Consider the following 144179-nt stretch of genomic DNA (forward strand, 5'->3'; position numbering starts at 1 on the left):
CAAAATAGGCGAAAGGTCATGCCCCACTTGGATATAAACCCACCAAGCCAGGAACACAAAGGCTATTAAGCTGTGAACATACACTCGTCAAAGACTATAATGGCCTATCTATGATGAAGGCCGAAATACTCACCTAGGACCTAAATAAAACCAATCTAGGTCCCAGCTTGAATACTTTAGGCCACACCACACAAGACAAGTAGGACACCCAATTAACCATAAGAGAGGCAAAGAGTCCAAACTTGCACACTCAAATGATCATACACACCCTAGCATATGAAAGGTTACGCAAGAGCATATTCAGCTGACAATCCAACAAAATCTCCAATATCAATAATAATCCAAATTCCATTAAACTCGTTAATCTCATAATTCATGAGAACAAGCTAAAATGGCAACAAGGCAAGAAGACTCAAGTATAAGGCAACCAATTCATCCAACAACCAACATGTGAAATGATAATCACAAATATTAAGGCATCAACATAAAACATCCAAAAACAACCAATCTCACCTCAAAGACAAACCCTCGACCCGAGTCCCGCGACGGGTCATCGGTCAAATCGAGGCTGACCGGTTTAAACCTAGTTTGACCAAACTCGTTCGGTCAATCTGGCCCAGCTCAGAGTCTTGGCCTACTTTGGCCCAAATCACAAATTTTATCGCAATATTATTCTCATGCTATTTCCAATTTCTATCATGTGAAAAACGAAAGTAACACATTATCAATCACCTAAACACTTATCAAACAACAAACACAACATCAACTACTAATGTGACATTAATTCGTCGAGTAACTCGGAATAGTTACATTACGCTAGAAAAAGGCAAATAACCCTTGAGAAAGCTTCTAAAACCCAAAATTACTCTTCATCTTCAATCACATATGAGTCACCTAAAATAATTTTGTGAAGGGACGATATTAACGAATTATCGTTATATTAAATATGAGGCGGAAATTAATTTAATTATATTTTAAATAAACCAAACTAGCGTCAAAACAAGTTATAGACACGGCCCAAAAGTTATTTTGACAACCTCTACCCACGACTAAAAGGAGTCATTGAACGGTCCTACACCCGTCACCAAGAAATGGAAACGGGTTTAAAACGTTACTCCGCGCATCCCCAAAACAGAGGCCAAACACACACCAAAACAACCAGCTACTACTCCACCTAATGGGCCACCCAACATAAACAAAGGAAAGGAAGAAAGGGGAAAAACAGGGGTATGGGTACCCCGTGTCCAACCCAACACCACCCCGTTCAACTCTCTACTCCATCTCTCTCATTACTCCGTCCTACTCATTACTCCGTCTCATAATATAATACTCCATAGTAACCAGATATCGTATTCTCATCGTCGAACCTAAGCCAAGGACAAGGGGTGAGTGAACTGGCGGGATAAAACCGCGAAACAATATTTCCATCTCAATATCAATATCAATATTGTCAAGGGTTCAAAGAACCGTGCTCTACACTTAGAGTAAAAACTCTAAGCTACTCACCCACGAGTCAAGGGACAAAGGAATGACAACTTAAACACAATACGAAATTAACTAATGTCATCTCTAGAACAATCGATATCTCAACTCAAATGGCCCAAATAATAAGTTTCGGTAACAATTAATTTGATCCATCGTGGTATTCAATACCCACGGCTAAGTATACAATAATATAATGACTTTTGCTTTCCTTTTTATTACCAACAAACCAACCCATCAAACCAATAGATTATATGTGCCAACTCAATATTGCCGATCTAACCCAATAATTTCCAACCTAATTCAATCCATACATGTCAGCATACACCGTCTTAAATATACCACTTACTAGCTAGCATCCCAAATGATCCCTAGAGGTCGATATACCCGTCTCAATTATCTCCACCTATCAGTATACACCGTCTCAACTATACAACTGACTAATTAACATCCATAAGGATCCCTATATATAATTATACACCGTCTCAATTATAAAACAGACTAACCAGCATTCGAAATAAACATATTTTTACAATTAAAATCGAGTAACCTATAATTGTTACCTTTTTCCGATTGAACTAATCATTTATGACTAACAAATCTTATACAAGACCGTCTATCTTAGCATCTACAACCGTCTTATAATAAATAAACATGAAAGTATAAATTGGGTTTGTAAAAATACATGACGAAAATGAATTTTACTTACAACGGATTGACAGGAACGATGGGAGCAGCAATATGGAACGAAAATCATTGATAACGGATGACAAACGGAGTGGCAGGATCAATTTAAAATCTGATAAAATGAAAACAGAACGAAAAGAAGAAAAAGGAAGGGAGAAGAAGAAATGATACGTGAGAAATGAGGGAGCAGCCAGCTAGCTAGCTATTTATTATACGTACGTTTCTTCATCGTTAAGAAATTTCGCTAGTTTTTAAAACCGTCTCGAGTTAATAAAATCGGTTTTAGTAAAAGTTTCATAATAAAAAACGGAATCAATAATAAATAAATTTAATGAGTGAAAATAAAATAAACTCAGCTAGTTAACGTAAATAATATAATATCAGCTTGAATCGGAATTATTAGCGATTTTTACAAAACTAACGGATATTAATAAAAATTGCTAATTTAGTGGAATAAGCTCAAAATAGCTAATTGGACGGTTTTGTTCCCAAAATCCATCTCGGGTTCATTTAAAACAACTTCCATAAGGACTCGTAAAGAAACGGAAATTATTAAATAAATAAACTCGAACTAACTTCAATAAACTCGAACTAACTTTAAATAAACTTATTAATGATTATTAAAATTAACGTATCGAATTATGATGAAATTAATTAATTAGCTAAGCATATATATATAAATCGTTAAATGATGTAATTAAATTCAAAATAGCAATTAAAAGAATTTTATCCAACTTAATAAAATACGGGGTGTTACAATCACCCCATCTTTTAAAAAGTTTCGTCCTCGAAACTTGAAAGTATAAATGAAAGGTTATAAAAATAAAACTAGAATTGGAATCGGTAACCAAAACATTTTAAAGGTTATTTATCGTAAGAATCAAAATTCTTTCAAAAGTTTCAAATAAAATTTTCCGACAGAACCAGATTCTCATCAAGGGAACGAAAGTGTTCTCGTTACGTATTCAAGAACATCACATTCCAAATCAAAGATAAGGTCAAAAGGCAAATCATTTGTATAAATCAAAAATCAAAATTCCTTCAAAAACATTAATGAAGAGTTTTCAAAAATATAAGTCTCATTCATGGAACGGAATTGCCCTTGTCGTGCACACAAGAGCGCTAACTTTCCATGTCAAAGACAGATTTAAAATAAAAATCATTCGCCGATAAGCGCAGGGCAAGTTATTAGACGCCTTTAATAACGAGTCCTAACATCCCATCAACGTTAAAACCAAATGAAAATGGCAATCCATTCAAATTTTTCTTTCGCAAAAGTCAAATGAAAATTAAGGGATTCAGGGTTAAACTCAAAAAGGAGTCAAGTTCGTGAAAATATAACATTAAATTTTGACAAAGAATCATAAACAAATCAAAGTTAATTAGAAATTGAACAAAATTTAAAAGCAACTCGGGTTTAACAATCAAAATTTAGGATAAAGGAGTCGATGCTCAAAGATCAAAATGGGAACTAAATTAAATTTTCATTTTCAAACCTTTAAAATAGATAAAGTTTTGTAGGAGTAACATATTTTTTTAACAACGAATCAAAAATGATAGTTTGAATTGTTTAGAAATTGTACGAAAAGAAAAGTAACTTAGACATCAAAATACAAGGTACGCTAAGAGAGTCCAAACTTAACCAACCAAAAGAGCTATGGTGAACTTTCCTAAGGGTAAGAGTCGAAGTTAGGTCAACAAGGATGTCAAAGGTAGAATTATATAGGTTATCAAAGATCGAATTTAAAGGAGGAGCATGATGAATTGAGGAAGAGAGATATGAACGACCACGCTTATGGTGAAAGAAGAAGGGAAATGAGACAACAAGGAAACGCCAGACACTCATATCCCAAACATAACATCATCCTAAACGGTTCCGAAAACTTCCTAATAAAATAAATCTCAGAACCACATTACTTCCAAGGATTCCTCAAAATAACTTACGCTGCTCTACACCTAATCTATTCCATGAAACAAGGTACTTCATCACACTTGTGATTCAACAATTCCCAATCACTAAACATTCACGACGACTTCCACAAAACAAGATCAAAACTACTAACAAGGCTATACTCATACCCAACAACGTCAAAAGGTAACATCAATTTATGTATGGCTATCAACATCCTAAAGGTATCTCTTTCCAAAATCACATCATAAACCTTACTCCGTGTTTACTCCTAAGGTAACAACGCTCAATCTACTAAGCTTTCAAATCCCAAACATAAACAACAAAGCCAAGTTCTATAACTTTAATCACATAGGCAACTCATTCCTTACACAAAGAATCCACCAATCAATTATACTCACTTTGTCAAGTAACTAGGTATAAGAATCACTAAGTATGTCTCATCACCTTACCTAAGTCTTTCTAACGTCACGACTTCTCAAAGCCAGGGTTAAGGGTCAGACACAAACAATCTCCTCAAAAGTCGAATTTTCCAACCAAGGTCAACATTCCTCACAAGAAAGAGTACTATCAAAAAGGCGTTAAGGAAGGATAAGCAAGGAACAAAAGACAAGTTAGGAGTACAAGCGTAGCTTTTAAAGTAAAACAGAAGGGAGTTTAGAAGGAGGATAAGCACCAAGAGATTAAGAATAAGGCGAGATACAAAAAGAATGAGAAACATCTTCAAGGAAGTAGAAGCATTCTTCAAAGGTTGAACAAATCTTCAATCCTCAGCAATAGGCACTAAATCTTGATCTTCGTAAAATATAAGTGTCCTTTCAATGGAACGGAGATACTCTTGGCGATCACTCAAGAACATCAATATTCCAATTCAAAGACAAAAAAAATACATTTTTACACCAACAAATGATAAAACTAATTATCAGACGTCTCTAATAACAAGCTTTAACACTAATTGACGTTAAAACCAGTGAAAAACATTAAAATATTTTCAAAACCTTTAGTTCAAAATTTTTTTATAATAAGGGTAATAACTCCATTAGCTATAGATAAGCTCACGGTCATTGATCCAAGAACGCAACAATTATTACATGACAATCAACAAACAGGTTAGTACCTAACAAAGAGCAAACACAAAGAGACTACAACATAAGGTCCTAAGTCTACCCATCTTACCCATCTCTCAAGTTTATTATTTCAAGGTCAAGTTATTTATATTGGGGTGCACAAACGTGCGTCGGGAGTAAATATGCTCTGATACCAACTGTGACACCCTCATTTATCGCGGAAAAGTAAACACGTAATTCTAGAATAAAACTGCATGGATATGTTTGTAATAGGTTCATTGGGGTAAAAACCTGTAATTTTTAAAACTTGAACCTGTTATAAAGATATCCAAATTGGAAGGTGTCAAACATACAAGGTCTAACTAGAAGTTTCATAACATAACCATCGCTAAAGTCGCGAATAGCAAATTATACAACCAAATGTAAAGAGGGAGACATATGTCCCTAAAATGTATGTGACATAAAAATATTTAAGGGTCACAATATAATAAAGTCAATCTAGGCCCCAAGGTTACTTTGCTCGCTAGCTCGTCCATGTACCCCATATATGCATCATCTACCTGTCAATCGCATTTTATACAAATACGAATGCCACAGTCAGTGGGGATTAACTCCGAGTTCTCCCAGCCACGAAATGTCATAATTAATATAACATGTAAACATAAGAATATGAATACGAATCACACAATGCCTTAGCATATAGATGCTAGACAGTCGTGCTTATCATGTGAACAACAATATAACAACACATAGTCCTAGCATGTGAATACTAGACCGACTCATACTACACTATCATGTGAATCACATAACATCCAGGAATCCAAACTCTATCAACCATAGCCGGCTTGCATCTCACCTTCTATGATTCATAGAATCATCAAACAAGAAAAGACAATATATCTAGAGACAGGCATAAGTTCCTAGTACAGTCAATAGTCACTTTGTAACTCGAGTCTATACCACGAGGTAGGGAAGCTAGTATTTTGGCTCAGAGGTTAATATGAATAAAACATGGCCAAAACACCTAGTATCTTGGCTCAGAGGTTACATTTAAAACATGGCCAAGATACGACTCAACCCTAATCCTAGACTGCGCAGACCTAGAGAAATGCGGATAAAACCACCGCACCCAAGACTCATGATAAAACCACATGAGTACCCTAAGTAGTCCACCAAAGGGTTGGCTAGTACTTAAGCTGACCATCTCCTCACAAAATAGGCAGAAAGGTCATGCCCCAGCTTGGATATAAACCCACCAAGCCAGGAACACAAAGGCTATTAAGCTGTGAACATACACTCGTCAAAGACTATAATGGCCTATCTATGATGAAGGCCGAAATACTCACCTAGGACCTAAATAAAACCAATCTAGGTCCCAGCTTGAATACTTTAGCCCACACCACACAAGACAAGTAGGACACCCAATTAACCATAAGAGAGGCAAAGAGTCCAAACTTGCACACTCAAATGATCATACACACCCTAACATATGAAAGGTTACGCAAGAGCATATTCAGCTGACAATCCAACAAAATCTCCAATATCAATAATAATCCAAATTCCAGCTAACTGTTAATCTCATAATTCATGAGAACAAGCTAAAATGGCAACAAGGTAAGAAGACTCAAGTATAAGGCAACCAATTCATCCAACAACCAACATGTGAAATGATAATCACAAATATTAAGGCATCAACATAAAACATCCAAAAACAACCAATCTCACCTCAAAGACAAACCCTCGACCCGAGTCCCGCGACGGGTTATCGGTCAAATCGAGGCTGACCGGTTTAAACCTAGTTTGACCAAACTCGTTCGGTCAATCTGGCCCAGCTCAGAGTCTTGGCCTACTTTGGCCCAAATCACAAATTTTATCGCAATATTATTCTCATGCTATTTCCAATTTCTATCATGTGAAAAACGAAAGTAACACATTATCAATCACCTAAACACTTATCAAACAACAAACACAACATCAACTACTAATGTGACATTAATTCGTCGAGTAACTCGGAATAGTTACCTTACGCTAGAAAAAGGCAAATAACCCTTGAGAAAGCTTCTAAAACCCAAAATTACTCTTCATCTTCAACCACATATGAGTCACCTAAAATAATTATGTGAAGGGACGATATTAACGAATTATCGTTATATAAAATATGAGGCGGAAATTAATTTAATTATATTTTAAATAAACCAAACTAGCGTCAAAACAAGTTATAGACACGGCCCAAAAGTTATTTTGACAACCTCTACCCACGACTAAAAGGAGTCATTGAACGGTCCTACACCCGTCACCAAGAAATGGAAACGGGTTTAAAACGTTACTCCGCGCATCCCCAAAACAGAGGCCAAACACACACCAAAACAACCAGCTACTACTCCACTTAATGGGCCACCCAACATAAACAAAGGAAAGGAAGAAAGGGGAAAAACAGGGGTATGGGTACCCCGTGTCCAACCCAACACCACCCCGTTCAACTCTCTACTCCATCTCTCTCATTACTCCGTCCTACTCATTACTCCGTCTCATAATATAATACTCCATAGTAACCAGATATCGTATTCTCATCGTCGAACCTAAGCCAAGGACAAGGGGTGAGTGAACTCAAGGGATAAAACCGCGAAACAATATTTCCATCTCAATATCAATATCGATATTGTCAAGGGTTCAAAGAACCGTGCTCTACACTTAGAGTAAAAACTCTAAGCTACTCACCCACGAGTCAAGGGACAAAGGAATGACAACTTAAACACAATACGAAATTAACTAATGTCATCTCTAGAACAATCGATATCTCAACTCAAATGGCCCAAATAATAAGTTTCGGTAACAATTAATTTGATCCATCGTGGTATTCAATACCCACGGCTAAGTATACAATAATATAATGACTTTTGCTTTCTTTTTTATTACCAACAAACCAACCCATCAAACCAATAGATTATATCTGCCAACTCAATATTGCCGATCTAACCCAATAATTTCCAACCTAATTCAATCCATACATGTCAGCATACACCGTCTTAAATATACCACTTACTAGCTAGCATCCCAAATGATCCCTAGAGGTCAGTATACACCGTCTCAATCATCTCCACCTATCAGTATACACCGTCTCAACTATACAACTGACTAATTAACATCCATAAGGATCCCTATATATAATTATACACCGTCTCAATTATAAAACAGACTAACCAGCATTCGAAATAAACATATTTTTACAAGTAAAATCGAGTAACCTATAATTGTTACCTTTTTCCGATTGAACTAATCATTTATGACTAACAAATCTTATACAAGACCGTCTATCTTAGCATCTACAACCGTCTTATAATAAATAAAGATGAAAGTATAAATTGGGTTTGTAAAAATACATGACGAAAATGAATTTTACTTACAACGGATTGACAGGAACGATGGGAGCAGCAATATGGAACGAAAATCATTGATAACGGATGACAAACGGAGTGGCAGGATCAATTTAAAATCTGATAAAATTAAAACAGAACGAAAAGAAGAAAAAGGAAGGGAGAAGAAGAAATGATACGTGAGAAATGAGGGAGCAGCCAGCTAGCTAGCTATTTATTATACGTACGTTTCTTCATCGTTAAGAAATTTCGCTAGTTTTTAAAACCGTCTCGAGTTAATAAAATCGGTTTTAGTAAAAGTTTCAGTAATAAAACGGAATCAATAATAAATAAATTTAATGAGTGAAAATAAAATAAACTCAGCTAGTTAACGTAAATAATACAATATCAGCTTGAATCGGAATTATTAGCGATTTTTACAAAACTAACGGATATTAATAAAAATTGCTAATTTAGTGGAATAAGCTCAAAATAGCTAATTGGACGGTTTTGTTCCCAAAATCCATCTCGGGTTCATTTAAAACAACTTCCATAAGGACTCGTAAAGAAACGGAAATTATTAAATAAATAAACTCGAACTAACTTCAATAAACTCGAACTAACTTTAAATAAACTTATTAATGATTATTAAAATTAACGTATCGAATTATGATGAAATTAATTAATTAGCTAAGCATATATATATAAATCGTTAAATGATGTAATTAAATTCAAAATAGCAATTAAAAGAATTTTATCCAACTTAATAAAATACGGGGTGTTACAGCTAATGAGTGTGTTGATTACAATTTTAAAGATTCTTATCTTAAATAAGTTCGATCAATGGTCCGGTTCGCAGTCCATTCAGCTTGGTCCAGGACCGGACCGAAGACCAAAGTAGAGTAAATAGGTGGATCGTGGACCGACAAAATAAAATTCGGTCCGGTCTGGTCAATGGCAGACTACTGAGTGATGAACACCCCTAGTGCCTCTTTCACACAATCCATTATCCCTAAATAGTTTGAATAGCTTACCTGAAATTATCTGACCCAACTTGAAATAAAACAGCCTACGGGCCAGGCACGACAAAGCCTGTCGACATGGCATGACCCAAGCCCGGAGGATCAGGCCGTGATGATAGCCCAATTTATCGAGCTAGTATGCAGCCCAGCTCTGCCCATTGCCCAATAGTATGTAAAGATGACACACAATCGTGTTTCATGTAGTTCAAACATACCATTTGACTTTTGTAGACTGTAGAACCGTTTCATACAAGTCTTCCTTTCAATTGTATGTTGGAAATAGGAAAAATAAAAAAATGTTGAGATGAGAAATCCTTGTAGTACTAGACTACTAGTTGTCCACAAGTAGGTCTTGCTTAAGACGGTCTTTAAGCTAAGACCTCTCACAATTCTCTTTTCATTCTAATGATATTAAAATCAATTGTGAATATTTTTTAACTTTAGAACGTCTGAAACTGTTCTTTTGTCCAGCCCAAGTATTTTATAAGTCCACTTTAGAATTGTCTTATGAGAATAAAATGAGGTGTTGTTCTATAGTGGGCTTAGTTCCTCGGTGTATCTAAGAAGCCAAATCTTTGGCTGGTAGCTGATGTATAAAAAGAGCATTCCCTCTTTTTTTTGGCAGAGAGCTACAAGGTGTACACAGCACACAAAAACAAAAAGAAAACTTGCAGGTTTAGTTGAGCGTGCGCTCAATTGGTGCCATATCTTCTAACAAGAAACGGGTCTATTTTTTTTGGTCTTCTCACACACGGTTTGACACAAGACGGTGCTTGTCTTGGGCTAGTGTGTGGTTGGGTGGCAGGAGCAAGGTGATTTTTTGGTCGAGATTCTTATCTCGGGTTCAGTTAATCGAGGTCATTATAGTTCTTTGTATACGGTCTTGTATACGGATTTACACATTATTTAGGTGGTTTAATCTAGACCGTCTTACTAGTCAGTTGGTGGAATTTGTCAATTGTTCTAGGGTTTAGATTGGTATTCCTAACTTGTTGTGGGTTCTGAATTTGTGCGATTCGGAACGACAAATTGTACCGGTACTATTATTATAGTGGATTGTTCGATTGACTGTGGGTTTTACCTCCGGATTTGGAGGGTTTTGCCCTGGGTATTTACCCTATATTCTGTCTCGTTTTATTATTGTTTACGTTTTTCTACTTTTGGTCTTATATTGTCGATTGTGCTTCCGTTGCGTGTGGGTAATTGGTGCTAATTTCCCAACAAGTGGTATCAGAGCCACTTGGGCTCGGTCCAGTTGGCGGTTTAATTGACAATGACGTCAAATATGGGGTTTCAGTTTGGTGTACCAAAGTTTGACGGAAAAAGTAGCTTCACCCTCTGGCAAAGGAGGATGAAATACCTTCTGGTTCATCTTGGCTTGGCTAGAGCCTTGAAGGGGGTCAGTGGTAAATCAGAAAAGATGAGTGATGATGAATGGGAAGAGGTGTGTACTAAGTGTGCTAGTACCACAAGGTTGTGTATTTCAGATTCAGTCATTGTTAGGCCCAAAATCTGGATATGGGCTGACTTGGGACAACAGGCCTGGAAGCATTGCGGGATGCAGGATATCAGGGAGCCAGGGTGACAGCATGGGACATGGGCTTTGATCCGCATAAAGGAAGCATATGGGAGTTCAATCACTTACCATATCCAAGGAAGGAAAGTCCTATTCTGTATCAAATTAGGAATAACTTGAAGGGAAAGCAATAAACCCTAGCTAGCCAAGCTCCCCTATATAAATAACCTCAACGCAGAGGAGAAGGATCATCAGAAAATACGAGATCTACACCCTAACATTCATAAGCAAATGTACGAACTGTATTTCCTCCCGAATTATAGTGAAAATATTGGTGGGATTCCGTCTCCCCCCGCGGTTGTTTCCCACATCGGGTTTTCCGCGTCACCAAAATCGTTTGTGTTCTTTATTTACATTGCACATACAGGTTAACATATAAAAATCGATCAAATCGCAATACAGACCTAACGCTAAGACCACTTTAACCCTAAATTGGTAGAAATTTACCAAAACAGTTTGGCGCCCACCGTGGGGCATAGTGGTCGTCTTCGTTAGCCAGTCTACCCAGCAAGCATAACATGTCCAGACATAAAGAGATCAACTCAGGCAGCACCAGCGGTGCCCCATCAACGCAGGTACCACCCCCCTCTACAGCGACACAGGCACCATCTCCCTCGGCAGCAGCGGCAGTACGTACAACTTCGGTTCAGACCACCATTGCTGCTCAGATACCAGCAGTCAAGCAAAGTCAAAGTTCCCAGGCAGCAGCAAGCCCACCTTCGGGGAGGATCCAGACTAGAGATCCAGGAGTCGTTCAGGTACGGCAGGGAGTCACACAGTCTGAAAGAGGAACACCATCTAGGCAACAGGCTCAGGCCCCTCCGAGTCCCACCAGCATCATGATAAGCGGGTTGGACATATTAGCCAGGACAATCAGGACTATGCAGAGATAAAATAGAAGCATGAGATCCCAGATGGAAGAGGACAACAATCTCCTCCGGGCACAGATAAATGAGTTGAGGAGCCAGGCCGCTAGTTCGGCTCCTTGGATGCAAGAAGACAGATCTGGGAGGCCAGCAGGAGAAACTGGGGATCGAAGGCAGACACGGGTATTACCACGCGAAGTAGCACTCAGGCTGGACATGGACACAACACCACAGCCAAGAGGAGGACTGGTCCCAACAGGACTGGGGGCATTAACACCAGATGAGGAGCCAGCACGTCAAGAGCCTACACCCACATCAGACGCAGGGGGACATCAGAGGAGTAGGGCTGCAGTTGCAATCCCAATGACCAGGACGCCAGCCACGAATCAAGTTGAATATACCTGGGGAGGCACCCCGGCGGCAGCAGCGTCGCAGATACGCCAAACAGCAGTCTTAGAACAGAAAAACTTCGCACGAGGAGCAGAACATCAGTCACAGGAACATCAGCGACCCACCGGAAGAGAGACATACATAGAACAGCAGTACCAGGAACTACGGACCCTCCTTCGGAGGGTCCCAGGAATGCCTCTGCCTATGGAGATGGCTGCATCAGAAAGCTACGCTGACTCACCATTTACTGACGATATAGCCACCGTGTCCTTACCAAAAGGATTTAGCGTCCCAACGATGAATCTCTTCGATGGAACCACAGACCCTTGCGATCACATTAGTCAATTCAAGCAGAAAATGATGGTTACCACCGCCACGGGAACCTCGAAAGAGGCATGTATGTGTAAAGGATTTGGCTCAACCCTAACCGGAGCAGCATTACAGTGGTTCGTCGGCCTGCCTAATAGGACCATATCTTCATTCGCCGATTTGGTCAATGCGTTCAATCAGCAGTTCTCCAGCAGCAGGAGAACACCCAAGCAGCCAAGTGATCTATACAGGATCGTTCAGGAGATAGGTGAATCAATCAAAGATTACGTCACCAGGTTCAATGTAGAAAAAGTCTCCATACGAGGCTACGATATGTCCACTGCCATCAACGCCTTCAGGCAGGGCCTGGATAAGGAATCAAACCTCTACAAAGAATTAACGATGTATCCTTGTGAGAGATTCGAAGAAGTCCAGCAGAGAGCTACAGCAGCATTAAAGTTAGAAGAAGACATACAAGCTCGAAAGGGAGTAACAAACTTCGACAAGCCAAACAGGAAATTCACAACAGAAAAGAAAGACGAACGAGTTAAGCCATACAGCATACCCAATATCAGCAGAATAGCAGAAAAAACTCAGCAAATTGATGACTCTCCGCATCCTCCTAAGCTATTAGAGTACGGATTCAACACGGGAATGGAAGGGTTGCTGAAAGCACTCAAAAGCCTGGGTGATCAGGTGAGGTGGCCAAAGCTGTAGGTTATTATCCGTATAATACCCTTTAATTGTAGGATTATAACGCAAAATTTATATGTAGATTATAGTCATGAAACGAAATAAACAATGAAAACGATAAAAATTATAGAAATAACCTTCGGTCCTAGTGCAATAAGGCAATGAGAGATTAAAGCAAATCTCCTCCTAAACGATGCACCCAAGATGTCCGAGTAATGCCCTTGTGCTAGAGACAATCCCCTAATTTACTTGCAATATCGAGGGGATAGGTTTTGTGAGTTGTGGTGGATGTGAGATCCGGAATTTTGGGAGGCACAATTCCCAAAAACCCTAGAATTTTTACAAGTGAAAGATTAGGTTAGAAGGGAGGAGAAACCCTCCCTTTTGTTCTCTTCACTCGGCAAAACCGAGACCCACCAAGGGAAGTGGGCTTCCACTTCCTCTTGGTTTTAACTCGCGGTCCGGTTCGTTAAATTCTAATTGTATATTACGCGGTCTGATTATAAACAGTTATCGGTTATCGGAAATTAAGGCATCAACTAATAATACGGGTTAGTTGAATTATTAATACATGTCCGACAAAACAGTATTGTATAATTATATTCAATACACATTTAATTAAATATAAAACGTTTATATTTAAATATACGAATTAACTGGTTAATTCGCCTTTAGCCCATGATATTTAATCCGTATTAAATATAAAATCTCAACATCACATTTTGACTAATTTATTAGTCAAATAACTCAGACTAACTGGTTAGTCAAATTTGGCATCTACATGACTGTATTTTCATACCGTCACATCACTCAAGACGTATCCTATAGGTGTGACTTTTAGGGACCAGTTGATCACCGCCATCTGTATGACAATAACGTCAAACTTATCTAGCAAGCCAACCGTTATTGATAAACGTGGATCAACTGATTATGATACAAAGTATACCCTTTGACCCTTTTAGAGGTTTATAAGTCCTTGCACTAACTGTTAAGGACACTAACCCCAACAAAAGCCTCCCACTCAGGATCGACCCAACGACGACAGAGACAGCAGCAAGAGATACGAATGGCATCAGGACATAGGTCACAGGACAGAAGACTGCTACAGGTTGCGAAGGAAAGTAAAATTACAGGTACGCAAGGGAAACTTGGACCACCTGTTATCACGTGGGGGCAAGCAGGACAGGAGGGAAACAGCAAATCAAGTGCTTCCTTCTGCTCCACCCATATGCACGAAAATTATTAACGTGATAACAGGCGGATCCGAGCTATCAGGTTTGACATATTCTGCCGCTAAGAGGAAAGCCACCGGAAGTAAAGGGGATCATCCAGAAACTTCATACAGGGTAAGCCAGAATAATTTGCCTCCGATAACTTTCGACGAGGCTGACATAGAAAGCGGTGCAGAGCAACATGACGATGCCCTAACTATAACGTTATTCATTGGCAATTGCACCGTATGAAAAGCATTAGTGAATACAGGAAGCTCTGTGAATCTCATCATGCTCGAAACCCTCAAAACCATGGGTTTTGATAAAGAGAACCTGATGAAGAAGTCTGTGCCCCTAGTAGGATTCAGTGGTGAAACTGCGCATTCAGTGGGTGAGATAACTATCCCAACATATATTGAAGGAGTTAATAAACTAGTGAGATACCTAGTCATTGAGGGTCCAACCACCTACAACGTGATATTAGGAAGACCATGGCTGCATCAGATGAAGGCAGTGCCCTCAACGTATCACCAATGTCTCAAGTTCCCAACGCCATGGGGTACGGTCACAGTAAAAGGAGATCGAGAGGAATCCAGAAACTGTTATGCCCAAGCCCTCAGGGCTACAACCAAGCTCCCCTCATAGCAATTACAGGACCGGGGCACCTCGACAGGATACAAGGAGCCTCCCTCAGAGGAACTGGACCAGATACAGCTGGACGAGGAGCACCCAAATAGGACAGTGCTGATTGGGGCAACTTGCAGTGAAGAGCTGCGCAGCCGGCTGATTCAATTTCTGAAAACTAACATGGACTGCTTTGCTTGGTCCCACAATGATATGGTAGGTATAGACCCATCCGTTATTTCACATAAGCTAAGCTTGAACCCAAGCTGCACCCCGGTACAGCAGAAGAGGAAAATTTGCGGCTGAACGAAATGAAGTCATTAACAAAGAAGTAGACAGTCTCCTGGCAGCAGATAAAATTAGGGAAGTTAGCTACCCTGAATGGCTTTCTAATGTGGTAGTTGTGCCCAAGAAGAACGGGAAATGGAGGGTGTGCGTGGACTTCACAAATTTAAACAAGGCTTGTCCCAAGGACCCATTTCCACTACCACATATTGATGCAATGGTGGACGCTACTGCGGGACACGATGTACTCACTTTCCTCGATGCCTGGAGCGGTTATAAACAGATCAAGATGCATCCACAAGATCAAGAGAAAACGGCATTCATGTCGGAAAGAGGCATGTATTGTTACAAGGTCATGCCCTTTGGCCTAAAGAACGCAGGGTCCACTAATCAACGGTTGGTAAATAAAATGTTCAAGCAGCAAATAGGAAAGACCATGGAAGTATACATAGACGACATGGTGGTGAAGTCCAAAAAAGCAGAAATGCACATGGAGCACTTGGCAGACACCTTCCACACGTTAAGAGAGTTTAAAATGAAACTCAATCCATCCAAGTGCTCGTTTGGGGTATCTTCAGGAAAATTCTTAGGGTATATGATGACCCAGAGGGGAATTGAAGCAAGCAAAGAACAGATAAGAGCAATACTCCAGCTGGAATCACCCCAGAAGCCAAAGGACATGCAAAGACTGGCAGGGAAGGTGGCGGCCCTAAACAGGTTCATATCAAGAGTCTCGGATAGGTGCAAGCTGTTCTATGATATATTGAGGAAGAGTCAGAAATTCGGATGGACTGAAGGACATGAGAAAGCATTCGCAGAACTCAAAAGCTACCTAAGCACGCCACCACTACTCGCAAAACCAGAGCATGGGGAGCCACTATTCTTGTACCTGTCAGTCACGGAAGCAGCTGTAAGCGCGGTCTTGGTCAAAGAACAGGAAGGAGTGCAGCATCCCGTATATTACATTAGCAAGTCTCTGCTTCCTGCAGAGACCAGGTACACTTCCTTTGAAAAACTAGCATTTGCTTTGGTTACTGCTTCCTATAAACTGCGGCCGTACTTTGAATCTCACACCATCCATGTAATAACCAATTACCCGTTAAAAACTATTATGAAGAAACCAAAACTTTCGTGCAGAATGACTAAATGGTCAGTACATCTTAGTGGTTATGACTTGCAATTCGATCCTAGAACGGCAATAAAATCCCAAGCCCTAGCAGATTTCGTCTCTGACTTCTGCCCTGCCACCCGTGGGGAGGCAGAAGAGGGAATGCTGGCGATAACAGGGAGTTAGGATGGTGAGATATGGACCCTATACATTGATGGAGCCTCAAATGCAAGAGGGGCTGGTGTGGGTTTGGTCCTTCGGTCTCCTAAAGGGGATATGATAGTACAAGCTATTAGGTGTGAGTTCAAGGCAACCGACAACGAAGCCGAGTATGAAGCCCTTATACTTGGGATGCGGATGGCGTCAGGGCTCAAGGTAAGGAACCTGAGGGTATACAGTGACTCCTTACTTGTGGTAAATCATGTAAACAACAAATATGTAGCACGTGATTCAAAGATGATAGCCTACTTGAAGATAGCCACAGAGCAAAAGTCAAAGTTTAGAACATTCAAGATAACTCAGGTGCCGCGGGAGCAGAACATGGAAGCAGACGCCCTGGCCACGTTAGGATCCACCTTCCAGCCCGCAGAACTATCAAACATACCGATTACCCATGTGTTGATCCCAGCCATCCAGAGGGAGCCAGATCAGAATCTGCTGAAAGAGGATGTACACATGCAGTGTGCACAGGGAGCCAGGACGCTGGTTTCCACAGTAGGACAGCAGGATGCAGATTGGAGGGTTCCATACCTAAATTGGTTAAGGGATGGGATACTCCCTGAAGACAGAAAGGAAGCACAGAGTTTCAGAATAAAAGCTTCCAGGTATATCATGATTTATAATATTCTCTTCAAAAAGTCATTGGCAGGACCATGCCTCAGGTGCTTAAGCAAAGAGGAAATAGAAACAATACTGCAAGATGTGCACAGCGGAGAATGCGGGAACCATGCTGGAGGGCGGAGTATGTCAAACAAAATCTTGAGACAGGGGTATTTATGGCCCACCATGCGCGCAGACGCCGTAAATCATGCAAAACGCTGTGAGTCATGTCAAAAGGCGGCTCCAGCAATCCACCAGCCAGCAGAACCAATGCATCCGATTATCTCTCCATGGCCATTCATGATGTGGGGCATGGACATAGTGGGTAAGCTGCCCAGGGCTCCAGGAAACAGAGTATATATGCTAGTTATGACCGACTACTTCTCAAAGTGGATTGAAGCAGAGGCAATGACAGAGGTAAAAGAACAGCATGTGATCTCTTTCATCAAACGCAACATCATAAGCAGATTTGGGATACCATCCGAAATCATATGTGACAATGGGTCCCAGTTCATATCGGATAACACCGAGGGCTTCTGTGCACGGTGGAACATAACGCTAAGGAAATCAACCCCCAGATATCCACAAACCAATGGCCAAGCCGAATCCAGCAACAAGATCATTGTGGAGAACCTTAGGAAACGGCTGGAAGAGCTAGGGGGAAAATGGGCTGATGAACTACCATTGGTACTCTGGTCAGACAGAACAACGCCGAAAATGGCAACAGGCCAAACTCCGTTTAGCCTTGTATACGGAGCAGAGGCAGTAATACCCTCAGAAGTTCTGGTAACCACGCACAGATACGGCTGTCAGACGGCAGAGCAAAACAAGATCGAAATGGCTAGGAGCCTGGATACAGTTGATGAGCTGCGAGAAAGCGCTTACATACGTATGGCATCGTATAAGCAGTCCGTAGCAAGGACATATAACAACAATGTCAAAATCAGGACCCTTGAAGTAGGGGACCTCGTACTCAGAAGGGTATTCGAAAATACCAAGAACCACAAAGCAGGCAAGTTTGCCTACAAATGGGAAGGGCCATATTAGGTCGAAAGCGTTATCAAGAATGGGGCATACATGTTGATGACCATGCACGGTCAAATCCTGGAACATCTGTCACTTGAAACGGTACTTTGTCTGACAAAGTGCCAAAACTTTAGTGTACAAAGGACCTTTCAAAAGTCCGTGAAGCAAAAAAAAAAAGGGTGGGGGTTAGTATATGCTTTAGGTGTCGGTGTGTTTCAAAAAAAATTTTCCTTTTGTCTTCCTTAGTTTTTCTTTAATCAAATAGAGTCGCTTTTAAACCAAGTAGTCCAGGCTGTGGCTTCCTGGATCCAGGTGTTGCCCTGGAACACCATGAGATAGCACCAAGTAATTTGCACTACTTTGGACTTTATAATGCTTCTACGAAGAAAGGCTTTGATACTAATGTTGGTTACTTGTCAGATGAGGAACACTTTAAGGGTCCAGCCCCTGCCATGTGAGGCTACGAAGACGTTTATCTTAAGTCAAGCCACATGGAGAGCATACGCCGAGGTAGCGCGCAGGGTACGGCATACTAAGACAACCCATAGCTTAACGTTAACTCAGTAATCCCATAGCTATGTCGTAGATCAAAGGTGCACGCACGGATTTCAAACGTCTGGAACCACAAGGAACGCAATATTCCTTGTTAGTCATAAACATTCAATGAAGGTACGCTCTAATCAGCTAACCCTAGTGATAAGATATTTTACGTCATGTGTAAAATATGTTATCAAAAGTCTGTCACCAGGAACAAGAGCTGTGCACCTGGAGCCAGGTCAGCGCCCTAGGTATACCTATGTGGAATCAAAACTCCAGAAATCAATGGTAAAAACGCAAGTATAACAAAAGCAGGGCCAAAAACCTAGGCCCAGAACTACTTTAAGTTAAGGCACCTGCTACCCTTAGCAGGCGCCATCAGAAGTTTAAAGCCTGCATACCAGCAGGCACAAAACGAGCCAAAAAAAAAAAGAGTTTTTTACAAACTTCCACCACACAGGGCCAAGTCCCTAGATAATTTGAATTAAAATTTAAGAGAGGTCAATCCTCTTGACAACTGCATCCTGACCATTGCTCTGCTCCCCATGCTCTGTCTGCTTCTCTGATGCAGGTGCCTGAACAGCCTCAGGAGTTGCAGTGGCACCATCACCAGTCTCCCCCGCCAGGATCTCCTCCACAGTCCCAGAGATGGTTCCAGAGATATCCATGGCTGTGACATCAGGCTCTGGGTTAGCAGCTTCAGCTTCAGGAGGAAACAGGGCGCTCAGGTCCATGCCATTGGGAAATGCGCGGGCAAACTCGGCCAGCTCCTCCTCCAGGTTCCAGGATGTGTGCCTCTCCTCAGTATAAGCACGGATGCAGTCAATCCGCCCCTCAAAAGCAGTGTAGGCTCCCACATTCTTGGCTAGCTCAGCCATCTCTTCAGCACGGGCCTCCGCCTTTGTCAGCCCAGAAGTCAGAACGCAGTTAGCTTCCTGCGTCCTCGCCAGCTGGTCTTTAGCAGCCTCCTTCTCTTTTAGAGCCACATGGAGCTGTTCCCTCAGTTTGGCGCAGGTAGCTGTGAGCTCCTTATTCTTCCCCACTGAAGCCAGACACTCAACCTTGGCTCTCTGCAACATCTTGCGAAGATAGAGAGATGATTGAAGAGCCTGCAATAAGAAAACCGAGAGTCAGGAAAGCACAGGGGCAAAGATAGAAAGGAGACAGTGAGAGAAGACTCACAAGGAAGCAGTGTTCAGCAGCCAGGTCAGTCATCTCCTGGGGGGCAATCGAGTCAAATGCCTTAGAGCAAGCCGGAGTCAGGAACCTTTCCAGCGCAGGCCAGTAGTTGGCCTGATCAGCATCCCCAAAGTCAGCAGGAAGGCGCAGCAGCAGCTCGTCAGCATGAACAAGGGACCCAGGCGCACGCGATATTGGGGTCACTTCAATAGGCTCTGGAGCAGGCCTAGAGGAGGATCTCCTTCTTAAGGAGGCAGGGGAGTTAGAGGAATCAGCAGTTCTTTTCCTGGCATGGCGCATCAGGATCTCAGAGGCAGACGGTCTAGCACTTCCTACAGTGGCACAAGAACGCAAGGGATCAGAATAAAGAACCAATGGGTTAGGAGGTTCCTAAAGATTGAAGGGTATTTACCAGAAGACATGGTTTCTTCAGTAGCGGAGTCGGCTAAGCCAGAGAGCAGAAGGGGAAACAGTCTACGGTCTTCAGGGATGGAAAAGAGCTTGGCAACAGAAGTATCCTCGTCCTCGGATTTCTCAGGGTTCTTGAGTTCTGGATCAGATCAAAGAGTAAGAAAAGTAAGTGACAAGAACAATCAAGAATGGACATGCAAAATATACTTACTCTTAGCGAAAATCCAGTGCTCGAACAAGTAATCAGCGTGGATGGGGAGAGAATCAAGCTTGACATAGAAAAAAATCCTCATACCACCCATCGTCCTTCCCTTTAGCAGCCGACTGTAGGAAGTTTTCAGTCTTCTCCACGGCCCTGAAAGTATATTGGCCATGCCCCAATGACCGACACTCAAACCTATGGGCTAGATCTGATAACCCAATTTCAGCGCCCATGTTGTTGTTCAGAGCAACGGTGGACAAGAGGATTCTCCATGCATAAGGGGCAATTTGGGCCATGGGTAGGGAGTTCAGACGGATGAACTCTTGAATCATCAAGGGAAAAGGGAATCTAAGGCCAAGGGCGAAGGGATAAGTGTATAAGCAGATCCACCCCGCACGAAAGGCGTCTGCTTTCTGACCAGGTTTGGGGATGAGGATCACCACATCATCACCCAATCCAAGCAGGGCTTTAATCCTAGGGATATCCTCTTGGGTTAGGTGGGAGTCGCCGGAATGCGGTCTTTTGAGAACTCCCTGTGAAGGGAAGTCATCGTTTTCGAGGTCGATGGTGGTGGAGGAGGATGATGTTAAACGGGTCTTTGCCATGATAAATAAGGAGAGAGAAGCAGAAGTACCTGAGAAGACGGGAGGAGGCGGCGCAGACAGTGAAAGGACGTTGAAAAAGAGGGATTTGGGGAGACGGAAATTTGAAGATTTTGAGAAAAATGAAATGATGATGAAAGAGGAAAAGGCGGACGGGTGAGATTAAATAGGAGAAGGTAGTTGGGGTTTTGAAAAATGTGAATTGAAATGGAGTATGCGAGAAGTCACTCAATGATACACTACAATTTCCCGCTCAAATAATTAGGGTTGCATTTTCGCGGAAAATTGGGGGCAAACTGTTAGGCCCAAAATCTGGATATGGGCTGACTTGGGACAGCAGGCCTGGAAGCATTGCGGGATGCAGGATATCAGGGAGCCAGGGTGACAACATCAGCAGGCAGCGTGGGACATGGACTTTGATCCGCATAAAGGAAGCATATGGGAGTTCAATCACTTACCATATCCAAGGAAGGAAAGTCCTATTCTGTATCAAATTAGGAATAACTTGAAGGGAAAGCAAGAAACCCTAGCTAGCCAAGCTCCCCTATATAAAGAACCTCAACGAAAAGGAGAAGGATCATCGGAAAATACGAGAACTACACCCTAACATTCATAAGAAAACGTATGAACTGTATTTCCTCCCGAATTATAGTGAAAATATTGGTGGGATTCCGTCTCCCCCCGCGGTTGTTTCCCACATCGGGTTTTCCGCGTCACCAAAATCGTTTGTGTTCTTTATTTACATTGCACATACAGGTTAACATACAACAATCGATCAAATCGCAATACAGACCTAACGCTAAGACCACTTTAACCCTAAATTGGTAGAAATTTACCAAAACAGTCATTAATTGCGTTCTTGATGAAGACTCTCCATCGGCGATATGGGAAAAATTGGAAAAGTTGTATATGGCTAAAAGCTTGACCAATAAGTTGCTTTTGAAGCGGCGATTGTATTGGTTGGGGATGGATGAGGATGGAAATCTTATTGGGCATATGAATATGTTTAATGGACTCTTAGATGAGTTGAACAAAATCGAGGTAAAGTTGGAGGAGGGAGACAAAACATTGTTACTCCTTAATTCTCTCCCAGATACATATGAAAATTATGTGGATACAATCTTGTGCGGGAAGGATACCATTACTATGGATCAAGCGCAAGCAGCTCTATTGTCTTTTGATGCGAGGAAGAAGGACAAGGCTGGGGTGCACAGTGGCAGCGGAGATACGGCTGCAGTTGCTCATGGTGGGAGAGGTCGATCATTAAACAGGGAGCAATCCATTACTATGGTTAATTTCTCGGTGTTCTCCCTTTGGCTGGAGGGGAAGATTTGTTGGGTCGTGACCCGATTTCTTTTGTCCAGCCCAAGTATTTTGTAAGTCCACTTTAGAATTGTCTTATGGGAATAAAATTAAGAGGTGTTGTTCTATAGTGAGCTTAGTCTCTCGGTGTATCTAAGAAGCCAAATCTTTGGCTGGTAGCTGATGTATAAAAAGAGCATTCCCTCTTTTTTTGGCAGAGAGCTACAAGGTGTACACAGCACACAAAAACAAAAACAAAACTTGCAGGTTTAATTGAGCGTGCGCTCAATTGGTGCCATATCTTCTAACAAGAAACGAGTCTGTTTTTTTTTGGGTCTTCTATTGTTTACGTTTTTCTACTTTTGGTCTTATATTGTCGATTGTATTTCCGTTGCGTGTGGGTAATTGGTGCTAATTTCCAAATAGAAACAAAGAATTTGTGTTTCACAAATTGAAGATGTTATATTTACAATTTACTTGTACATCATTGATCATTGTCATAATTATTTGTAAACAATGAATGTAAAGAGAGATTTTGTGATCAACTCGACAGCAATCACAAATGGGTGAATCATATATCCAATTAAAGACAATATAGTCTCTGCCCTAATCTTTGGAGCTTGTCGTAACATACTTGCTCCGTCCGTGCCGGTCATTTGCTTAATCTTAATTTCTTCATTTTTTTTATTTAGATTGCTAAAATCCTGTCATGGTTTCTGAATTACATGATTAAACAAGGGTTGTTAACTAATGTCAATGATTAAACAAGGGTTATATTCATTTCCAACAGGCTCAAAGTCCGACTATTTTCAGATCCTGCATGGTGACGTAATAAAAAGAATAATGGTTCTGTAAACATGTTACACTTTTTTCTTTTAAGCTTATTATGAAGTAGAAATCATTAGGAACAGGTAGGCGAACCTGATAGATTACACGAGCGTGTGGCGATTCTTGTTTCGATATTACTAAACAAGTCAAAAAACAGATAATTTTACTAGACACAACAATGAGCACAAAACTTGCAATGTAATGGAATAACGAACTGGACAATTTCTATTAAATCATACCGAAATTCAATAATGTTGAATCAGGTAAGTTACATACTGCAGCAAAATTAAGCCTTAATTACTACCAGTGAAACTCAAATTCACAATACTAATTACACAAATTAAAAGAATTCCCACATAATCAGAACATAGCTAAGTTAAATCAGCCCAAATCTATACAATTGCAGCGATCCATCAAAACCCGAAAAAAGGGCTAATTTATCTATCAAATTATCTTCATTACTTTTCTGCTCTTCTTCCTAAAACTCCACTTCTTCCCGTTTTCAACACCACATGCCACACTAATTCCAACCCCAAGCTTGATTTTCAACTTAAGCGCCTTGTGAGGCTTCTCCAACTCACGTTTCTCAGAAAGACAAATCTCATTCTCCTGCAACATCTGAGAGTGATATGACCCAAAACCCGAGTTGAGTTTACACAGAATAGAACAGAACCGATCGCGTTCAGGCAAGGCAGTTTTCGACAAATCGGCCCCACAAACAGCACAAACCACAGCCTTACTTTTCTTGTCATTCTTCTTCCTAGACTTCGGAAAGTAAACAAAGCCGGTATTCACCTTATAAGGACAAACACCATTAACAACATCCAATAAATCAGGAATCTTTAAAACATCATAAAGATTATAACCATATTCTCTAGAACAAGTCAATGCTTGTAACACATTATGATCTTTATGTTGGGTTTCAAGTTTCAACATCAATCTTTCTCAAGCTTTTCCCACCACAATCTACACAAAAATAACCTCTGTAATTCGGATCTTTACCTTTTCCTGTGACGAATTCCGCAGTGATCATATCGTTCACCCACTGTGGAAAGTTGAGATTTTGAACACTACCCATTGTTTTTCTTGATGATTTCTAAATTGGGTTTTGAAAATTTTCGAAAATTAACGTAAACAAGAAAGTGATTTGAGAGTTGTTGTTGATGAAGTAAGATTAGAACTGTAGAAGAAGACTAGGGTTTGATGTGAATAGTAAATGGGGGTGAAAACAGGAGTGACGGTTATAGTTGTAGGTAAAAAGGGTGAATTTAGGAAAGAAAACTAGCTTGCTGCCCAAGTACTTTTTTTTGAGATTAAACGGGGGTGGGGCTTTTTATTTCATATCAAACTCGGCCAAGTCTAAAATGACTTGTGGAAAAGTATCAGTACATATGAAGTTTTCCCCGACATTTCTACACATTCGAGCGATATAATGGGCAACGGTATTGCCATCCCGCTTAACGTGACAACAACGATTTTCTTTGAATAAAGCAAGGAGCTCACAGACATCCTCCACAACTAAGCTCCAGGGGAAACGTCCTTTCTTCGGATTATTGAGAGCCAAGCACAGCTTAAAAGAATCGGTCTCCAGAATAACCTTCTCGACTCCAACTTGCTTTGCCATTGTAACTCCAAATCTTGCCGCAAGCGCTTCTGCGATATCCGGGGGCCAGCTTGCTTTCATCCGTCGACTAGCAGCCATGATTACTTCCCCATCTCCGTTTTTGCCCACCGCTCCCAATCCGATCTCCCCGCCCTCGAAGACAGCAGCATCCACATTTAATTTAATAAAATCTGAGGTAGGTGGAGACCAAGAAACTTGTAGTCTGTGATGACCAGTTGAGTTAACATTCCAAACTCCATTAGCGTACTTACGATAATCCTCCACTAATCTCAGGAAGCCAATAATAATATGAGAGGGAGAAGGAGGCGGGTTCTCGAAAAGGCGAGTGTTACGAATGGTCCATGCTGCCCAAGCTCGGGTAAGAAAAGAACATTTATTCTCATTATCTAGCTTACTTAAAATCCATACCAACTGATGAGCAAAGCTATCACCTTGGGCATCACGTATTAATTCTTCGTAACCGCTTCCGTTCCAAGCTTCCCAAACCTCCTGACATTCAAAAAGGGCGTGTCGACAGTCCTCTATCTCCGCTCCATATGCTGTACATGTCGCGTCCGTTGTCACGTGACGTCGCACCAAATTACTCTTAACGGCCAGCGCGTCATTTCCTGTCCTCCACGCAAAGTGGGCGAGTTTCGGGGGAATATCAAGGCTCCAAATCCACCTCCATAGATCAGACGACTCGGATTCAGTTATGAGGCGAACACTCCCCTGCATACCCAACCAATACGCTGACTTTACTGTAAAAGTACCATCATTAGTTGGCCACCAATATCGTTCATCGTTTGGTAGTCTTGAACTAATGGGAAGCTTATAAACCCTCGCCATATCATCGCACCCCATAGCACCACAAATAGCGTCATAATCCCAGTCCATTGTATGCGAATTAATGAAGCACATTCTTCTATATTAGCTCTTGCAAACAAGATGCTATCATCGGCAAAAAATAGGTGCGAGATCCTTGGCGCCTCCCTGCACACTTGCAAAGCTGACTTCGTCCCCCACAGTGCACGCTCAATCCAAGCATAGGAAAAGCACATTTTTTTCATTATTGCTTCCAAAAAACACCACTCTACCCGATCGTAAGCTTTGCTCATATCAAGTTTGAGGGCAAAATTACCTGCCCTTCCTTCTCCCCCACGTTTCATGGCATGAAAGACTTCAAAAGCAACTAATGCATTGTCCGTAATAAGACGACCCGGGGTAAAGGCGCTTTGATTCTCAGAAATAATGGCATTGAGAAAACCTTTTGTTAGCGATAATCAAGCCCCATGCCAACGGCTCTTCACCCAGCAAAAGAGGCAACAATCTTCATTGCCTATTATGAGAAAACTAGCTGTTAGAATATAGCTGTTAGGATTTTCCTTCCTTATTTTGCATTATCCTTTGTATAAATAGGTTTACCATATTCACTGTATGATCACAAGTTTTATGTTTATCAATTATATTGAATACATTATTTCCATATCAAATATAATTATCAATTATATCAAACTTAATATGGTATCAGGAAACTAGGTTATTCATTTTCCTACATCCTGTCGCTATCAAACGTTTTCCATCATGACTCAAGACACCATTCTCGATCCCAATGCTACTCCACAAACTCCTCAATTCACTTATGTACAAGTCGAAAATCCGGGTGCTAATATCACTCAAACTATTTTTAATGGTAATAACTATGATGATTGGTCTAGGGCCTTTCATCTTGCGTTAACGGCAAAAGGAAAAGAAGGTTTCATCGATGGCACAATCAAGAAACCGCTTACTGGTAATATCGATTCATGGCGGTCACAAAATGCTCTTGTGACGGCCTGGATCTTTAACTCTATTGATCCGACATTAAGGAAATCTATCTCGCGTCGATCCGAAGCTACCCAGGTATGGAATGACATTCGTTCTCGTTTTTATCAACTTAATGATGCTCGCCTCTATCGTCTTCAAGCCGATCTTATGGCTTGTAAACAAGGTTCTAACGAATCTTTAATGACCTATTATGGTCGCCTTATTAAACTTTGGGATGATTTATTAGATGCGGATCCCTTACCTTCATGCCCATGTAATCCATGTACTTGTACATGGGTTTCAATAATTGATGAACGTAGGGAAAGACAACGGGTACGGGAATTTCTCATGGGTTTAGATGATAAGTATGACAATGCCCGTTCCCAACTTCTTGCCATGTCTCCTTTACCTACTCTTAATGTTATCTATAATCGTCTTTTACAAGAGGAAAACATGAAAGCTTTCACCATCTCCAACGTTACTGTCCCACCAGAATCCATGGCCTATGCGGCTCGGGTTCAGCATAACCAACGAAAACAAGGGGGAGGGAATCAAAACAGGGGCTCGGACTCTAGGGGTTCTAGACAACCTGACCCTTCTGACCCTCGACCTTGGTGCATTGCCTGTCTTCGCCATGGTCACTTTTACAAAAGTTGCTTCCGCTACACTGGTAAATGGCCCGAATACTGGGGTGATAGGCCGAGAGATCGTATTCACATCAATGAAACCGACATGAGTCGCACCGTGATCCCTGACGTTGAGGGACAAGCTCGGTACGAAAAATTGAAGAAAGGAGGTACTGCTTCCTCGTCCAATCAGAATACAGGGGCGCGTGTTAATATGCTTGCAGGTCCTTCTACTACGGCTTGTAATTCTGGGCAACTCGACAAGCTTGATCTCAACAATCTTTCTCCGTCGGCAATCAAAGATATCCAGGACCTGTTGCACTCTCGAAAAGGCGCTGAACCTCCTGAACATTTGAATGGTAATTTTTATTTTGATTTAAATTGGATTATTGATACCAGGGCAACCCATCACATGTCGGGCTATCGAAATGGTTTCATAAATCTACATACTATCCCACCTTTGTCCGTGGGGTTACCCAATGGCGATTTAACGATCGCATCTCACATGGGTGATGTTCCCTTATCTTCTTCCCTTATTTTACGTAATGTATACTATGCGGATAAATTGAATTGTAATCTTATTTCCGTTTCAAAATTATTAGCCGATGAATCCATTATAATTCAATTTTCCCATGATATATGTTTAATACATGACCGTTCCTCGAAGATGACGATTGGAGTTGGTGAGCAAGTGAATGGATTATACTATTTGACGGGTGTCCGGAATGAATCTCTTCGAGTCAATACCATAGGTACACCGCAACCACATGAGATTTGGCATCAGAGGTTGAGGCATCCCTCTTCTTCCGTTTTGAACTTCTTACCTATTTTCAATAATTGTGCTAAAACTGTTTTTTCTAGCACTACGTGTGATATTTGTTTAAAAGCGAAACAAACTCGTTCTACTTTTAATTTAAGTTTGAATAATGCGGACAATATTTTTGATTTAATTCATTGTGACCTATGGGTTCATTATTCTACCAATGCTTCATGTGGCTCCAAATATTTTCTAACTATCGTCGATGATTTTTCTCGATCAACTTGGGTCTTTCTTTTAAAACGGAAAAGTGATACTCAACAAACTCTGTTACATTTCTTTTCCATGGTTGAAAGGCAATTTAACAAGAAAATTAAAGTTTTACGTAGCGACAATGGTACCGAATTTACAAGTTTAGCCCCTTTTTTCTTTGACAACGGCATTCTCTTTCAAACCTCCCAAGTCGATACTCCACAACAAAACGGTCGGGTCGAACGAAAACACCGTCACATTCTTAATGTGGCGCGTGCTCTTTTATTTCAAGCCTCTTTACCTATCTCGTTTTGGGGGGAATGCATTTTAACCGCGGTCTATCTCATTAACCGTACTCCAACCACCAAACACAAAGGAAAATCTCCATACGAAATGTTATATAATAAACCACCACCTATGACCCATCTCCGAGTTTTTGGTTGTCTTTGCTACGCACGAAACATTAATCGATCAAAAGACAAATTTGCTCCACGTAGTACCAAATGCATTTTTGTGGGCTACCCTTTTGGGAAGAAGGGTTGGAGAGTATATGACATTGAAACTAAAACATTCTTTTCATCAAGAGACGTTGTCTTTATGGAACAAGAATTTCCTTTTCAAACCATTCCGAGTTCGAATAATATACCGCCTATTACCAACACCATTGACGCACCTTTTGACTCTCCTCTCATAACCCATTACCCAAGTTCGAATACTATACCCGCCGCATCTACCTCACCACACTCTACACACGAACCCGTAGCAACAACCGAACAAACCGAACCCGCACCAACAACCACACCACCTCCGTCATCCCCTTCACCAGCAACCAAACCCACCACCGAACCTACACCTACTCCTCCTACACCTGAGCCATCCGAGTCTCCTTCGCCTACCGCATTTGTTCCTCACACCGATAACAACACCTCCCCTAGTAATTCACCACCTCCCACTGATTTAGGAAAAGGTCATCGCACCAAATTTCCTAATTCCCGACTCAAGGAATACCATCAGCCACCTCGCCACCCGTCAACTCACATGCTCACGGCTCCATCATCATCTTCCGCGACACAGTATCCTCTTTCTCATTACATTTCTTATGATAAGTTCTCCACTAAACACAAAAGTTTTCTAGCGGCCATGACCAAACACCATGAGCCTAGCAACTTTCGTGACGCTATGCAGGTACCTCAATGGAGAGACGCTATGAAATTAGAAGTAGATGCTCTTGAACGCAATCATACTTGGACTCTCGAAGATCTCCCACCAAACAAGAAAGCTATTGGCTCTAAATGGGTCTATCGTATTAAATACAACGCTGATGGCACCATTGAGCGCTACAAAGCTCGTCTTGTAGTCATGGGTAATCGTCAAGTTGAAGGGGTTGATTTCAATGAAACTTTCGCTCCCACAGCAAAAATGGTTACCGTCCGTACATTATTAGCAATTGCCGCCGCAAAAGGATGGGCTCTCCATCAAATGGACGTCCACAATGCTTTTCTACACGGTGATCTCGATGAAGAAGTTTACATGAAACCCCCTCCCGAGTTTTCCGATGATACAAAGGGCAAAGTATGTCGTCTTCACAAATCCTTATACGGTCTTAAACAAGCACCTCGTTGCTGGTATGCCAAACTCGCTTCCGCTCTCAAAAAGTATGGTTTTACTCAATGTCCATATGATCATTCTCTTTTCTCCATCACTAAAGACAATCATGACCTACATGTGCTCATATACGTTGACGATTTGGTAATATGTGGTAACAACTCTACTACTATCACACAATTCAAGACCTATTTAAGTAAGTGTTTCCACATGAAAGACTTGGGTCCTCTTAAGTATTTTTTGGGTCTAGAAATTTCTCGAAGTAAAGAAGGGATTTTTATATCACAACGGAAATACGTATTGGACATCCTAGACGAAACCGGGCTTCTTGGGTCCAAACCTGCTTTAATCCCAATGGAACCTAATCACCGCCTTAGCCTCTCTACCTCCGAACCTCTCACTGATCAGCAACCCTATCGCCGGTTGGTAGGACGGCTTGTCTACCTTCTTACCACCCGCCCTGAGCTCACATATGCTGTTCATATCTTGGCACAATTTATGCAAAGCCCTCGCCTTGATCATTGGAATGCAGCTCTACAAGTGGTCCGTTATTTGAAAAATAAACCCGGTCAAGGATTGTTATATTCACCCGATAATGTCTTAACTCTCTATGGATATTGTGATGCGGATTATGCAAGTTGTCCCCTTAGTCGACGATCCCTCTCAGCGTATGTTATGTTCCTTGGTAATGCTCTGATCACATGGAAAACTAAGAAGCAAACAACGGTATCAAAATCCTCAGTCGAGTCCGAATATCGAGCTATATCCTACTCGGTTTCCGAACTCAAATGGCTAAAGGGCCTTCTCAATTTTTTGCGCATTCCTCACCATCAACCCATCGATCTCTTATGCGATAACCAATCCGCTCTCTACATTGCTCAAAACCCGGTATTTCATGAACGCACGAAACATATTGAAATTGATTGTCATTTTATTCGGGATGAAATTCTCAACGGCACCATTAAACCAAGCTATGTTCATACCAAGAATCAACTGGCCGATATACTTACTAAGGCGCTTGGTCGTATTCCATTTACCGAGTTACTCTCCAAGTTGGGCGTCTCAAGTCTCCACGCGCCAACTTGAGGGGGGATGTTAGCGATAATCAAGCCCCATGCCAACGGCTCTTCACCCAGCAAAAGAGGCAACAATCTTCATTGCCTATTATGAGAAAACTAGCTGTTAGAATATAGCTGTTAGGATTTTCCTTCCTTATTTTGCATTATCCTTTGTATAAATAGGTTTACCATATTCACTGTATGATCACAAGTTTTATGTTTATCAATTATATTGAATACATTATTTCCATATCAAATATAATTATCAATTATATCAAACTTAATACCTTTCATCCGATTGGCCAGCATTTTCGAAATTAATTTATAAATTACATTGCATAAGCTAATCGGACGAAACTCCGTGATTCGTTTAGGATCGTTGCATTTGGGAATTAGTACCACCGGATTCAAGTTTAGAGAGTCGTAATGGTGTTGATTATTCCACCAATCCCGAACAAAGTTACATAAATCTGTTGGTGTGATGCCAAGTAAAGCCATCAATTTGGTTTTTTGGTTTATACTCTCTCCCACATCGGTGGGGAGATGAGTATTGTTTGTGTTTATATTACTCTTGGTCCAATGGTGGGTAAGTGATTGGACCAAGGAGGCTTTTGTGGTGATTGTTGGGCTTGTGGGTTTGGGTCCAAACACACACACGCGCGCGCGCGCCGGCCCGGCCCGGCTCGAGCTCGGGCTCGGGTTTGGGTTTGGGTTTGGGTTTGGGTACCTGCGGTGCGGGCCAAAGGCCCTCTTTTCTTTTTGGGCCTGGCTTGTGTGTGTTTTGGAGTCCAGTAACGGATCTTAGTCAATAAGATCTCCGTGATTAAGGAGATTTATTCTCCATTAATCCCTTATTGACTGTCATTAAGGAGAATTATTATCTCCTTTATTTCCTCCGTTTGACCCTTCGTTTTTGCCTGTAACAGCTCTATTTTCGACTATAAATAGAGCTGTTCTCTCATCACTTTACACACACAAAATTCACACATCTTCTCTACATCTCTCATATATAATATTCTGCTTCTGAGTTTATTTCTGGGTTCGGTTCTGTTTGTTCCAAGGCTCTCATACACGAGTGGTTGTGTACGGGTGTCGCAGTGTTAACCTTGGGGAACTACCGGCGAGAGACGATTACCACCACGGTCGTGCCGATATAGTTTTCAAGTCAGTGGCCTCCATACCACGGCGCTGCAATTCTGATTCGATAAGTTTTTCCTGTCTCTTGTTTCTGTTAAACCTTCTGTCTGTTTTCATTGTTACGATTTATCTTCCAACAATTTGAAAACTATATTTCTGTCGTAACAATGGCTGCCGTCTCAAACAAAATTCTGTCTGAATTGTCGAAATTAGAACCCTTAGACGGTATGAACTACAAAAGATGGTCACAGAAACTGCTTATGTATTTTGAACAAATAGAAATCGACTATGTTTTATTTTCGCCCACTGCTTCTTATACATTGCTAGTGTAGAAACTACCCCACCTTCGTCTTCTTTGTTAAGTCGAATGAGGAGACTATTAAGAAACATGATAAGGATAACAAAACTGCTAAGTTCCATCTCCTTACTCATATGTCGAATACCCTCTTTGATTTATTTTCGGTCCATAAATCTGCTAAGACTATATGGGAATTGTTAGAGAAAAAATATGGGGCTGACGATGCGGGTAAGAAAAAATATGTTGTCGGGCAGTGGCTTGGGTTTCAAATGGTAGATGACAAACCAATTATGGAGCAAGTTCATGTGTATGAGAACTTGTGTGCCGATGTCACTAATGAGGGAATGAAACTAGATGAAATTTTCTTGGCTAATGTTTTGCTAGAAAAGTTCCCCCCTTCCTGGAATGAGTATAGGAACCATTTGAAACATAAGAAGAAAGATTTGTCCCTTCAAGAACTAGTAGGCCACATGAGGACTGAAGAAGCTAATCGTCGTCCGAAGATAAGTCAGTCCAATTGTCTCTTACTACTGTCAAAGCCAATCTTGTTGAAACTGGTGGGTCTTCAAAAGAAGATAGGTTCAAGGGTAAGGGAAAGGCTAAAGCTGGTCAGGGTCAATCCAAGGGTCAGAATGTCAAGAAAGCTGGTCAAGGGAAATTCACCAAACCTGCCTCAAAGATCCAGAAACCAAATCTGGTTTGCTATGTTTGTGGGAAATCGGGTCACAAAGTTTATCAATGTCCTCAAAAGAAAGTTGCTGCTGAAGCTAATGTTGCTGAAAAGGATGACATTATTGCTGCTGTAGTGGTTGAGGCTAATCTGGTTGCAAATGCTAGTGATTGGATTCTGGATACAGGGGCTTCAAGGCATCTATGTGCTAACAAGGATCTCTTTGCTGAATTTGAAGATGTTGCTGATGGTGAATGTGTCTACATGGGTAACTCTTCTTCTGCTGTTATCACCGGCAAAGGCAAGATCTTTCTCAAACTAACCTCAGGGAAAACTCTTGCTTTAAATAATGTTTTGTATGTTCCTACTTTGCGTCGAAACCTCGTGTCTGGTGCCTTGCTAAACAAAGCTGGAGTGAAACTTGTTTTTGAGGCTGACAAGGTTGTAATGTCGCGCAATGGGGATTTTGTGGGCAAGGGTTATCTATGTGGGGGTTTATTTGTTTTGAATGTTGATTCTTCTATCATTAATAATAATGCTTCTACTTCTGCTTATATTGCTGAGTCTATTGATGTTTGGCATGGTAGATTAGATCATGTGAATGTTGATTCGATTAAAAGGCTCAAATCTATGTCGCTTATTCCTTCGTTATCTTCAGAAACTCATGAGAAGTGTCCTAGTTGTGTCGAGGCCAAATTTGCTAAGAAACCTAGTAGACCTATTACAACTAGACAAACGAGTCTTCTTGAGTTAATTCACACCGACCTAGCTGACTTCAAAAACACCATGAGCAGAGGTGGTAAACATTATTATGTCACTTTTATTGATGATTTTTCTAGATATACCAAAGTATATTTGCTTAGAAATAAAAGTGAAGCTGAGGACATGTTTATAAAGTTTAAAACTGAGGTAGAAAATCAGCTTGATAGGAAGATTAAAAGAGTCAGGTCTGATCGAGGAGGAGAGTATGGCTCTGGTTATTTAGTAGATTTTTGTGAGAAAAATGGTTTAATACATGAAAAGAGCCCACCATACTTACCTCAATCGAATGGAGTAGCTGAACGTAAAAATAGAACTTTGAAAGAAATGATGAATGCTATGCTTTTAAGTTCGCCTTTCGATGATATGTGGGGGAAGCGGTGCTTTCAACTTGTCATATTCTTAACAGGGTACCTCATAAGAAACTAGACAAGACACCCTATGAGATGTGGAAAGGTTATGCTCCTAACTTAAGTTACCTTAAAGTGTGGGGGTGTTTGGCTAAAGTAGGCTTACCTAGCTTTAGGAGGCCAACCATTGGACCAAAGACGTATGACTGCGTTTTCATTGGTTATGCTCAAAACAGTTCTTGCTTATAGGTTCATGTCTTTAAGTGACAGGTCTATATCTGAGGCTAGAGATGCCGAGTTTTTTGAGCAGGTATTTCCTTTGAAGAAGGAAACAGTATCACTACCCGATGCCCCTGTTGTTTCTACTGTGCCTGTTAACCCTACTGACAGTTCTACGCATGCAAGTACTAGTATTTCTGTGGATCATGCAGTTGAACCAAGAAGGAGCAAAAGGCCCAGGGTTGAAAAGAGCTACGGGAGTGATTTCATCAGAACTGATGCTATCAGACTTCACTTATCTGAAAACGCAGGTGATATTTGTGCTTTTGATGAGCTTGTTTCTGCTTTTTTTAATAGAAGATGATCCAAAAACATATGATGAGGCTATGAGATCTATAGATGTTGTTTTTTGGAAAGAAGCTATTAAAAATGAACTAGATTCTATTGTTTCTAATCAGACTTGGGAGTTAACTGATTTGCCTAAAGGTAGTAAACCCATTAGTAGCAAATGGATCTTTAAAAAGAAAATGAGACCTGATGGAACAATAGAAAGGTTCAAGGCCAGACTTGTGGTGAGGGGGTTTACACAAAAGAAAGATATTGACTATTTTGATACTTACTCACCTGTGACTAAAATTTCCACCATTAGAACTCTTGTTGCTTTGGCTGCTATTCATGATCTTGTAGTACATCAAATGGATGTAAAAACTGCTTTTTTGAATGGTGACCTAAATGAAGAGATCTATATGTTGCAACCCGAGGGGTTTGTGGTAAAGGGTCAAGAGAGTAAGGTGTGTAAACTGAGAAAATCACTATATGGTCTGAAACAAGCACCTAAACAGTGGTATGAGAAATTTCATAACACTTTGACTGACGATGGCTATATAACTAACAATTCTGATTCGTGTGTCTATTCTAAAATGTTTGGATCAGATTGTGTGATTATATGCTTATATGTTGATGACATGTTAATTCTTGGTAATAATTTATCTGTTGTAAATAAAACCAAACAATTTTTGTCATCACGGTTTGAGATGAAAGACTTAGGAGAAGCTGATGTTATCCTTGGAGTTAGAGTTGTGAGAACCCCGAGTGGTATATCCCTTAGTCAATCTCATTATGTTGAAAAAGTGTTGAAGAAGTTTAACAGTTTTGATGTTACACCTGCTAGAACTCCTTATGATGCTAGTATATCTTTGTGTAAGAACTTGGGTGACAGTGTCTCACAAGAAGAATATGCTAGAATTATAGGAAGTGTGATGTTCCTCATGAACTCGTACTCGACCGGACATTGCTTATCTTTGTTAGTAGATCGAGTCGATATACACATAACCCCAAAGGCTTGAGCATTGGAATGCACTTCATCGTTTACTTAAATACCTGAAAGGAACAGTTGATATGTGTTTGCATTATGGTAAATTTCCTGCTGTGTTAGAAGGATATTGTGATGCAAATTGGGTTGCAGGTAATGATGAAATTCATTCCACTAGTGGTTATGTGTTCACCTTGGGAGGAGGAGCTATATCGTGGAAGTCTCAAAAAGACTTGTATAGCTAGCTCTACCATGAAATCGAGTTCATTGCTCTTGAGTTGGCGGTCAAGAAGCGATTGGTTGAGGAACTTACTAGCGAGACGTGCCCATGTGGGGGGACAGGTAGCAGCACCGCCTCCCTACTCGTGATAGTAAAGCGACTATCGGTGTTGCTAAGAATAATGTCTATAATGGTAAGAGACGACATATTCGAATCAGGCACGGTGTGGTAAAACAACTTCTGAAAAATGGAGTAATTGCTTTGGACTATGTGAAGTCCGAACGTAATCTTGCCGATCCCTTTACTAAAGGGTTAACAAGGAGAGTAGTCCTTGACATGTCGAGGGGGAATGGGGCTTAAGTCCTTAAATCAAGTTTGAGTGTGATACTTGATGGACTCTATAGCTTATTCCTATGGCATTTGATATCCATAGCCAATTTTGGTGGTGCTTTGAGACGCACTTGATGGATTGTGTTTTTATATAAGGTTGGACTTTGTCCTTAATAGCTCTTATGAGAAGTGCTACTGAGAAGCACTTGAGCTACCTTTGGGGGTGTGATGGTTCAGCCACCATCTATGTAAGAATATAAAAATTCTCACTAGAGCACTCACCTAAACCAGGGTAAACGCAAGGCTTTAAAAGCGTTGCACTTGAAATCGCGGAGCAATACAGACTCTGAAGGTATGATATGTGTTGTGGGGGAATCAATGACCGAAGACCGACAAGGAATTCAAATCGAAAGATATTCTCTTGTCGAAAGTAAGTTGTTGCCTCATTTCACTAATACGTCAATTCAAGTCGAAAGACATTGAACGTTTAAGTATCCAGTCCTTCCTTACCTAGAAATTTCTCTTTAGCTTTTCTTATCATCAGTGGGGGATTGTTGGTGTGATGCCAAGTAAAGCCATCAATTTGGTTTTTTGGTTTATACTCTCTCCCACATCGGTGGGGAGATGAGTATTGTTTGTGTTTATATTACTCTTGGTCCAATGGTGGGTAAGTGATTGGACCAAGGAGGCTTTTGTGGTGATTGTTGGGCTTGTGGGTTTGGGTGCATGTCAAAGAGAGCTCTTTTAATCTCCTCATCAGTTGGTAATTTATCCAACTCTTGATTAATGTCTGTACCAACCACTGACTCAATTGTACCCAAAACTTCTTCAAATCCTCCAGGGGAGGTAGTGCAAAATAAATCACTATAGTAATTTGTAACAATTGTTGAGATATCCTTATCATCTGTGCACCATTCCTCCTGATCATTATAGAGCCCCCTGATGCAATTACGCCTCCGTCGTTGCTTAGCCTTGTGTTGGTAAAATTTGATGAGATGAGCTGTAATTCTGTCGTTTGGCGCGTTTTGTTACCCACACAATGGTAATATTGTCCTAGTTGGACTCGGAGCTATAAAAAATCTAAAATTTCCATGCCGGCGTTTTTTTAGTTAAATTTACACGAAATTTGTGTACAAGGGTACATTAACGTTTATAATTATATTTTTGTTATACTCCCTCCTATCCATGGTTTTTTTCCCCTTTGAAGTGGGCACGGGGATTAAGGGTGGGGAGTATAATATTGATAAATATATGAGTGGGGTTTGGTAATTGGAGAGAGGTATGAATAATTATGATTAAATATTAATAAAGCTGATGGGTGGGGTTTGGTTATTGGAGAGAGGTAGGAATAATTAGAATTAAATATTAATAAAGTATATAGTGGGGTTTGGTGAGTGGAAAGAGGTAAGAGTATAATATTAATAAAAACTTTCTCAAAAAGGAAAGGAGAAGAAAACCTGAATAATTCGTTTTAGGAAATAGGGAAGAAAAGAGTGGATAGGAGGGAGTATTTGATAAGTATTTTATACTTGCATTTTTCTTAAAATATATTTATGTTTTAATATGATTTAAAATTTTAAGAAAGTAATGAAAATAATGATTTGGGTGAGCTTGAGTTGAGCTCGATCCTAATACGAGCTGATTCCGAGCTTTGTTTTATTAAGTCGGAAAATTATAAGCCAATTTCGAGCTTCTTCCCAATCATCACACAAAGTACACCACATAATGAATGGAATCAATTAATTTACGCCCACTTTCTCACCAAAAAAATGTACGTCCACAATCTTAAAAATGGAAAATAAAAGGAAAATACAAAATAAAATAAATGCGTTGACCATTGACCTTCCACCAAATAATCCAGCTTAGAGAAGTACACCCATGGTAACCAAAACAATAGCAACAACACCTCCCATCCGCATACTTGTAACTGTTGGATTATTGTGATTCAAAATATTAGTCAAATGGTTATTTCCTATAATTAAGTTAGTGGTTAAGATGGTTCCTAATAATTAGGGCATTATGTTAGTGTTAGGGACATGTAGTGCACTAGTTTCGTGGGGTTAGTTCATGGTTATCAGTTTGTTTTCTTTGTATTGTATGGCTATTTAAAGGCCATCATTTTAGGTAATTAATTGAGCAAGTTTACAATTAACTTCTCCCTTTTCTCTCTAAATATTATTCCCCTTAGAAATTCTACATGGTATCAGAGCTATCTTGAGTCGAGAAGGTAGACACCATTGTTACCTCCACTTAAGTAGCCAGGTTCGATTCGAAATGGGGCATTACAAAAAAAAAAAAAAAAAAAAAAAAAAAAAAATGGTGAGAAAAGTTTTAATGAGAAATAGAAAATGGTGAAAATTGCACCATTGTGAGATAGAGAGAAGTGCTCTATCGTGTTTGGTAGAGAAAAATGGCTCTACCCTGATTTTGGTGAAGAGAAGTGTTTCACTTGTTAATGGTGAGAAGTGCACCATAAATGAAATGATGGAGAGAAGGGCTCCATCGATAATCGGATGTTGGAGAGAAGTGCTCCAAATGAAAGTTGGTGATGATGTGCACCAACAAGAGGGTGACGAGAAGTGCGTCACAAAGTGAAGACAAGGGCTTCACAAAGTGAGATGGAGAAAATACTCTATCAAATGAAAGTTGGTGACATGGACATCAACACGATTGTGACGAAAAGTACGTCACAAAGTGAAGACAAGGGCTTCACAAAGCGAGATGAAAAAAAAAAAATTGCTCAATTGAGTAATTGACGTTGGTGATAATAGGCATCAACAAGGTCATTGACGAAAAAAAAAAAAAAAAGCGTCACAATGTACGTGAAGATAAAAAAAAAACTAAAGCAAGTTGTAGTGTAGATAGGCAAAGCAGCCTATTGCACTTATTTGGAGATTCAATTGGTGCATTAGCAATGCAGAGGAGCACGACAACATGGAAACATGTTCTATATTTCAAGCATGCAAGTCCAAGAAGGCAAAGTAAGCATTACTGGTCTACTTTCCTAAGAGTAGTATAGGCTGATGAATAGAAGCCAATTTGATGAAGCAAGGCTACCAATTTCATGGAGTCCAAGTAAGGAGACTTTGTGTGAAGTTTGGGTGTGGAGCCCAAACATGTTAGGGTCACAGAACCTATGTGGGTGCGAGAAAGTCGCATACCATGTTAATGAACGTTGCTCATCAATGAAGATATAGAAAGCAAAGACCGGTGATGAATTTCATCCTAATGGCATGGGTGAAATATTTGACGGAAAATTACGAGGACATTGCGTCTCGTGTATTTGTTACGTTAAAAATGTTGCGACATGTACAGTACGCTGTGGCAAGAGGTCCAACAACACTCAATCCAACATATTTTGAATCAAGGGAGTGTGTTGGATTATTGTGATTCAAAATATTAGTCAAATGGTTATTTCCTATAATTAAGTTAGTGGTTAAGATGGTTCCTAATAATTAGGGCATTATGTTAGTGTTAGGGACATGTAGTGCACTAGTTTCGTGGGGTTAGTTCATGGTTATCAGTTTGTTTTCTTTGTATTGTATGGCTATTTAAAGGCCATCATTTTAGGTAATTAATTGAGCAAGTTTACAATTAACTTCTCCCTTTTCTCTCTAAATATTATTCCCCTTAGAAATTCTACAGTAACACCATATGCTCCACTCTTTCCATTATCCGCCGCCTCTGTGGGAGATTTCGCCTTGTCGCTATCGCTTTCGGGTGCCTCTGCGGTACTGGGCGAGCTTTTAGGGGCTTTAGCACCAAACAACTCCTCGGGCAACAACACCTTATCGACCTGGTAAACAGCCAGAGGAAGCGTGCTCCTCAAGGCATTATTGATTGTGACGGTAACAACACCGGTTGACACATTAACATTGTTAACACCCAAGTAAGTGACGGTAAGCCCGAACGGCTTACCGTCGTTGCCAGTAGCTTGGGTCCTGACTGGGTTACTGGCGGTCTGGAACGACTCGAAAGTGTAGAATTTTGGGAGAACATGGTAGAGGATAAGTTGGACTTGTTGTTGGTTCGTTAACCCGTTGATTGTGCCGGGTTTTAGGTTTTGGAAGGCGTTATCGGTTGGTGCAAAGACCGTCATGCCTTCGTTTGAATTGTTAACTTGATTCTCGACTTGTTGGCCGACTTGGGTGGTGTTTAAAAGGCGAATGAAAGTGGTGAATTGGCCTCCTTTTTCGAGGATGGCAGTTAGATTGATTGCGCCCGTTGGGGCTGGGGTGGGTGCGGTTGGTTGGGCACTGGTGGTAGCCGCGACAACCGCGATGAGGAGGAAGGAGAGTCTGAGCATTGTCATTTTTGTAGGGTGTGAAATTAATGTTTATTTTGGATTTTGGATTGAGAATGGTGATGGTTTATGTGAATATATACGAGAGAATTTATCTGGTGTAACACGGTTTTACATAATATACAGATACATTAACGAGAGGATATAGAGACTGGAATGAGCTGGATAATGTACGTGATATCCACTTATATATCAATCAATATGCATGTATGGTAGGTATTGAATATGAAATAATAATGTGAAACTAAATTGAAATTTGGTTAAAAGCTTTGTTTTTTCGTGTAAAAAATGGTATAAAATCGTTTGTGGGTTGAGAATCGTGCGGTTGCACTCACTACTTATTATAGTTTTTGAATTATTGATGCGTTGAATTAGTTGTGTTTACATGATTTTGGTATTGTAAATTAGTGTTGAATTAGACAATCAAACTACCGAACGGACCATTGTTAATTCAAACTCATAATACAATTATGTACCCATCATTTTATGATCGTGATGTATAAACCAAACACATATATTTGTTGAGATATACTCTGTATGTCAATATGTAATATATCGATGTATCATAATTTGGGAATAGGGTATTTTGAAATATATCGTAGAGAATAATACGATATATTTCAATATACCGTATTCCCAAATTATGATATGTCGATGTAGTAACATATCGACATATATCTCAACAATATTGAACCACATAGGCCCTGTTCCTTCTAACTTATTTTCACTTTACTCTTGATTCAAATTTTATTTATTCGATTCGATTCGATTTCGATTCGATTCAAATTTCAAATCCATTCGATTCGATTCGACTTCATTCATTCGATTCGATTGATTCGATTCGATTCATTCATTCTGATTGATTCACTCTATTAAGTTCAGCTCATTTCAGTTTTACTCATCCTAAATTTAATACAGTAGCTATTATTAATTTTGTTATCAATAATAATATTTTTTTTCATATTATTATTCTTTATTTTATTATTATTATTATTATTATTATTATTATTATTATTATTATTATTATTATTATTATTATTATTATTATTATTATTATTATTATTAATATTGTTAATAACAATGTTATTAATAATATACTTATTATTATAATAATAATAATAATTATTATTATTATTATTATGAATTTATTATTAAAATGAATAATAATAATGTTATTATTTTTAATATTATTATTGTTGGTGTTGTTATAATTATTATAAATATTTATGAAAATTATTATTGGTATTATTATTAATATTATTGATGGGGCACGCCCAACCGACTTGTCCCACTAACCAATACGGGTCATACAGGTCAACACACTTACCAACATGGTTACCGAATTCGCTTGGTACCCTACGAATCACGAATCGTTAAAAGCGAATTCTATCAAGTTGATTACTAAAATACATATCACACACTTTCTATAAGCGAATCGCGAATCGGTAAGGGCGTATTCATAGAGAATCTAGTAACCATGCTTGCCAAGTCATCATTTGAGGTACACATAGAATCCTCATTATTCACCAATCAATAGTAAAATACTTCTCGCCAACAACTTCCTCTCTCTAGAAGTAAGACTACTCGAGCTACTATGAGAGGGCACCGAGACCTTAGCTTCAAGCAAAGTTCCGACTATCCACCAATACCGTAAGGCATTAGAGAAGGACCTATTGGGAACACTCCGAGGCCATGTTTGTTACGCGTGCAAGATCCATCCGAAGAGAGGAAGCATAGGCTCGAGGTGCCATCTGAGAGGAACGAGTTGACCCGACCCGGATTCGAGCAACGCTTACTTGAGTGTTTTTATTCTAAACAATTATTTTTACTAACATTGTTATTACTATTAACATTATTATTTATTATTGTTATTAAGAATATTATTTATTATTGTTATTAAGAATATTGTTAGTAAAAATTATTATTTTTTCATTATTATAATTAATGATTATTCATATATAATATTAAAAAAATTCTTATAAATATTAATATTAGTGTTAGTATTATACTATGAATATTAATATTATTATTAATATGATTATTTCTGTTCGGTTCAGCTTTATTCATTCGATTCACCATTTCACTTATCATTCTATTCGATTCGATTCGATTCAGCTCCATTCATTAAGTTGATTCGATTCGACTCCATTCGATTCGATTCACTCACTCCATTCATTCGATTAAATTTCGATTCGATTCATCTCTAAAAAGCCAGAAAGAACAGGGTTATAATCACCTTTCAATGGTCACCAAATCAGTTGTACAAGTATTTGACGAAATTTTTAGATCTGGCGTTGTTTGGTAAACGGGTATTGGCCAACTTTTAGCATATTCAAGGGTTTTAGCATGTTTGACCAATCAATAAGCTAATTTTATTATTTGGTAAACAGCATATTGAAACTGCATATTTGGGGTTAATATGTTGTTTTACAATATGCTGCTTACCTCAACATATTGGTTAGCATATTGTAAAATAAGAAATTTTTCTCCCTTTTACAAAGAAAAGTAATAATCTACTAATCGTAATCTGGCAATTACCAAACACTCAAATTAATTCTGCTAATTATAATATGCTTGTCAAACCTTCTGATAAAATCTACTATTTATAATCTGCTTATGCTGAAATTAATCCGCTGTTTACCAAACAAGGCCTTAACTTTCATCTTTAATTTTGGGGATGTTTGGTAAACATCAGATTGGTAAAATTTCAGCATATTGTAGACTTTTAGCATGTTTGACTCACCAATCTACTAATTTGTGTGTTTTGTAAATGGTATATTGAAACGGTAGATTGAACTCCAATCTACTGTTTCCAATATGCTGCTACACCCAGCATAATCATTTTAGTAGATTGCAAATAATGAATCTGTCACCATTTACACATAGGTACAACAATCTATTAACGCAAATTTGCTAATTACGAAACACTTCTATTAATTCTGCTAATAAAAATATGTTAGTCAAACCTGACAATCCAATCTGTCACTTATAATCTGCTGACCAATTTGCTTCTGCTAATATTAATCTGCCGAGTACCAAACAATGCTTTTAACTTTTAAATACTAGGCAAAACATATTTGAGAGTTCATAATAAGCTCATTAGGTCATTTTAATTAAATAAATCAGTATTTGGATAAGGCTTTGCATGCTAAACGTTCTATTTGCCCATTTTTCAAGTATTGAGTTAATGAGTGGATTTTGAGCTTTGTTTCGGAGGGAAGATTTGTCAAAGATTATGAGAAGATTATAATATAATTAGTTGTATATTGACAATTGAAGTACATAGGTATATATACTAATTACATTGAACTAAATATAATTACAATCAATTAGGAGTCTTATTCTCCATAATTGTAGGCCTAATAGAGGTAAGGAAATAAGGGCATAATATACAACTAGTGTAGATCCCGCGCAAATGCGTGGTAAATAAAGGCCTTTTAATTTTTAGTGTATTAGTTATAGATTTTATATTTATATCTCGCGAATTTTTATAAAAAATAACTAATATTAAAATTAATCAAAAGAATTGAATAATTTCATGAATTGTGTTTTTTATGAAAATATTTTAACTATATCAAATTTTTTAAAAAAATCTTTTTTCGTCACGAAGTTAATAATAGGAGATACAATTTTTATGTATAGATTATTTTAAATGGAAAATTAGTTTAATAAATGAAAATCTAATTTATTTCCATATATAAGTTTGAGCACTTTGGGGAAAAAACTTTAGATAAGTTGTATTCTCTTAGTCTATATGAAGATTATATCTTTAAAATTTGCACCTCATTAATATTTATCAGCTCGCTCCATTGTATTTTGATATGAAACAAAAAATTGAAATGGAAAACTAATAAAAAATTTTATTTAAGTTGTGAATTTTTTTTTAGTGAATGTTTTTTGTCACGAAGCTAATAGTAAACATGTGTCAAGTGATTCTCTACAATAATAATTACTAGTTTGAATGCCCGTGCGATGCATCGGGGTAATTAACTTATTTATAATGCAAAAAAAACATAAGGGTTTAATGTTTACATTCTATGTCTAATGATTTGTTTACATATTATTAAAATATCTCTTTTAAAAAAAATAAAAGATTAATATATACGTGGGTTAACTCTTATTTATAATCATATAATCACCCTACCTTATACTAATCTTTCGATGTGGTACAATTCTACTATTTATAAGTAATATATTCACCAAACTTGGATTATTTTTCTGATGTGGGACAATTCTACTATTTACACGTAGTATATCATCAAACTCGCATTGTTTTTTTAATGTGGGACAAATAACATACTCAGAATTACACCATCTTTTTTGCACTTAGTTCGACATTCAACCAGATCCCGAATACCGAATACGGTTAATTGTTACTCATTATATTTAATAGTTATATATAAATTTAATAATATGATCAAGTACTCTCCATTAATATTTGTCGCTGTTTTTCTTCATTTTTTTTTATCATAATTGAGATACGGAAATTTCCCATGGCACCCCTTAATTTTGTCAGATTTTTCATGTTACCCCTACTTTTAAGAATCTGCCTATGGTATCCTTGAAGTTCCATTTTTTTGCCCATGGTACCCCCTAATGTAAAGGATGTTAAATAGACGTTAAGTTTGATGGCGTGGCAATAAAATAACAATTAAAAAATAATACCCCCTTTATTGTTTTATTGGTACGGATATCTCTCTCTTTTAAATGAAAATTTAATTAAGTATATCATTATAATATTGGAAATTTCTCATGGTAACCTTGAACTTTGATAGACTACACATGGTACTCCTAATTTTAAGTTTCTACAAATGGTACCCCTGTGTTCACCTTTTTCTTTCCCAAAATACCATTTGACAACTTCCGTCATAACGTCATTGCTCCTATGACTTTTGACCCCTTTTTCTTTTGTTATCTTGTACACAAACACTTCATCATCTAATTCTTAAATCCAAATTTTATTTAATAAACTAACATTTAATACCTAAATAACAAAACACAAATAGCATGGCATGCTCAATTACTCAAGTTACTCATTGGAGTAACGACGTTATGAAAAAAGTAAACACAAGGGTGTTATATGTACAAACTTAAAATTAGGGGTATTATGTGTAATTTAACAAAATTCGAGGGTACCATGAAAAATTTCCGTTATAATATTGACCATTTTATCGATCTTTCTCCCACCTAAAAAAATGTTACAACTTTAAAAATTTAACATTTAATTCAAGATTATGTTTAAAGTCTCTTATATAATAAGTATACTTTGAGAGATTCATTTTATTTGGGGTGATACCTAAGTTCCAAGGATAAGTCCTATTTATAATCATGGGATCACCCCACCTTATGATAATCTTATGATGTGGGACAATTCAACTATTTATACGTAGTATATATTTATCACACCTACATTATTTTTCAATGTAAGACGAATAACATATTTAAAAGTACACCATATTTTTTTAACCTAATTCGAAATCCAACCCGATTTAATAATAAGCAAATACTACATTATCTATTAATATTCATATGTTTGTTTTTTATTTATTTTTATCATAACTAAAATATGTGCAAATGATATGAACCTATACTCTAATGATAGAATTTTTTTTAACACAATTCTAATTATATTATTTAAACGTAGTACATTTACCATAGAGCTGATCAAATGGCCCAAGCCCATTGGCCCTACCCGATTTTTTGAAGGGCTTGGGCCTTTAATTTTGGCCCAAAAAAGCCCATGGACCGGCCTAAAAAGGCCCAAAATATTTTGGGGCCGGGTTTGGGCTAAGCGTTTGGCCCAAATTTTGGCCCGGCCCGGCCCATATTTATTAATAATGAATATTTTTTCTAATAAAACATATTAAAGTAGCGTTAAAGTCATACTCAGCTCTTTACAAACTCAAGTATATTTTTTTTAGATTTATAAAACAAAGTATACATAACGTAAATCATATCTAAGAATGCATGATTAAGCATTCTAAAGTGGCGATTTTTGTCATTATTTTATTTTAGAGAGCAATTCATATGCATTTCATCATATTTTGTGCAATTTTATACACTATGTATGTTTTAAAAGTTGTAACTGAAGGTATTACGCTAATTATTTCTTAGGATAAGTCGTAAATTTTAGGGCCTAAAAAAGCCCATTTAGGCCCAAAAGCCCACATTAGCCCATAAGGGCCGGGTTTGGGTTTGCTAAATAAGCCCACGCATCTGGCCCGACCCGGCCCGGCCCACACAAATGGGCCGCTTTTGTTAGAAAGGCCCGACCCAAGCCCGCATTGGCCCGGCCCATGATCACCTCTAATTTACCACACCTATATTATTTTTCAATGTGGGACATATAAAATCTATAGGTAGAAAATATAATGATATAAATTTTTATGAGCTCTCCAAGATAATACTTAAGAGACTCAAAAGATTTTGGGTTGATGCCTAAGTTCCAAGTATGCCTCCTATTTATAATTATAGAATCAGCCACCTTATACTATTCTTTCGATATGGGACAATTCTACTATTTATATGTAGTATGTTCACCACACCTACTTATTTTTCAATGTGGGATAAAACATACTAAAAAGTACAGAATTTTTCATATTAAGAAGTACACCATCTTTAATATGTGCAAATAATATGAAATTTATACTCTAATGATAGCATTTTTACCACAAAGCTAATTATATTATTTTCATAATTTTTTAACGATATTTTTTTTGACAAACGAAATGTAAAAGTTTAATATTGACCGTTTTATCGATCTTTCTCCCACCTAAAAAAATGTTACAACTTTAAAAATTTAACATTTAATTCAAGATTATGTTTAAAGTCTCTTACATAATAAGTATACTTTGAGAGATTCAATATATTTGGGGTGATACCTAAGTTCCAAGGATAAATCCTATTTATAATCATGGGGTCACCCCACCTTATGATAATCTTATGATGTGGGACAATTCAACTATTTATACGTAGTATATATTTATCACACCTACATTATTTTTCAATGTGAGACGAATAACATATTTAAAAGTACACCATATTTTTTGAACCTAATTCGAAATCCAAGCCGATTTAATAATGAGAAAATACTATATTATCTATTAATATTCATATGTTTGTTTTTTATTTATTTTTATCATAATTAAAATATGTGCAAATGATATGAACCTATACTCTAATGATAGAATTTTTTTAACACAATTCTAATTATATTATTATTTAAACGTAGTACATTTACCACACCTATATTATTTTTCAATGTGGGACATATAAAATCTATAGGTAGAAAATATAATGATATAAACTTTTAAGAGCTCTCCAAGACAATACTTAAGAGACTCAAAAGATTTTGGGTTGATGCCTAAGTTCCAAGTATGCCTCCTATTTATAATTATAGAATCAGCCACCTTATACTAATCTTTCGATGTGGGACAATTCTACTAGTTATATGTAGTATGTTCACTACACCTACTTATTTTTCAATGTGGGACAAAACATACTAAAAAGTACACAATTTTTCATATTAAGAAGTACACCATCTTTAACATGTGCAAATAATATGAAATTTATACTCTAATGATAGCATTTTTTTACCACAAAGCTAATTATATTATTTTCATAATTTTTTTAACGATTTTTTTTTTTGACAAATGAAATGTAAAAGTTTGATATAAAAATTGGAAATATCACTTGAGTATAATTTAGGAAATATGCATATTATAATAATTAAAAGATTCTCTACTTTATTTTTTACATCAAAAATTATACTTTCCTAAATTAATTTTTGATGATGTGGACGCTCTCAGATCGCTCGAAAAAACTCTCTTTTATATATATATATATATATATATATATATATATATATATATATATATATATATATATATATATATATATATATATATATATATATATATATATATATATATATATATATATATATATTGTATTACTTGAAAAATTTAGCAACTTATACTTTATAATTTAATATTATTTTAATGAAAAAATCATAATTATGAATTTATTTTAAAAATTAGAGTTTATTTATAAGAATGTATTCATTGAAAAGATAATAATGTAATGAAAGAAAATTTTATTTATTACGTTATTTAGCTAGATGCTTTTTGAAGGGAAAACTAAGAGAATTTTTATTCTCTTAGTAGTAAGGGATGTGTAAACGGGAGGGTAAGGTGCATATAATTCCGTTTATAGTTTGATTCTTGGAATCACTTGATTTTTAACAGATTTCACGTGAAGATACTTCACGGGATCAAGCAATCCTACCATAATAAGAAAGTAAAAATCAAGGATGAAGATGTCGAGGAAGGACGATTTGAAGCCTCGCTTGCATAAGGTCAACTAAAAAACGAAATATCTTGAGTTATAGAGATCGAATCGATGCACGGCCCATTACAGGTGACAGCTTATGCTCTTAGCTTTCCAGCGGAGCAGGTCGCACACCTTATTTGGAAAAGAAACGAGAGAAATATAGCTTCTGCAAGATTGTGTTGTCGAGATATACGCTGAGTGCGCATAAGAGGTGTAGGGTGTGCAAATTGAGTGCCTTGACCGTGTTTTGAAGATCATTTTTTACCTCCTAGCGAAGGGTGCGCTCCGTTGATGTGCATGACGTGCAGGGTGTCCAATATGGATGCTTATTTATTGTGAATTTCGCCGTAAACACTCATTTTGAGGCCCATTTGGATTATAAATAGTTTGGTTGTTTTAGGTTTTAATCATTCCATGTTTTGCATTATAATTTGTGAGATTTCATCTATTGGGCTTACAAGATATAGATTGAGGAACTAATCTTTCAATCTCTATTCAATTCCAAAGGTTTTTTTTTTTTTTTTTTTTGTACTGTAAGAACTTAATCTTTCTTTAATAACCCTTATTATTATTTTTTTGTATAATGTGAGGATTATTATTAGGGTTTTTTGTCAGAAACTACCTTTTATTTAGAACCATTTGTGAACAACTACCTTTCATTTTATTTTTGGTTTTCAACTACCTTTTATTTCTTCATTTTGCGAAAGACTACCAAAAATCCACTTCCGGCGAACAAAAGTCAACTTTCCGGTGTTGACTTACTCTTTTCTCCCTTTTTCACACATATAACCCATATTTCTCCCTTTGAATTCTTTATTTTGCAGAATCTTCAGGCAAAAGTTGTTTCGTTCTCAGGTTTTCCAACATGACATGCATCCCATCAGCGGTTCTGGATGTTCGTGGGGGCATCCGTAGCATTTTACATGGGTTGTCTTTTGTTCTGGAAAACATTGGCTGGAAGATCGGGCGGATTCGAGACTGAATGTGTGGACCTCTAGATGGGTGGGGGGAAAGTGTCCGGAACCGAAAGATGTGTGGCTTGAGCTGAACAATAGTCATATGGCACGGTTGCAAGTAAGGAACCTATTTCATCGGGATGGAAAGTGGAATGCTGCTTTTATTGATGTCGTGTTCAAGGATGAGTGGTCAACTCGAATTCTCGCCATCCCACCAAGCGAAATCAGATTGAAGGATACGGTTTTTTGGCCACTTACGAAGGATGGGATCTTTACGGTTAAGAGTGGATATGGACTTATTTTTAATTGGTACATGGCCACAAGAGGAACCAGTAAAGACAGATCAAGAATCAATGATTGAGGGAGGGAGTTCTGTCGGAAAACGTTATGGAGTTTACCCGTCCCTATGGTTTGGAAAATACTTATCTGGAAGATCATCGTAAAGGCTTTGCCTACCGGAAGCGAGTTTCATAAACGCAAGCTGGATGTTGAACCTTTCTGTGGCATGTGCGGAGGTGTGGACATGGCCCACCTGCAGGTCCGGTTCGATCTGCGGACGTGCATCGGTCTTTTTGAAAGCCACGCTCGGCGGCCTAAAGATGCTTTCGACCGGATCGTTTTTAGATCGGTCGATTTCGTCTCGGTAAGGGTCTCGAAACGATTAGAGATGTTCGGAGTCGCCACCAAGCATTTGTGGGATGCCTGGAACCCATTCGAATTCCACTTTATACCTCGGTCAAATCGAAGCACAAAGCAGCGTTTTGACATAGGTACTAAAGATAAGGAAATCGTCCCTCTTTAGCATCCTATCTCTAGAATGACTCTCGTACGCCCTGGATAAGGTCGTTCACTATCCAAAGTTTCTGAGTAAGAGGTGAAGGTACGCATTGGGAAGCCCTTTAATCAGACACCCAATCCCGCCCGCGTTTAGCGGCCTCTACTGATCGATCTTGGTTGGTTGAATGCAAAAGTTGATAAAACGGTTTAAATGCATGAATGCGCATCCAATGATTTAAACCTAACATGTGAGAGCTTTCTAAGTCGGTTGATTTAATCCAAGTATCAAGTATAAGATGTCGAGTTGGATTAATGATTGATTTGCATGCAAGACGGAAATTAAACATCCATTTACCGTATTAGGTTTAGGGTGCATAACATGATCCATTTGTCTTAGTAAGGCATTTTGCAAATGTGGTTTGAATAGTCATGTGATCCGTCCTATATCCGGGTTGGCCGGAGTCGAGATCGTCCTAGACTAATGCTGGAAGGGAACAGGCCCTGTACCAGACGGCTATAAGAGGCGCGAGCCAGCCGGCGGTGTAAGGGGCCTCCCTCTGGTTTTGAAAATGAGAAGGAAAGGGCCTGCTTGAGGCGCGGGTTAGCCAACGGCTGTATGCCGTGTTCTGACTGTTTAGAAAACGTTATGAAACGTGTTGAAAATGGGTATTTGAACCCGGTTTGATTTTGAAAGGGTCGCTTAGACCGCATTTGTCGATTTGAAGAACTAGACTCGAATAATCATCATTATTTGATAATATTCGGTGTCGGGTTCGGTTTTGACAAGCTTGACATGAATAGTTTTGAAGATGATTATGGACTAATTGTTTTAAGTCCATTTTGAATGTAATTAGTCGGTACTCATCATCGTACCCGGGTTAAAATCCGGCATGGTATGTATAACCAAGGATGACTTTGTGTTGGTGACTAATATGTTTGTTTGAAAATATGAAGAAATGAAATAAAAGGTTTTAAAATACCTCTTAAATGTCATTAACCAAATATTATCACCGAAACACGGATTTAACCGTCATGGTATGAAGAACCAAGGATGAAAAATGCTTTATGGTTAAAACATGTGAAATGAAACAAAAAGGTTTCGAAAATATTTGAAATGGTAAAAACCGATTACAAATATGAAAAATGGGTTAAGGGAAATGACGAGAACAAACACGGTTTATCTCTGGTCTGAGCACCCCATTTAGGCGCGAGCCTGTTGGCGACCTAAGGGGCTTCTGCCTCAGACCAAAAATCAGTTTTGGCTCGTTTATTCCATGTTTTGGTTCATATTATGCATGTTTTAGCATGTTAAAGTCATGAAACAAATGAAAACATAATAAAAGAGGATTTTTACACCCTCATACTTACATGTTTGGTTATGGCGAGTGACCGACGTAAGTGTAACAACTTGTTTGATCGGAAAAAACTCGGTTTAAAACCGTTTTGGTAAGTAAAAGAGTGTTTTACAAGTTTAGTGATGGTGTAGTGGTCAAAGTGGTCGGACAAGTGATTTAATGCACGATGACGGTACCAAACAATGTGTAAGGCTCGTGTTTACGATCGGTAGGTTGTAAACACGCGTCGGATTGTGACTTTAGAAGTCGAGTCGAGAATTTTAAGGGAGAAAAGAGGGGGCGGACACTCGCATAAGTCTCAAATGGGCGACATTTGAGGGGTATTTATAGGAGAATGAGTGGTTGTGTGAGTTTTGAGCGACGTGGCCACCTGGGCTGCTCAAAGAGGCGCGAGCCACGTCGCGGCACTTCGAGTTGTTTTGTCACTATCACAATAAACGCAATCATGATTTGTTCTATCCTAGGTTTTGTAGTCACATGTTTTGTACTTGACCAACATGAATCCGGGAAAACTTAGTATAGAAGGCTTGAAGATATTTTGTTTTTGGTGGTTGACTCGGTTTGACTCGTTGTTGGAGTCGGGATTTGAATTTTTGAGTCGGTTTTTGGCCCGGTGTCGGTTTTGACTCTAGTTAGTGTCATCGCGACCCCGTCGTCGTGCATTAAACACTCCAGGTATTTTTGAAATGTTTTGTTTTCGAAATCGTTTTAAGTTTTCCGACGTAAAGTTGTACACAAACTGTCAATCAAACGCTGCGATCTCAAAACATGTTGTAGTCCGATAATCATCGGGTGTTTGTTGGAGTCTCAGCAGATACTGGGTATCTACAGGAGGCGATAAAAAATGCATTGAAACACTGGAACATCTCTTTCGAGATTGTAGTCTCGCTCGCAGGCTCTGGGCGGGTTCGGTTTTAGGAATCCGGGTGGAAAGTGCTGAAGGTATTTTGATCTCGGAATGGATTTATGATTGGATTAGGTACTTGTCCACTGGTGAAGGGGGAGAAGGCAAAATGATTACTTTTGTGGCCATCTTGTGGGGTTTGTGGTCGTTAAGAAACAACGTAATCTTCCAGGATTTGGATTTAAACCCGTTTACGATAACGGGGTGTTTCTATAATTCAATTCGGGAGAAAGTGCAAATGCTTTGTAACTCCTCACCTACAAAACAACCCCTGTCAATGATACAAAGCTCTGAAGAAGGCTTGGCACATGAGGACAGGGAGGCCATTCGCAATGGGCATCCCGTCAACCTTATTGGAAATCACAGCAATTGTGCGGTAGTAAGGGTCAAAGTGGATGCTAGCTGGGTACGAAACTTTGAAGCGTCGGTCGGTTGGATTACCTTCGACCATACGGGAAAGGAACTCGAGAGGAGGAAGGTGCGCACGAGAGCTGAATACAAGCAGAAGCACTCGGGGTCAGAGATGTTTTGGCATGGGCACAGGCGAAGAGGATTCTTCACATTGACTTATCGTCCGATTGTTTGCAGCTTATCAATCAGATTGCGGGGATTGACAAGGAAGATCATATGATTGCTGGGATTCTGGAGGATTTTCGTGATCGTCTTAGTTTCTTTCATTGCTTGAGTCTTAATTTTATTCCGAAGCGTCTTAATAATATAGCGCACGGGTTGGCTAAGCAAGCCCTGCGATTGTAAAACACTCCTCTTACAGCTGTAAAAAAAAAAAAACCATATTTCTCCCTTTGTTCACCCAACAAAATCCGAAAAAGCTCCTCTCCATGCCCAACACCTTATCAAAAGTTTGTTCAAAGCAATATCAACGCATCAACCATCTCAATCTCCATCTCCGTCTCCGTCATCACCTTTACCACCACTTTCACCTTCACCCTTACATTTCAACAACCTTATAGACTACTCATGATTCATCAAACTACTGTCCATCCAAGTCATATTAAAGTACCTTCTTTCTCTCTTCATGGTAAGATGATGGGTATACGAAAACTAATGAGATACTCGCACACAAGTTGTTGGACCTTTAGTCCTAATTAGTTGTTTTGATAATGACAATAATGATTTGTATGTGGACTTAATATTATAAACATATGCGTGTAATTGTGTGCTTAAGTCTTAATTTAGAAAGGAACAATTACAATGACGCAAGCTTGAAGTTTGGACCAAGGAGGTACGACTTCAAAGACACTTGATCGTTGTATTCAAGCAAGATCAAGATCAGAAATCAACCACGAGACTCAAGATGAGAGACTTGTGAAGAGACGATTCGTTTACTGAAGATTAGATAGTATAGGTCGTCATCCGGTAATGGTTTTACTTTGTTTGATTTAAAGGTTAGTGAAGTTATGACCTCATAGTCATAACTTCATTGCTAGACAAAAATGATGCGTTAATTTTTGGAAAATATATTTTTAAAGTTTTATAAGAATAAGAGAGTATTTATTTAATTGGAATTAATTAATAAGAATTTAAGTTGAATAAACTATTGGTTTGTAACACGATATTTATGTCGTCATGCAACCTAGGGTTTCAACTAAATTCTATCTCGATTTGTTGTGGGCTATGGAGGCCGAATGGACAGAATGGAAACCCTAGGGGCCGAAACCCTAGTGGCCGAAAACCCTAGAGGCCGAATTCCTCCAACCCTAGCCTCCTACTTGTTCGTCAAGTCATTTAAGGTTTTATAAATTCCAAAATATTCCTAAACCCTAATTCTCTACAACTATAAATACCTCTCTTCATTCAACATTTTAAAGTGACACACATATACACTTTCAAAGAGAAATATATTTAAGCAAAATTTATTTGAGCCTTAATTCTTATTTTACAAATTGCTTATACAAAAATTGCGCATCATACTTGTCAATCATTCAAAGAGAAATCGTTATAGGATACTAAGTACACAAAGATATTATACTCACTCGCATAACGTGAGATTAGTATTTATCGTTGTACTTTTCTTATTAACGTAAGAGCAATCTAGAGTATTTAGCAATACTCAATCTGAGTTATAATCATATAGTTGATTATAATCTTATGCATGCAAACATAAATAAATATAGAGAAGAAATCGATTTCCTTACTATAATATTTCGGATCAAAGGGCACAAATGAGTTCTCCTACTCACTTGTTCTTGAGCTTTCCTAATATGGATGAACAAAGATTCAAAGATAGAATCTCTCCCAAAGATGAATACCCAAGATAACCCCTTAATAGATTAATATTATTAGATCTAGAAGAATATTAATCTTACTAAAAATGACCCCAAAATTATTTTGGTCTCTTGCTTTTTCGATCAAGAGAGGAGAAAGGAAGGAGTAATATTTTCTCTCTAAAAATTTCTTTAAGATTTTAGATGTTATGAATGAATGAATTATTTTTTCTCAAGAGTAGTGTATGTACCAAAATAAGACAAACCCTTTGCTTGTGTAGGTTGGAAAAACCGGGTAGGGGAGGGGGAAAAGGCCAATGCATGATCCTCTATTCTTCCCAAGAAAAGACTAGGCTTGCATGGCTAGGAGACTAGGTTATAATTGTGTTTTCCACTAAAAATATTTAACACAATATAAACCTTATACTCCCTCCAATTTTCGGCACATATGACATAATATGGAAGGTCCATTTTATTTTGTCATTTGTCAATTATAACATATGTGACATGTTACTTGACTTATGAAATTGTAATGTATTTTTAACATATTAAAAATCAACATACTCATAAAATATGTCATATACAAAATCGACTAGTAATTCGTAATTACTTGTACCAAAACGGTTTATCAAATTATAAATTACAACGTCTTGTATTTATAATAAATTATTCATTCAATTTCAATTTCAATTGTTTCGTAAACAATAATTTTATCTAAGTAATAAGACAATTTGATCACTTAGACCGTATCTTATTTAATCGAATTACAATAAGATACGTCAATAATACTCACAAAATCGTCCGTCAATTTTAAGCAATTTAATTAACCCGTATCAGCATACAATCAATTAAATAATCAATTAAGAGTGTTACCCTGTAGGTATGACCTAAGGGGATCAACTGATCACCACCGTCGCACGACAGTAATGTCAAACTCTAGTCAGCCAATCATTACCGATATGTGTGGACCAGTTGACTATAAAATATTATATCCCACATGTATTCTTAAAATGAGATTTAAACATGTGATCATCATGATCGACAGTTGTGATCGCATTATTGTCGGAGGACACATATTCCAACAAGTATATCTGGTAAGTGGTCTTAAACATAATTTACTTAGTATTTCTCAATTATGTGACAAAGGAAATAGAGTTGTTTTTCATGCCGATGTTTGTCGTATCATAATTGAAGGTACTAGTAATGTTTTACTTGAGGGTCACCGTATGAGGAATGTGTATATGATTGACTTAAATGTTGTCAATACAAATTCCTTCTCGTGTATGAAAGCAACCTCAGATGAGTCTTGCTTGTGGCACAAGAGGTTTGCACACATTAGTCCAACTATTTTAAAGAAACTTAAGTCCATGGATTTAGTTGAAGGCTTGCCCTCAATTAAATTCGAGCAAGAGACAATGTGTGACTCATGTGCCCGCTGCAAACATGTTAGATCCTCATTTAAACCTAAAAGAGTAGTTAGCACTAAACGACCACTTGAGATGGTACACATGGATTTATGTGGACCTCTGAAAGTTAGAAGCCGTGGTGGATCAAAGTATATATTTGTTCTAGTCGACGATTACTCAAGGTATGTCTGGCCAATCTTTCTTTCCTCTAAAGATGAAACTTTCGATGAATTTGTGGTATTAATGAAGCTTACCCAAAATAAATATGACAAAAAGCTTATTTCGATTCGGACGGATCACGGCACGAAATTTGATAATCAATTGTTTATAAAATTTTGTAGGGAAAATGGTGTGGGGCATAACTTCTCCGCACCACGTACTCCACAACAAAATGGTGTCGAGGAACATATGAATCGAACCCTAGAGGATATGGCTCGTACTATGCTTTTGTGTAGTGGCCTCCCTAGAAGTTTTTGGGCAGAAGTTGTTAGTACCGCATGCTATGTCCATAATAGAGCTATGATCCGACTAATTTTGAAAAAGACTCCCTATGAACTTTTAAGAGGGAGAAAACCCAATATATCACATCTCCGTTGCTTCGGGAGCAAATGCTTTGTTCACAATAATGGAAAAGACAATTTAGGAAAATTTGACCCCCGAAGTGACGAAGCTGTTTTTCTGGGATATTCGGATCATAGTAAAGCTTATAAAGTGTTCAATAAAAGAACCTTGCGCATAGAAGAGAGTGTTCATGTTCGCTTTGACGAAGATAATGTGTTTGATAAAGTTGAACAGGAAGAAGAGAATCCAGATGAGCCCGATTTCTTTTTAGCAAGAAATGAGCCCTTAAATGAAGATGAAGATATTCAACGTATCAATGATGAACTAGATAATTCTGCAAACGATCCTAAGAGAAGTGATGAGTCCGTAGTTAATGATACTATTGACCCTTTCTTAGATAAGGAAAAAGATCTTGAAGTTATACCTAATGATGTTGTAACTTCTGATCCAAATCATGATATTTCTAATGAAGTTAGTGATACTTCTGAAGAAAATCCTGAGTCCAACTCAGGGGGAACAAATCATGATTCCACGTCTGCAAATGGTGCGAGTTCATCAAATGTTAATGAGCCTAGAGTTCTCAAAAAGTGGAAACATCAAATCTCCCACCCTTTGGACAAAATCCTGGGGGATCTAGAACAAGGCATTAAAACTAGAAGGTCCTTGAATAATTTCTGCTCGTTCTTTTCTTTTCTATCAACCATTGAACCTACCAATATTAAAGAATCTCTTGCTGAACCTGATTGGATAACTGCTATGCAAGATGAGCTTCAATAATTCGAACGCAGTAAGGTATGGCACTTAGTGCCACGACCTAGTGATCGAACTGTTATTGGTACAATATGGGTGTTCAGAAATAAACTGGACGATGCAGGACTTATTACAAGAAACAAGGCACGACTAGTTGTCCAAGGCTACAATTAACAAGAAGGGATCAATTATGACGAGACCTTTGCACCCGTAGCAAGACTTGAGGCTATTCGTCTCATTATTGCCTTTGCTGCTCATAAAGGAATGAAGTTATTCCAAATGGACGTTAAGACTGCATTTCTTAATGGCTATTTGGAAGAAGAAGTTTATGTAGAACAACCTCCCGGATTTTTAGATAACAAGTTTCAAAACCACGTTTATAAATTAGACAAAGCTTTATATGGTTTGAAACAAGCTCCAAAGGCATGGTATGACATATTATCCAAGTTTTTATTACAAAATAATTTTATAAGAGGATCTGTTGATAAAACCTTGTTCCTAAAATCCGAGGGATCTAATTTACTTGTTGTGCAAATTTATGTAGACGATATATGTGGACAGCGGGGGCCCACGGGGGCGCTTGGGATGAGAAAGAGAAACAAGCGTTTGCATTTTGTATGGAGTCGCCACCAATTTTTATGGGAAATTGGAACCGTTCGAATACCTCGTGTCATGTCAAGACACAAAGTAGAGACATGAACACTAAGCAATCGTTACCCTTAGCATTCTATGTCTAGAATGACTCTCGTGGATGCCAATGAACACGGGTGTTCACAGATATCTGGAGTAAGGGGTGAGGGTACATATTAGGAAGCTCTTTTGATCGAACACCTAATCCCGCCCGCCTCGATAGCGGCCTCTACTAATGATTAGGGAAGTTATTCGTACTTGATATATCGTCGGCTATATGCATGCAATGCAACATCCAAGTTTTGATCCTAACATGTGAAAATTAGGCTAAGTCGGTGAACAATTAAGTTAGCAAACAATTAATGTCGAAGTTGGATTTAATGCTCAATTACATGTGAAAACATACAAATGATACAAAAAATAATGATAAATACAACAAAAGAAAATTGCAATAATAAAAAATTACATTAATTACATTGGGTTAGGCGATTTATGTCGAAAATACCTTTAAAACGGATAATTTGAGAAAAAGAATAAAAGAATAAAGTTACGAACAGATCAGAAGGTGATAATACGAATAATAGTCAATTAATACGTAAGCTAATTAAACTAGGTCAAAGCAACAACGGAGTTCAGAGGCAGAAATCAACCAGGAACAGGCGCAGCAGAGCTGCGTCCCTTGGAAGAGGCGCAGCAGTTGCTGCGTCTGTTCCTTGGCTCAGTTCTGGCTGTGAAGCCGGAATTGCAAGTTGTTAATATTCGTTGGTTAATTTAACGATGGATTTAAATTATTTACTCGGATGAAAGTGATTAATAAGGTTATTTAACATATGAATGGGTCATGAAAACAGCAAAACATGGATGAGACGGAATTCAGATGGATTAATTACAGGAGTGAACAATATTAACAAACCAAACAAATTAATTTGATTAAACTAAACATGATGAATTCATGAATAAACATATGATGAATATGACAATAGATAGATGAAAATTTATCAAAGGATCGAATTACAGAAACTCAATATGAACAAATTGAATTTCTACAACCCGGATTGAATTTAATGACGAAAACCCGCAAATATGAGATTACTTGGGATTTAAGTCGGATTTATGACAAATTAAACATATTAAAGATGATAAACAATATACATGTGAGGTTAGGATGCTATTGTATCAAAGAATTGACGAAAACAAACGAAAACAAATAAAAATTGAACGAATTACAGAGGACGAAGGAAGAAGAAAGGAAGCGAGAATGCACGGCCCTCACGAAGAGGCGCGCAGAATGCGCTCCTTCAAGAGGCGCAGCAGCGATTCTTTGCGTCTTTTCTCGACGTCTGTCTACTGGAAATCCGTAAAAAGAGGTTTTAAACAAGGCTTTAGAAATCGGTTTTAATGAGGTATTTTCGACATAAACCTTACAATCGTGGTACAATAATTAAAATACAATAAATAAAAGAGAGATTATACACCCTCAGACTTTCATGTTGACGAAACGAGAAGGACTAAGATATCGATTAGTGATGCTCGACGCGAATGCAGAGAAAGTGCCCTCGTAAGAGGAAAACGATTAGATTAATTAAGTTGATTGATGTGGAGTTGGTCAAATTGGTCGGTCATGCAAACGAGGCTGGTACTCAGAAGGATCCGAGCTTACGTGGTCGAATGTTCAAGCACGTAGACGCCAAAAAGTAAGAACAAAGGTCTATAATGCAAAGGGAGAAGAGAAGGGCGGACACTCGCATGAGAAATATGAGGAGCGAAGGCTCCTATTTATACTAATCACGTGAAGGAATTAGGGTTTCGGAGACTCTTTGGAAGTGAATCTCGGAAAGATATGAAAAAGATACGAAAATTACGCAGAAAAGGACCTGGGAAGAGGCGCAGCAGCCACTGCGTCTCTTGGAAGAGGCGCAAAGACTGCTGCGTCTGTTCCCAAGTGGTTTCCTCTTGCGGAAGAAAGATTTCCGTGTTTAAGTTATGGTAGGACGGAATAATTCGGTTTTCCTTAATATCTTATGTGAATATTACGGGAAATTGTTTACCAAAAGATAAAGATTATGGAATATGGAATAGAAATATCCGGAACATTCCAGAACATTCGACTCGGGATTTAACGGTTATCGAAAAATGAAGGCGGTTTTAGGCCCGGACTCCAAATGTACTCTAATTATCACAAAACGACCGTATCGGGACGTAGATGACAACTAAGAGGTAGACATTAATATTTGAGCAATCACTTGACGATAATCTTACGAATTGTTACAAATCGTTCCGCGTACACGGACATGCGGCCCAATCATCACCGGGTGGTTCGCGGGAGGTGCGAAAATGAGGTATCTCTGAGCCCCACTTTGACCGAGGCTTGGACAAGGGGAAAGTCAAAGTATAGCCATCAGGTCAATCGAAGATTACAACCTGACGACTATGGCGACGCGAGGCGGCTCAAGGAGTCTGAGCCAAGGACCTGTCGTCGGGAACATTTTAGAGTCTGTCGACTATCGGGGAGGGTCGTTTAAAGTCCATTAGACTACGTAAGGAGGCTCGCCAGCCATAAGAAGAGACCATACCTGAGACTTCTTCTCGAGATGCTTCCGGAGGCGCGTAGGAGCTAAGGTTAAGCATAGGAGCTAAGGTTAAGACCTGAAGGATATATAAGGATTATGCTAGGGTGTGGGGCCCTAAAAGAAAGCATCGACGGGAAGGAGGCCAAATATAAGTTCAACTTAAGGGTAACTAAAGCTTGAGTATAGGAACTCTATTGGTTTGGGAACTTCTGGAGAACGACACCTTTGTCGAACTCCGCGGGGAAACACGAAATATTGTGAGTAGCAGGACATAGGCGGGAACTGCTGAGAGAAAACTGCTTGGGTAGTCTTCGAGAAATAATTGCGAGTGGCAGGACACAGGCGGGAACTGCTGAGGGGAAGTGTGCTTAGGTAGATGTTAATCCTCATGTCTTGAGAGGGACAGTACGCCCGCTTACTCTCGCTGGAGACATGATTGGGAATCATTCTTCATGTCATGAGAGGGAAAGTGTATCCGCTTACTCTCGTCGGGAAACCTAATGAAGGCGTGTCGAATTCTGTGAAGGAATAAATGCTCGTTGCGACAAGCAAAAAGGTCTTGGAAGAAATAAATACTATGCAACAGTCTGCTGCTGACTTGGAAATGCGGGCCGGAACGAAAGAAAATCGTCAAACGGACCAAAAGGATAAAATAGCATCAGGGAAGAGGCGCACCAAAGATGGGCCCACAAATAACGAATTCATAACGAATTTTTGAAAATACGTATGGAGGGAACACAAGGAAGAGGCACAGCAAGAGCTGCGTCTCTTGGAAGAGGCGCAGCGCCTTCTGCGTCTATTCCCCAAAGTGTTATTTCTGCGTAAAACGCGATAATCAGAGGCTTATGTTCATTATTTCGAAACACAAATTACACAATTTCTTTCTCAAATCTTCACCATTTCCGCCAAGGTTTGATCCAAAAGCTTGCATTAATTATGACTAATCGAGGTATGCGTCTCATTCTTGCATTAATCGTCTATATTTGTCCAATTTTGAGCCGAAAAAATTAGGGTTTATGACCCATTTGATCGAAAATTTGGGGCTTTTACCCCAAATGCATTTGCCTTGTCAAATTGACATTAGAAATGGATAATAGGTAATATTAGGAACATAACCATGTATTTGTCTCGAATTTTCGTTGAGTTCTGAGCCTTTGAATGAAATTTGAGACGGTTTCACAGCTAAATCGTAAATTGCTTCGAAAATAGCCTTAGGATTGCCCATTTGCGATGAAACTTGATATTTGGGATCCTTGAACGATGGGTAAACTTTATACCATCTCGGAATTTTGGTTTGTGATAGCTTTTTCAGGACACATTTCTAAGGCACAATCGCTATTATAACGAAATGCTGCCGAAATTTTGGCTTGAACCCGGAACTAGGCTTCACGTTAGGCTTGACTTGACCCAAGTTACCACATGAGTGATCGGATTGGTGGGAATATGGCCAAGGATGGCAAGAAAAGAGCGATTTCAGGGCTTCCGAAGGCTCGAAAATCCCTCAACCAAGGCTTGTCGTCACGTGACGCGGCCTAAATTTGCTTTAATGTTGCAGGTGATGAGGCTTCTACTTCTGGGAGAGCTCCCATGGAGATAGACGCTGCTACTGTCGAGGAGGCTTTGGAGCAGGCCTTCACCGCCGCGGTGATGGCTGCTGGGGACGAGGTCCATGAGAAGGAGGCTGTCGAGGAGGAGGAGGCCCCGAGACGGGCCAACGTTGGGCGAGGAGGTCGTCAGCTGAGAGGAGCTCCTACGTGGGCTGAGATTTGGGAGAGCAGGCACCTGCTGTGGGCTGCAGAGGGTCACCTGTCCTACAGGACGGTGAAGAGCTTGGTAAATAGGAATTTACTACTCATTACTCATCCTCTTTCGTTCATTTGTTCAAATTTCTTTCAAATTTTATTCAAAACTAAAGATAGCTTTTGTTTCAAATTATAATAGGAGGCCGGGAACATCAGGTCGTTCTCGGGTTACACGACAGCGATGGAGCACTACGAGCGGCTGTCGGCGGAGGAGCGGGCCATGATCGAGCGGGGAGCGTTCGGTCCTTTGGTGCAGGTCTGGAGAGATATCGCGAAGAGGAAACTGCGGGCTAACCTTAGCCTGGTCCGCGCTTTCTTGGACCGATTCTGGGATACGACTTCCACGTTCCACATACCTTTCGGTGAGGTGGGAGTCACTCTGGAGGACTACGGCATGATTTCTGGTCTGCCGTGTGGGACCGAGGAGGTGGAGTGGCCGGAGACTGCCATGAGGGTGGACTCGGCCGAGGCGAGGAGATTGATCGGCTGGAACTTGTCGCCGAAGGTCATTCACGATCTTGCCGGTTTGGTACCCAGTTCCTACGTTCGAGACTACTTTGCGGGAAAGATCCCGGCGCTGGTGACGATTGACGTGAGGGAGACGGCTCCTCCTCCCTGTACAGCTGAGCAGAGGGCTCGTTTGTGGCTCTGGTGGTTTCTGTCTTCGATTTACCTCGGAGACAAGGGCGAGAGGCTGTCGACGAAGCTTCTTCCCTTCCTTTCTGACCTGAGTTCCCTAGGGCGTTGGGACTGGGTCACTGCTGGCTTCGCGATCCTCATCCGCTTCATGAGGGCCATGGTTCGTCCGGAGTTGATGGAGAAGGGGACTTCTCCTGGCGCTGTCGGGCCTGGACTACTGCTGGAGGTATGAACCTTCCTTTAGACCAAAGTAAATTCCTTTCTTTACCAACTCACAAAAGATCGTCATTGATTATCTTGCTTTACAGGCGTGGGTGTACTCCTACTTCCCGAGCCTCGCGCCCAAGAGGACGGAGCCGCTGGAGAAGGCCTATCCCGTGGTGAGGGATTGGGTGATGTGTAAAACGAAGAGCAAGCGTTCTTCTCACAGTGTCTACCGGCGAGACGTGAATGCTCTTCAGCTGGACAGCGTAAGTATCTCACTTATATCCATTTGCATCTTATATTGTCTTTTAATTAATCATAGGAATGATCCTTGTTTGTCTTATCACAGTGGGTGCCCGGACCTTGGGCGGAGTACGCTGGAGCGCCTCCTTTCGTGGCTGAGGTCCTTCGACCCAGGAGCTCGAGCCGACTGCTTTTGAGGACGTCGATGGGTCCTGTGTGGTACTTGGGCGAGCGCTTGGCTCGTCAGTGCTCTCGGGACGTGTTGACGGTTCCCGTCGATCCTCCCGGGACGATGTTCAGGGAGCCTTCTGAGGCTGAGAGGGAGGCGGACTTGGCTGGTGCCAGTGGTGACGCCCTCCTTCTTCCTGGCGAGGACTACTCGGCATTCCTCTACGGGAGGTTGGCGTACTGGCCGGTAGTGGTGAGCATCTTTTATTCTTCCTCTTGATTTGATTTTGAGAATTATGATGAAAGATCATCGATTAATGAGAACCATTTGTCTTTGCAGGAGGTCGAGGCGGCGGGCATCGAGCCCCCAGAGTACCCCGAGACCCTCGAGTACACTGACGCGACCGAGAGGACGACGATCTCCGAGCTGCGCGACTTTGACGTAGCTGTGACGGATCTTTTGGCCGGACGACCGGCAAGATCGATTCGGAGGGTAAACCCTCTAACTTTGCATAACTTTTGTGTAGGAACACATTTGATTGAGTTTGTTCAATTGTTGAAAACTTCTTTTTTGAAAATGCAGGTCGCGCCGTCTCGGTTTGCGGCGTTGTGGAGGGTGGCCAACCGGCTGCGAGCTACTGCCGTCGAGGCACTTGTCGGCGGTCGAGGTCGTTAGGTATGAACCTTATGCCTATTCCATTTTTGATTTTTGATTTTCCGATTTTGCTTGAAACGATTGACATGAGCCAATTTTGTTGTTTACAGGGTGAACGCGAGCTGGAGCGAGAGTTGACCCAGTCTCGAGAGGAGACAGCTCGCTTATTGAGGGAGCTCGCCGAGATTGCCGTTCTTGCGGCAAGAGTTGCAGAGCTGGAGGGCGACCAGCAGTAGTTTTATGTAGCTTTTGTAGACTTGCACATTTGAACATCGATTTGGACATTTTTGGACTTTGTTTGGGGCGAGAGCCCCCAGTTTGTTGTACATTTCCTTTGTTGGTTATATATAAGATGGCTTGAGAGCCTTTGTTGCTGGGTTGTGTTGCTTGTATCTGCAGGTTAGCTCTGAACAGGTTTGGTAGATGACGGTTTACGCCGTCATGCTGCCGACATTTACATAGAAAACACGCAAAGCATACATTTGTATATACATATGGCCTTAATTAGCGCAAAACGAAGTGACTCAAAAGAATGCAAAAAAAATGCAAAAATTTTGCCGGAAATGACCGGACGGTAGGGAGGGTTACCCCCTAAAAAAAGAAAAAAAAGAAATCTGTAAGTTAGACATGTAGAAATGAAATTAAGAAACTGAAATTAATATATACGTGTTGAAATTCGGTAAATTGCGAATTATTTTCTAAAATAAATGAATTAAATGAGAAATGTAAAATTAAAATGAATTAAAACGAAAAATATGTCCTAAAATGAGAAAGAAAATTATTTCCTAAAATGAGAATGTGTGAGTGCGGTAAAATGGCGAAAATGTCGATGTTGCCTTGAAATGCGTGCCCGCGAAATTAGGAAACCTGAAACATGGTAAACTTCTCGTATTTACCAAAATAATAATCCCGTAGGAATAGGAAATTATTCGTCATGGAATTAGGAAAGATCCAACGTGGAAAATCACAGAAGTGAAGCTGAGGAAGAGGCGCAGCATGAGCTGCGTCCCTTTGAAGAGGCGCAGCAGGTGCTGCGCCTGTTCCCAAGGTGTTCTGCTCTGACGAATTTTTGGAAACAGAAATTGGTATAAATAGGAACGTCGATGGAGCTTTTATTCACATAATTCTTCCGTCTCTTCTTCGTCTAATTTCATAAAATTCTCAAAATAATTTTCTCATCATGAATACTTTGGAGATCCGCTTGAAGGAATGGACCAACGAATTTTTGAATATGGAGAAACATGATATGGGCTCTTATAATTTTGGGTCATTGTTGAGTTTAAAACTCATCAAGGTTGTTAAACCGTTCTTGGATGCTTGTCTTGACTATTGGGACCCGAATTACCATGTTTTTGCGTTCCCTGGGGGTGATATTTGCCCATTTCCTGAAGAAATTGCCGCTATTGGTGGGTGGGATCCTGAACACTTGCCTGCCATTCCTTCTACTTCGCAAGGGTACAAGAGCAAATTTAGAGACTTGCTTGGATTGACTAGACTTGAGGTGGACCGTCTAGTGACCTCGAAGGGCGTGAGGATGTTGGACTTCATAGATCGATTCATCAACAGGGCCGACCCCACCGTTTCTCATGTTGCTAGGTGGAGGGCATTTGGCTTTTGCTTGTTGCATGTGTATGTCCTCCAAGGGCATGTTGATGAAGACTTGAGAGGTGATCCCCGTCTTCTGGGCCTTGTTGAGCAAATGGAGCTGCGTAGGAGCCCAGCTTGCTTATGCTTAGGAGAGATGCTTTTGGGCTTGGATAATAGGAAATCCAACCGTGATCTACCGTATTTGGGAAGTCCCGTCATTCTGCAGGTAAAAGACACATTTTTTTTTTGGTTTTTTTTTCGTTCATTTTTTTGTTTTTTTTGTTTTTTTGTTTCGTTTTTTTTTTTGTCTAATACCCGCTTTTGGTAGGTTTGGCTTATGGAACGGCTCCGATTGATCGAGCCCCCAGTTCATGTGCTTTCCTATCATGCCCGCTCGATTGCGATGAGGATGAGGTTGTACATGGTGGACTTCACTCGGGTCTGTGATTACTGGAAGAACAAGCTGAAGAGCGACGATGGTCCCTTGATTAGGTGGGTCGTACCGTGGTGGCACCTCAAATCTGTCACTGGAGTGTCTTCTTTGGATCCCACTAGGTCTGTGCGCATTCCTGGATTGGAGTTTATGGTGTGCATCTTCCCGGAAAGGCTGATGAGACAAGTTGGGCTGAAATAGACGATCCCGAAGCTTGATACCGTCCCGCGGACTGCTATGGCGCTTACTACGGAAAGCCGAAGAGAGTGGGCCATTAAATGGGCCCAAAGAAACATGTGGTTCTTGAATTTCTCTGCTAATGCCTTGTGGGTGTCGGATTCTTATCTGCGATGGAGAAAGGCTACTACTCCGGAAGAGCGCGAGAGATTGAGGAAGCGCGAGCCCGTTGACTACAAGGTACGCGAGGTAGAGAAAGAGAAGGAGAAGCATCTGACAGAGGGAGAAGAAGAAGCCGGGTTTCAAGTTGTTCATGCTTCAAAGAAACCAAAGACTACTCCTGTCGCGGAAATGGTGATTGGCAAGAATGGAAAGTCTAAGCCTCGAGAAAGACCGTTGGTGATTAGATCTGAAGTGGCGCAAGAGCATCCGGCTCGAGGTCGTGACAAGAAATATGACAAGAATGACAAGGGCAAGGGGAAGATGGAGGAATAGCCCGAGTCTTTATTTATTATTTGATTATTATTATTATTTATTGTAATAAAAAGGTGGGGTTTTTAGAATCCTAGCCTATTCTATTTTTATTATGTAGCATACTATTATTATTAGAAAATGGATGAAATAAAAAAGGTTAAATGGTTATGAAACCGTTGTGATTTTCTATTTATTATTCTTGTCGAATTCCAAATGCAATGCAAATGTCCTTCTATTTATATTTTAGATATAATGGGTTGAATCCTGCGAAGGATTGCCTACGTATTCACTTAAAAAAAAATGAAATCAAACCCTTGCGCGTAGTTCGAGTAAATGTAAAAGAATAATTGTTCTAAGCAAGAGCTTGTAATGAACTTAGAAAATAAGCATGAGCTTTTTGCTTACTCTGACGGTGCAAATTTAGTTTATTTGATGATACGAGGATGACGAATTTGTCAAAATGCAAGAGCACAGTGACATTAGCTTATTTTAGCTTGGCCAAGGGCCATTTATTTAGTGCAACAAGAGCGACACGTGGGGTTACGCGAGGCGCGTTTTCGTTCCTATTCTAGGCATAGTACCGTTTTAGTTGGTCAAGGTTTGTTGGGTTCGAAAACTCATTCCCATCTAGGTCTGTGATTCTAACCGCACCCCCTGGGAGTATGGATTTGACTAGAAATGGTCCGTCCCAATTAGGTTTGAATTTTCCCCATGGGTCAACAGGTAGAAGAGTTATAACCGATTTGAGCACTAAGTCTCCCTCTTTGATGTTTCTTGGCCTAACCCTTTTGTTGAAAGCTCGTTTGATACGTGCTTGGTATGTTTGGACATTATGTGAGGCGCATAGCCTACGTTCATCCAGGAGGATGAGTTCTTCATATCTATCCCTCTTCCAATCGGCTTCCGGGATTTGACTTTCGAGTAAAATACGCAAGGATGGTATTTCTAGCTCGACTGGTTGTACAGCTTCCATGCCGTAGGTCAAATAGAAAGGAGTAGCCCCAGTGGGCGTCCTAACAGATGTACGATACCCCCACAAAGCAAAGGGTATCTTGATTGGCCAATCTCTATAGTTGTCAATCATTTTCTTGAGAATCGTGACAACATTCTTGCTTGCCGCCTCTACCGCGCCGTTAGTTTGTGGTCTATAGGGCGAAGAGTGGTGATGCTTAATCTTGTATTTGGCTAGCAATTGCTCGGTCTCGGCTTGGAAATGTGATCCGTTATCGCTAATGATCTCATGTGGGCAACCATATCGACAGATGATGTTGTTTTGTATGAAATTTGCCACATTTTTAGCTGTAAGACTAGTGTAGGAAGCCGCTTCTACCCATTTGGTGAAATAGTCAATTGCTACTAGGATGAAACAGTGACCTCCTGTCCCGGCTGGGGTTATCTTCCCGATTATGTACATTCCCAAAGATTTGGCAATTGTGGCAATGTCTTACATATTTAATGCAATCGGATTCCATTGTGGTCCAATAATACCCCAAACGTGTGATTTTCTTCGCCATCATGGGCCCACTCATGTGAGGACCCCATTCTCCATCGTGGACTTCTTCCATCACCTTTCGTGCCTGTGAATGATCAAGGCAACGTAGGACTACACCAAGAGGTGTTCTTTTGTATAATTCTCCTTGCATGGGAACGTATTGGGAATCGAGCAGGCGTATAGCACGCTGTCCCCTCTTGTCCATATCGGGTGGATAGGTACCATTAAGCTTAAAATTCAGGATTGCTTGGAACCAGGGTTCCTGTGCGATTTCCTCTTCATCGGTGATTTAGTGGACATAAGCTGGCTCTGACCGTCGTTCGATGCACAAAGGCATTTCCACCATGTGATCCGGCATATTAATCAAAGATGCAAGTTTCGCAAGAGCGTCTGCAAATTTATTTTCTTCCCGAGGTAGGTGTAGGTAGGTTACATGATCAAAGAATTGAGCGACTTGGTCTATTCTAGCCTGATAAGGTGCGAGGCTTTCGCTTCGAATTTTCCAAGATCCTGTAACTTGGTTGATGATCAGTGATGAATCCCCATGTACTCGGAGGTTTTTAATGCCTAAGCTCACTGCCGCTTGTAGTCCAATGAGACAAGCTTCGTATTCTGCAGCGTTGTTTGTCACCTCGAACTCGAGTTTGACAGCAATTGGTGTATGTTCGCCTTCAGGAGAAATGAGCAACACTCCTATTCCAAATCCTCTTAAGTTTGATGCTCCATCAAAGTAAAGGTCCCAGGAGTCTACATCAGTTTGGAGTATATCCTCGTCTGGAAATGACCAAGTATCTATTGTTTGTGCGTCATTGATGGGATTTTCTGCGAAAAACTCGGCGACGGCGCGACCTTTAATAACTTTTAGTGGCACGTATTTGAGGTCGAATTCTGAGAGCATTAGGGTCCATCTTGCTAGGCGTCCGTTGAGGACGGGTTTCTCGAAGAGATATTTGACTGGATCCATTTTGGAGTATATTTTGACGGAGTAGCTAAGCATGTAATGGCGTAGCTTCTTCGTTGCCCACACAAGAGCGAGGCATGTCTTTTCGAGTTGTGAGTATTTGCACTCGTACTCCAAGAACTTCTTACTAAGGTAGTAGATAGCCCTTTCTTCACTTCCTACAGTTTGAGCCAACATGGCACCCATGGCTGTTTCGGTTATTGTGAGATATAAACCAAGAGGTTGATCTCGTTGTGGTGGCATGAGCACTGGTGGTTTAGCCAAGATCTCCTTGATTCGGTCGAATGCCTTCTGACAATCATCATCCCACATGGTGTGGTCCGTTTTCTTGAGTTTCTTGAAGATAGGCTCACAAATCATCGTGAGTTTCGATATGTATCGACTTATATACTGCACTTTTCCCAGGAATCCTCTGACTTCTTTTTCTGTTTGAGGTTGTGGCATTTTGATCAGAGCTTTGATTTTGGAAGGATCTATTTTTATACCTCTTTGACTAACGACGTATCCCAGGAGTTTGCCAGATGTTACCCCGAATGTGCATTTCTGAGGATTGAGCCTCATGTTGTACTTTCGTAGCCTTGCGAAGAACTTGCGAAGGTTCGCAATATGCCCCTCTCTTTCCTTGGACTTGACAATCATGTCATCTACGTATACCTCAACTTCTTTGTGCATCATGTCATGTAAGAGTGTAGGTGCGGTGCGTTGATATGTAGGTCCGGCGTTGATCAATCCAAACGGCATGACCGTATAGCAATAGGTTCCCCATTGGGTGATAAAGGCGGTCTTATGCATATCTTCCATGGCCATTTTAATTTGATTATAACCCGCATACCCAACCATGAAGGATAGTAACGCGTGGTCAGCAGTATTGTCCACCAATATGTCGATGTGAGGTAGAGGGAAGTCGTCTTTCGGACTTGCTTTGTTTAAGTCCCTAAAGTCAACACAAACACGGATTCTCCCATCCTTTTTGGGTACGGGTACTATGTTAGCTACCCAGTCAGAATACTCGGAAACTTTGATGAACCCGGCTTTGAATTGCTTGTCAACTTCTTCCTTTATCTTTAGAGCCCATTCCGTCCTCATTCGCCGAAGCTTCTGTTTTACAGGTTTGAAACCTGGCTTAATCGGAATCCTATGTTCAGCGATATCCCTGTCGATCCCTTGCATGTCTTTGTAGGACTAAGCGAAAACGTCTTTGAATTCATTTAGGAGGTCTATGAAATCGGCCCTTTCGGTAGAGCTCAAGGTAGTCCATATCCTAAGTTCTTGGGGTTCTAGTTCGGTTCCTACATTGATGGGTTCGGTATCTTCTATTACTGGTCCCCCTTCCCCTTCCTGCAGTATTTCTTTGGCTATGTAGGGAGGTATTTCGATCGAGTCTGGGTCTTGGTCATCCTCAGTATCATCGTAAACAGAATTGCACTCAAGATAACACAAAGAGTAAGCAGAACCTGATTTATTCATATTAAAATTTGAGTAAAGTTGAAACAAAGAAGCCAACTGATCCATAGTCAGTGGCGGCAAAGGGACAGTGGTTGGGGCATTTCCCGAACTACTGTGACTACTCGAGGCTAAGCTAGGAGAAACAAAGGGAGTGGGGATGACGACAGGAGTAGGCTCTCTAATGACTTCTCTAGACTCCGACTCTGACTTCGACTCCGACTCGAACTCATCGTCTTCTGGTTCTCCTTTGAACATCTCTCCTTCTCCAGTGGTGAGCTTGAAGAGTCTTCCTTGATTGTTGGTCTACTTGATTGATTTTCTCCATCCTTTCTGTTGTCTTGCGTTGGTTTCTGTGATTAATGCGGTGGGGTTGAAGCGATCGTCTTGAAGTATCATGGTAATGATCTCATCCTGCGCGGCCCTAACAAATCGATCTTCTCCAAACTATAGGCTAACGGCTTGTTCGTCTAAGCAAGGTGCTTGGCGGGTTTTGACGGTAGGAACCGTTTCTGGAGGGATAAAGTAGCAATCGTGAAAGATCTCGATTCCGGCTAGCTTCCTCTCGAGATAATGCCAAGGCTCGGGAAATCCGTGAAAGAGTTCTAGACTTCCTTCTTGAACAAAATACCCATTTAAAGTAGGGAGATAGGGTCTCATTTGGACTCCTACATGCTTGCGGTTTTGGACTTGAGCGAGCATTTCGAGAACTTCTTCTTTAGTGGGTTTGTACCCTAGTCCAATTGGTATCCTCTTCGAGTTGCCTTCCTTGTATGGTGCGAAGGTGTTTCTTCGAGTAGGGTTTAAAGGCATTCCAGGGAAGTATCCCTGGGTTTTGAGCATGTGGTTGACCACCAAGTTAGAGTAGGGATCATAGTATAAGGGTGCCAACTCACTTTCTATGACACTTACACTTTGGAAGCCTCCAAGTTCGTATACGGGATCTGCAAGGACTTGATTGTTCGACTGTTTTTCGATTATTGCCTTGATGGGTGACGAAGTGTTTGTCACTACTTTGCCATTTAGTGGGATTTTGACCTTTTGATGAAGGGTGGATGTTACCGCTTTGGAAGCGTGAATCCACGGCCTTCCCAGAAGTATGTTGAATGAAGCTTCAATGTCCACTATTTGGAAGTTAACCTTTCGTTCAATTGGCCCTGTGGATATGGTTAGGTTAACAAGTCCTACCACCTTTCATCCTGTACCGTCATATGCACGCACACCTTGATTGGTAGGGGTCCAATCCGACTCTTTCATGCCTAGCTTGTATGCCGTTTTGAGGGGTATGACGTTGACCGCGGAGCCATCATCTACCAAGGTCATTGGCACATTCTTCTTTAAACAAATGACAGTGATGTAAAGTGCTAAATTGTGACTAGCGCCAAAAAGTGGCAAATCTTCGTCTGAGAAAGTAATAGGATTACTTAGCTTTGGTGATTCTTGGAAGACCAAGTTGACTACATCTTCGGGTGTCGAGTTATGTGCTACATTTAATTTGGCCAAAGCTTGCAGTAAAGCTTGGCGATGTGGGAACGAACTTGCTACTAATTGCCAGACTGAAAGATCAGCCTTTGTCTTCTGTAATTGCTTGAGCAAATGATCACTGGAGTCATCTTCGTTATCATTTGGTGTGACAATGTTAGTTGGACCATTTTGAGTAGTGCTTTGATATGGGCGACCTGAACGAGTTAAGTGGTCCACATCTTGGTCTTCGCCATTTTGGACTATTTCTTTGACTAGGGAGTTTTCAGTGAGATACTCGTCCTCGTCATCGTCGGCCCAAACTCCATTGATTGCAGTTAGCTCTCTCATTCTCATGATTTCATCTTCCAGTCATATGATTTGATCAACTAGTTTATCAACCACGGTGACTACTTCTTGCATAGTGGCATTTTGAGAGAAGATTAGTGGCACATGTTCTTTGGGTATTGCGTTGGGATCGCGTAAAGTTGTCACCATATTTTCTAATTCCCAAACTTGCCCATCTACACTCCTTGCCCATATGATGAAGTCGGAAATGGTAGGGGAGATAGTAGAGTAGGACCTTTCATTCTCGATTGCGTAGACTTCATTTTCGATTGGAGAAATAAGGTGTGAGCAATCTAAGGTAGATTCATCACTTGTAATCACTAGAACTCCAAGAGGATTCTGAGTGTTGTTGGGTTTACCTCCCGGGGGTATTGGTAGTCGGCCATCTTCAACCATGTCTTGAAGCACGTTTTTCAACTTGTAGCACTTTTCTGTGTCATGCCCCTTGCCCCTATGGTATTCACAGTACGAGTTCTCGTCCCAGAATTTGGATTTCCTTTCGGGTTCGGGAGTAGGCCCAATGGGTTGGAGTTTACCTTGCTTCATTAACCTTTTTAGAGCGTTGGAGTACGTGTCCCCAAGATTTGTGAATTTTCTTGGTGGGGTACTTTTCTTGGATGGCTCGAGAAGGTTAACTTCATCGGTCTTGCTAGTAGAGCCGTATGAACGACTTGTTGAACCTTGGTATCCTCGACCTACCGTTTTGGACAAGAGTTCTTTACGGATGTCATCTTCGATCCTTGTCCCTAGTACGGTCAAGTCCTTTAAAGTTTTGATATTTTGGTACCTCAAATGATTGGCATAGATGGGTTTGAGATTGTCCACAAACTTCTCTATAAGAGTAGCCTCATCCGGGCGTTCAACTAGTTGGGTGCTAGTCTTCCTCCACCTACTTAGGAAGTTGGTGAATCCTTCTTTGTCATTTTGGGTAAGAACCTCTAGAGTACGCATGTTTACTTAGCTTGGATCTCGGCATTATCCGCATATTGTTTAGAGAACTCGATTGCGGCATCTTCCCAAGTAGCGACCTTCTTGTGATCTAAGGAGCAGAACCATTGCTTCGGGATGGTGTTAAGAGATGAAGGAAAGATAATTAAGAACATCTCGGGTTTGATGCCTTTGATAGACATGTAATCCTTGAAGGCACGGATATGGTTCAAAGGGTTCTCGTGTCCCTTGAACTTAGGGATATCCGTCATATTGAAGTTGGTTGGCAATTTGGAATTGACGGCCTCATACTTGCGATTGTTCTCCCTATAAATGTCATCCCCCTTTAGGTACATCAATTGCTCCTCTAAGTATTGGAGTCTTTTCTCAGCTACAGTCATCCCCATGAGAGGATTTTCATCCTTGGATTCATTATCAGAGTCACCTATTACTTCACTTTCATGAGGGGGCAACCTTCCCTCTACGGCATAGATACGGCCTTCGATGAGCTCAAGGCGGTCATAGACTTGGTCTTGGGTAACTTGCATTTGGGCTAGCGCGGCTAGGATTCGATCATTACCATCTTGAAGTTGGTGGAGGTTTGTTTCGCTGGATCCAGGCATCTTGAAACTGGATAAGAGATCGGCGACGAATCAAAACACGATTGACCATTCTAACACACTTGCTAAAAGAAGAAATGTTTTGACTCGTGAAGTGGGTGTGTGCCACTTGTGTTGAGTGAGCTTTGAAGAAAGACAAGGTTGTTTAAAAATGTGTGTCCTAGTCAACTATAGTGTAGTTGTAGGAGTGGACTCGAAGTGAGGTTTTGAAATGGGCTTGTGGCCCGAATTTTGACACGACAAACGGACAGAGTTTTGACTGGATTTTGCGCTAATTGAAGGTCTATTTCGAAATTTTGGTTTAAGAAAAGGATTTTGATTTTTGAAAAATCGTCATGGTTTTGTTTAGAAATGGCGATCACGTAAGGTACAAACATTTATACAAGCATTATAACGGGATGCTGAGTGCATTTAAAAGGGTTTTGGTTTAAAGGGTGGGTTGCCATACCGAACCATCAAACCCGAAGTCTGTGGAGAGGCTCATACCAAACAAGAGTAAGGCCGATTCCTAGTCCATTTCCTCAAGTAGTGAAGGCCCTTGATACAAACAAGAGTAAGCATCATGGTATGGATGACGTCAATTGCTATCCATCCTTAGGCCCAAATAAGAATTAGGACCGTTTAGACGGGACGATTGGTCGAATAGGTTGGGTTGGGCCTAGGAAGGCCGAATAAGACGGTCTAGGAAGACCGAGTTATGAAAACCGACAATTGTCTTGTACAAACTATTCCCTAACCTTGTTCAAGTTTCACCCTTGCTACACGTAAGTGTATTATCCCCAGCGGAGTCGCCAAACTGTGGACAGCGGGGGCCCACGGGGGCGCTTGGGATGAGAAAGAGAAATAAGCGTTTGCATTTTGTATGGAGTCGCCACCAATTTTTATGGGAAATTGGAACCGTTCGAATACCTCGTGTCATGTCAAGACACAAAGTAGAGACATGAACACTAAGCAATCGTTACCCTTAGCATTCTATGTCTAGAATGACTCTCGTGGATGCCAATGAACACGGGTGTTCACAGATATCTGGAGTAAGGGGTGAGGGTACGTATTAGGAAGCTCTTTTGATCGAACACCTAATCCCGCCCGCCTCGATAGCGGCCTCTACTAATGATTAGGGAAGTTATTCGTACTTGATATATCGTCGGCTATATGCATGCAATGCAACATCCAAGTTTTAATCCTAACATGTGAAAATTAGGCTAAGTTGGTGAACAATTAAGTTAGCAAACAATTAATGTCGAAGTTGGATTTAATGCTCAATTACATGTGAAAACATACAAATGATACAAAAAATAATGATAAATACAACAAAAGAAAATTGCAATAATAAAAAATTACATTAATTACATTGGGTTAGGCGATTTATGTCGAAAATACCTTTAAAACGGATAATTTGAGAAAAAGAATAAAAGAATAAAGTTACGAACAGATCAGAAGGTGATAATACGAATAATAGTCAATTAATACGTAAGCTAATTAAACTAGGTCAAAGCAACAACGGAGTTCAGAGGAAGAAATCAACCAGGAACAGGCGCAGCAGAGCTGCGTCCCTTGAAAGAGGCGCAGCATTCTTTCGTCATTCTCCTTGGCTCGATTAAATCCGTGTGAAGCGGAATTGCAAGTTGTTAATATTCGTTGGTTAATTTAACGATGGATTTAAATTATTTACTCGGATGAATGTGATTAATAGGATATTTAACATATGAATGGGTCATGAAAACAGCAAAACATGGATGAGACGGAATTAAGATGGATTAATTACAGAAGTGAACAATATTAACAAACCAAACAAATTAATTGGATTAAACTAAACATGATGAATTAATGAATAAACATATGATGAATATGACAATAGATAGATGAAAATTTATCAAAGGATCGAATTACAGAAAGTCAATATGAACAAATTGAATTTCTACAACCCGGATTGAATTTAATGACGAAAACCCGCAAATATGAGATTACTTGGGATTTAAGTCGGATTTATGATGAATTAAACATATTAAAGATGATAAACAATATACATGTGAGGTTAGGATGCTATTGTATCAAAGAATTGATGAAAACAAATAAAAATTGAACGAATTACAGAGGACGAAGGAAGAAGAAAGGAAGCAGGAACTGCGGCAGCCTCACGAAGAGGCGCAGGCGAACTGCGCTCTCCTCAAGAGGCGCAGCGATTCTTTGCGTCTTTTCTCGACGTCTGTCTACTGGAAATCCGTAAAAAGAGGTTTTAAACAAGGCTTTAGAAATCGGTTTTAATGAGGTATTTTCGACATAAACCTTACAATCGTGGTACAATAATTAAAATACAATAAATAAAAGAGAGATTATACACCCTCAGACTTACATGTTGACGAAACGAGAAGGACTAAGATATCGATTAGTGATGCTCGACGCGAATGCAAAGAAAGTGCCCTCGTAAGAGGAAAACAATTAGATTAATTAAGTTGATTGATGTGGAGTTGGTCAAATTGGTCGGTCATGCAAACGAGGCTGGTACTCAGAAGGATCCGAGCTTACGTGGTCGAATGTTCAAGCACGTAGACGCCAAAAAGTAAGAACAAAGGTCTAGAATGCAAAGGGAGAAGAGAAGGGCGGACACTCGTGTGAGAAATATGAGGAGCGAAGGCTCCTATTTATACTAATCACGTGAAGGAATTAGGGTTTCGGAGACTCTTTGGAAGTGAATCTCGGAAAGATATGAAAAAAATACGAAAATAACGCAGAAAAGGACCTGGGAAGAGGCGCAGCAGCCACTGCGTCTCTTGGAAGAGGCGCAACACCTGCTGCGTCTGTTCCCAAGTGGTTTCCTCTTGCGGAAGAAAGATTTCCGTGTTTAAGTTATGGTAGGACGGAATAATTCGGTTTTCCTTAATATCTTATGTGAATATTATGGGAAATTGTTTACCAAAAGTTAAAGATTATGGAATATGGAATAGAAATATCCGGAACATTCCAGAACATTCTGACTCGGGATTTAACGGTTATCAGAAAATGAAGGCGGTTTTAGGCACGGACTCCAAATGTACTCTAATTACTGTCAAAACGACCGTATCGGGACGTAGATGACAACTAAGAGGTAGACATTAATATTTGAGCAATCACTTGACGATAATCTTACGAATTGTCACAAATCGTTCCGCGTACCAGACATGTGGCCCAATCATCATCGGGTGGTTCGCGGGAGGTGCAGAAATGAGGTATCTACAATATAATATTCGGTTCTACTAATGAAAGATTGTGCAAGTATTTTTCAGATCTAATGACTTCTGAGTTTGAAATGAGCATGATGGGAGAATTGAAGTACTTTCTAGGTTTAAAAATTCAACAAACAAAGGATGGTATAAAGATTCACCAACAGAAATATATCAAGGAACTGATTCGAAAATTCGGTATGGAAAATGCAAAATCTCACGATACACCTATGGTACCTGAAAACAAGATAACTATAGATGAACATGGTAAGTGTGTCGATGAGAGACATATCGAGGTATGATTGGTTCACTTTTATATTTAACTGTAAGTTGTCCTGATATAATGTATAGTGCATGTGTCTGTGCGCGATATCAATCGTGTCCTAAAGAGTCACATATGATTGCAGTTAAACGTATCTTGAGATATTTAATTGGTACATCAAATTTGTACTTATGGTATCCACTTGAGTGTAATTTCGATCTAGTAGGGTATTCAGATGCAGATTATGCAGGATGCTCTTTAGATAGGAAAAGCACTTCTGGGTATGCAACGTTTGTTGGACCTTGTATCATCACATGGGGATCAAAGAAACAAAATTCAGTTGCAATGTCTACTGCTGAAGCTGAGTATGTATCTGCTGGACTGGTATGTTCTCAATTACTTTGGTTAAAGCAACAACTATGTGATTATGGTATAAATGTAGGTCGTATGCCTATTATGTGTGACAATACGAGTGCTATAGTAATTTCTAAGAACCCTGCTCAGCACTCGAGGACCAAACATATAGATATTTGACACCATTTTCTACGAGATCATGTAGAGAAAGGCAACATTTCACTTGAATTTTGTAGTAACGAAAGGGAGTGGGCTGATATCTTGACTAAGCCGTTAGCTAGAAAACGCTTTGAGTTATTGAGACTAGAGATTGGTTTAATTAGCGATAATTAAATCCGTCATAATTATGTCTGGGAATCTGAATGACTGGTTAGGAAGATGAGATTGTACGATTGTGTCCGTATATTTTTGTTGCAAGTTTAATTATGTTAAATAATATTTATTTTACGTGTTATATCTTGCTTATGTGTATGATAATATTTAATATTCTGTATAATCACACATTCTTACAAAAATTCGACAAAATCTACAATAAAATGCCTAAATATAATAAAGATATTTCTATCTTATTATATTCCTTCACAATCCTACCTAAACACAAACTAGAGGATTCTTTTCTTATTCTTATCATATAAGAAATAGGAGATAGTACCAAAAACAAAACAAAAAAGAAAGTGCCGAGAAAAAAAAAAAAAAAAAAAAGGAAAGCACGAAAAAAAAAAAGTGCCGAAAAAAAAAGCACGAAAAAAAAGAAAGTGCGAAAAAAAAGGGGAAGGCACCGAAAGAAAATAAAATAAGTAAATTGGTATTATTTTCTATCCTTAAGAATTCTATTGTTACCAAAACACAAACTCCTTATGCTATTTAAATCCTTTTAATCTCTCCATAATTCTCATCAATTTAATCATCTTCTTCCCTAATACTTTTTCAAAAACCTTCAAGATTAATAATGGCAAATCAACCTATAACCCGTTTTCAATCCAAGAAACCTGTTGTTGTTAGAAAGAAGGTAACCCAATCACCGCCGAGAACCACCCGCTTCGTCACGCCACCCGAGACCCCTCGGTCCCCCCGGTCCGCCGACCTGCCCGACAACAACAAGAAGAGACGAAAATTGGTTAAGGGTAAGCGAAAGTTGGTTTCGGAAATTGAGGTAAGTTCGAAAACTGAGAACTATATACTTCAAGATGGTTCTTCACGTGTTCTTTACGCACAACATATGGATGATTACACTAACAATGGACTAAATAATCTTCGATTAACTCAAGTAGAACGAAGGAATTTCAATCAAGTTGCTCAATACCGCATTCACGCAGGACGAGTATATTCGGTTGATTGGTTAAAACAATATAAAGCACTTGGGTTTTTCAGGAATTTTCTCAAAGATCAAGGATGGGAAAATATTGTTGTTGTAAGTGGTCCAGTCTTTCCTATTGAGGTATATCAATTTTATGCTACTGTTCAATTTAAGGAAGGAAATTTACTTGCTGTGGTTAATGAGACATCTATACGTGTCTCACCTGGTGATTTCTGCGACTTGGCTCGAGTTCCTAGAGGAGGAATCGAAATTAATCCAAGCGTAGAATGGGGAAGTATGTCTCCTGATGACAGGTTAGTAGTGAAACGGTATTTCAAACAAGATGCTACTTCGTCTGAAACTATTTTAACAACTAAGTTGTCGCCATCTTTGAGGTTCTTTTTGAACTTTCTTTGGACTACCATTGTTCCTCGAAAAGAAGGTAGAGATAAATTCGGGGTTCATGAGATGATTATTATGAAGGCTTGGCATGAAGGAGAAAAGGTTAGTCTACCTATGCTTGTGTTTCATAAAATTATACAAGCTAGTGTAACGGCTAAGATGGATGATTTAGCTTCTACTTTAAGTTTGCCTTATGGGAATTGGATCTCTCGAATTTTAGAGAAGAAAGGAGTTATTGGGATGCATAGTTATGGAGTTATGCCAAATGACTAGATGAGCGATCTTTACCTATCTTATATGAAGCTCGTTATTAATGGCCCGGAATTGTGTTTTGAAACAAAAGAAGAAAAAGGAGAAAAAGGAGGAAAAAGCAATTTGAGTCTTGAGATGTTGGATTCTAAGATAGAATCTAATTTTATTTCTATTCTTTGAAGGATTAATGAGCAAGACAAGAAATTATGTGAGTTGTTTGATCTTATTACAAAGGAAAAGAGAGTTGATACTAGTGGACCAAGTAGTATTAGCCCGTCTAAACACCGTGTTGTCACGGTTTGACACGAAAATCGACAATGCTCTTAAGGCCGCCGTGCGAACACACTCCGAGTCTACTCTTATGAGGGAAGGTTTGGATAGTTTGGTTAAGTTTGGTGATGAGCTATTACAATATAGAAAGGAGATGAGGTTTGATGCATACGATATATGAAGTAGTTGAAGCTATGACTTTGAGGATTGGTAATTTCGATACTCGATTGACTGCTCAAGCTGCACTCCTAGACCATTGTACGCGCGACTAGAGGACTTGGAATTTCGGACCCGTCCTAGGTCACGACCACTGAGCCCCCACTACCCGTGATCACCTCGCCACACCCATCCAACCTAGTCTTATCTTTTTCATTCCTTTGCTCACAATAAAAGTCCATTCTTATGGATATTAGCTTTTTCTATTCCGCATTTTATTCCTTGTGTGATTACAGGTTTATAATATTATTATGCTAATTAAGAACTAGATTGTGTTTAATATAATATGTTTTTCATGATTAATTCTTCTCTCATAATATATTATTCTAATTGTTTTATGTTTGTTCTCGTCTTTTCAATGATGCCAAGAGGGGGAATTGTTTTTATGATTTGCGACCGTCTCAAGTTAATTCTCTCAAGGCGTTCTATAGTTATAACTTTGAAAAAATTATTAGTTTCTGCGCTCAACTATTCTATAATTTGGGAAGTATTATATTGAGGGGGAACTAGACTTAGACACAAATCATAGGAGACTTGTCATCATCAAAAAGGGGGAATTTGTTGGACCTTTAGTCCTAATTAGTTGTTTTGATAATGACAATAATGATTTGTATGTGGACTTAATATTATAAACATATGCGTGTAATTGTGTGCTTAAGTCTTAATTTAGAAAGGAACAATTACAATGACGCAAGCTTGAAGTTTGGACCAAGGAGGTACGACTTCAAAGACACTTGATCGTTGTATTCAAGCAAGATCAAGATCAGAAATCAACCACGAGACTCAAGATGAGAGACTTGTGAAGAGACGATTCGTTTACTGAAGATCTACTGAAGATTAGATAGTATAGGTCGTCATCCGGTAATGGTTTTACTTTGTTTAATTTAAAGGTTAGTGAAGTTATGACCTCATAGCCATAACTTCATTTCTAGACAAAAATGATGCGTTAATTTTTGGAAAATATATTTTTAATGTTTTGTAAGAATAAGAGAATATTTATTTAATTGGAATTAATTAATAAGAATTTAAGTTGAATAAACTATTGGTTTGTAACACGATATTTATGTCGTCATGCAACCTAGGGTTTCAACTAAATTCTATCTCGATTTGTTGTGGGCTATGGAGGCCGAATGGACCGAATGGAAACCCTAGGGGCCGAAACCCTAGTGGCCGAAAACCCTAGAGGCCGAATTCCTCCAACCCTAGCCTCCTACTTGTTCGTCAAGTCATTTAGGGTTTTATACATTCCAGAATATTCCTAAACCCTAATTCTCTACAGCTATAAATACCTCTCTTCATTCAACATTTTAAAGTGACACACATATACACTTTCAAAGAGAAAAATATTTAAGCAAAATTTATTTGAGCCTTAATTCTTATTTTACAAATTGCTTATACAAAAATTGCGCATCATATTTGTCAATCACTAAAAGAGAAATCGTTATAGGATACTAAGTACACAAAGATATTATACTCACTCGCATAACGTGAGATTAGTATTTATTGTTGTACTTTTCTTATTAACGTAAGAGCAATCTAGAGTATTTAGCGATACTCAATCTGAGTTATAATCATATAGTTGATTATACGAGTGGATTGATAATTTTTGTAATCCGTAGAAAGGTACTAAAAATTATTAATCGAGAATAGTGGACGTAGGTTTCTACTTGTGAAACTAAACCACTTCAAAAATCCCGTGTGTCTCTCTTTCTCTCTCTCTCTCTTTATTTTTGTTATTTAGAATTTGCGCTTATTAGTATAATTAATTAGTTGATTTTAATCAATAAAATCAAATAATTAATTTTACATTATATATTTCGAAAAAGTGGGCATTGTTTTTAATACTCGATTCACCCCCCCCCCCCCTCTTTTGTATTCGATCAATAGACTCCTCACAAGTGATCCTACGAGTGAATCCATGATTATTTTTGAATAATTAACACTAGGAGTTAATTTTGCCAACAAGGCCATAAAAGATCATTATTGTTGAAGAATTATTTAGCATGTTAAGATTAATATCAATGATGATTTTGTTTCGGTGATTAGGACTTTGATTCGGGTAAGAGATAGACAATTTGAGGTGATTAATATCGGGTTTAATCAATCTTTATCATCGATTATTAGGGTTATGAAGCAAAGAGTTAGATTCAACATGAAATGGTAAGTCAATGCCGGAAAGTTGACTTTTTTCCGCTGGAAGTGGATTTTTGGTAGTCTTTCGCAAAATGAAGAAATGAAAGGTAGTTGAAAGTCAAAAATAAAATGAAAGGTAGTTGTTCATAAATGACCCTAAATAAAAGGTAGTTTCTGACAAAAAACCCTTATTATTAATTAAGAACTTATATACAAATGTTAATTACATCAAGAAACATTTTTCAACATTGAGTTCGATATACAATTCATATCAAACCCTAAGCTTACTCAACGATTGCTCTGTAACTCTATAAAGTGAATATCGAATTTAAGGCTGACTCTAGCTATTATCATCCTCCTAATCTCTTGCCACAACAGCCTCTGGTCTTCGAAGCATTAGATTATGCATGCAGCTTTTCCTTTATCTCCAGATGTGATAGTGGCTTGCTATGGCGATCCTCATATATACTTTCCTTTGAATGGTTGTTTGTTTGAAATAAGATTAGTACCTTGGAGGTCGTAACTACCCTCCTACACTTTGTGATTTACCCTTGAATGTAAGGGTTCGAGTCACGATTATAGATGAGTAATCTAATAAACAACGCTAAATTACTTATAATAATTTTAGCGCTCAACAATGAATGATATAATTCTCAAACTTAAACACAGAAATTCCCAACGATACTTATATATCAAGAAGATTCCAAATAGCACAACATCAACTAGAGTCTTCACAAGAGTACTTGTGGATGCTAAATTACAAACTAAGGGATAAATTATATTGCTCATTACCTCCATGATTGGATGGGTTCGTCGTGCTACTTCTACTTATAAGAGACTAATCTAAACATAGACTAAGTTGTAGTAGTTGTTGTTGTTGTTGTTTGAGTTGTTGTTTGCTTGAATGAAATGTCTCCTTATATAGCATCACCCGACTTCTTGGAAACTACTCCTTAATGGGAGGCGGTTAATAAACCGTCGAGTCTTCTTTAAGCTTCATGCGGGGGCTTATCATGCCCCTTGGCCTAGCGTTCTTCCTTTTGGACTTCTTAGTCTTCTTAGACTCCGCGTATCTTCAATCTTGGACTGACCTGATTTAGGCCCAGTAACTTTATTCTTTAGTTTTCAGAACCACATACCCTTAAAGTAATAAATGGTTATGCGTCTTACCTTAGGCTTATTATGCCAAAATTACCAGTGCTTTATCCACTAATACCATGCTCTACAAACCCAGAGCAAACCATCATATTCTTCCATCCTAGTTTAGGAAAAATCTGCAGAATCATCATCGACTCATCAGATCCTATCAAGAACAAAGGATTTGACCCTTCGTCATTCTGGCAAGGCCTCAGACTATCCTTTTTAAATAGATCCCTGGCACGCTTTCTTGAAGGACTTGTCATAATTTTTATCGGTTAATACTGAAAGAGAGAAAAAAAGAAAGAAAGAAAGATGAACTTCTCTCCCAAAAAGTGTCATATTTATAATACTTTGGGGAACTCAACCACTTATAACGTTTGAATTGTGAACAACTACTCCACCTCTTCACACCCCGCTCTTTTCGATTTCTTCGAGTAATTCGGTTTTCAAAGAACCTTTGGAACAATAAACGACTTCCAATCATAACATTAACTGAAGGAATCTATTCCATGGACGCATTTATTCCGTCTAGGCTATATTAATTAACTCCCATAGACGCCCTTAGCGCTAGGGTTTTATAGTTTTTGATTCTCCAAAGTCGACCAATCTTCTGAAATTGATTGCTGCACTTCATCGGTATCTTCATCAGAACTCTTAATCATAATTGAAAATGACTCACTGTCTCCTGCCGGTACCTTATCCTAGAACTCTTCGTGAAAGAGCTTCCTTTTCCTCAAAATTTGAGAAGCGCAGACAACTGCAATTTACGGTTACTTCTATTCTATTCCTCGTGGTTACCATCCTCCATGGCTGTTCAGGATGCGGTCTATGAGTTAAAATCAACTCATATGCCCACTTAATCCATGGACTGTCAGGATCATAGGTGAATAGCCAAGCCCAACGCTGGCACGAAACATTGAGAAATGGTAGCCCTGCTTTTAAAAGATCTATGGCAAATTCAGCCCTATTCGAAGCCTTAATTCCATCATTGTATTGACATTGCGGTTCAATGTCAACTCGCATAGAAACAAATATCATCTTTGATAAGAAAAAGGAAAACTTTTAAAGACTTTCTAAAATTCAGTATTTTGAAATACGAAATAGGGAGGAAGAAGAAAAAGCCTCCTTTAAATATTAAAAGAAAATAAGAGACGTTTTATTTCCACAAATTATCCCTGTAGAGAGATTAAAATAATTAACTCTCTTTCCCCTTTTTCAAAGGTAATGATTATCCTTAGCTTTCATGCCCAGTCTGCCACATTCATCAATAGGTCAAATCAATCCCCAACTGTCTCACCATATTCGAAAAGACACGCAAGTGGGCTAGTGAACCACAATAATTTCCACGGATTAAATCCAAATTTCGTATTTTTATGCTAAGGACTTCAGAGACACGTATCACTGACCCGAATTACTCACTTATTCGCTTAGCGCTTGATTATTATTATTCGCCACAACCAATTATCACTGACCCGAATTATCTCTGAAGTCCTGGTTTTAGCGGTGAGATTGTGGCGACGAGAGTAACTAAGACCATTGAGCTGATGGACTTGGTTGCGAGGATTGAGGACCCGCAGTGTGAGTTGCTTCTTCTTCGAGCTTGTACTGGTATATCTAAGCTCTACTTCTCTCTTCGTACTTGCTCCCCTAGTGTTTTTGGGTCTGTCCATCTTCCTTTTGATGCCGCTCTGCGTTCTAGCTTGGAACGTATTGTCACCGCGTCAGGGCCGGGTTTTGGGGATTGGCAGTGGCGCCTTGCTACATTCCCTTTTCATCTGGGTGGCCTTGGTGTTTATGCGGCCGGGGATGTTTTGTTCTATGCTTTTATTGCGTCCCGCTTGCGATCTGCTGGTTTGCGGGGCTAAGCTCCTCGGCCCTTCTCGTGTTGTAGCTGCTGGCCCTGCTTTTGATGATGCCGCACAGGTGTTTACTGCGACTACAGGTTCTGATATATTAGGTCGCCCTAGTGAAATTGCTGCCCCCAAACTTATGAAGAAATTGGCAGATATTTATTTCACGACGGTTGCTTCTGCCTCAGAGTCTGTTTTTTCTTTGACACCTCGCCAGATCGCTCTTTGGCGCCTCGGCGGTTCTCACTCCTCTGATTGGTTGCGTGCGGTTCCTATCTCGGGGTTGGGGCAGACTATGAACGGGAGGACTTACCGTAGTGTGTTGGGGTATCGTCTGGTGTTCCGTTATTTTTCGGTATCTAGGCCATGTCCCGCTTGCTCTCGGGTTTTTTCTTTGGGGATGTTTTTGGGGACCACGCTGTTTCTTGTCTTTGATCTTGTGGGCGTTAAACATCGGCATAACCTTGTCCGGGACACTCTCTTCGACATCTGCTATAGATCTGGTATTACTGCGGGGAAGGAGGTTGATATCGGTTTGGTTGATGGGCATGGTGGCTCTCTTCGTCCTGCGGATTTATTGCTTTATTCTTGGGAGAGGGGGCGTGATGTGTGCGTCGACCTGACAGGTTCTTCACCTTTGACTCGGGCCCAGGGTTGGCGATTTTGTGCGGGCGGGTTGTCGGCCGATCTTTGCTCGGCGAAAGTGTGCTAAGTATGGGGATTTGTGCGCGATAGCGGGTTATGGTTTCCTTCCTTTCTCCTTCTCTTCACTTGGGGAGCTGGGGTCGGATGCTGTTGCCTTGCTCAAGCGGATCCAGAAATTCTCTGTATCTCAGGATGCGGGGGCTCGGATGGCCGCTTACATTTTTACTAGACTTAGCTTTGCTGTTGCTAAGGGTGTGGGAGCCCAGCTTGTTTCTCGGCTCCCCACCAATTTCATGTAAACTTTTATTCTTATTTTAATGAAAGCTGCGCGCATAATAATAATAATAATAATAATAATAATAATAATAATAATAATAATAATAATAATAATAATAATAATAATAATAATAGTGTGCTGGGGTATCGTCTGGGTGTTCCGTTTTTCACGGTATCTAGGCCCTGTCCTGCTTGCTCTCGGGTTTTTGCTGGGGATGTTTTTGGTGACCACGCTGTTTCTTGTACTGGTACTGTGGGCGTTAAACATCGGCATAACCTTGTCCGGGACACTCTTTTCGACATCTGCTATAGATCTGGTATTACTGCGGGGAAGGAGGTTGATATCGGTTTGGTTGATGGGCATGGGGGCTCTCTTCGTCCTGCGGATTTATTGCTTTATTCTTGGGACAGGGGGCGTGATGTGTGCGTCGACCTGACAGGTTCTTCACCTTTGACTCGGATCGGGTTGGCGATTTTGTGCGGGCCGGGTTGTCGCCGATCTTTGCTCGGCGAAAGTGTGCTAAGTATGGGGATTTGTGCGCGGTAGCGGGTTATGGTTTCCTACCTTTCTCTTTCTCTTCACTTGGGAGTTGAGTTCGGATCTTTGTTGCCTTGCTCAAGCGGATCCGAAATTCTCGGTATCTCGGGATCTTTGGGGCTCGGGTAGCCGCTTACTTTTTTACTCGTATTAGCTTTACTATTGCTAAGGGTGTGGGAGCCCAGATTGTCTCTCGGCTCCCCACCAATTTCATGTAAACCTTTTATTTTTATTATAATGAAAGCTGCGCGCATTTTATAATAAAAAAAAATAATAATAATAATAATAATAATAATAATAATAATAAAGGAACAATTATCTTCCATGAGAATAGTAAACATTCTGCTGAAATTGATATTGATTAGGGGGACATCCAAGAGAAACTTAAATTTTGGAAATTCACACTTATGGGAAATGTGATTGGATTGAAACCTACCCTTAAACAAGTTGGGGATTTTATCCACAAAAATTGAGGTGCTTTTGCAACACCTATGTTCCAGTACTTTAAAAGAGGATGGTTCAGCTTTAGATGTTCCTCAGAGGAGGATATGAACAATATCCTTAAGGGTGGCCCTTGGAAACAAGTAGGTCATTCTCTTATTCTGAAGCAGTGGTCCCCTTCTTTCTCCACTACCACGGAGAGAGTTTCTACTATTTTCATCTGGGTGAAATTTCCTGAGCTAGATCCCTTCCTTTGGCCTAGCAATATCCTAAGTAAGATGGTAGTACTATAGGGAGGCCAATGTTTGCTGATTTGACTACCACTTGTAAGGAGAGGCTCTTTTGCAATAGTCATGGTAGAGGCTGACATATCAAATCCCCTCCCTGAGCAGGTGACCTTTAATACCCCATTTAGACCAAGAACTCAGAGAATTGATTATGAATGGTTAAACTGGGTCATCAACTTAGGTCCTACAAATGGAACAAACCTCCAGGAACCCTGCCAGCCTCTAAGCTGATGTTTAAACCTGTATCTGCCAAACCATGTGCCTTGGGTAAAAGCAAGCCTTGTATGCTAGTGATCCCCCATTAGCTAAGGAGGGTAATTGATATGACTCATATTTGAGCACATTTAGTCCCCGAATTAACCTCGTTCCTATGCTTTATAGCAAATATTTGGGTCATTTACTATCTTTAGTTTCCCATTTTGCATATTCTTTGAGGTTTTGTCTCCTTGGTAGGAAAGGATTGCTAACCTTACATTTATGAGGCGAAATGGAGCTAAATGGATCGCATCTAGTGACTAAGCATGAAAGAGAAGACCAGCACTAGAGGCCTAAGTAGATAAATAAAGTGAAATGGGCAATGATGAAAAGATCCTTGCATCCCCAACACGATCCTTGCGGATTGTTAAGGAGCTAAAGAAGAGAAGCACTCTGTCCAGGAAACCGAGCGGCCCGAGCATGATCCGAGCGTCTCAGATTACCAGGATCCGAGCGTCTTGTTCCCAGAACGAGCGGCTTGAAGTGCCAGGACCCGAGCGTCTCCTCCAAGATCCGAGCGGATCACAAGTCAGAACAACCCGTGCCACGGCATGGGGCGGGCGGATCGTGGCAGGACTAACAAGGAGGATCCGCTCATTTCCCTCGGAACTAGCATTTCCTCAACTTTTCTTAGGGTCTTAATAGTCATTTAAGCCCTTATTAACCCTAATCCTTGTACCTAATCTTTAGTATAAATACCCCATTGTACTACCGAGATTAGCATTAATCCTTAATCACCCCTTAATGCTCTCTTAATCAATTCTTAATCCAATCTTAGAATCTCTTAATCAATCTCTTAATTAGTTGTAATACATTTCTCAATATTAATCACATCTTAATCTTTCCTTAATTTCTCTATTGTTCTTCATTTTATTTGGGTAATTAGAAGATTATTTGGGTTTATTTGGAGGATTGACAACCTTCCATAAATCATCAAGTACTTCTATTATTCTTTGGTTTATTATTTGGAATCATCTTCATCATAGGTATAATTTCTCTTTACCCTTGTTTAATTATTGTTAATCACTTTCATTTATTCATCATGTTTTGCTTTGTTAGTATGATTGACAACCTTATTAGCATGCTAAACTTGATCATGAGTGAATAATTCTTTAGCTAGGGCTAATGGGGAATTAGGGGAAATAAACATGGGGATTGATTCATGCTTAATCTAATATGTTTTCATAACTAATTTGCTTGCTTGTTGTGATTTCAACTTATGCACATGTTATGTTTGATGAAATGCGAGCCTATGAATCCTTACATTTTTTACCCATCTCTTATCTCTTCAATGAGGCTTGTAAGCTTATAAAAGAACTCGAGCCTCATTAGGCCATGCATAAAGTTAAATAGGAAGGATTAAGTCGACTTGTAGGTGTTGTACAGTCTAGACGACTCGGCTCCGGGACCCAAACCTTCTTAGGGATTGTAAGATATACACTAACTCGATCCCATCACAACAATAAGTGGTTGCATCTAGTTGAGAACATTTTTGTATGATCAACTCTCATGAATCCCCTATGAACCCATGACACCCTAGTGCTTTTAATCAATTGTTTACAAACCCCTTTTATTGCTTGCTTTGTTTTCATTACTTTACTTTCAATTTGTTGATTAGTTTAGATTACACATCACCTGGCCTCAACCCAAATTGTGACACCCTAAGACATAGCTATTTGCAATTAAGAATCCTACATCAATACCCGTCCCTTGGGATCCGACCTTTACATACCTCTTTACTAAGAGTAGTTTGTGAAGTTATAAATATTGTTTTGGTTGGTAGCTTGTGACGATGAGTTTTTACGAAGCCAAAAATGGGGCCGTTGCCGGGGACGGTGTTAAATTGATTTGATTTTCATTAATTGTTTTTAGTTGTGTCTTTCTTCACCTTGGGGAAGTCAATCTCCTCAAGGTTGTTCTAATTGTTTTTGAGTTGTTTGATATTTTGCATGACTAGGAGATCACAAGGTAATCCATTACCTATTGATTTCGAGATTGAAAGGACCTTAACCAACAATAGAAGAGTTGCTAGAGGTACTACAAGAGTTGTAGGTATTGGTGAGATTGTGGACATTCAACCAAATAACATTGAGTTCTGCAACCCTTTTGCAAGAGAAGGAGAGGATAACCCAATACAAAACCCACCACAAAATCAACCCACAATGCCTAAATTTTCATCACATTCCGTACCAACCGAGGAGAACCTACCAAATAGTACTCCTACACCATCACATTTATGTTGGAATAAGTGTCCTCCGACAATAATGCGATCACAACTGTCGATCATGATGATCACATGTTTAAATCTCGTTTTAAGAATACATGTGGGATGTAATATTTTACAGTTAACTGGTCCACACATATCGGTAATGATTGGCTGACTAGAGTTTGACATTACTGTCGTGCGACAGAGGTGATAAGATGATCCCCTTAGGTCATACCTATAGGGAAATACTCTTAATTGATTATTTAATTAATCGTATGCCGATACGAGTTAATTAAATTGCTTAAAATTGACGGATGATTTGTGAGTGAGATTAACGTGTCTTATTATAATTCGATTAAATTAGATACGGTCTAAGTAATCGAATTGTTTTATTACTTAGATAAAATTATTGTTTACGAAACAATTGAAATTGAAATTGAATGAATAATTTATTATAAGTACAAGACGTTGTAATTTATAATTGATAAACCGTTTTGGTACAAGTAATTACGAATTACTAGTTGATATTGTATATGACATATTTTATTAGTATGTTGATTTTTAATATGTTAAAAATACATTACAATTTCACATGTCAAGTAACATGTCACATATGTCACAATTGACAAATGACAAAATTAAATGGACCATCCATTTTATGTTAAAAGTGCCGAAATAGTGGAGGGAGTATAATGTTTAAATTGTGTTAATTGTTTAAGTGGAAAACAAAATGATTACACACCTATTTGTAGCCATGCAAGTCTATTTTTCTTGGGAAGAAAATGAGCCCATGCATTGGCTCTCCTCCACCCTCCCCACCGGTTTTCTAAAGGAGATTATAGAGGGTTTTCCTCTAATTATTCATTCACAATTTTACAACATTTTTCTAGTGTAAGAAATAATTTTATTCTCTCTAACCTTGTGAAAACTTAGAGAAATAAAATCTCCCAAATCCTTCCTCTCTTGACCGGAAAATACAAGAGAACAAATTAATATTTTGTGTCATTTTTATGTAAAACTTATATTATTTCTAGTACAATATAATATTAGTTATTAGGGGATTTCCTTGGGTATTCACTTTTGGGAGAGGTTCTATTTTGGACCTTTTGTTCATCCATTATTAGGAAAGCTTAAGAACTAACAAGAAGGAGATCTTGTTGGTGCCCTAATATCCAAAACCTCAATGTAAGATTGTCGATTTCTTCTCTTATCTTATTTATGTTTGCATGCATAAGATCTAGAATTTATTTTATGACTAAATAAATTTGAACATATATGAATATGTAAATTAATGAGATTAAATAATTCTAACAAGCGGTATCATGAGCCTTAGGTTGTTTGCATGCAAATCGGTTTATAGTTTTTCCGAGTTATATGATTAACATACAAAACTAATTAATTTGGATTTATGAAGATAAACCTAAAAATGTCATTTTTGGACGAAAAATAGCTAAACTTCAATTTTTTTCAGTGGTTTTTGGATATGTTTTCACATATATTATCTACTAATGGTCTGTAAAGTTTCATGATAAAATGAGTTGTTTTGCTCGAAATATGGATTTTTCAATTTAAAATCGTATTTAAATGGGTAAATAGGTTAATATGAGTTATATTTCGAATATGGTAATGGAAATTTAGTATGTTGTCACATGCTATTTTACAAGATGTGTGTAAAATATTTGGATATAATTAAGTCTTTATGCATGATTTATGAATTTTTGATGAAAAATCACATAAATAGTGACTATAATTAGTAATAATGCTAAAACATATTTCATGACTAAAGGAAAAACGTCACATGTTGCATTTTATCATATATTTCAGATCTAAAAGTGAGAAGTTGATAAAAATAATTTTTCTCATATTTTTATGGTCATAATTGTTAAAATCGATAAACCGCAACATTGTTTTTCACGATAAATTTTCAAAATTTTTAACCTAAGTTTTGAATATTATGAGTGTCATGGTATTTTTCCAGAATGTTCATGAGTTTAAATTTCAAATTTCGAATTTATTTGAAATTTTTATAATTTAATTTGAAGTTTATAGCATAATTTTGTATTTTAGGTCCATTTATGAACAATATTAAGAAATCTATGTTTAATTATTGTCAAATGTTATTCGAGAATAATTTTGAGTCCTAATATGGTTAGGGTAATTAACTTGTACATAAATATTAATTTATGTAATTATTGTGATTTTAATAAGTTAATCACGCAAATCCGTAAAAAAAACCGATTGATATACGATATTGGCTCTTAAAGGCGATTTTGCATAAAATTTGGCATGCTCATACATATTATAATGCTGCATTTTATTTATGATTGTCATATTTTAATTTTATGTAATTTTTGAATTATGTAATTTTACTTAGTATGGCCTTAGTTTTAATTGATATTACCCGAAATGTATGGGAATATCGATTCGGTTGTAATTATTGTGATCTCGTATCACCGTTTTGTAATTTAATAAGATTTATTTTATTTTTTTACAAATGTATAATAGGAAATTATGTAATTCATTTTGTAATTTTAGTATTCCGGAGTTCCTTGAAGACAGTGCCATTCGAGAAGGCGATCCATCAAAGAAAGTGTTGCCTTGAAATGCGTGCCAAGACCGAAGCTCAAGGGACCAAAGGAGTTGGTTTCCGAATTTGTAATAGTTTATTAGATTTACTATTTTAGGAAGGCCATACTAGGATTTTATTTTTATGTTTTGCATTTTATTTATATGTTGCATGCATCGCTAAATCGCCATAACTAAACATGCATTTTAAATCGAGTTTATCGACCGTGTCAATTACAATTATCGTAGTTCACCGCTTTAATTCACTTAAAACGTGGTATATAATAAATTGACATGACCTCTCGCTTAAATAAATAATTGAGACTTAGCCTTACCAAAAATAGAAACCATGAAAACCTATTTCATGAGGGAGTGCACTCGGCCCTACCCGGGTGCAAACCTTGTTACGTAGGGGAAGTGGGTGATAAATGTCTATCCAACGAATTCATGTTGATAAGGGATGAATCGGCCCTACCGTGCCCAAGTTGATGTGGATTTGGATCATGGACACATTTATTCGAAATTTGGGTTGAACTCAACAAAAGTATTCTCGACCATTGCCTGATGTGTTTTGGGCTAAAGATAAATATTAATGTAATTTTATCGACCAAGAGTTCTAAAAGTAGAATCGATTAAAGCGTTAATCCACCGAGTTATATTGATAAGGGATTAATCGGCCCTACCGTGCCCAAGTTAATATGAATTTGGATCTTGGAATCATTTATCAAGTTGGGTAGAGGTCACTAGATAAATGCTATAAAACTTGTTAAAATTTACGAGTATTATTATTATTTTGAAAACGACAAGTGTTTTATTCCTTCTTTTTTTTTGTTTTGTAGACCACTTTTATTTCTCATAACAAATGGCCGCATCAAACACCAACGCCGCACCTCTCACTAATGTTTCATGGCTCTGACCCTTCATGGATCGTTGTAAACTTGAAAAGAATGGGTGAAATTTCTCCGATCGGGATGCCCAACTCAAATTAGCCGCCCAAGGTGACGACAAGCTTCGTTACCTCACCGAGGCCTCTCCACCCGAACCTAATGCTAGGTCGAGTGCCGCCACTAGGGAAGCATATGAGGCTTACCACAAAGAGTCTGTCGCTATGAAAAATGTGTTGATTTTTGCTATGGAGGCGGATCTCCGAGGAGAGCCTTCAAAATGGGAACCGCTAATGAAATCTATTCCAAACTTGTGACAATGTTTTCACAGACACCGAGGATCGTCCAATATGAGGCGGCCTCGGGATTCTTTGATCTCAATTTTAAGGAGGGCCAAAAGGTTAGCCCTCACGTGCACAAATTGTTGGAGCTAGTCGAGACATTGAAACTTCAAAAGGTTGAAATCCCCAAGGAGCTCATTGTTGATAGGATTCTTCACTCCTTATCCAAAGTCAAAGCATATGTACAATTCCGGGTGAATTTCAATATGCAAGACAAGGACGTGTCTCTTGAAGAGTTACACAAGTTACTTGTGCAAGCCGAAAGAGACACGGGGCTAAATGTTAACCCACCTAAGGATGTGCTTAATATAAGCACTAAGAGCCAGGGGAAGTTCAAGAAGAATGGAAAAAAGGGTAAGAGGCAAGCTCCCATGTCCACCAAGGCTAAGAATTTTGAAGCTAGCACTTCCAAAACCAAGAAGGGTCCTCTTGATAAATGCCATTATTGTAATGGTGTTGGACATTGGAAGAGGAATTGTTCCAAGTATCTTGGTGACATCAAAGCTGGAAAGATCACTCCAGTAGGTAAATGATTATCCTTTCTTTTATGTTTCTAATTCAACTATGGTATTTTGATACAAAGTTGTGATATTGTATCCCCTTTTTATTGTAAATAGGGCCTCCTCCAAGCAAAGATAAGGGAAAAGAGAAGCAAGCTTGAGAAATCATGAAGGAGCTAGGAGTAGCTACCAATGAAGTTTGGCTTTTATTATTGTCTTTATTTTAATGTTATGAATTTTAGAACTGTTTTGATTTCCGTGTTTGACATGGAAATGGTTGATCATTTCTAAACAATGGTTGTATTTTGGATTATGGTGGCTTGGCTTGCAACACAAGTCACCCCTTTTATCGTATTTGTTTGTTCTAAAAATTCGTCTTTATATGCTTGCACATAGAAACATATGATCATCTACTTAAAGTGATCCAATAGACAACTATAATGATGGGATTCATTATATGTCCACAAGCTTAAGGCTTGTGTATGATCAATTATAAAGTGATGTTGAGTTGATGAACTCTCCTAAAGAAATGTCAATTACCAAGTACACCCATCAAATCTAAAAACTATTAGTCAATCTATGAGATAATCTTCATTATACTTCAAAAATAATTATTTGTGTCTCATAAAGCTATCTTTGAATATCTAGTGTATTTATTCTAAAGATAGAGTGGGAGAAAAATGAAGACACTGACAAAAAAGAATACAAAGAAAAATTTGTATGCTTGAGTAAATGGGATCTACGAAAGAAAGAATGATATGTATACCAAAATAGATAGTATACATGAATAGATGAAATCTATGGTCTTGAGTAGATGATATCTACGTGACAAAAGAGACCAAGTGAAGTAATCAAAAGAATATGTTCTTAAGATAACTACACGAGGAGACCAAAAGATAGTTTTGAAAGAAAATGACTAAAGAAAAGTCTTAACAAGAGATTTTGCTAGTTTATGAGCTAGATATAAATAGAGTTTCTATATTGATATTTACTTAAGGGCCTAAATGAAACAAAGTTTCATCCTTGAAAATAAATGAGATTTATGATTAAAAGTTGCAAAGAAAGATATGCCGATGTCTACAAGAGCTAAGTTAATTGTTAACCACGCTAGTGTCATTACTTAACCTCATTATGAAAATGAAATGGTTAAACCTCCTTCCGAAAAGGGTATTTTGAGAAGGACGTATATTAAATGGAATTTCACATTTAAATAATGACATTGCTACGCATCATTATACAAATGAATGAGTTACAGATTAAAATCTTTTTCCATAAGTTTTAAGATTGAAACCTTTTGAAAATAGGTATTTTGAAAAGATATGTTGGGAACATATATGGTTTTATCTTAATAACTTGGCAAAGCAAAATGCATTTCAATTCTTGAAATGTTTCAATTGAGTAGTCAATTACGAAACATGTGGAATTGAGTGGGAGTTTGAAATTATCATGTGAAGACATGAAATTTAGTGGGAGCTATCATCTTGTAAAATTTATAACTCATTACTCATTGAGAATGACGAGCTAGTACTATCTTTCACAAAGAAGTATTTGAGTTTTCAATTCTGGATGAAAATGGACTATGATGAATCCAATCACATCATGGGATGTTGGATAGGCATTAAGATATGCACATCATATCAACATGAAATGTAGGTTGTTCATATCGATGAAAATGGAATTACCATAAGCAGTCATGGTCATTCATTGAACCTAAGAATGTTTGATCACATGATTAAAGATTACTAATGTTTCCGCCATTAGAATAATCATGCACATGTCTTATAATGAATCATATGCTTAAGAGCATGATGAGTCATTGGTAAGCCATAGAAGAATTGTCATGAATTATCGAGAAGAACTAATGAGCTATTCTAGTGTTTGTCAGAACACTCTGTTATGTGACAATAAGTTGCACATATTGAAGTTCGAAAACGCGTAAGGATTTATGAAAATCCTAAGCTATTTAAGCTAAAAGGAGAAATAAGAAGTTTGAAAAGATACTTGGTTATAGTAAGAAGTTACTCAAAACTAGTATTTTCAAAATTTGCTAGGACTTATGAGAAGTTCTAGGCTAATCATTTTGACAATTGTTGCAAGATCCTATAAAACATATACCTAGTACATTATGAGTTGAAAGAACACTTGACTAGTGCAAGTTATATCGTCCACCATAATTCGTTTGTTATGTGATAAACAACAAGAAAGTTCTTCCAAAGTAAAGAATCTAAACCTAGTTTGGGAAACTAGATATGTACTTGGTAAGATTCATGCTATGTGAGACAAACATGAAAATAGAGGAAAATGCAATTCAAGAGTTTGAACACATGGACACATGGTGTGTTAAAATCATGTTGCAAAAGACTAGTGTTTACACACTTATAATATACATCACAAGGTGGTAATATGGTATTGACTACCCGAATGTGACGTCGACATTTGTCGTTTGAGTTACTATTAACTCACCTTATACTTTGTTACATCCAAACGGGTTGTAGAGACAATGAAACCCCGTTAAAGTGAACACGGATTAGCATTGTATTCGCCCATAGTCACTTGCATGAGGTGACGTCTCGAAGTGACTAGAGTGTGATGCGATTGATGGCAAGTTCAAGTGACATAGAGTCATGTATGATGACTAGTCGATCACATAGGCAGACTGTTAGAAACACTTTGTTGGGCTAATGACCGCTTATAGAGTTCTGGCAAATTTATATAGCCTGGTCGTGGCGAGAGCTACTATAGTATTCTAATGAGTCACTTCTTTTGACTAAAGACTGTTCGCCTAAGGTGGCACAGTTTCAGATTAACTTTGATTTATGTTACTAAGACCTTCGTAACTGGGGTCAAATGGGCATATTTTGGGTTATGATGGCTGTGGCTAGTCGAAGGGAATAAGTGCGATAGGAATTGTCCACCCCTTGTCAGGGTTATAACAATATCTCAGGGCCACTCGAGGAGTAATGAACTGGAAATGCGTGGCCACGCTCGGAAGGCATCTATGGTAGATAATTCCGGTCAATCAGTTATTCTCCAGATCGAGGAAACCACTCTCGATATGATCACTTGCAAGTACGACCTGAAAGACACCTTGCAATGAGTGGGAGATAGTAATAGGACAAGAGAATTGGTGACGCACACTTGTCGAGGACAAGTGAGAGTGTGGACAAGGCCCTCGGGAACTGCGTCCGCGGGATCCACACCTGACATAATCGACTCGAGGTTCTTTCGAATCGAATTAAGACATATTAGAGTCGCCACCAAGTTTTTTGGGAACTTGGAACCGTTCAAGTCAACTTTACACCTTTCATCAAAAAGCATAAAGCCAATCGACTACGAGTGATTAAAGATAAAGACTTGTACCCTATATCACTCGATTTGAATGACTCTCGTAATCCAATGGTATTTAGACGGATCCACAAACCATAGATCTTGAGTAAGGGGTGAGGGTACGTGTTGGGAAGCCCATAAGGACACCCAACCCCGCCCGTCAATAACGGCCTCTACTAAGTCAAGTATGGATTTCAAACAAGGTCATAGCTACTACGATATATGATATGCAAACATCGTTTTAAAACCCTAACATGTGACAACAATTTCTATGTCGTTTAATGCATGAATACTAACTTTGTCAAAGTTGTTTTAGCATGTTGGTTGATTTGAAATAAAAGATGCGCAAACACGGCTTAGGAGGAATGGGGGAGCCATTGGGATCTATCCTATTACAACCCAGGCATTTCATGCCGACACAACGAGAAATAAATTACAACTCAATCTAATTACAACAACTATCGTAATTACTTTGACTCAGATTACAATACAAACTAACAAAATACAACTTAAATTATTAAGTCTTAATAAACGAAACAAATGTAAACAAAAAAAGCTAAAGCTAAGTTAGACTAATTAAAGATGTTAGCCGAATTATTAGTTAATAAACAAATTAGATTAGAATTAAACTAATTAAATTAAAATAAATAAGTATAAAGGCTTGAAATAAATTAGGTACAACTTATTAATTAAATTGAACCCAACTTATTAAAATTATTCACCAATCCATATTTATTAAAATAGGATTAGTAAACAATTAAAGAAACAAAAGAAGAAAAGAAACTAAAACTGGCAGACCCGTGCAGTGCACGGATCAGAAGTCAGACAGACCCGTGCAAGGCACGGTTTTTGTAGAAAAGCAAAGTTAATTATGTTTTAATTACGAAATCAGTAAAATAAATTACGAAAAAATTCATTAAATTAAATTTACAGATTTTGAACCATAAAAGATAATTAAAACGACTTTAAAAAAATTAGAAATAAATAAAACAAATTAAAGGTTAATTAATTACAAATTGAATTAAATAAATACGAACTAGGTTAGGTACAATTCTAAATCGTCAACGAGTGCAAATGGAAAGGTGTTAAGCACGCACTTCCATGCTAGCGAGAAAATTAGTGAAAGAGAGAGATGCATTCAATTATTTACAGAATCGTCGATTGGTTTTTATAACTTACGTCGAAGCCACCTATCGTGTCTAATTAGGTTATTAAATTAAATTAAAGTCATCTAAATACGTCATAGGTTAACAATCAGAGGTTAAACTAACATGCAACGGGTCCTAGGGTATGTCAAATTGGCCGAAACAATAAGGGGGTCGAAAGCGACGAAAGTTAGACAACTTGTTTTATTTATGCCCTACCTTGAACACGAGGATATGTAAATGAGACGGGGGTGTACGACCGACAGAAGGAGCGGTTTCTTTTCCCATCTCAAGTCAACGCGGGTGTTCATGGTGGTACTTTAACTCATACTCGGACTAACTAGTTTCATAATTAATTAAAAACAATCGATAAACAAACGAAAAAACAAACAAAAAAAGACAATAAAAAACGAGCATAAAACAAACGAAATAAAAGGGAGAAGAGGATGATTTGATGCACCCTCAACCTACATGTATCGTTGACACCGTCTTGGGTCGTAATCGATGGTAGATTTTATCTCGAGAGGCCGTCGTCGACGAAGAATAAAGCAAACACGCGTTTTGGAAAGTTTCTGGACAGCGATTTTAAAACAGTGATATCTCCCTCGTTTCACGACGAAAATTCGATTCGAAAGATGTTTTGGAAACTAGAAAGAGAGGAGAACAAAGATCTTAAAGCAACCCCTGCTCGTTTTGGGTTATTGAGCACGAAAAACGAGCACAAACAGAACTGGACAGACAAGAAGAAACCGCGAAAACAGAGTGTTATTTCACTCTGTTTTTCGAGGGATTTCGTGTACTCTCAAGGGCAATTTGGCTCGTAATTCTTTGTCTAATGTGTAGATGGATGTTATGTGGTTAATTAGGAACAAGAAACTCGAATTTTTATGGAGGTTTGATGGAGGAACGAATGGGTTTTCGAAGGAGACACACAAACAGTTTCAGTTTGTGTGTCGGTTTTGTTTAGGGATTTTGGAGGATGTTTAGGGTTTGTTTCTGAGGTTTAAAGCTTGTGAGTGATGGTTGGATGTATGTAGAACTTAGAGGAATGAATGTATGGTGAAGGGGTGGTATTTATAAGGAGTTAAAATAGGTTAAAAGAGAGGGAGAGGCAATCGGGCTTGCTGAACATAGCTGCTGTCCAGCAGCTTTTGGGGGGGTTTCTAGGGTTCGTTTTGGGGGTTTTCTTTGTGATTAAGCTAGGATAATATGGGTAGGATACTAGGGTATGGGTTAGGGTTAATGGGTACGGGTCTTGGTAGTGTTTGGAGCGGGTTTTGGGCTCGGGATTGAGCTGCCAAAACAGGGGCTGCTCGGTTTATGCGTGGGCTGGTTGGGGTTGGTTTTGAACGAGAATTTGGGCTGCTTGTGAGGGGGTTCGAACATGGGTTGATGGGTATTAGTCTAGGTGGGTTAATGTACTCGAGATTCGTGCCAATTCGTAAAGGAAACGGGCTCAAAAACCGAGCCAAAATCGAGCTCAAAAACAAGTACTCAAAACGAGTTTTCTTCGCTTTTCAAATCGATTTTTCAAATCAATTAATAAATTGAAATAAATGACTTTTCAAATCAAACATTCTCATAAAATGATTTTTCAAATCAAATATTTATTTTATTTTCAATAAAATAAACTTAAGAAAATAAATTCAAAATAAAGCTTTAATTTAAATATCATTTAAATTAATAGAATGAACTCACTAAAAAAACATTAATTTAAATATCATTTAAATTAATAAATTACTTCATCGACGACGCCCATTCTACCTCGTAAAACGAGCCCAAATAATGACAATGACAACTAAAGAATACATGTGTCCTATCATCATCGGGTGTTTGTCGGGTTCTCTATAAATTCCAATATCGACGGATATGGGTATCTACAGAGCCCCCACTTTGACTGAGGCTTGGACAAGGCGAAAGTCAAAGTATACCCCAGGTCCCTCTCGATCTGAGGATTCTTCGGGTCGTTTATAGTCCGTTAGACTTGCGTATATAAGCTCGCCAGCCATAAGAAGAGATCATACCTGAAACTTCGTTGGGGATTGACCCTTGCTTCTGTTGTGTCAAATTATCATCGTCGGTCATCGACCCATAAATTGCATAAATGGTGGGTTGAGCCTTATCCTTAGGCGCCTACGTATCCGTTTCTGACGGAATCAAACCCGCGTCGTAGTTCGGCAACTGCTGACACATGCCCAAAGTTTATCATCGGCTGGCATTTGTCCAAAATTCATCATCCGCTGACATTTGCCCAAAATTTATCATCTGCTGGCACTTGTCCGAATGGGACGGGACTTTCCGAGGAGGTTGCCGCCGCTTTCATCATTTGCTTTCAGCTACGGAATTCTTCCCTTTCATACTCTTGTATTGAATTGAATTCTTGGTGGATGTCATCCTTTTCATCTTGATAATGGTCTCTGAAGCCAACGGCTTCAGAGCCCCCAGTTTGCAATGGCTCTAAAGTCGAAGACTTTAGAGCCCCCAGTTGAAGCATATCCTGCTACATTTGAAACACAAAAACGCACTTGCAATAATCATCACATAGGCACATTTGGATCATCGATCTTGAAATTGGATCATTTGAAATACTGGGTCATCGACCCGAAAATTGAATTTGAAGTTTTGAATAATTAGGCCATCGACCCGAAGTTTAAATTTGACATCACTTGGTATGTTGGGCCATCGACCCTTCAAAAATTGCATTGGAAAATTTGAATTTCGAAAGATTGGGGTCATCGACCCGAAAATTGAATTTGAAAATTTTGAATAATTGGGCCATCGACCCGAAGGTATGTTGGGCCATCGACCCTTCGAGATTGAATTTGGAATTTTAAATGATTGGGCCATCGACCCGAAGATTGAATTTGAAAATTTTGGATAATTGGGCCATCGACCCGAAGTTTCTACTACTTGGATCATCTATCCACAATTCGCAAAAAGTTTTTGGAATTTTGAAATTTTGAAATTTTTTGAAATCAGACCTTGATGGGTGAGCATGAAACATGACACGGACACTCTGTATGACTCGTAAACAACGTGGGCGTAGCCCGCTACCGTAAAACAAAAAGGAAAATAAAACCGTAAGTGTGCACGGGTTTTAATTCAAATATTGACTTGTTGGGGGTAGAAATGTAAATTGGCCGTTCCGGCGCCAAAGATGGCAAATGGAAATCACAAGGTCGTCGACTTGGGAAGGAGATATCGTATGGCATGGGCGTGCTCCCGAGGGCACATGGGAATCCAGATCACTTGGCATTGACAAGGTGGATTAAACTCACGGAGCAATAACGTTGGCTTCGCCCAGACTCTAAACACAGGTTGATTTTACGAGAATACTTAGACATCACACATCACTCTCGTTGGGAACATTCTGTCACTCTTCTCCTCGCCTCCTTTCTTTTCAGCGAGTTTCATCATTTCTTGCCACCGCCTTCTTTCTTTTCAGCGGGCTTATACTATTTTTTCTTCCACGCCTTCTTTCTTTTCAGCGGGTTTTTCATATTTTCTGTTCCCAACACAAACCTACATCTATATGACTCGATATCTTTGCCTAAACCGTTCGATAAAGCTCATTCTGAGACTTGATACTATTCATCCGAACCTATATCCTTATCCTAGCCTACATCGAGTGCTAAGACCGACTTAAACAAAGGTGGCTTCATTTGGACTTGGTTAAGACCCGTAAGAAACCGACAAGATGACAACTTGGTTGATGAGTGGATTGAATCCCTTATTCTGAAGGACTGCCTACGTATTCGCGTGGAGCGAAATCAAATCCGACGTAGTTCGATCATGGTGCATAAACTTGGCATATTGATTGTGTGTACACACTCGAAGGTTTCACCTAGAGTATCATGTCATATCCCATTCTAGCCTGTAAAGTACCGTTAAATCCCGTGTTTGGGGTTAGGTGTGAAAGGCTTGGATCTTTTGGGATGTGGAGCTTGGTAATAACAAGTTGGAATGGTTAACCATCATTCTGAAGGTTTGTTTTGTGGTGCTAAGGCCAAGGGCTATGGTTGCTGATGTGGTTGGAATGGGTGTCTCGGGTTTGATGAACCACGAGTGCAAATGGGTTAAAAAATGATGTGGGTTCAAATTCCCATGTCTGGACCCTAAAGGTTGGGTGTAACAACACAAGCGGAATGATTCTCAAAATTCCTGACTATCCCCTCGTAACCGTCTCAGGAAGGACTTAGAGGGTAAAGAGGTCACTACTTACGCTTTTGGGCTTCGCCCATTGAACCCCAACTATGGGTACTTGACTTGACTTCTGGCTTCCGTAACTTCGACATTCAACCAAAAACCTTTTGCAATAACTTCAACATTTTTTTTTTTCTTTCATCTTTTTTTCATTTTTCTTTTTTTTCATTTTTCCAATTTTTCTCTTTTTCTCATTTTTTCATTCTTTTTCATCTTTTTCTTTCGCTCTTTGAAAATGATCTTCTATTCATTCTCTTAGTCATAAATGGATACACCTTGAAAACTGGGCTTCGCCAACTAATTTGGGTAGGAACTAACAATTCCTTGTTAGAACGGGTTGATATCTTCTCTCTTCGAGATGGGATGATTTTGTTGGGGAAAAGGCTTGCCTTCCGTCATCGATAGGGGAAACAAGGAGCTAGTCCGGGTTCGTCATAGAATCATCTAAAAGCTTGTCATAAACATTGGTTCAGATGGAGGTTTTCTACCGCCAGACATGGAATAGGTAAAGGAATCAAACACGGGATCCTAGTGTACCTTACATTTTGAAACAGGACATATTTCTACCCCAGGGATGCCTTTGAGTGTGTTGTGCATTTAATCATGCTTTCGGAATGATTGAGGATTGGCAACAAGACATATTTGGAAACGAACTGCAACTTTTATTGGAATGACACATGCTTAACAGACTCGAAGGAACGATTCCTAGGACACACCCTAGGTCATCGTGGAACAAACGACTCAACTTAAAGAAAAGAAAGTCCTAGACTCGACTCGACTAAGACAAGAAAACAGATCCCGACTCATAATTTTCAAATCTGGTCTTGAGCTTTCTCTTGTTCAGCTGTCAGCTTAGATGCCCGGCTCTGGTCCTTGATCCCTTTGATGGTCTGCCTCCATCCTGAGGTAGTCCTCTGAGGATCTACGCCAGTGATGAAGGTTGGTGAATCGAATTGTCTTTTATTAACTTCGTTAATGAGAGGAGTACATTCTAGAGCGAGACTCCCGATTTGAATTTCATTCTTCGGGTTTGGCAAGAATTCAAAGCAATCCACAAATATTTTCCCGATAAACGCCCCTTTCAAGTGACATGGGCGGATAAGATGGGAATAATCGACATTGTCTTCGACAGAAACAAAGTTGGTGTGGTCGCCAAATGGATTGGTGATGTTATTGGGTTTTATGGCTGGGATTGGGAGCGTTCCGTTCTCAATCATATCTTGAATTTCGTGCTTCAGTCGATAGCACCTTTCAGTATCATGGCCTTTCCCTTGATGAAAGGCACAGTAGGCATTTGGTTTATACCATTTACCTTGTTGATCAGCGGGAGGGTCCGGAGTCGGACCAATAGGCTTCAGCTTTCCTTGGGCTATGAGCCTTTGGAGAGCGTATGTATAAGTGCATCCGATATCGGTGAATGCCCTAGGTGTTTGGCGTTGCGACTTCTTCGATTGCCCTTCTAAGAGATTGATGGCTTCATCAATATGGGCCGTTGTTGGTGCTTTTGCTTTAGATGACGAGGCCCCTTGGTATCCTTTTGGCTTCTCAGCTTCAGCTATTCGGACATCATCTTCTACCTTTATCCCGATTCTTATCAATTCTTTGAAAGAGCCAAAATTTTGGTATTTCAGAGCATTACGGTAAACGGGTCGTAAATTCTTCACGAACTTATCTACCATTTCAACTTCATCAGGCTTCTTAGCTAACTTCACGCTTTCGGCGCGCCATCTTGCGAGGAATTCAGTAAAGCCCTCTTTCTCCTTTTGTGTCATAACCTCCAAAGTTCTTATGTTGGTTTGAATCTCAACATTGTCAAAGATAGTGCTTACGAACTCCACCGTAATATCTTCGAAAGTGGGGAAGTTCTTGAGGTCAAGATTGTAGAACCAAGCCTTTGGGTGTTCACCCAGAGATTGGGCAAAAATTTCAGAGAGCATATCAGCAGGTACTCCCTTTAGTGCTAAGTACCCTTTATAGGCCTTAACATGGTGAACTGGATCTTCGGTGCCCTTGAACTTGGGGATGTCAGTGAGTACCATGTTCGTGGGCAACTTATCCTGAATTGGGGCATAGGCCCTAGCATTTTCGTAGTGGATGTTCTTCCCCTGGGAGAGCTTCAAACGGTCCTCAATGAACTTGAACCGTTTCTCCAGATCAGTCAGAGGTGGGGTAGATGAAGCGGAGTCTTCACCTAGCTTGGATTCGATTGCATCCATTCGGGTCATCATGAGGTTCACGGCCTCAGTAAGCTTGTTAACAGCATCTTCCATTGCTTGACGTTGGGTTTTTGGCGGCCTTTCTACAAGAAAACCCCGTACTGAGTCAATATTTAAAGTAAGAGCCCCTGCACACTTAAGGACTCGACCCCAACTTGACTCAAACAACGACTCGGCTTGAGATTGATTAACAAGGATTCGACTCACGGTTTGATTTAGACATCGGTTCACTTTAGACTCGACAAAACGACATGACTCAAACTGTCATAACTCGATTCTAAACTGGACTTGGTGTGACTAAACCCGTGATTGGGCTAACGTAGCCCAGGGGTTCGAGTGAAACGTCCATAAGGCCTAGCTTGGACGTTTTTTGTGGACTATTCTAGACCAAAAGGTCGACCAACATGACTCAAAGCCCAAGAGGTGAGCTCGGGTGACCCAACAAGGTCGTGTTCTAGACTCTTGAAACAAACCCGGCCTAACACGGCCATGACTCGGACACGACTCGACGCATTTCATGCTTGGTTGAGGTTCGAGAAACATTTTGGATTGATTTTGAAAAACGAATGATCGATTTGAAAAAAGAGATTTGAAATGGGCAGCATGCCGGCTATAAAAGCTTGTTTTGGGCCGAAATTCTAGTCCTATTCGGGCAGCATTCCGCGTTTTGAAAATCATGCTAGGTTTGAAAGTAAGTTGTTCAAAAGTTCGGTTTTGAAAAGGACTTGGAATTTTCGAAAAAAGGACTCGGGAAAACATATTGCACATTGTCATTCTCATGTTATAAGGATGTATGCTCCTAGACATCTCTAAGTCTCGGCAAGTCTTCTACAAGAAGGTCTATGCCCTCCATCCTTTTGCGGTCTTATAGAGCAAGGTGTCTTAAGGTAAAGTACCTAGAAGATCGTCCTCATTCCCAAGAACCACGCGAGGCGAAGTGGAAGCGAGCAATGTGCAGCTTCCCGGCATAGTGGGACGTCGCCCCCCACGCATCACGAAGAAACGCTGGGACGGCCCGGGCAAGTCCTTAAGGGTTTATGCATGAATCGTAGCACTATGAGTAATGTTTTACTTTCCAACACTTTCTTTTCAAGTTTCACCTCGGAGGAAAAGACCCTAGAAACACAGTGTAACTAGTCCTCTTTTCCCCCAGTGAGTCGCCAAATCGTGGACAAGGCCCTCGGGAACTGCGTCCGCGGGATCCACACCTGACATAATCGACTCGAGGTTCTTTCGAATCGAATTAAGACATATTAGAGTCGCCACCAAGTTTTTTGGGAACTTGGAACCGTTCAAGTCAACTTTACACCTTTCATCAAAAAGCATAAAGCCAATCGACTACGAGTGATTAAAGATAAAGACTTGTACCCTATATCACTCGATTTGAATGACTCTCGTAATCCAATGGTATTTAGACGGATCCACAAACCATAGATCTTGAGTAAGGGGTGAGGGTACGTGTTGGGAAGCCCATAAGGACACCCAACCCCGCCCGTCAATAACGGCCTCTACTAAGTCAAGTATGGATTTCAAACAAGGTCATAGCTACTACGATATATGATATACAAACATCGTTTTAAAACCCTAACATGTGACAACAATTTCTATGTCGTTTAATGCATGAATACTAACTTTGTCAAAGTTGTTTTAGCATGTTGGTTGATTTGAAATAAAAGATGCGCAAACACGGCTTAGGAGGAATGGGGGAGCCATTGGGATCTATCCTATTACAACCCAGGCATTTCATGCCGACACAACGAGAAATAAATTACAACTCAATCTAATTACAACAACTATCGTAATTACTTTGACTCAGATTACAATACAAACTAACAAAATACAACTTAAATTATTAAGTCTTAATAAACGAAACAAATGTAAACAAAAAAAGCTAAAGCTAAGTTAGACTAATTAAAGATGTTAGCCGAATTATTAGTTAATAAACAAATTAGATTAGAATTAAACTAATTAAATTAAAATAAATAAGTATAAAGGCTTGAAATAAATTAGGTACAACTTATTAATTAAATTGAACCCAACTTATTAAAATTATTCACCAATCCATATTTATTAAAATAGGATTAGTAAACAATTAAAGAAACAAAAGAAGAAAAGAAACTAAAACTGGCAGACCCGTGCAGTGCACGGATCAGAAGTCAGACAGACCCGTGCAAGGCACGGTTTTTGTAGAAAAGCAAAGTTAATTATGTTTTAATTACGAAATCAGTAAAATAAATTACGAAAAATTCATTAAATTAAATTTACAGATTTTGAACCATAAAAGATAATTAAAACGACTTTAAAAAAATTAGAAATAAATAAAACAAATTAAAGGTTAATTAATTACAAATTGAATTAAATAAATACGAACTAGGTTAGGTACAATTCTAAATCGTCAACGAGTGCAAATGGAAAGGTGTTAAGCACGCACTTCCATGCTAGCGAGAAAATTAGTGAAAGAGAGAGATGCATTCAATTATTTACAGAATCGTCGATTGGTTTTTATAACTTACGTCGAAGCCACCTATCGTGTCTAATTAGGTTATTAAATTAAATTAAAGTCATCTAAATACGTCATAGGTTAACAATCAGAGGTTAAACTAACATGCAACGGGTCCTAGGGTATGTCAAATTGGCCAAAACAATAAGGGGGTCGAAAGCGACGAAAGTTAGACAACTTGTTTTATTTATGCCCTACCTTGAACACGAGGATATGTAAATGAGACGGGGGTGTACGACCGACAGAAGGAGCGGTTTCTTTTCCCATCTCAAGTCAACGCGGGTGTTCATGGTGGTACTTTAACTCATACTCGGACTAACTAGTTTCATAATTAATTAAAAACAATCGATAAACAAACGAAAAAACAAACAAAAAAAGACAATAAAAAACGAGCATAAAACAAACGAAATAAAAGGGAGAAGAGGATGATTTGATGCACCCTCAACCTACATGTATCGTTGACACCGTCTTGGGTCGTAATCGATGGTAGATTTTATCTCGAGAGGCCGTCGTCGACGAAGAATAAAGCAAACACGCGTTTTGGAAAGTTTCTGGACAGCGATTTTAAAACAGTGATATCTCCCTCGTTTCACGACGAAAATTCGATTCGAAAGATGTTTTGGAAACTAGAAAGAGAGGAGAACAAAGATCTTAAAGCAACCCCTGCTCGTTTTGGGTTATTGAGCACGAAAAACGAGCACAAACAGAACTGGACAGACAAGAAGAAACCGCGAAAACAGAGTGTTATTTCACTCTGTTTTTCGAGGGATTTCGTGTACTCTCAAGGGCAATTTGGCTCGTAATTCTTTGTCTAATGTGTAGATGGATGTTATGTGGTTAATTAGGAACAAGAAACTCGAATTTTTATGGAGGTTTGATGGAGGAACGAATGGGTTTTCGAAGGAGACACACAAACAGTTTCAGTTTGTGTGTCGGTTTTGTTTAGGGATTTTGGAGGATGTTTAGGGTTTGTTTCTGAGGTTTAAAGCTTGTGAGTGATGGTTGGATGTATGTAGAACTTAGAGGAATGAATGTATGGTGAAGGGGTGGTATTTATAAGGAGTTAAAATAGGTTAAAAGAGAGGGAGAGGCAATCGGGCTTGCTGAACATAGCTGCTGTCCAGCAGCTTTTGGGGGGGTTTCTAGGGTTCGTTTTGGGGGTTTTCTTTGTGATTAAGCTAGGATAATATGGGTAGGATACTAGGGTATGGGTTAGGGTTAATGGGTACGGGTCTTGGTAGTGTTTGGAGCGGGTTTTGGGCTCGGGATTGAGCTGCCAAAACAGGGGCTGCTCGGTTTATGCGTGGGCTGGTTGGGGTTGGTTTTGAACGAGAATTTGGGCTGCTTGTGAGGGGGTTCGAACATGGGTTGATGGGTATTAGTCTAGGTGGGTTAATGTACTCGAGATTCGTGCCAATTCGTAAAGGAAACGGGCTCAAAAACCGAGCCAAAATCGAGCTCAAAAACAAGTACTCAAAACGAGTTTTCTTCGCTTTTCAAATCGATTTTTCAAATCAATTAATAAATTGAAATAAATGACTTTTCAAATCAAACATTCTCATAAAATGATTTTTCAAATCAAATATTTATTTTATTTTCAATAAAATAAACTTAAGAAAATAAATTCAAAATAAAGCTTTAATTTAAATATCATTTAAATTAATAGAATGAACTCACTAAAAAAACATTAATTTAAATATCATTTAAATTAATAAATTACTTCATCGACGACGCCCATTCTACCTCGTAAAACGAGCCCAAATAATGACAATGACAACTAAAGAATACATGTGTCCTATCATCATCGGGTGTTTGTCGGGTTCTCTATAAATTCCAATATCGACGGATATGGGTATCTACAGAGAGATTGTTGGAATAAGTGTCCTCCGACAATAATGCGATCACAACTGTCGATCATGATGATCACATGTTTAAATCTCGTTTTAAGAATACATGTAGGATGTTATATTTTACAGTCAACTGGTCCACACATATCGGTAATGATTGGTTGACTAGAGTTTGACATTACTGTCGTGCGACGGTGGTGATCAGTTGATCCCCTTAGGTCATACCTATAGGGAAATACTCTTAATTGATTATTTAATTAATCATATGCCGATACGAGTTAATTAAATTGCTTAAAATTGACGGATGATTTGTGAGTGAGATTAACGTGTCTTATTATAATTCGATTAAATTAGATACGGTCTAAGTAATGGAATTGTTTTATTACTTAGATAAAATTATTGTTTACGAAACAATTGAAATTGAAATTGAATGAATAATTTATTATAAGTACAAGACGTTGTAATTTATAATGTGATAAGTTGTTTTGGTACAAGTAATTACGAATTACTAGTTGATATTGTATATGACATATTTTATGAGTATGTTGATTTTTAATATGTTAAAAATACATTACAATTTCACATGCCAAGTAACATGTCACATATGTCACAATTGACAAATGACAAAATTAAATGGACCATCCATTTTATGTTAAAAGTGCCGAAATAGTGGAGGGAGTATAATGTTTTAATTGTGTTAATTGTTTAAGTGGAAAACAAAATGATTACACACCTATTTGTAGCCATGCAAGTCTATTTTTCTTGGGAAGAAAATGAGCCCATGCATTGGCTCTCCTCCACCCTCCCCACCGGTAGGGGATTATAGAGGGTTTTTCCTCTAATTATTCATTCACAATTTTACAACATTTTTCTAGTGTAAGAAATAATTTTATTCTCCCTAACCTTGTGAAAACTTAGAGAAATAAAATCTCCCAAATCCTTCCTCTCTTGACCGAAAAATACAAGAGAACAAAATTAATATTTTGTGTCATTTTTATGTAAAACTTATATTATTTCTACTACAAAATAATATTAGTTATTAGGGGATTTCCTTGGGTATTCACTTTTGGGAGAGGTTCTATTTTGGACTTTTTGTTCATCCATTATTAGGAAAGCTCAAGAACTAACAAGAAGGAGATCTTGTTGGTTCCCTAATATCCGAAACCTCAATGTAAGATTGACGATTTCTTCTCTTATCTTATTTATGTTTGCATGCATAAGATCTAGAATTTATTTTATGACTAAATAAATTTGAACATATATGAATATGTAAATTAATGAGATTAAATAATTCTAACAATTTAAACGGTAATTTCATTGCCAAATCCGCATTCATACAATTTGTTGAGAGAAGTCAATTTGGAGGGATGCCTAGTGAAGACCCTCATTCACATATGGAGACTTTTTGTGACTATTGTGATGCGATTTCTCAAACCGGAGTTACTCAAGACCAAATCCGATGGGTATTGTTTCCTTTTTCTTTGATCGGTACCGCAAAGCAATGGTTGAAGAGCCTAGACAAGGCCACCCTTGGTATTGATTCATGGAAGAAGCTAGCAGCTGCTTTTTACAAGAAATTTTATCCTCCGGAGAAGACCAATATGTTGAGAGCCCAAATCACCGGGATCAAGCAGAGGAATGAAGAGTCATTGTATGAAGCAATGGAGAGATTTAAGGACACTTGTTGTTCTTGTCCACACCATGGGCTTAGTGAGTGGTTCCTTGTGCAATAATTTTGGAACGGTCTATATGAAGATTCCCGCAATATCCTCAATATGGGATCCAATGGGATGTTTACCGAAGTTGATGACAATCAAACATGGGCCAAAATCAAAGAGAGGGCGGTTCATAATTCACAATATAGTAGGCCTCGAAAGGCTACCAGAGGAGGAAGGCATGGGGTAGATTCCATCACTCAATTCGGTGCTCAACTAAGTGCTCATATTGACACCATCAATTTGAAGTTTGAGAAGGTCATGGCTAAGCTTGATGAAGCCTCCAAATCACCCAAACAACATGTTAATGCTATGGTGGCATCATCCTCAATTTCAAGTGGAGTATGTGAGAGTTGTGGAACCTTGGGACATGAGAAAAGTGAATGTAGGGGAACAAGTGAACAAGTGAATGCTTTCCAAGCATATAAGAATGGTACCCCTTATTCCAACTACTATAATGAGAATACCAAATTTCATCCAAATCTTTCATACAAGAGCCAAAATTTTCAAAACCCCCAACCAACATACACCCCACCTCCAATGAGAAATAAAGCTCAAAGACCCTTTTAAAACCAAAGCCAAAGTTATCAAAATCAACCTTCATACAATCAATCAAATGACCAAGGCTTTGATGTTCAAAAAGCGGTCCTCCAAATGGAAAAGAATCAACAAGAATTTTTCACCCATATGCAAAAAGATAGCCAAGCAAAAGACATCACCATCAATAACATACTAGCGCACACCAAGATGCTAGAAACTCAAATGACTCAATTAGCATCTTCTAGCTCTCAAAGACAAAAGGGGCAATTACCACCTCAAGGTAATCCCCGAAGACATGAAATAGTGAGTGCCATCCATTTGAGGATTGGTATAAGATATGAAGGGCCAAAGAAACCAATTGATGAAGATATTGTGGATGCTAGTGACAAGCAAAGAGTTGTGGAGAACTCTAAGGAAGAAGAACCCACCACCAATGAAGCTTCAATGAAGAAGAATGAAGAGAAGGCTAAGGAAAAAGAGCCTATTGTGATTAGACTTCCATTCCTAAGTCGTCAAGTTAAGCCTAAGTTTGATGAGAAACTTGGAAAGTTCATGGAGATTGTGAAGAACTTAGAAGTCTCAATCCCATGGACGGAATTGATCAATCATGTTCCGGCCTATGCAAAATACATGAAAGACATTCTTACCAAGAAGAAATCCATCCGGAAGCTAGAGACTATTGCCTTTACCAAAGTGAGTAGTGCTATTCTACAAGGGAGTTCTCCTCCAAAACTCAAAGATCCAGGAAGTTTCTCTATTCCATGCACCAGTGGCGACACTACAATCAACAAAGCATTATGTGACCTTGAAGCAAGTGTAAGTGTCATGCCATACTCGGTGTGCAAGAGGCTAGGAATGAGAGAACTCAAATACACCAAGATCACGCTTTAAATTGCGGATCGATCAACAAAGATACCTTTAGGGATATGGGAGGATGTGTTGGAATATGTGTCCTCCGACAATAATGCGATCACAACTGTCGATCATGATGATCACATGTTTAAGTCTCATTTTAAGAATACATGTGAGAAGTAATATTTTATAGTCAACTGGTCCACACATATCGGTAATGATTGGCTGACTAGAGTTTGACATTACTGTCGTGCGACGGTGGTGATCAGTTGATCCCCTTAGGGCATACCTAAAGGGTAACACTCTTAATTGATTATTTAATTGATCATATGTCGATACGAGTTAATTAAATTGCTTAAAAATTGACGGACGATTTTGTGAGTATTATTGACGTATCTTATTGTAATTCGATTGAATAAGAAACGGTCTAAGTAATCAAATTGTTTTATTACTTAGATAAAATTATTGTTTACGAAACAATTGAAACTGAATGAATAATTTATTATAAATATAAGACGTTGTGATTTATAATTGGCAAACCGTTTCGGTACAAGTAATTATGAATTACTAAGTCGATTTTGTACATGACGTATTTTTATTAATACGTTAATTTTTAATATGTTAAAAATACATTACAATTACACATGACTAGTGACATGTGACAATTGACAAATGACAAAATATAAAATGAACCTTACATTTTAGAAGTGCCGAAATGGAGGGAGTATTAGGTTAAAAATTATGTTGATTATTTTTAAGTGGAAAGCATGATGATTGCAACCTAATATAGCCATGCATACCTATGATTTCTTGGGTAGAAAAACTTGCCCATGCATTGGCTCTCCTCCACCCTATCCACCGGTTTTCTAAGGGAATATTAGAGAGTTTTTCTCTCTAATTATTCATTCACAACTTCACATAAAAATTTCTAGTGTAAGAAATTGAATTTCCTCTCTACATCTTATGAAAAATTAGAGAGATAATAACTCCCAAAATTCCTTTCTCTATACCGAAATAATAGAGACCAAAATAAATATTTTGGGTCAATTTTTAGTAAGATTAATATTGTTCTAGTTCACGTAATATTAATCTATTAAGAGGTTATCTTGGGCATTCATCTTTGGGAGGGATTCTAAGCTTGAATCCTTGTTCATCCATATAAGGAAAGCTCAAGAACAAGTAAGAAGGAGATCTTACTTGTGCCCTTTAATCCGAAAATCCATAGTAAGAATAATGATTTCTTCTCTATTTCTATTTATGTTTGCGTGCATAAGATCTAGATTTAATTTATGACTAAATTAAATTGTAACATATATGAATATGTCAAATAATGAGATTAATAATTTCTAAAAAGCGGTATCAGAGTCTTAGGTTGTTTGCATGCAAATCGGTTATTGTTTTTCCGAGTTATACGATTAACAAACAAAACTTATAAATTTGTGTTTATTATGAAATATCACGAAATTTATTTGCATGTTAAAGTTTCCGGTCCTAAAATATATTTAGAATATTTTGGTTTATTTATGGATTTTTATTGTTCATTTTATATAATAATGGCATTAAAATGTGATTTTTATGATAAAAATGTCATTTTTGGACTATAAATAGCTAAATTTCGATTTTTTCAGTGGTTTTTGGATATGTTTTCAAATATATTATATACTAATGGCCTGTAAATTTTCATAATAAAATGAGTTGTTATGCTCGAAATATGGATTTTTCAAGTTAAAATCGTATTTAAATAGGAAAATAGGTTAATATGAGTTATATTTCGAATCTGGTCATGGATATTTAGTATGTTGTCACATGCAAGTTTACAAGATGTGTGTAAAATATTTGGCTATAATGAAGTCTTTTTGCATGATTTATGAATTTTTTATGAAAAATCACATAAATAGTGACTTTAATTAGTAAAAAATGCTAAACATACTTCATGACTAAGAAAAAACGTCACATGTTGTAATTTATCATATATTTCAGATCTAAAAGTGAAAAGGTGATAAAAATATTTTTCTCATATTTTTATGGTTAATAATTGATAAATCCGATATACCGCAACCACTACTACAGATACAGGCTATAACAACGGTCCAAAATCGTTGTTATATAAAAAAGCGGACGTTGTTAAAGCATCCGTTGTAGAAGGTTTTAACAACGGTTGGTTTTCTTAAGGAAACCGTTGTTAAAACTATTAACCACGGTTTTATGTATAAAAACCCGTTGTGGAAAGTGTGACTCAATTTTGGGGGGAAAGTTATAACAACGGGTTTTAATATACAAAACCGTTGTTATAACTAAAGACAACGGGTTGTTTGTAAATAACCGTTGTTGTTTGTTCTTAAAAAATAAAAAAAAATTAAATTAAATATTACTAGATGCATGCATAATTACGGCCCGTTAGAATTCCGATGCATGCATTATTACTGACATCACTGTACATATGAACGGATAATATGGAATGAGAAGGGTTAGTAATAAGATTTGAAGCAGCATTATTGAGAGATATGATGATGATTATGGCACAACTTCCTAACATATATATTAATTAAAAAGCAACTCAACCCACACATTGCTTAGTATAAATACATTGCATTATCTCAACTAACATTTCCATTATCTCAATATATTCATCTCCAAACCCTAACTGCTAAAACAAACTCTACTTAATCTTTCAAAACAAACTCAAAAACTCCAACAAAATGAATGATTTCATCCTTAAGACTCTTACCATGATCGAGAACAACAACAACTTCATCCATTTGTTCCTCCATATTGAGGAAAGTTTCAGAGCTACCTTGCGGATGCTCGATCCGCATCAAGCACGCCAAAGAAGATGGTTTGACGGAGCGCGAAGATTTGCGGCTATATGACGATATAGCAACTGCGAACGGAACCTCAAATAGCCAAGGAGGAGAGGACGGATACGATAGAGCGGAATAAGATCCTCTATGAAAATATAAGAATTGCATTTTTACATATGTAATTTTTTTTTTTTAATTTATGTATTTATAAATATATATATATATATATATTAATTATGTTTATCTTACTTCTTCATCTGACTTCTTCATTGTTTTACTAACTAATTATGCGAACAATACTTAAACAAATAACATAATGGTCGATAAAAACACATACATGCAAAAGAAATAAATAGAAAAAGAAAATAATGACGATGAAACTAACAGTGACGGCGAGATTTACCTGATAAATACAGAACGTAATAGACGATGAAATCAACAGTGACGGTGAGAAGATAAAGCGACGATGAGAAAGAGAGAAAGAGAGAAAGAGAGAAAGAGAGAAAGAGAGAAAGAGAGAAAGAGAGTGTGTGTTTTGTGTTTGTTTGTCTGCTGTGTTTGTGTTTGTGTATTAAGGCTTGTGTTTTGTGGCTGCAGCAGACTTCTGTTTGTGTGGTTTATAGTATGGTTTATATGTTTTAACAACGGTTGTAAAAAACACCCGTTGTTAAATAAGTTTTAACAACGGGTTTCAAAAATAACCGTTGTGATTACTTTTCATTAACAACGGTTGTGCATGTGTGACCCGTTGTTAAAACTAATAACAACGGTTTTTATAACCATACCCGTTGTAATTTATTTTAGTAAAATTCGCGCCATACATTCTACAACGTCTATTGTGATTTTCGTGAATAATCGTTGTTAAAGGGGCGTTGTAGTTGCCTGGATTTGTAGTAGTGAACATTGTTTTTCTCAAATAAATTTTCGAAATTTTTAACCTAAGTTTTTGAAAATTATGAGTGTTATGGTATTTTTCCAGAATGTTCATGTGTTTAAATTTCAAAATTTGAAATTATTTGAAATTTTTATGATTTAATTTGAAGTGTATGACATAATTTTGTATTTTAAGCCCATTTATGAACAATATTAAGAAATATAAGTTAATTATTGTCAATATGTTAGTGGAGACTAATTTTGAGTCCTAAGTTGGTTAGGGTAATTAACTTGTACATAAATATGAATTTATGTAATTATTGTGATTATAAAAGGTTAAATCACGCAAATCCGTAAAAACCGATTAATATCCGATATTGGCTCCTTAAAGGCGATTTAGCATAAAATTGGGCATGTTCATACATATTATAATGCTGCATTTTATTTATGATTGTCATATTTTAATTTTATGTAATTTTTGAATTATGTAATTTTACTTAGTATGGCCTTAGTTTTAATTGGTATTACCCGAAATGTATGGGAATATCGATTCGGTTGTAATTTATTGTGATCTCGTATCACCGTTTGTAATTTAATAGATTTATTTTTATTTTTAATTACAAGTGTATAATAGGAAATTATGTAATTTATTATGTAATTTATTTATTCCGGAGTTCCTTGAAGACGGTGCCACTCGAGAAGACGATCCATCAAAGAATGTTGCCTTGAAATGCGTGCCAAGACCGAAGTTCAAGGGACCAAAGGAGTTGGTTTCCAAATTTTTAATAGTTTATTAGATTTACTATTTTAGGAAGGCCATACTATGATTTTATTTATGCTTTGCATTTTATTTATATGTTGCATGCATAGCTAAATCGCCATAACTAAAACATGCATTATCATTTTATCGAGTTTATCGACCGTGTCAATTACAATTATCGTAGTTCACCGCTTTAGTTCACTTCAAACATGATAGATAATAAATTGACATGACCAAAAAGTAGAAACCATGAAAACCTATTTCGTGAGGGAGTGCACTCGGACTTACCGGGGTACAACCCTTGCTACGTAGGGGGAGTGGGTGATAAATGTCTATCCACCGATTTTATGTTAATAAAGGGTATTTCGGCACACCGTGCCCTAAGTTGATATGAATTTGGATCATGGACACATTTATTCGAAATTTGGGTTGAACTCAACGAAAGTATTCACGACGATTTCCGGATGTGTTTCGGGCTAGAGATAAATATTAATGTAATTTTATCAACCAAGAGTTCTAAAAGTAGAATCGATTAAAAAGTTAATCCACCAAGTTATGTTAATAAAGGGTATTTCGGCACACCGTGCCCTAAGTAGTTGATATGAAGTTGGGTCTTGGAATCATTTATCAAGTTGGGTAGAGGTCACTAGATAAATGCAATAAAACTTGTTTAAATTAAATTTACAAGTATTATTATTGTGAAAACGACAAATGTTTTATTCCTTCTTTTTCCGTTTTGTAGACCACTTTTATTTCTCATAACAAATGGCCGCACCAAACACCAACGCCGCACCTCTCACTAATGTTTCATGGCTGCGATCCTTCATGGATCGTTGTAAACTTGAAAAGAATCGGTCAAATTTCAACGATTGGGATGCCCAACTCAAATTAGCCGCCCAAGGTGACGACAAGCTTCGTTACCTCACCGAGGCCTCTCCACCCGAACCTAATGCTAGGTCGAGTGCCGCCACTAGGGAAGCATATGAGGCTTACCACAAAGAGTCTGCCGCAATGAAAAATGTGTTGATTTTTGCTATGGAGGCGGATCTCCAAAGGAGAGCCTTTAAAATGGGCACCGCTAATGAAATCTATTCCAAACTTATGACAATGTTTTCACAAACACCGAGAATCGTCCAATATGAGTCGGCCTCGGCATTCTTTGATCTCGATTTCAAGGAGGGCCAAAAGGTTAGCCCTCACGTGCTCAAATTGTTGGAGCTAGTCGAGACTTTGAAGATTCAAAAAGTTGAAATCCCCAAAGAACTCATTGTAGATAGGTTTCTACACTCCTTATCCAAAGTCAAAGCGTATGTTCAATTCCGGGTGAATTTTAACATGCAAGACAAGGACGTGTCTCTTGAAGAGTTGCACAAGTTACTTGTGCAAGCCGAAAGAGACATGGGGTTAAATGTTAACCCACCTAAGGATGTGCTTAACATAAGCACCGAGAGCAAAGGGAAGTTCAAAAAGAATGGGAAAAAGGGTAAAGAGGCAAGCTCCCATGTCCACCAAGGCTAAGACTTTTGAAGCTAGCACTTCCAAGACCAAGAAAGGTCCTCTTGACAAATGCCATTATTGTAATGGTATTGGACATTGGAAAATGAATTGTTCCAAGTATCTTGGTGACATCAAAGCTGGAAAGATCACTCCAGTAGGTAAATGACTATCCTTTCTTTTATGTTTCTAATTCTATGATATTTTGATACAAAGTTGTGATAATGTATCCCCCTTTTATTGTAAATAGGGCCTCCTCCAAGCAAAGACAAGGGAAAGGAAAAGCAAGCTTGAGAAATCATTAAGGAGCTAGGAGTAGCTACCAATGAAGCTTGGCTTTTTTATTATTGTCTTATTTTAAGTTGTGTTTCGGATTTTTAGAACTATTTTGATTTCCGTGTTCGACATGGAAATGGTTGATCCTTTCTAAAACAATGGTTGTATTTTGGATTATAGTGGCTTGGTTTGCAACCCAAGTCACCCCTTTTATCGTATTTCCTTGTTCTAAAAATTCGTCTTTATATGCTTTCACATAGAAACATATGATCATCTACTTAAAGTGATCCAATAGACAACTATAATGATGGGATTCATTATATGTCCACAAGCTTAAGGCTTGTGTATGATCAATTATAAAGTGATGTTAAGTTGATGAACTCTCCTAAAGGAATTTCAATTACCAAGTACACTCATCAAATTTAAAATCTATTAGTCAATCTATGAGATAGTCCTCCCTCTACTTCAAAATCATCACTTGTGTCTCATAAACTATGTTTGAATATTTAGTGTATTTATTCTAAAGATAGAGTGGGAGAAAAATGAAGTCACAAAGAATAATTTGTATGCTTGAGTAAATGAGATCTACGAAAGAAAAATGATTTGTATACCTGAATAGATAGTATACATAAATAGATGAGATCTATGGTCTCGAATAGATGAGATCTACATAACAAAAGAGACCAAGTGAAGTGATCAAAAGAATATGTTCTTAAGATAACTACACGAGGAGACCAAAAGAAAGTTTTGATAGATAATGACTAAAGAAGATAGAAAATGAGTAAAGTAAAGTCTTAACAAGAGTTTTGGCTAGTTTATGAACAAGATATGACCAAGAGTTTCAATATTGATATTTACTTAAGAGCCTAAATGAAACAAAGTTGCATCCTTGAATATAAATGAGATTTATGATTAAAAGTTGCAAAGGAAGATATGCCGATATCTACAAAAGCTAAGTTAATTGTTAACCATGCTAGTGTCATTACTTAACCTCATTATGAAAATGAAATGGTTAAACCTCCTTCCGGAAAAGGGTATTTTGAGAAGGACGTGTATTAAATGGAATTTCACATTTAAATAATGACATTGCTATGCATCATTATAAGATGAATGAGTTAGAGATTAAAAAACTCTTTCCATAAGTTTAAGATTGAAACCTTTTCTAAATAGGTATTTTGAAAAGATATGTTGGGAACATATTTGGTTTTATCTTAATAACTTGGCAAATAAAAATGTATTTCAATTCTTGAAATGTTTCGATTGAGTAGTCAATTGCGAAACATGTGGAATTAAGTGGGAATTTGAAATTATCATGTGAAGACATGAAATTTAGTGGGAGCAATCATCTTGTAAAATTTATAACTCATTGAGAATGACGAGCTAGTACTATCTTTACAAAGAAGTATTTGAGTTTTCAATTCTGGATGAAAATGGACTATGATGAATCCAATCACATCATGAGATGTTGGATAGGTATTGAGATGTACACATAAAATCAACGAGAAACGTAGGTTATTCATATCGATGAAAATGGAATTACCATAAGCAGTCATGGTCATTCCTTGAACCTAAGAATGGTTGATCACATGATTATCAATTGCTAATGTTTCCTCCATTAGAGTAATCATGAACATGTCCAATAATGAATCATATGCTTAAGAGCATGATGACTCATTGGTAAGCCATAGAAGAATCGTCATGAATTCTCGAGGAGAACTAATGAGCTATTCTAGTGTTTGATAGAACACTCTGTTATGTGACAAGAAGTTGCACATATTGAAATTCGAAAACACGTAAGGATTTATGAAAATCCTAAGCTATTTAAGCTAAAAGGAGAAATAAGAAGTTGGAAAGATACTTAGTTATAGTAAGAAGTTACTCAAAACTAATATTTTCTAATATGCTAGGACTTATGAGAAGTACTAGGCTAATCATCGTGACAATTGTTGCAAGACCCTACAAAACGTATACCTAGTGCATTGCGAGTTGGTAGAACACTTGACCAGTGCAAGTTATATCATCCAACACAATTCGTTAGTTATGTGATAAACAACAAGAAAGTTCTTTCAAGATAAAGAACCTGAACCTAGGTTGGGAACCTAGATGTGCACTTGGTAAGATTCATGCTATGAGAGATAACATGAATATAAAGGAAAGTGCAATACAAGAAGTATGAACACATGGACACATGGTATGTTAAACTTCTATTGCAATCGACTAGTGTTTACACACTTACGATATGCATCACAAGGTTGTAATATGGTATTGACTACCCGAATGTGATGTCGACATTCGTCGTTTGAGTTATTATTAACTCACCTTATACTTTGTTACATCCAAACGGGTTGTAGAGACAATTGAACCCCGTTAAAGTGAACACGGATTAGCATTATATTCGCCCATAGTCACTTACATGAGGTGACGTCTCGAAGTGACTAGAGTGTGATGCGATTGATGGCAAGTTCAAGTGTCATGGAGTCATGTGAGATGACTAGTCGATCACATAGGCAGACTGTTAGGAACACTTTGTCGGGCCTTATGACCGCTTATAGAATTCTGGCAAATTTATATAGCCTGGTCATGGCGAGAGCTACTATAGTATTCTAATGAGTCGATTCTTTTGACTAAAGACTATTCGCCTAAGGTGGCATAGTTTCAGATTAACTTTGATTTATGTTACTACGATCTTCGTAAATGGGGTCAAATGGGCATATTTTGGGTGATGATGGCTATGGCTAGTCGAAGGTAATAAGTGCGATAGGAATTGTCCACCCCTTGTCAGGGTTATAACAATATCTCAGGGCCACTCGAGGAGTAATGAACTGGAAATGCGTGGCCACGCTCGGAAGGCATCCATGGTGGATAATTCTGGTCAATCAGTTATTCTCCAGATCGAGGAAACCACTCTCTATATGATCACTTGCAAGTACGACCCGAAAGACACCTTGCATTGAGTGGGAGATAGTAATAGGACAAGAGAATTGGTGACGCACACTTGCCGAGGACAAGTGGGAGATTGTTGGAATATGTGTCCTCCGACAATAATGCGATCACAACTGTCGATCATGATGATCACATGTTTAAGTCTCATTTTAAGAATACATGTGAGAATTAATATTTTACAGTCAACTGGTCCACACATAATGGTAATGATTGGCTGACTAGAGTTTGACATTACTGTCGTGCGACGGTGGTGATCAGTTGATCCCCTTAAGTCATACCTAAAGGGTAACACTCTTAATTGATTATTTAATTGATCGTATGTCGATACGGGTTAATTAAATTGCTTAAAAATTTACGGATGATTTTGTGAGTATTATTGACGTATCTTATTGTAATTCAATTGGATAAGATACGGTCTAAGTAATCAAATTGTTTTATTACTTAGATAAAATTATTGTTTACGAAACAATTGAAACTGAATGAATAATTTATTTTAAATAAAAGACGTTGTGATTTATAATTGGCAAACCGTTTTGGTACAAGTAATTATGAATTACTAAGTCGATTTTTTACATGACGTATTTTTATTAATACGTTGATTTTTAATATGTTAAAAATACATTACAATTACACATGACTAGTGACATGTGACAATTGACAATTGACAAATGACAAAATATAAAATGGACCTTACATTTTATAAGTGCCGAAATGGAGGGAGTATTAGGTTAAAAATTATGTTGATTATTTTTAAGTGGAAAGCATGATGATTGCAACCTAATATAGCCATGCATACCTATGATTTCTTGGGTAGAAAAACTTGCCCATGCATTGGCTATCCTCCACCCTACCCACCGGTTTTCTAAGGGAATATTAGAGAGTTTTTCTCTCTAATTATTCATTCACAACTTCACATAAAAATTTCTAGTTTAAGAAATTGAATTTCCTCTCTACATCTTATGAAAAATTAGAGAAATAATAACTCCCAAAATTCCTTTCTCTATACCGAAATAATAGAGACCAAAATAAATATTTTGGGTCAATTTTTAGTAAGATTAATATTGTTCTAGTTCAAGAAATATTAATCTATTAAGAGGTTATCTTGGGTATTCATCTTTGGGAGGGATTCTAAGCTTGAATCTGTGTTCATCCATATAAGGAAAGCTCAAGAACAAGTAAGAAGGAGATCTTACTTGTGCCCTTTAATCCGAAAATCCATAGTAAGAATAATGATTTCTTCTCTATTTCTATTTATGTTTGCATGCATAAGATCTAGATTTAATTTATGACTAAATTAAATTGTAACATATATGAATATGTCAAATAATGAGATTAATAATTTCTAACAGGATGTGCCCGTAAGAATTGGCAAATTCTTCATCTCGGTAGACTTTGTCATTGTAGACATGGAGGAGGATTCCAACATTCCTATCATTTTAGGAAGACCTTTCTTGCATACCGCATGAGTGGTAATTGATGTGAAACATGGAGAGCTCACACTTGAAGTGGGGGATGAGACAATCACTTTCAATCTTGATAAAACAATGAGAGCTCCTTGACTACATGAGCCATGTTTCAAGATTGATCATTATGGCCGAGAAAGTGATAGGAAGAAGTTAGCATCTCAATGCAAAGATCAAGCTATGGGTCTTAATCACCACCCATATGGAAGAAGAAAATGGATAACTCTCAAGTTGCTCTTGATGGAAAGGTAGATCTATATACTTACATTTTCATATATGATTTAATTTAATTTGTCATAAAATTAAATATGGATTTTATGCATGCAAACATTAAAAACAAATAAGGAAGAAATAATATCCTTACATTGTAGTTTCGGTTCAAATGGGCACAAAAGAAATCTCCTTTTCTTTTGTTCTTGAGCTTTCCTTTTGGATGAACAAAAGATCCAAGTGTAGGATCTCTCCCAAGGAATTATACCCAAGGCTAACTCTTAATAAAATTAATATTATATGAACTAGTACAATATTAATCTAGTAGAAAAATGACCCAAAAATATTATAGACTCTTAATATTTTCGGTTATGGGAGAGAAGAAGAAGAGAGATTTTTGTCTCTCTAGAAATCTTATTTTTGGATGATTAAAAGAATGAATAACACTAACTTCCTTCTTAGTGAATATTAGGCAAAATAATAAGAAAAATCTCAAGCATTTTTCTTCCCCAAAACCGGTGGGAGTGGAGGAACAAAAGAGCCAATGCATGCCCTATTGTTCTTCACAATGAACCATAGGCATGCAAGGCTAGATTAGTAGGTAATTATATTGTTTACCACTAATAAGAACAACTTAATATTTGCTTAATATTCCTCCAATTTTCGGCACATTGGATAATATGGGTTCCATATTATTTTTGTCAATTGTCAATATGTCACATGTCATATGTAACATAAATTTGTTATGTATTTTTAACATATTAAAAATCAACGTATTAATAAAAAATACGTCATATACAAAAATCGACTTAGTAATTCACAATTACTTGTACCAAAATATTTTACCGTTTATAAATCACAATAGATTGTATTTATAATAATTCATTCAATTTCAATTGTTTCTTTAAACAATAATTTCATCCGAGTAATGATACAATTCGATTACTCAGACCGTATCTCATTTAATCACATTTTAATGTGATACGTAAATTTTACTTCCAAAATCATCCGTCAATTTTTCAAGTAATTTAATTAACTCGTAACATTATACGATTAATTAAATGATCAATTAAGAGTGTTGCCCTATAGGTATGACCTAGGGGGTCAACTGATCACCACCGTCGCACGACAGTAATGTCAAACTCTAGTCAGCCAATCATTACCGATATATGTTGACCAGTTGACAGTAAAAAAAATACTTCCCAATTGTATTCTTTAATATGAGATTTTAATAATGATATTTAAATCATGTGATCGCACTATTGTTGAGAACACATTTCCCAACAATCTCCCACTTGTCCTCGACAAGTGTGCGTCACCAATTCTCTTGTCCTATTACTATCTCCCACTCAATGCAAGGTGTCTTTCAGGTCGTACTTGCAAGTGATCATATCGAGAGTGGTTTCCTCGATCTGGAGAATAACTGATTGACCGGACTTATCTATCATAGATACTTTCCGAGCGTGGCCACGCATTTCCAGTTCATTACTCCTCGAGTGGCCCTTAGATATTGTTATAACCCTGACTAGGGGTAGACAATTCCTATCGCACTCATTCCCTTCGACTAGCCACAGCCATCATAACCCAAAATATGCCCATTTGACCCCATTTACGAAGGTCGTAGTAACAGAAATCAAAGTTAATCTGAAACTGTGCCATCTTAGGCGAATAGTCTTTAGTCTAAAGAATTGACTCATTTGAATACTATAGTAGCTCTTGCCACGACCAGGCTATATAAATTACCAGAACTCTATAAGCGGTCATAAAGCCCGACAAAATGTTCCTAACAGTCTGCCTATGTGATCGACTAGTCATCTCACATGACTCTATGGCACTTGAACTTGCCATCAATCGCATCACACTCTAGTCACTTCGAGACGTCACCTCATACAAGTGACTATGGGCAAATACTATGTTAATCCGTGTTCACTTTAACGGGGTTCAATTGTCACTACAACCCGTTTGGATGAAACAATGTATAAATTAAAGATAAAAGACAAATGTGATTATGAACATGAACAAAAACAACACTTTTATTTCATTTCAAAATCTAACAAAAACTTGGTACACGTTTAAGTCCCATGGACGTAACATGTCCATCATGCTTAGCCTGCGATAAAGGTTGGTGAGCGGATCGGCTATGTTGTCATCCGTCCCAACCTTACAAATCGCAATTTCCTTTCTTTCAATGAAATCTCTTATTACATGATATTTTCTAAGTACATGTCTAGATATATTACTAGACTTCGGCTCCTTAGCTTGGAAGATCGTCCCACTATTATCACAATAGAGAGTGATGGGATAATTGGCGGTAGGTACTACTTTTAGACCTTCCGTGAATTGCCTGATCCAAACAGCTTCCTTAGCGAGCTTCGATCTTTGCGATGTACTCACCTCCGTTGTAGAATCCGCGATTCTGACTTCCTTGAAGCTTCTCCAGCTTACGGCACCACCATTGAGCATAAACACGAAACCAGCTTGTGATTTCAAGTCATCTCTATCTGTTTGAAAACTTGAGTCCGTGTATCCATTAACACACAACTCAGTGTCTCCTCCAAACACTAGGATAGAATCCTTAGTTCTTCTCAAGTACTTAAGGATGTTCTTGACTGCAATCCAGTGACTTTCACCTGGATTTCCTTGATATCTACTCGTCATGCTCAAGGCATACGAGACATCAGGACGTGTGCATATCATGGCATACATGATTGATCCAACAGCGGAAGCATAAGGAATCAACTTCATGCGTTCAACATCATGGGGTTCGGAGGGAGATTGAGTCTTGCTCAATATCGTCCCGGTTACCATAGGTACCAAACCCCTTTTTGATTTGTCCATGCTGAACCGTCGAAGAATCTTATCAACATAAGACTCTTGACTTAGTGCCAATATCCTCTTGGATCTATCTCTATGGATCCGGATACCTAATATGCGTTGTGCCTCTCCTAAATCCTTCATTTGGAAGTGGTTACCTAACCACTTCTTAACAGAAGACAATATTGGAATATTATTTCCAATGAGTAGTATGTCATCGACATACAAGATTAGGAACACAACATTGCTCCCACTGAATTTCATGTATAAACATGGTTCCTCAACACTTCGAGTGAAACCATTTTCCTTTATAACATGATTGAATCGATGATTCCAACTTCTAGATGCTTGCTTAAGACCATAAATGGATCTCTTAAGCTTGCACACTTTGTTAGGATTTTTAGAATCAACAAAACCTTCGGGTTGTATCATGTACACCTCCTCTTCTAAATGCCCATTTAGAAAAGCAGTTTTGACATCCATTTGCCATATTTCATAATCATGAAATGCGGCAATCGCTAACAAAATCCGTATGGATCTCAGCATGGCTACGGGGGCGAAGGTCTCATCATAATGGAGACCTTGGACTTGAGTAAATCCTTTTGCCACTAGCCTAGCTTTGTAGACATCACCATGTCCTTCTATGCCATTCTTGATTTTGAATATCCATTTACATTGAAGGGGTCTTGCCCCTTTAGGCAAATCTACCAAGTCCCAAACTTGGTTTTCATGCATAGAATCCATTTCGGACTTCATGGCTTCAAGCCATAAGGAGGAATTTGGACTAGAGATTTCGGCCTTGTAGGTGGCGGGCTCGTCACTTTCCATAAGTAACACATCGAGTGTTCCATCTTCCTCGATAAGTCCCACATATCGATCGGGATGGCGAATAACTCGGCCCGTTCTTCTAAGTGGAGGAGGGACAACCGCGTTAGACGACGAAGGAACATCTTCTTGCGTCTCTACCTCGGTTTGTGGCTCTTGAACTTCATCAAGTTCAAAATTTCTCCCACTCTGTCTCTTAGAAATTAAATGGCTTTCTAAGAAGACAGCCTCGGAAGACACAAACACTTTGTTATCTTGAGGTTTGTAGAAGTAGTAACCTCGAGAGGTCAAAGGATAGCCTACAAAGATGCATTTTTCGGATCTTGGGGCAAGCTTATTGTCGGGTTTAGTCTTGACATAAGCATCACATCCCCAAATTTTCATGTAGGATAGATTAGGAACTCTTCCTTTCCATGTTTCAAATGGAGTCTTTTCGGTGGCTTTAGTGGGACTATTATTTAAAGATAGAATTGCAGTTTGGATTGCAAATCCCCAAAACGAGTTCGGTAACTCGGTGTGACTCATCATGGATCGAACCATATCAAGTAGGGTTCGATTTCTCCTTTCGGCAACACCATTGAGTTGTGGTGTTCTGGGTGGAGAAAGTTGTGATATAATACCACAACCTTTCAAGTGTGAATCGAATTCAAGACTAAGGTATTCTCCACCACGATCGGATCGTAGTGCCTTAATCCTTTTGTTCAATTGGTTCTCTACTTCGTTTTGAAATTCCTTGAATTTCTCAAATGCTTCACTCTTATGTTTCATTAAATAGATATACCCATATCTACTCAAGTCATCGGTGAAGGTTATAAAGTAGTCATAATTACCACGAGCGGTGATACTCATTGGTCCACATACATCGGTGTGTATGAGTCCCAATAGCTCACTAGCTCGTGTCCCTTTACCACTAAAAGGATTACGAGTCATTTTGCCAAGTAGGCAATATTCGCATGTACCATATGATTGATAATCAAATGGTGCAATCACATTAGTTGAAATTAATCTTTTGATGCGATTCTCGTTTATGTGACCTAATCGACAATGCCAAATGAACGCTTCACTTGGGTCACTTGTTTTGAGTTTCTTTGATTGAATGTTATAAATATCATTTGTCGGATTTGAGTTCTCTAAAATGTAAATGCCATTGATAGAGGAAGCTTGGCCTATAACCAAGTCGTTCCTAGAAATAGTACAACGATTGTTCTTAATGACAAAACAAAAACCGTCCATGTCTAGCATGACGATTGAAATAATGTTTTTAGAGAGTGTAGGCACATAAAAACAATTATGCAAATACAACTCAAATCCATTAGGCAAAGCTAAAACATAAGTTCCTTTGGATTCGGCCGCTACCCGAGCTCCATTTCCAAGGCGTAGATCCACATCTCCCTTGCTAAGCCTCTCCACATCTCTTAAACCCTGTAAATGATTACAAAGGTGAGAACCACAACCGGTATCTAGTACCCATGTCGTAGTGGAAGTATAATTTATATCAATAACATAAATTTCTTTAGGAATTGTACCTTTTGGAGTGATGAGTCCTTCCCTTATATTTTGCAAATATACGGGACAATTCCTAAGCCAATGTCCCATGCCATAGCAATAATGGCACTCATCATTAACTTGCTTGAAGTTTTTGATTTTCTTTCCTTTCTTCTCGAACCTTTTGCCCTTTGAAGCAAGAGCTTGATTGCTTGAGCTCCCACTAGCTTTGGCATCTTTATCTTCCAGAGACAAAGACCCTATAGATTGTATGAGGTAGTCTTCCTGAGACGGACTCACACGAGGTCTAGTTGTAGTAGGTGGTTTAGAAGAAGTGATGAAGTTAAGGTTTCCATCCGAACCTATCCCGAAATGAAGTTCTCTAGTGGTGTCGAAATCATTGTTGGAGCAAATGTCGTCAAGAACATTGTGGTAAGATTCAATAGTTATTGGTGCGGTAGCATTTGATGGATTCATTGTAAAGAACTACAAATATGGAGGAAAAGGAAATATTAACATTTGTGTTTTTAAATCATACTCGTAAAATATTAACAAGATATGAACATTTATATAGTGACCTCTACCCAACTATAATAAATGATTCCAAGACCCAAATTCATATCAACTTAGGCACGGGGTAGCCGATGAAACCTTAATCAATATAACTCGGTGGATTAACTTTTAATCGATTATACTTTTAGAACTCTTGGTCGATAAAATTACTCTAATGTTTATCTATAGCCCAAAACACATCAACAAGGGCACGGGTAGCCGATGAAACCCTTATCAATTACTATTGTTGAGTTCAATCCAAATTTCGAATAAATGTGTCCATTATCCAAACCCATATTAACTTAGGCACGGGGTAGCCGATGAAACCCTCATCAACATGAATTCAGTGGATTAGACATTTATCACCCACTTCCCCTACGTAACAAGGTTTGTACCCCGGGGTAGCCGAGTGCACTCCCTCGCGAAATAGGTTTTCATGGTTTCTACTATTTGGTAAGGCTATGTCTCAATTAATTGTTTTAGCGAGAGGTCATGTCAATTTATTATCTATCACGTTTTAAGTGAACTAAAGCGGTGAACTACGATAATTCTAATTGACACGGTCGATAAACTCGATGAAAAGATGCATGTTTTAGTTATGGCGATTTAGCGATGCATGTGACATAAAATAAAATGCAAGCATAAAATAAATAAATCCTAGTATGGCCTTTCCTAAAATAGAAAAACTATTTAACTATTAAAAATTCGGAAACCAACTCCATTGGTCCCTTGAACTTCGGTTGTGGCACGCATCTCGAGGTAACACCGTCTTTATGTATCGCCATTCTTGAAGAAATCCGTCTTTGGGAACTCCGGAATGAATAAAATTATATAATAAATTACATAATTTCCTATTATACATTTGTAACTAAAATAAAATAAATCTATTAAATTACAAAACGGTGATACGAGATCACAATAAAATTACAACCGAATCGATATTCCCATACATTTCGGGAAATACCAATTAAATCTAAGGCCATACTAAGTAAAATTACATAATTCAAAAATTACATAAATTAAAATTATGACAATCATAAAGAAAATGCAGCATTATAATATGTATGAACATGCTCAATTTTATGCTAAATCGCCTTTAATTAGCCAATATCGTATATTACTCGGTTTTTACGGATTTGCGTGATTTCAACATTTTATAATCACAAAAATACATAAATTCATATTTATGCATAAGTTAATTACCCTAACCTCTTAGGACTCAAAATTTAGTCTTCACTAATAATTTGACCATAATTAACCCATATTTATAAAATTGTTCATAAATGGACCAAAAATTACAAAAATAAGCTATAAACTTCAAATAAATCACAAAATTTCAAATAAATTTGAAATTTGAAATTTAAACTTATGAACATTATGGAAAAATACCATGACACTCATAATGTTCAAAAAACTTAGGTTAAAAATTTCGAAATTTTGTCCGGAAAAACAATGTTGCGGTTTATCGATTTTAACTAAAATAATCATAAAAACATGGGAAAAATTATATTCATAAACTTTTCAATTTTAGATCTGAAAAAGATAATAAAATGCAACATTAGACGTTTTTCCTAAGTCATAGATTATGTTTTATTAATGTTTCACTAATAATGTCACTATTTATGCTATTTTTCTTCAAAAATCCATAAATCATGCAAAAAGACTTCTTTATAGCCAATTATTTTACACACATCTTGTAAAATTGCATGTGACAACATATTAATTTTCTATGACCAGATTCGAAATTTAACTCATATTAACCTATTTTTCACCTAAATTCGAATTTAATAATGAAAAATCCATTTTTCGAGCATAACAAGTCCAAAAATTATGAAAATTTTCAGGTTATCTAAAAATAATATATGTGACAACATATCCAAAAATCAATGGAAAATTCGAAGTATAGCTAATTTTAGACCGAAAATGACATTTTTACTCATAAAATCATATTTAAATGCCATTAATATATAATATGAACAATAAAAATCTGTAAAATTAACCAAAATATCCTAAAACATTTTAGGACCAGAAATATTAACATGCATGAATTAATTTCGTGATATATCATAATAACACAAATTTTACAAGTTTTATTTGTTATTCTTATAACTCGGAAAAACTTTTAACCGATTTGCATGCAAACAACCGTGGCTCTTGATACCGATTGATGGAAAGGTAGATCTATATACTTACATTTTCATATATGATTTAATTTAATTTTTCATAAAATTAAATATGGATTTTATGCATGCAAACATTAAAAACAAATAAGGAAGAAATAATATCCTTACATTGTAGTTTCGGTTCAAATGGGCACAAAAGAAATCTCCTTTTCTTTTGTTCTTGAGCTTTCCTTTTGGATGAACAAAAGATCCAAGTGTAGGATCTCTCCCAAGGAATTATACCCAAGGCTAACTCTTAATAAAATTAATATTATATGAACTAGTACAATATTAATCTAGTAGAAAAATGACCCAAAAATATTATAGACTCTTAATATTTTCGGTTATGGGAGAGAAGAAGAAGAGAGATTTTTGTCTCTCTAGAAATCTTATTTTTGGATGATTAAAAGAATGAATAACACTAACTTCCTTCTTAGTGAATATTAGGCAAAATAATAAGAAAAATCTCAAGCATTTTTCTTCCCCAAAACCGGTGGGAGTGGAGGAACGAAAGAGCCAATGCATGCCCTAGTTGTTCTTCACAATGAACCATAGGCATGCAAGGCTAGATTAGTAGGTAATTATATTGTTTACCACTAATAAGAACAACTTAATATTTGCCTAATATTCCTCCAATTTTCGGCACATTGGATAATATGGGTTCCATATTATTTTTGTCAATTGTCAATATGTCACATGTCATATGTAACATAAATTTGTTATGTATTTTTAACATATTAAAAATCAACGTATTAATAAAAAATACGTCATATACAAAAATCGACTTAGTAATTCACAATTACTTGTACCAAAATATTTTACCGTTTATAAATCACAACAGATTGTATTTATAATAATTCATTCAATTTCAATTGTTTCTTTAAACAATAATTTCATCCGAGTAATGATACAATTCGATTACTCAGACCGTATCTCATTTAATCACATTTTAATGTGATACGTAAATGTTACTTCCAAAATCATCCGTCAAATTTTCAAGTAATTTAATTAACTCGTAACATTATACGATTAATTAAATGATCAATTAAGAGTGTTGCCCTATAGGTATGACCTAGGGGGTCAACTGATCACCACCGTCGCACGACAGTAATGTCAAACTCTAGTCAGCCAATCATTACCGATATATGTTGACCAGTTGACAGTAAAAAAAATACTTCCCAATTGTATTCTTTAAAATGAGATTTTAATAATGATATTTAAATCATGTGATCGCACTATTGTTGAGGACACATTTCCCAACAGCTCTATCCGAAGAGCGAGAAAATTTCCTCAACAATGAGAGCTTGAATAACTCATCACCAATCATGACAAGTAATGAAGAAGGCCTCATTGGTCATGACAACACGGAAGAAGAGTTGCTCTTGTCAACTCATGATACAATTGGGGAACAAGCTAGTGATGTTTGTGATCTATGGGATGACGGATTTGAAGGATTAGTCAATCCCTACATTGACAATGCTATGACCTTAGACCAAGGCTTTGTCGATCCTTGTCATCACTTTGACATGGGTCACCACCATGAAGAACAAAATGTGCAAAGATCTATGTAAGATCTTTATAATGAAAATGAACAAGCCTTTGACTTCTTCTACAAGGTGTTGAGCAACATCAACAACACCTTGGCTTTGCCCCCTTGACATCTCATTAAAGAATGAGATTTTGGTGGAGTCCTCCCTAAACCACCATTTGTAAATATTCTAACACTTTAACTAGCATTTTATTTCATTTATTGCATTTTTGTCACTTTTGGATTTGCAATTTCATACTTTGATCAAGATTTTCGACATGAGAGAAAGTGAGGGAGGTATTTTAATGTGTTTTGATGAGTAGTATTTGATCTAGTGTGGGGATAGCAAATGCCTAGGCAAACCGAGCCTTCGTAGGGCACCCACAATGTTGAACAAAGGAAATGAAGAAAGGATGATACGGGAAAAGGAGATCCCCACGGGCAGAACTGAGCTTGTGGGTGCAGAAGAGGATACGAGCATCCCAGGAGGGAATCCGCTCGAGCTGCTGACAATACGGGCGTCCCAGAGGAGCTTCCGAGCGTCCTGGCCTTAAGACGCGGGTTTTGGGAATGCTGGAATTGAAGAATGGGGTCTGTTATGAAATCTGCACAGATCATAGACAAGACGCCCATACCAGGCTTTGAGCCGCTCGTCCTAACAAGGATCTGCGCGTCCTGGCAGGCTCAAAAATTTAACGTTCACGCTGCTTGTAAATCCGAGCGTCCCCAGGAGAAGGTGAGCGTCCCCAGGCAGAAATCCGCTCGTCTTGGCAAAGATCCGCGCGTCCCAGCACGGGTTGGAAATTTCAGCAGGTACTTACTGAGGATCCGAGCATCCCCAGTTGAAGCCGCTCGTCCCCTGCTGCTACTTAGCCAAAACACGGGATTCACCACCCTTCCCCAATTCATTTCTATCTTTCTCAAACACAAACACACACCCTTTCTCCCTCAAAACCCTCAATCCCCTCATTCAAAAACACAAATTCCTCAACCAAATTCAACACCATCAAAACAAAACTTCCTCAAATTAAGATTAAATCACTCCTTTATCAACAAAAGACCATCTACATATCAAAATCCTCATAAATTAAATCAATTTTCTAGGGTTTGGGTACAAATTCAAAAATACTAAAATTGATTGGTAATTTTGAGAAGCTTGAGGAAACAAGGAGCATTCAAGCACACTGTTTGTTTGTTGATACAAATTTTACAAGGAGAACAACTTGGCAAGAACAAAAGGTGGAAACAACGCACCCAAAACCTCAAATTTATCCAAAAGGCAACAAGCTCTTCTTGCCTCAAAAGCTTTGGTAGTGCATCAACCAAGGGTGGAAACCCAAGAGATTGCAACTCCTATTGCTACACCTACTCTGGTTATTGAACAATTGAAAAAATTTCCGGAGGTAACTTTCTTAACCGATGCTCATAGGAATGCATTTTTATCCCTTACTAAGAAGACCATTATTGCTACCAAGTTTGTATGTCAAGATGCCTTAGAAAAATTGGGTGTGCTGGGAGAACTATGACATTTTTCGAGTCCATGAAATTGCTTACTCTCTTTGAAATGCAATAATTGACTTACCCTTCACTCACCATGGAGTTCATAAGCTCCTTGAAGGTGCTTAAGTTAAAAGCTCAAAAATATGTCGAATTCCGCCTAGAGAACAAGAGTAGAAGGATGACCTTGGGTGAGGTTGGTGAAGTGTTTGGTCTTCCACTACATTATCATTATACAAAGAAGCCTTTAAAATATGATGCCGCACCCCTTTGGAAAGCGATCACCGGGCGAAAGTTTGACTTTTTCTGGGAGTGCCATGTTCTTTATGTTCACCATCCGGGCATAAGGGTATGGCACAAATTTGTGGGCAACACTTTGATTGTAAGAAAAGGCACCAATCACTTTACCAGCTCGATTTTGTCTACCTTGAGTCTACCATGAATATCAATAAAAAGTTCACCAAAGAATACAACATCCTACAACTTTTACTTGATCGGTGGCTTGAAATTGATAATGGAAAAGAAGGAGCGGCTTTTATTGTCAATGGAGGCTTAGTAACATGGTTAGCCAAACACTTTAACCCAGATTTCAACAAAGATAAGACATACAAATCGGTTAAAGGAGGCAACCTTCTTGATATGGTCATTATGATCAACAAGTTTCATTGGGTCAAGAATGATATTCTTGACAACAAGTATGAGTAGCCCACCAAAGAAGCTAAGTCCTTCATCTTGCCTAACAAGATATGCCGCATCAGCGTCCGAAGTTCAAGCTACCTACTACCCGTCTCCGATGAAGCCGAGATGATTATGAAGCAACATAGGGAATCGTATGCCAAGCCCTCCTCCTCCTCCTCCATTGTGACTCCACCATATCCATTTGCCTACCAAGAATTCACACCAAGTGGCACGGATGTTGTGGTGGGCAACGACTACTTGACCCAACTATTGCAACATATGCATAAGAAAGCTCAAGAAGATCGGGTCAATGCTTACCGAGCTCAATATCCGCCCCTCCTTCATTTAGCTAGGCAAGGACTACTTGATCCTACATGTCCTTTGCCTAGTTGGACGGATAGGGAGGTATTATTCCCAAATGCTTCTAGAGATGCCAACATGGATAGTGAAGTTGCTAGGGGGAAGGAGATTGTTGTTGATGACGGGGAAGGTAGCGAGTCTTGCCAAGATGAAGACGAGGAAGAAGAGCAAAGCTCAAGTGATGGTGAAGATGGTGAAGCCTCCGGATCAATGGGGGTAGATGATGATAATGAGGAAGATGATGATGAAAGTAATGATAGTGATGAGGATGTCGCAATGAGCGACAATTTAGGATCGACAAGCTTTTGGAGGATGCCACAAGTGCTGGGTTGACAACCCATTCCATTGTGAGTTTCCTACACCTCATCTAGCTTTGTTTATATCTCTTATTTTCAAATTTTTAATCTTGATCATTAGTTTTGTGTCCTAGAAAAATTCAAAGGACTCCTACCTCGGTCCCATTGAGGTGTCTCATTTTGTTCCCACTTTTGAAAATCCAAAATGACAATTAGTTTCATGCATTGCATACTTGTGCATGAACTTCCCTACTTTTACACTAGAAATAGTGTCTTACTCGGTTTGGGGAAGTTTAAACACAAGCATTGGGAGTTAATCCAAATTAGCTCTCCAACCAATAAAATTATGCATCATATAGTGTAGTCTAGAATGCATCACTTGTATATATGTCATGTAGTTTGCATATTAGTGTAGAAATCATGCATTCTCATTTAGCTTGCATAATTTCCTATCGTATTGGTCATTGAGGACAGTGCCCATACCAGTGTGGGGATGAGAAATTCTAACTTGACTTTTAAATCCAAAATTATAATAATTGAAAATTTTTGAAAAATACAAAAATATGTCCTCTTATTTCACAAAAACAAAAACCATAAAAACTTGAAAAATTTGAAAAAACCAAAAACATGTTCATTCCTTTATAGTGTAGAATTGTATATTTTGTATATACTTGTTTGTTTGTTTGTTTGTTTGTTTGTTTGTTTGTTTGTCTATCCTCCTATTACATTGGATCGACCACGCTACATCCGAGGCATAAGGGTTATGAAGACTGCATGGTATGATCTTTCCAATCTCCTTTTTTCCTCTCTATGTTAATGACTGACTATGTGGCTTTATTTTGATTGATGCGGTATAAACCAATGTGATTTTAGGAGTTGCATTTAACTTATATGATATACTAGTTGACAGATACATACGCATTAGATTGTATAAATGTTAGTTGCATCATGGCATGTAGTTGCATTTTAGAAAAATTTTGTGAAAACATGTATTTGGGAAACTTGACAAGTATATATAAGGCCCTTGTAGATAATTTTTCTTCTTGAGACTTTGCTCACTATAATGCTTCTAAAACACCCTAGGATGTATCATGCTAGTATCCTTTGACCCATGGATTAAGGCCTAGTCAAGAGTACCTTATGGTGTGATAACTCCTTGACTACCATTTATTCCAAAGTGACCTTTGAAGCCATGCAACCATCTTCCACATCTATCACATTTTGTCAACAAAAGGGAATGGGCACAAAAATTGATCAATTTGAGTTCAAGCATTGAAATGAAAAATCAAAAAGTTTGCAAAATGCATCAATGAAAAGAGGAGCAAAAATAGACTCCTATGCTTCAAATATAAGCACCCTCCTTACAAATTAGGGTGACTTTGAAAATGTTCAAAAATGCAAAAAGTTGAAATTGTCAAGAATCAAATGCCAAACATCAAAGAAATGGCAAAAAGAAATTGTTCTCAAATGTCAAATACCACAAGAAATTAGGGGGAATAACAACATCAAAAGCAAACTCCCACATGAAACTCAAAATACATTGATCCCTTTATCCATTGAACCCACTTTTGTGCATGGTGGAGAGGGGACGACCCTTCTTCTTGTCTAGGCAAGAAGGGGAATTCTGCGATCCTCCTGTGTTTATAACTCCATAAGGAGCCTACTCTTGACAAAAGCATTTAACGATTGAGGACAAAGGTACCCTATCTTGACATAACTTGAAGGTGATTTATTGGTATCCAACTAGGCTTAGTAGCTTGAAGAAACCATATCTATAATGGAGTGTGTACCCTTAGATTGTTTCCCTTGTAGATAATTTCCGCCACCTAGATGAGGAAAGTGACTATTCGTTTTTGTAGATGCATCCATTACTTGCTTTTGTGTGCCTAATGCTTGAATGTATCTCCATTTTGGCAAACCCCACCTTGCCTTGTAAGAAAGCATCCTACCTCATGGCTGTCTTGTTGTGAGTTGAAGGGGCGGAGTGAGACCTGCTAATTGTCTCATATCGGTTATATTAGTAGGTTAGTTTAAATAAAGGTCCTAGTTTTAGTCACCTCTTTACTCGGGACGAGCAAAGGTTCGGTTTGGGGATGTTTGATGTGACTCATATCTGAGAACATTTAGTCCCCGAATTAACCTCGTTCTCATGCTTTATAACACATATTTGGGTCATTTAATATCTTTAGTTTGCCATTTTGCATATTCTTTAAGGTTTTGTCTCCTTGGTAGGAAAGGATTGCTAACCTTGCATTTATGAGGCGAAATGGAGCTAAATGGATCGCATCTAATGACCAAGCATCAAAGAGAGGACCAACACTAGAGGCCTAAGTAGATAAATAAAGTGAAATGGGAAATGATGAAAGATCCTTGCATTCCCAACACGATCCTTGCATTCCCAACACGCCGTTATAATCGCCGCGTCTAGACACGGATTTTAACCCGTTTCGCGTCGACAATGGCTCTTTCAAAACCCGAGAAAAGCACACACCCTTTTCTCGAGACACTCTCGAGATCCCGAGGACCATACACCGCCCTCGAGACCTCCTCAAACCTTTCAAACTCGATTTTCAAAACATACAATTTTGAATTTCAAAAAACCGTCTTGGGAAACGATGCACTGTTTTCCAAGCCGACTCAAACTCAAACCGTCTTTTGCAAATAAACTTAAGGCAACCCTTTCAACTGATCGACTTGCGGAGATCTCTATCTTCGGAAGCCGCCCATTAAAGCGACAAACGAATCTTTTTGAAAATTTCTATTTTCGAGAACTTCAGTCCACCATTCCAATTCCGCCTCGTGTCTATCGAGTCAAAGCAAACGTACTTATGGGTCTTTACTTATGAGTCGTCTCACCACGAGACCCGTCCAATGGCGTCACGCCGCCATGTTCGACTCGTGTCAAAGGTTCGGTCAAACACCGTCACGTCATAAATCGAGTCAGCACCGAGGGACCACACACGGTCGCCCCGTCTTGTCGAGTCGGATCTTTGTCTCATCCTTTGTGTTGTCTGCGTTCAGTCTTGGAACCATGTCGGATTGAGTTTTAATGTGAGCCGTTTTTCTGCCTCAGAGCCATGGCCCCGTCTTCAGCTTCGTCCAATAACAACAATGATAACAACAGAGATGTCACAACTGATCAGCTAGCCAGCCTGCTTACCGCTCTTAAGGTCACCCTGGATCGCGTCGAGACCCGTATCGACGCCCTGGAGAACAAGGAAACTGGGGAACATAATACCCCACCTCACGATCGAAACCGATAAGAGATCGAAACTCTTGGAAGAACAGCTCCTAGCCCGGGGTAACAATATCCATCTTGAGAACAACCGAAGGTTCGAACCTGTTGGGGACCAGTTACCTGACAACTTCACCCTGACCGATGTGCCTAAGTTCAAGGGAGTGGAGGACCCACTCGACCATATCGGTGCTTTCAAGGACTACATGGCCATTAAGAGGGTCAAACAGGAGCTTTTTACCCGGATCTTCCCATCCTCTTTGGAGCCGATTCCTCGCCAATGGTACTACTCCTTGGACCCGAAAAACCTTACTACTTGGGATGAGATCGCAGTTGAGTTTGCCAAGCAGTATGCCGACAACGTCGAAATCTAGGCCAACACCCGTACTCTCGAGGTTTTAACCCAAAACGACAAGGAAGGGTTCACTGAGTTCCTAACCCGTTGGAGGAGGGTGAGTACTCAATTGGTCAGTAAGCCGAGTGAATCAACTCTGGTGGAAAAATTTGTCAACAATCTCCGCCCGGTTTATGCCAACCTATTGAGGTATTAGAATATCAAAACTTTTCAAGATCTGCAGATTCTGGGGACGCGTATTGAGGACGACCTCCGAAAGGGTGTCTTAGCCAAGACCACTGGCAGAGGTTACCAGGGATCCACCTCAACCGAATCTCGCCCTTACGGTCAGATAAACAAGATTGATGAGGTTAACCTCGTCGAACCATCTGCTAAGAAAATTGATCGCCCCCAAAGAGTGTTCACCAACATAGGGTCGACTTATGCAAGTGCCCTGAAAAGGCTCATGGACCAGGGGAAGCTACAACCGATCGGACCTACCCTGGATCCGACCGATGCCAAGAAGTCCCGATTCTGGAACCCCAACGCCTACTGCCATTATCATCGAGGGAAAGGGCACGATACCGAAAATTGCTTCAAGCTCAAGCACCTCATTCAAGACATGATTGAGAAGGGAGATTTGCCTCTACCCCCACCAACTAAACCGAATAACAAGACGAATCCTCTGGGAATTCACGCCATCTCTGACGATGAGCCGACCCTAGACCCCTCTCACCTCATCCTGCCAATTGACGACGAGGTGAATGCTATGGAAAAGGATCCTTCAGACGGAGTGTTTGTGTTTAGTGCTGCCACTATGCTCACTATATTTCAACAAGTTGAGGAGTCCATAGCCAGCCTCTCTGAGAGAATCACCCGACTCGACAACGCCTACCGTCGACTCATCTTCAATCCCCCAACACCGCGCCCAAGGGAGAATTCCCCAAGCATTCAAAACTACCCACCCCAGGATGGATTGCTCCCGCGACTATTATGGCATAGACCTCATCAAAATCACCCTCAAAATAACTACCCTCAAAACAACTACCCTTAAAGTAACTACCCCCATAAAAATCGCCCTCACAAAAATATTCCCCACAAGAACTACCCGCCGTAGAATACCCCTCCAAGGTATCCTCGAGACTCCAAAATTAACGGCATATGAAGGGATGATGTTGAGGATGTCTATATCCTCCCAGGGAAGGAGAAGCGGACGAAAGAAATTGGACATCTCACCCGGTCCGGGCGTCCCTATCAAAATCCGAACAATCCAACGGTCGTTCCAACAACGAATGACCAAATCGTCCCAGAGGCGGACACTCAACCAAAGGCCCCCGAGAACTCAATCCTGAAACAGCTCCAGAAGGCAAAAGCCGAAATCTCAATTTGGCAACTGATCGCAACGTCTTTTGAGCATCGACAGGCCTTGCTGGAGGCGTTGGGAAATTTAACCGTGCCCTCCACCTCTTCCCCAGAAGAAATAGTGGCACACATGACGAGAGACGCCCCTGATCTAAACAACCCGGTCGTCTTCTTCGACGAGGACATCCCTCCGTTCGGAGCCAATTATAACCTGGCCCTGTATATCACCATACAATGCCTCCAGGAAAATATACCCATGGTCCTCGTGAATGACGGTTCCGCCGTGAATGTCATTCCTCTCAAAACTGCCCACAGGCTGGGTATCAAGGAATCTGATTTGATCCCAACGAATCAAGGAGTACGCGCCTACGACGGTACTCGTCGCAAGGTCGCTGGGCTAGTCACTTTGACCGTCGCGACCGGACCATTAGAAAGACAAACCAGTTTTCAAGTGGTCGACATCCACGCGTCCTTCAACATGCTCCTGGGGCGTCCCTGGATTCACGCCGTCAAGGCGGTCACCTCAACTCTCCACCAGAAAATCAGGGTCCCCTTCAATGGGAACACGATCACGATTGCCGCTTCCCCAATCAAGGCAGTCATGAGAATGAGGATAGCCTCCCAAGCCATTGAGGAGGACGAAAATGAAATGTGGGGTTTCCAAGCCGTGAACGCCATAACTGATGAATTGACACCCTCTGATTGTGACCCGTTCACCAACCTCACGGTCAACCGTATTATGATGCGCCAAGGTTATTTCCTGGGTTTGCCGCTCAATCCACTGAAGGACCCGTTGCCTCCCTTGAAACAGGCTAAGGTCCCCAACATTCCCTTTGGGCTAGAATACGAACCTACTGACGAAGATATCCAGGAGATGAACCTCCTAGTCCGAAAACGTAAGAAGCACTGGGTTATCCTCCGTCCCTACCACCTGACTCTCAATGGATACTTTGTCCCCGAGGGAGAGTCAGAGCTCTACCACGGTTTTCCGGAACCAATCTATGACTCCGTGGCGAAGGCTAGGTACTTGGGAGTGGAAGTTTTCCAGGACTGCTACTTTATCCCCGACAACATCGAAGCTGCATCAACTGAGTCCAAGCCGTCACCATGCCTTGACGGACAAGCTGTCACACTCCTGTTTGGGGAAGATAACGTCAAACACCTCGACTATGAGGACATCATCAACATCGCCCTGAAAGACAATCAATTTGATCCAACCGCCTTGATCTCCGATACTGACCCGGAGAAAGCCACCCAGGGCTGGAGGAAAACCGTCAAGTGGACCGATCGCCAGGGCCGTATTCTTAAGATAACAACTGGAGAAGGCCCTATGTTCAAGGAGGGAAGTGAAGAAGGATCTGAGTCTGAGTCTGAGTCAGAGTCAGAGTCTGTCATAGCTCCTAACACTTCTGATGTCCCAGTCAAGGTCCCCTTCCCACTGTTTTATCACAAAGTCGTGGCTGATTCAGAGGCTGAGTCTACTAGGGTCACCCCCACTCCCATGAAAGGTGACAACCTGGAGTTTGTTCCAGGGGCCACTTCCTCTGTTATGTCGCCTTTGACTAATCACGAGATGTCTGTCCTTTCCGAGCTTTTCGCTCGTGTCAACTTAATGAACGCTAAGTTTGCTTATGACTCGTCTCAACTTAACTGCAATGCAATTCTGAATGATTATGAGGAATTTGACTTGAGTGACTACCCACCTCACTTAGCCAAAGAACTTGAAAAACGGGAAACCAGAACCCCCATCATTGAGGAAACTGAGCCTATAAATGTAGGAACCGACAACACACCTCAAGAACTTAGGATAGGGACAACCCTGGACCCCTCGGAATGACAACAGTTCATTGACCTCCTCCACGAATACAAGGACGTGTTCGCCTGGTCTTACAAAGACATGCCTGGGATTGACCGGGAAATTGCAGAGCACCGGATACCCATTAAACCTGGAGCTAAAACTGTGAAACAGAAGCTACGCCGGATGCGTCCTGAGTGGGCCCTAAAAATCAAAGAAGAAGTAGACAAACAGTTCAAGGCTGGGTTCATCAAAGTGTCTGAATACTCGGATTAGGTGGCCAACATTGTACCCGTACCAAAGAAAGACGGAAGAATTCGGGTTTGCATCGACTTCAGGGATCTGAACAAGGCGAGTCCAAAAGACGACTTCCCTTTGCCACATGTTGACATTCTGGTGGACAATACTGCCGAACATGCTCTCCTATCATTCATGGATGGGTATGCTGGGTACAACCAGATTAAAATGGTTGAGGAAGATATGTACAAGACTGCGTTCACTACACAATGGGGTACATATTGCTACACGGTTATGCCTTTCGGCCTCATCAACGCCGGAGCAACCAATCAGAGAACCGCTACCACTCTCCTACATGATATGATGCACAAGGAGGTAGAGGTATATGTCGATGACATGATTGTCAAATCAAAAGAACGGGACGGCCACATCAGCGCCCTCCGGAAATTCTTCGCTCGTCTACGGAAATATAACATGAGACTAAATCCTCAGAAGTGTGCATTCGGGGTCACCTCCGTAATACTCTTGGGACATGTCGTCAGCAAGAGAGGCATTGAGATTGATTCAACCAAAATCAAAGCCCTTCAACAAATGCCTCGGCCTCGGAACGAGAAGGAGATTCGGGGATTTCTCGGTCAGGTTCAATAC

General features: G+C 38.8%; 1 protein-coding gene across 1 annotated transcript; it reads right to left on the minus strand.

Moving 5' to 3' along the window:
- Positions 1–38630: 38630 nt before the first annotated feature.
- Positions 38631–41210, minus strand: LOC141601188 (fasciclin-like arabinogalactan protein 6). Its single transcript, XM_074421455.1, has one exon. The coding sequence runs from the start codon at positions 40800–40802 to the stop codon at positions 40065–40067; it is 738 nt and encodes a 245-aa protein (XP_074277556.1). The 5' UTR covers positions 40803–41210; the 3' UTR covers positions 38631–40064.
- Between the last annotated feature and the right edge of the window lie 102969 nt (positions 41211–144179).

Source organism: Silene latifolia, chromosome 1, assembly GCF_048544455.1.
Source record: "Silene latifolia isolate original U9 population chromosome 1, ASM4854445v1, whole genome shotgun sequence".
NCBI classification, from domain to species: Eukaryota; Viridiplantae; Streptophyta; class Magnoliopsida; order Caryophyllales; family Caryophyllaceae; genus Silene; species Silene latifolia.

Bases quoted from the DNA above. Each gene is read 5' to 3' on its own strand.
- LOC141601188 (XM_074421455.1), bottom strand. From the start codon at position 40,802: ATGACAATGCTCAGACTCTCCTTCCTCCTCATCGCGGTTGTCGCGGCT.